This window comes from Corythoichthys intestinalis, chromosome 18 (assembly GCF_030265065.1).
Source record: "Corythoichthys intestinalis isolate RoL2023-P3 chromosome 18, ASM3026506v1, whole genome shotgun sequence".
Classification (NCBI taxonomy): domain Eukaryota; kingdom Metazoa; phylum Chordata; class Actinopteri; order Syngnathiformes; family Syngnathidae; genus Corythoichthys; species Corythoichthys intestinalis.
The window spans coordinates 6,489,871-6,605,048 of NC_080412.1; the positions used below are offsets into that span (position 1 = coordinate 6,489,871).

The following is a 115,178-nucleotide window of genomic DNA, read 5'->3' on the forward strand; positions in this document are numbered from 1 at the left end:
CTAAGCAGCTGCACAGTCTGCGTATAGGCTAGGCCGGCCTTGATAAAATACATATAGTAATGCAAACTAAAGCTAATCTGCACAAAAATGTATATTTTAAATGATCTGCTTACAACAATGACTTACTAACTTATAACCAAAACAGTCATAAAAAGTGACACAATTGTGTAACGTGTTTAAGAATATACTGAGGGATGCATGATGTCCACTTCGTTGGACACATGGTTAATAATAAATTTCTATATATATTATACACAAATATTTCATATTCCAAACAGATATTATCTTTCCCTATATGTTACTTTGTATCTTTTTTTTTTAACCACTGTAGCTCTTTGGGCATAGAAGTATTGACAGGATATGCCATTTGCATTGTTGTTTTTGGCAGCCCTTTTAATTTTCGTTTTAGTCTAATTAGTCTTTTGGATTATAATACTTATTAGTCTTAGTCATATTTTAGTCATCTCAAAATGTATTTTTCTTGTAGTTTTAGTCGACGTTTACTAAAAATGTTTTTCGTGTGTAAAATTAAAAGTTTTTACTCCAAAAAATAAATAAATAAATAAATAAAGGTTTCCAACTATTTCGAATGAACATTGACAGATGAGCACACATTATTGTGTCTACAAGGACAACGCCAATTCGGTGATAATAAACACTTAGCAAGAAAACAGAACACTGTTTTCAATTAACTATACCTAAATGGACGCCACGAACTGCATGTAAAAAAAGTTGTCCGAGAGTTTAAGAGGACGCTTACGAATCCTATGCTAACGCTGTGAGTTACATTTAGTGTGTGATTATCATTCAGCATAGACCTTTAACGGCTAAAGCAACATCATCGTCATGAAAAAAATGTAGAAATGTTTTCGTTATAGTCATTGTTGACAAAAACAACATTGGCCCGTTGTAGTTGACATGGGTGGCAAGTTGTCGGCTAGCTTGGATTTGGAGGATATTTACTTGCAGTTACACCAACTGGCCACTGAATTTACCCCAATATAATATGGCAGGAGAGAGCACTCTTGAAGTTGCTTTGCTGTCAGTGGTGGATGGCGTATTCACTTATTTTTTACTCGAGTAAAAGTACAGATACAGGTGCAAAAAATATTTAAGTCAAAGTACAAGTATGTAAGAAATAATATACAAAAGTAAAAGTACAAAAGTACTTGTTTTAAAATTTAAAAATTTGAAAAAGTATTTTCTCCCGAAGCTAAAATGAAAAATTAGAACACCCCGTTAAATATTTATCAAGAAATGTTCACATATCAATGTCTGATCTTGTTTTTCTTTATGTCTGGAAAAGAAAGTGATTTAATTGGAGGTAAACAACAAAAAATGACATTGTTTTACACATTAAACCAAATACTGTATATCAACAAAAATGCATATTTTAGCTGAGGAAAAAGTTAGGACACCCTACCACCTAATAGCTAGTATTACCCCCTTTGGCTGAAATAACTTCAGTGAGACACTTTTTGTAGCCATCTATCAGTCTTTAGCATCGGTCTTGAAGGAAGTTTGCCCCACTCAACGCAGAATACTTTCAGCTGTGAGATGTTTGAGGGGTTCGTTGCATGTACAGTCCGTTTCAAGTCACTCCACTGCATCTGAATGGGATTAAGATCTGGGCTTCAACTCGGACTCTCCTTTTCTTCCTTTTCAGCCAGTCCTTGGTGGATTTACTGGTATTTTCTGGGTCATGGTCATGTTGCAGGGTCCAGTTTTGCTTCAGCTTTAATTTTTTCACTGATGATCTCACATGCTTCTCAAGCACCCCCTGATACACGATAGAATACATGATGGAATCTATGATGATGAGCTGGCCAGGTCCTGCTGCAGAAAAGCATCCCCAAACCACAACACTTACACCTCCATGCTTCACAGTTGGTATGAGGTTCTTTCTTCCATCTAGCCTTCATATTCTTCTTGGAGAGCAAAGGTTTCCTCCTTGCACACCTCCCATGAAGTTTAAACTTGTGAAGTCTCTTTCTGATTGTAGATGCATGCACTTTCACATCAACAGTAGCAAGAGCCTGATGACATTTTAGGGTTTTCGGAGACTTCTTTTAGCATCTTGCGGTCTGCTCTCAGGGTAAACTTGCTTGGACGACCAGACCTGGGCATGTTGTTAGTTGTTTTGAATGTCCTCTATTTGTAGACAATTTTCCGGACATTGCAATGGCTGATTTTATATTCTTTTGAAATCCCTTACCAGACTCATAAGATCTACAATCTTCTTTCTGAAGGCCTCAGACAGCTCCTTTCATCTCAACATGGTGTTTTCCCTCACTTCAACAGTCAGGGGCACACCAAACTAAATGTGAGGTTTAAAAAAAGGCAAGCCTCCTTCAAAACACTGGTTATTGATCTGATGATCTAATCTGAAGCAATACACCTGTGCGTGATATTAGCCATTGTAAGTGGGATTAAATGTTAAAATTGCATTTATTTAAAATGACATTTTATAGAAAGATATAAAAAAATCTTTTTTCAGTTTTAATTGGTTAGATCTATGACTTGAATCCCTTCAGGTTGGTAAAATTGATATTAAATATCCATATGACCAAATATGTTAGAAAAGACACAGGCTTCCATAGGATGTCCTATTTTTTTCACATGACTGTGTGTGTATATACAGTGGGGCAAATGCGTATTTAGTCAACCACTAATTGTGCAAGTTCTCCCACTTGAAAATATTAGAGAGGCCAGTAATTGTCAACATCAGTAAACTTCAACCATGACAGACAGAATGTGGGAAAAAACAGAACATAACATTGCTTGATTTTTAAAGAATTTATTTGCAAATCATGGTGGAAAATAAGTATTTGGTCGATACCAAAAGTTCATCTCAATACTTTGTCATGTACCCTTTGTTGGCAATAGCCAAGGCCAAACATTTTCTGTAACTCTTCACAAGCTTTTCACACACTGTTGCTGGTATTTTGGCCCATTCCTCCATGCAGATCTCCTGTAGAGCAGTGATGTTTTGGGCTGTCGTTGGGCAACACGGACTTTCAACTCCCTCCTCACCCCGTGGCGTCAAAATGCTAACAAGAATGGGGAGCAAAAATCCCAGAACCTCACGGGGGGATCTAGTCAATGACTTACAGAGAGCTGGGACCACAGTAACAAAGGCTACTATCAGTAACACTATGCGCTGCCAGGGACTCAAATCCTGCACTGCCAGACGTGTCCCCCTGCTGAAGAAAGTACATGTCCAGGCCCGTCTGCGGTTCGCTAGAGACCATTTGGATGATCCAGAAGAGGACTGGTAGAATGTGTTATGGTCAGCTGAAACCAAAAAATAACTTTTTGGTAAAAACACAGGTTCTCTTGTTTGGAGGAAAAAGAATACTGAATTGCACCATACCCACTGTGAAGCATGGGGGTGGAAACATCATGCCTTGGGGCTGTTTTTCTGCAAAGGGACCAAGACGACTGATCTGCGTAAAGGAAAGAATGAATGGGGCCAGGTATCGAGAGATTTTGAGTGATAATCTCCTTCCATCAGCAAGGGCATTGAAGATGAGACGTGGTTGGGTCTTTCAGCATGACAATGATCCCAAACACAAGCCAGGGCAACAAAGGAGTGGCTTCGTAAGAAGCATTTGAAGGTCCTGGAGTACCCTAGCCAGTCTCCAGGTCTCAACCCCGTAGAAAATCTGCGGAGGGAGTTGAAAGTCCGTGTTGCCCAACGACAGACCCAAAACATCACTGCTCTAGAAGATATCTGCATAGAGGAATGGGCCAAAATACCAGTAACACTGTGTGAAAAGCTTGTGAAGAGTTACAGAAAACAATTACAGGCCTCTGTATTATTTTCAAGTGGGAGAACTTGCACAATTAGTGGTTGACTAAATAGTTATTTGCCCCATTGTATATATATAATATACTGATCTAAAGAAGAATTGTTAATATTTAAAAATGATAGCAGCCCAAAATAGCACAAACGAATTACATCATTTTTCTATAAATTTTCAACTGATAGGGGTACAGTTCAACTGATAGGGGTACAACTTCACAGAGACAGATATTTGTTACAACTTACATGACAGTCTGTATTTTCACAGCATGAGATCTGAATCTTTTTTTTTTTTTTGACTTGTTTTTTGGGGTGTTGGCAGAAGGGTGGGGGGTGGTTATTGGTTTCCTCCAACTTCTCCCTCCTCTTTTCCATCTCTCTTGGGAAAGGGACCCAATGAGGTGGATGAATGGTAACAAAGAGGCATTAAATTAAAGAGGGTGTGATAAAAGGTTCACAGGCATGCTTATTAGATCATTATGTTAAATTTATGTAGGTTTTTACTCAGTAAAACCAATGTAGGTTTTTGGACTTGCATGCAGATAGTAAAGGCAGGGCTTTTGGACTCAAGATGAAGGTCAGTGCATGGCTACTCATTGCGTCATGGCTCTACGCTTGGGCTGAGTACTCTCAGTGGTGCAAATGTCAGGATCTCTGTCCAACAGAACTGGAGGATAAGAAGTCAAAGAAGGTGCATTTTCACAATCTGCTCGGTCACAAGCACACACTTCTCAGGAGCAGGTCCCACCACAGAAAAGGTAAGCTCTTGAATTTATTTTTAGTCATATTGGTATGACATTTTGCTAAGGCTGCGGATTGTGTCATCACCAGTTAGACCTTGAATAATAAAGCAAAACCAAAATTGTTGTTTGGTGTTGTTTCACAGGTCTCCCTTAGATCAGAGATAATTTGGCATCCTCAAAATTAGTATTATTTGTTTTTGTGAAATGTGTTTTTGTGAAAGTTTTGAAAGGGTGGTTTTTAGATGAAATTTAATTTAGGATTTTAATGGCCAAAATGACAAGCGTGAACCCGCCCATCGCAAAGCAAAACTGAAGATGAGATGCAAGGGCGTAGGTTTGCATAGGGACGGTAGGGACATAAAACTACCAACTTTTTAGGATGCTCAGATTGTCCCCACCAACTTTTAAGCAACTGTATTTACATTATATAATGACTTCAGTTATAAAGTAATTTACATTCTTCCCATGTGTTAACGGGATAGAATTGACCATACCATTATTAAGTGAATTATTTTCATTATGTTCAGGCTTACATTTACCCCTTTTGACTTGACTTCCCTTGACTTCCCCCTCATACGTACGTTTGATTGGCTGGTGAGTTATACAACATGCCGCCTCCTAAGCCCCTTCGAATTGGAGGAATGTTAGATTTTTTTTTTCTTAGCAAGCAGCACCAGCAACCACTGCAAGTAATTTAAAAAGACGTCAATGTTGTGAGGTGGGGAACATACCACAAATTTTGCTACTGAAAGTCCGACCTGTATCAGAGTTAGCATAACATTAAACTGTGGATTTTCTAACCCTCAAAACTAACAACTCCTGTATGTTTTCTACTGTTAACTTTAATTAATATATGAGAAATGTAGTGAATCGAGGTTTACCGCCTTCTCCCCAGTTATCATTTCTATTCTTTTATGTGGTCCTAAAGCAGCTCAAAGGAGCTTTCATTTTTTTGTTGAGTTTGGCTGTGCTTGTCGACAAAAGCAGTAGTGTTTTACCTGAAGGAAGGCTCAATTTTGATGTATTTTTGTTATTCCCTAACTGAAGTTTTTTTCAGTTGTATTAAATGTCTTTATTTAGACAGACAATGTTGAGTGGTCCTAACACAAATGTTCATATTTTGCATTCCTGGATAGTTAAGAGATGATTAAAAATTTTGTATTTTTTGTGTATGTTAATATACTTGAAGTCATGTTCAAATATTGCAATTTAAGTTTGCTGATAAAATACAGACATTTATTCTTGAGGTTTTCAAGATGTTTCCTTAGGATTTTTTGAAAACAAGTTTGAATCGAACGGTTTTATCACTTGAACCAATAATTCAGTACATTTATTTTGTATTGGTCATTTAGCCTTTCAATTAATTGGGTTCATATTTGTGAGAAATGTTGTCCTGACCCCCGTTCACCCAATCTGTTTGGTCCCCAGCAAAAAGTGTACATCCAGGTTATGTTATAAAATCCCTCCCAATATTGAGACCAAACCTACGCCCTTGGAGATCTTATTCGTGTCTCATTTACATCTCTGAGAAGTGAATCAGCAATAACTGAGACCAAAGTGGTTTTCTTGTCTCGCGAGAAGTAAGTCTCATACTGAGCATTACATGAGAAGGTCTTGAGAATAGTTCTACTGGCACGACTTCTCAATAAAGTCTCACAGCTGTCTCCTTTCAAGATCTCACCAAGAGACAATGAGGAGATCTTGTGTTGATCTCAAATGCGTCTCAATTTGATCTCTTTACTTAGACTCACAATCTCCGTCATGTCTCAGTTAAAGATATGGATGAGCAAAGTATTTTATTTCTTAAACTTGCCTCAGAGCTGCCTCTTTTACTGATCTCGCCAAGCAACTCTATATTGTGCCAGTCACAAATATTTCTCAATTTGGTCTTCCAGTCTGCAATTGCTCATTTTGGGTTCTCAAGATTCTTTCATTGCAAGAAAGAGTAGTGTCTGCTCTGACAAGTCCAATCACATCCTAATTCATGTCATGCCAAAATCTGAGAGAATAATATCATCGTTCAAATAATTAAATAACATCTGGTTGTTGAAATTCGCCCCCCCGGCCAAGACGCACTCGGGAACAGCGACAGCCAAAACAAGTGCCACTCGGCTGACGCTGCCCCCGCGCGCACCAACCGGGAAGGCAGAACTTCGCGCGTTCTCTCTGATATTAACCCTTTGTACTGACTCCATGTTCCAAAAGTTTGAAAAAGACTCGCCGAAAGCAGGTTGACAATTTATTCGTCGACAATGGTAAAAAACAAGGCAAAAACAGACGACGGAGGGACAATTCTGGATCCAAAACAAGGCTACATGTTTCCGAGCAGCAAAAATCTGTGTTATCTCAGTGTCCAGTCTTTTTAAAGTCTTTGCTGAGGCGGGCCTTGTCGAAGGCGTTTCTGGCCGTTGCTTTTGGGTCATCCCCTCTGTGGCCGGTTTCGGGCGAGTTAGGTTCGTGCGCGGATTGGGACGCCCGCTATCAACTTTGCTGTCCGGGCTGGTTGTACTTGTTTTAGGACAAAGCGCTTTGTCCTTGGACTTTGCTGGGAGAGCTGATTGCAAGAGTTGGTGCGTCAATCTTGTGATAAGACGGCATTGTGTATCTCTTCTATTTCTTCTCATTAAACTATGGTGTGCTATTTATTTTATATTAGTAGTGTAGTCCTACCGTAAATATAAAAATGATACTATTTCCTGATTAATTATATTACGTGTATTAGAGTAATGCAAACAATTAGACGGTGCCTACGAGAACCTGTACCATATGTATGTGTTAGACTGTATATGTGTTAGACTAATGCAAACAATTATATGGTGTGTGCGATGACGATATCTTTTCCCCTTCATGATTCATTTGGTTCATCTGGTTCAATGTACAAATTAGAGATGTGACCGAAAAATCGGCCGCTACAAATGCATTATGGGTTTTGGTTTTTGAAGACTGAAAGTTTACCACCAGATAGTGTGAAGAACCTTAGTCCTCTTTTCTATGACGTGATCAAAACACGGTGAGAGGCAGCATGCTGGCTGACACTGTCTTGCTAAAACTACTGGCTCACAGGCATCATGTCTGCAATTTGGAAGTTTTTTTGAAGTATCTAAAAAGTATATAAATTATCAAATGAAGCAAAAATAAATAAATAAATTTGCTTCATCGCTGCTACACGCCCTTTCTGAAGTTGCTCTCCATTGATGTGCCGCGTCATATCGAGTACAGTGCACCTGAGCCTGTACATGGCTCAGTGGTAGACAACTTGTTCCTCAACTCAGTGGTTCTGAGTTCAATTCCCTGTCCTGATGAATTCATCTAAGTGTCCTTGAGCAAGACACTGAACCCCACATTGCTGCCTCACCAGTTGGTAGATGAGGATATAGTGTCAAAGCGATTTGAGTGCCATTTCCACTTATGAGAGTTTTTCTGAATTGAGAAAACCAGATTTGAGCAATCTCCTTTTATTTCAATGATGTCTTTCCTAATTTTGAGTCATCACTTGCTCCTAATTAGGAGCACAAACTCAGAAACAAATAAGCACAGAATGAGATAAATTTGAAATGATCAAAATCATCTCACGAGATGAGATAAAGCAACAGATGAGTAGCAAATTTTTGCTGTGGCCTCCTGGCAACTTGGTGAGATCCATAATAGTAATTTTCGAGGACCTTTGAATGAAAATACAGCAATGAATCTCCTGCCACCATGTGCAGCTTTCAGGCCGCCCGAGACGCACTAGCATAAGCACATAGAAGATCAAGGTGAAATCCCTGTGTTAGGCGAAGTGTAACTTTGGCTTTTTAGCCCAAAATGTTATTGTGGCATTTATTGAGCTGCAATGCACAGATAAACTATGAATAAACATATGGAATTAAAGAATGTGAACATTTTCAAGCACCGCGAGAACTTCCAGCATGGAGACTCTAGGCTATTCACGCTTCTCTTGCGGCTGACCGAAGCTCACCACTTTAGGGCAAAAGGGCACAGAGGATTGATGTGAAATTCCATGTTCTCTGGCAAAATGTAACTTTGGCATTTTAACCCAAAATGTGGCACTCTGAGGTGGATTGACTGGTGCAAACCCCCCTAAAATGCAACAAAGAATGTGAAGTTCAGCTTTATAGACAACAAACAAGGCAATTGTGCTTTTTGAAGTTTTTTACTTACTTCACTTTTGACAATTTGTAGAGCTCTAACACACATATGTACGCTTATGTTCAAAATGACACGCATTTTTACAATAAAACACTTGACACATAACAATTGGTGTTCAAACGTCCATCTAGTCTGATCAATATGTAAATTTGATAGATTATATTATCCTAATTTGCCTAACAAAAGTCAGCTAGTTTAAAAGCTACGAATGCTAATGTATAACAATTCTCATTATAAATTGCTTACATGTAACTCCACAAACTGCTAGCTCTAAACTTAACTACAAATGCATACACATACAGTACATATATTAGCTGAAATAACTTACAGCCTTACGTGGGCCAAACCAGAGTACAGCTATCCTTTTTTAGACGTCTGAGTCTGCTACTGTCATACAAGGCAACAGTCCAGCCAGAACCAATGCTGCCACCAGAGGGCAGTGTATCCTTCATCATTAAACAAAATACAATACTTTTGGATAGTTATTTTGAGGTGCTTAAAGGGTTAATTCTGACTTAGGTGGAAATTCGAGTTACGTCACCGAACGTTAACTCGTTCGTAACACAAGGGCTACCTATATAAAAATGCTTGGAAGACAAGTTTTTTGGTGAGTTCAATCATTTCATCTCATTTTATTTTTTTTTTTACATTTTTTTGTCAATTTGTTTCATAAATAGTCTTAAACCAATGATAATAAATGACATATTTCATTTTATTATTCATGTATATAGAAATGTAAAGTGTATAACATAAAGATGTATAAAATATAATACAAGCTTTATAGATTGTACTAAAAAAAAAGGGAAAAAAAAAAAAAAATGGAGTCTCCACACAGGACCCAGGCTTGAACTCTTGATCGCAGAACTGTGAGTAGATGTGCTCACCACCCTTCTCCGTGCCACCCGCTTTTTTTTGTTTTTTTAAAAAAATTATTTACGAAAAATTGATTTACAAGTGTATGAAGTTTCCCAACTCTTGTTTCTGACTAGTTTTAAATTTGAATTATTTGAGGTAAGCATAGGTGTATTTAAAACTAAAAAATATGCAATCATTTTTGCATAAAAAAAAAACACACAAAAAAAAAAGCAGTTAATTGCGAGTTAACTATGAAAAGATGCGATTAAAAACTTAAATCACTTGATAACACTAATTACAATATTTTCATTTGATGTAATTCAGTCGTGGAATGTAACGAAGTAAAAGTACTTGGTTACTGGCCCCGATACCGATACCTGGCTGTGCAGTATCGGCCAATACCGATACCATACCGATACCACCTCGATTATATATATATATATATATATATATATATATATATATATATATATATATATATATATAATTTTTTTTTTCTTTTTTTTTCCCAAAGAGCTACATAATTGGATGTGAAATCATTGCTATCAAGGCTTTGTCAGGCTGTTGCTTACCTTTGCAAAATAGGAAAAAGACTAGTACAAAGTATAATACTAGCCCAACAGTAAGAAAGTAAAAATAAGTTCATAATAATAAACTCTGAATGAACTGAGGGTACTTTTTTTAAACCTCTCAAAGGCCAAACAGTGCAACTTTCATGAAATTATTGTCACATTCTGCTGCTGGTTAGATTGTGTTTTGTTGCTGGGCTGTTAGTGGGGGCGTTCCTGACGTCGCACCTGAATCCAATGTGGGCTCACCAACGCAGCATTTAAGCACGGGTGAGCCCAGAGAAGGCTGCCGAGATATTTGCTTTGCTGATCGCCATTTGACAGCTCGCACTATAGTCTCGCTAGATTTGCTTGTTACGCCCCTGCATTGGGTTTTTTCTGTTAGTGTGCTGCACTCGTTTGTAACCTCTACCCTGTGCAGGTATTTGAGTGTTTTTATTTTGGCTTTTTGGCTCGCTGCCTATTGTCTTAGTTAACCTTTGAGTTTGTAGTATTGAGCTCCGTCGACCTGCTGTCACGGACTCCTTTCGCGTGTTATTTTTTGTTTGCAATCATTAAACCCTTGTACTTATCCCCCGGTTGTTGTCCACTTCGAGGTCCAACCTTGTTTCCGCATTTGCGGACGCTACAATTATAAGAAATAATAATTGACCACAGCATCCCGTCTCTCTATTAGCCTCCTTTTTTTGGGGGGGGGGGGGGGGGGGGGTCCCTTATTTCTATTTCTGAAAGGTGGCAACCCTACTTTGGAAACAGTTCCCAAATTACTGCAGCATTTCTTTCAGTAAAAGACAATAAAAGTAAAGTAGACGTAGTGAACTGACCAGAGATTTATGAGGGGCCGTACAAGATATTTTTCATTCTGGCCCTCTCACACACATACATTCTCCTTTCACATACATATATATTCACTCTCACACACATACATTCTCCTTTCACATCCATACATTTTTACTTTCACATTCATACATTTTCACTCTCACATTCATACATTTTTACTTTCACATTCATACATTTTCACTCTCACATTCATACATTTTTACTTTCACATTCATATTTTCACTCTCACATTCATACATTTTCACTCTCACATTCATACATTTTTACTTTCACATTCATACATTTTTACTTTCACATTTATACATTTTTACTTTCACATTTATACATTTTCACTCTCACATTTATACATTTTCACTCTCACATTCATACATTTTTACTTTTACATTTATACATTTTCACTCTCACATTCATACATTTTTACTTTCACATTTATACATTTTTACTTTCACGTTTATTTTTCAAAGTACTTTTATTTTGAAATAATACATCAGAATTTTATCAGAGTGCTTTAGTTCAATACTTGGGGTAGTCTAGTATACCCCAGAAGTGGGACCGTCCCGGGATATCAGCCAGATTTTTTTAAATCAATTTTTGAAATCAGGCGAAATGACAGCTAAAATAGGCAATTTTCAAAGTACTTTTATTTTGAAATGATACATCAGAATTTTATCAGTGTACTTTAGTTCGAGTCTTGGGGTCGTCTAGTATACCTCAGAAGTGGAACCGTCCCAGGATATCAACCAGATTTTTTTTAAATCAATTTTTGAAATCGGGCGAAATGACAGCAAAAATGGGCAATTTTCAAAGTACTTTTATTTTGAAATGATACATCAGAATTTTATCAGAGTACTTTAGTTCGAGTCTTAGGGTCGTCTAGTATACCTCAGAAGTGGACCCGTCCCGGGATATCAGCCAGATATTTTTAAATTAAAATTTGAAATAAGGGTAAACGACAGAAATAACTAGCAATTTTCTAAGTAGTATTACTCGGAATTCCTAAATTATTTTTTATATCATAATACTTTAGTTTGGGTCTCGGGGTGCTCGAGTGCCTCTCTCAAGTGGACCCGTTTTTGGATGGCTTCCCGTTTTTTATTTATTCATATTTATTTTTTTCAATAAAGGGACTAGCGCTGTGAAGCCACCGGGGGACTTGCGCTGTGAAGCCACCGCGTTCCATTATGAAGCCAACGCGTTGCAGTACACAATGCAAACAATGATCCAAATGAGGGGCGGCTAGCTTGACTTCGTTTTTACGAGTGGAGGGTGGCTTGACCGCAGTAGTCTGGGAGCAGGTCATATTAGCTCCCGCTTGGACAGTTGAAGAGGTTCGAGAGTTGCTTGGTCTAAAAATGTCTCTCATTTCACTTTCAACTGCGTCATAATTAGCACTGTTGGGTGCAGTTGATTGTGTTCTTTGTCGCCGCTCGAGACAGGAAGCCAAAGAAGTTAGTTTCTGGGGTCGACAAAATGTTTTGCAAAAGTCCAACTGCTTGCCGAAGTGATTGTGCGTCCTCTTCCTTGTTATTTTATGAACAGTAACCCGCGTCAGGTTCTCAGCCAATCAGAGCTTACCAGTCAGAGCTAGCCAATCAGAGCTGGCTTCCGTTTCAACTAGACTCCTTCCGTTTTCACTATACTTTCACTCATACATACATACATTCTCCTCTCACGTTCATACATACTTTCCTCACATACATATATATTCACTCTTATACACATATATTTTATTTATACAAACATACGTTTCATAGACTAAAAATGTGTGAATGTGAGAGTAAACATGTATGAATATAAGATTGAAAATGTATAAACGTGAGAGAGAAAATGTATAAACGTGAAAGTAAAAATGTATAAATGTGAAAGTAAAAATGTATGAATGTAAGAGTGAAAATGTATAAATGTAAAAGTAAAAATGTATGAATGTGAGAGTGAAAATGTATAAATAGGAAAGTAAAAATGTATGAATGTGAGAGTGAAAATGTATAAATAGGAAAGTAAAAATGTATGAATGTGAGAGTGAAAATGTATAAATAGGAAAGTAAAAATGTATGAATGTGAGAGTGAAAATGTATAAATGTAAAAATAAAAATGTATGAATGTGAGAGTGCAAATGTATAAATGGGAAAGTAAAAATGTATGAATGTGAGAGTAAATATGTATAAATGTGAAAGTAAAAATGTATAAATGTGAAAGTAAAAATGTATGAATGTGAGAGTGAAAATGTATGCATGTGAGAGTGAAAATGTATGAATGTGAGTGTGAAAATGTATAAATGTGAAAGTAAAAATGTATGAATGTGAGAGTGAAAATGTATGAATGTGAGAGTGAAAATGTATGAATGTGAAAGTAAAAATGTATGAATGTGAAAGGAGAATGTATGCATGTGAGAGGAGAATGTATGTGTGTGAGAGGGCCAGAATGAAAAATGTCTTGTACGGCCCCTCATAGAGATTGTTGCACCTGTCCAGCGCCCTTCCTCTGGATAGCAGTCCTGCTCTTGCAGGCTCAAATTCGTTGTGTTCGTTCACGTTTCGTCTTCACATGTTTTATCAGGTTCGAGGTATTGAAACTGGCCGATTTAACTCCACATCTCGAAACTTTCAGGCCGCAAATCTTGCACGCAGCCATTGATTTTAATTGACGGGATTTCTATTTTGAAATATTTCCCCACCGCCGCAAAGTCGCCATGTCGGCCATGTCATTGGTCAGAAGTGGCTATTGGCCCGTTCTCATTGGTCTGGAGCAGGCCAATAGCGATAGCTGTTTGGTGTTCACGTGTCATCACACAACACAGAGACAAAGTGTAGTGAGCGCCAGGAGAAAAAAAAAAGGCTGCGGTCAAATGTTATAATAATGGACCGGTAAATGGTATCGGCGCCGTCTTTGTTGGTACTCGCCGATACCGATACCACCATTTTGGGCCGGATCGGCGCCCCCTGCCGATACTAGTATCGGTATCGGTGCATCTTTAGTTACTATACTTAAGTACATTTTTTGTGAAGCTGTACTTGAGTACAAATATAAAGTACGGTAGTCCTTTTAACTTCACTACATTTACAACACGTAGCTCTACTTTTTACTCCACTACTTTTGTAATTGTCGCCTGCATTACACGTTACTTTTGTTTGTTTTCCTTTTTCCTCATGGTGAATTGATAGTTTCGTTTTCATGCCACGATCGATAAGCCACGTGCAACTATACCGTAATTGAGCACTAGAGGAAGCAACACGAGTACAAGCAAGATATGGCAGGTGAACAAGATATTGACCAATAGAAACCACTCTTGTACAGTAGGTGACGGTATGCACCTGATAGTTGCTTGCAATCCGCCATTAAGCTTAAGTTTACTATGCTCGCAGCGTCACGATGTAAACGACCCCTAAGTTTCGGTCACTATAAGCCGCTACTTTTTTCCTTCATTTTGAATCCTGCAGCTCATTGTCCAACGTGGCTTATTTGTTGATTTACTGTATTTGAGTTATTAGGTAACAATAACTCCATTTATGTCCAACTCGAATCTTTTACATCCATTCAAAAGGGAGATAATTTGCCGGATAACACTAAATGATATCTGCAATAAGCATTCATTAATGCTCATGACAGTGTCATGTCATAATTATGATTGTCTGTTCATTCAGTCATTCATTCATTCATTTTCCATGCCGCTTTTGCTCACGAGCATCACTGTGGTGCTGGAGCCTATCCCAGCTAACTACAGGCAGGAGGCAGGGTACACCCTGAATTGGTTGCCAACCAATCACAGGGCACAATGAGACATACAATCTTTAATGCACACACTCATACCTATGGAAAATTTAGAGGGTTCAATCATCCTGCCACACCTGTTTTTAGGATGTGGGAGGAAACCAGTCCATAAAACCCACGCAGGCACAAGGAGAACATGCAAACTCCACACAGGAAGGGGGCCCAGGATTGAACCCTTGATCTCAGAACAGTGAGGTGGACGTGCTAACCACTCATCCACCATGCGGCCTTATGATTATCTAATGACAGTCTTATCCCGCCAAATAAAGTGTTACCAAATACCATAAGTAGCAATTAATGAAACAACTGGAAAAGTAACTGAAGAAATAATAAGATAAGAACATGAATTTTGATTGTTATTTACATCCATAGCGCTGCAATGCACGCTAGGAGGCATGTCTGACAACAACAGTGTTGACAGCAGGTGGCAGCAGAGGTTGACTGTCTCCCCAAGGGGAGCAGAGATGGCCAAATGAAGCTTCTTGAAGCAATAAAGCTTTGCAGCCAATTGGTTTGAAGCTTCATGGTAGTTCATTTGGTCTTATGACATTTGTATGATGTTGCTATCAAATAAAGTGTTACCGGTTAATATCTTTTGGTGTAAACATCCCATAATACAGTGAGGACAGCTTCGACTTATAGTCCAGTGCGGCCTATCAATGAACAAATGTTGTTTTCGTGTCAAATGTGGTGCTACATTTTTGCATCAGGAGAAAATACTTTTAGTTTTTACTTGTAAAGTGAATTTTTTTAAGTATTAACATTAATTTTTTGAATTAATCACGTTAAAATATTTGACGCATTTAACGCATGCGCAGAATGACCCGCTCATGCATTGCCTCAAACAGATTACAGTGACACCGTTTTTTGCACCTTGAGAGCTAAGAGGCAGAGAAGGGCGAGTGGACACAGACATTCATTGGACCACGCCGTTTATTGGCATAAGCTTCGGCAACTCTTTCACAACAAACATACATATCATTTAATGAAAGCACAGCAAAAATAATATTCCATATTCCTATCTCTCAAAAAAAAAAAGTTCACAAAAAGAAAATCGCTTCAATTGTTTAGCTCAACAAATACACTGGATGGCAATATTTAGTCACAATATACAAACTATTAGAGGTCTTGTACGTCGTGAAGTACTTAAATGACCGTGAAGTACAATGGATGGACCAGTAAACAGGGAACTACGGCATCAGTCGAGGAACAAAACACACTTATTGGCTTGATTTCTAAGTAATTTATTACTCGCCTTTGACATCTTGTGGTGTATTTCAGTCACCACCTTACGTAGTAAAAGACACTGTGGAAGAACGGCAGGGAGCCCATGTGACGTCCCGCTCGGCCACGTCAACAATGGCGAGCTATTAGTTTATTTTTTGATTGAAAAACAGAAAACAGATTTTATTAAAACGAAAACATTAAGAGGGGTTTTAATATTACTATAACTTGTACTCAAATTTATCTTTTAAGAACTACAAGTCTTTCTATCCGTGGATCCCTTTAACAGAAAGAATATTCATAATGTTAATACCATTTTATGGATTTATTGTTATAATAAACAAATATAGTACTTATGTACAGTATGTCGAATGTTTATGTCTTGTGTCTTATCTTTCCATTTCTACAATAATTTACAGAAAAAATTTGGCATATTTTAGAGATGGTTTGAATTGCGATTAATTAATTTTTAAGCTGTGATTAACTTGATTAAAAATGTAAACGTTTGACAGCCCTAAATATATGTGTATGTATAGTATATATATACACACACTTTTACTTTTTCTTGTCAATTTTAAAGCATGTACTTTTGTACTTTTACCTGAGTATTTTTTCTTGGATACTTATACTTTTATCTAAGAATTTTTTGCAACATTATATATACTTTTACTCACGTTAAAAAAAGTGAGTACTTCATCCACTACTGATTTTTTTTTTTTTTTTACAATTACAATCAAATACATAGGTTTGTGATGTATTTTTATTTTGAATGCAGAAACAGCTTTCTTCCTGGGTTCATTCCTGGGATATAGTTGCTCAATGCCCACAAAAATAGAAGGGATGGATGAAACTATGGTCATGGTTATTTCCTAATTTTGAAATCAAATTCATCAATGTATGCCTTATTTGTATTTATTTATTTTGAGTATTATTGAGTGGTGCCTCTTATTTTGAAAGGTACCCTCTTAGTACGTTAGCGGGCAATTTGATGTCTGCACTCTGCAGTCAGAGTACAAAATTATATTGGGAAACTTAGGCAAGACACGCTAAGAGAACCGTTTGGAGCTCGTCGTCATGTCCCGTGTTGATTTCACACTTCTCTGCTTGATAGGTGTACTTCTTTTACCAGGTAAATGTCTCAAATAACAGTGTATGTCTTTTGTAAAATATGATGTTGTCCAATTACATTATATCACCTATTAATATATGTTTTTAAAATGACGATTTAATGGCTGACAATGTTTATTTTATAAGTAAGGGGGTGTACGTTGGTGTTTAAAGTTTAGCGAAGTTTAAAAGCATATTGTTGTCATCTGTGAACTTAATGTGCGTTTGACGATTTCTCTCAAGTGTTTTAGACACCATATATCTATAATGATGCATTGTTTTTTTCCCCCTTTGGATTAAATTAATTAATATTACAATAATGTTCCATTGTGTATTGTTAATTGATATCACATGCATTTCCGGTTCTCATGAATGAAGGATCCATTAAAGATAGGTTGTACCATTATTGATGAATAACATTTAATCAAATTGTTTTTGCATCAAGATCCAATTTGAGTAAATTGTCTTTTTATTGAATTACTCATGTACATTGATTGAATTACAAGTTGTTTTTCCTGTCAATTTTAAGTTTAGAAAAGCTCCATAGAATCAATATTTCATGCACACATTGGGATTTTAGTTTATTTAATCTTAAATATGCTGTTGAGAGGTTATGGGGTGTTTCCAGTCCCACTTTCAATCCCAGGTTCCTCAGTTTTTCTTGAATGCCTTGAGCTTCCTCTTCTATCAGGAAGCAGATCAGTCCCCGTTTCCTTGAATGTGGTCATCCACCTCCACAGGAAGCTCAAACAATAGCATTTATTTTTTACACCCTGCAAACATTGTTTGGCAGTAGCTGGGTGTAAACACATTTGAACTGGGTTAGTATGACTATTAACTGAATTCAGAAATGATGGTTACACTGATACACTCATTTGGCTTTATCTTAAAATGGGTCAAAGAATCTTACTGTCTACCGGGCTACATTTTTCCACCTGTGGAATCCCTCTTCAACGGTGGAAAGTAACGAATTACATTCACTCTCTACATATAATCACATTTTAAAACGATTCCATTACGAACCCATAGCAAAAATTTGCTACTCATCTGTTGTTTAATCTCGTCTCGTGAGACGAATTTGATCATCTCAAATTGATCTCATTCTCTGCTTATTTGTTTCTGAGTTTGTGCTCCTGAGGGTACCCTTAAGAGCAAGTGATAAGTCAAAATGAGCAAAGACATCATTGAGACAAAGGAGAATGATTTGAGAAAACCAGATTTGAGCAACATTTGAGAAGAGAAATTCTCTTAATTAAAAATTGAGTTGTACAGCCCCTTTCAGGCACTCAAAGCGCTTTGACACTATACCCTCATCTACCTGCTGGTGACGCAACAACGTGGAGTTCAGTGTCTTGCTCAAGGATACTTAGATGAAATCATCAGGACAGAGAGTTGGACTCACAACCTCTGGGTTGGGAAACGACTTCTCTACGACTGAGCCATGCACGGGCTCAGATGCTTTGTACTCGATGTGACGCGGCACATCAATGGAAAGTAACTTCAGAAAGCACGTGTAGCAACGATGAAGCAAATTTATTTTATTTTGGTTCATTTAATAATTTATATATTTCTTTGATACATTGAAAAAAAAATTCCAAATCGCAGACATGTTGCCTGTGAACCTGTAGTTTTAGTGAGACATTGACGGCCAGCATGCTGCCTGTTTTGATTACGTCATCAAACAAAAGGACTAAGGTTCTTAACACTATTTTCTGTTAAACTTTCGGTCTTCGAAACCAAAAACCGATAATGCATTTGTAGTGGCCAATAGTTTTCGGCGCTGAATTTTCGGTCACATCTCTAATTTTTACATTGTACAAGATGAACCAAATGAACCAGATGTTATGTAATTATTTGACCAATTACAATATTATCTCGGATTTTGGCATGAGATGAATTAAGATGTGATTGGACATGTCAGAGCAGATACTACTTTTTCTTACAATGAAAGAATTTTGAAACCCCAAAATGAGCAATTGCAGACTGGAAGGAGATCAAATTGAGAAATATTTGTGACTGACACAATATAGGGTTGCTTGGTGAGAGTAAAAGAGGCAGCTTTGAGGCAAGTTTAAGAAATAAAATACTTTGCTCATCCATTTCTTTTACTGAGACATTACTGAGATGGTGACTCCAAGAAAGGAGATATAATTGAGACGCATTTGTGTTCGACACAATTACTTATAGTGGTCTCTTGGTGAGATCTTGAAAGGAAACAACTGTGAGACTTTTTTGAAAAATTGTGCCAGTAGAACTATTCTCAAGACCTTCTCATTTAATGCACACTATGATACTTACTTCTCATGAGACAAATTTGAGAAAACTGAGAAAACCACCCTGGTCTCGATTATTGGTGATTCACTTCTTAGAGATGTAAATGAGACATGAACAAGATCTCATCTTCAATTTTACTTTGCTATGGGAAGTTAAAATAAATAAATAAATAAATGACAAGAGCAGAGAGAGCGAGTGAGAGAAAGATACCAAGCAAAGAAAGACAATTTTGCGCCTGTGCGCAAATACCGCACCTGATTGGCTTTGATATCTGCAGCACCAGACAGCAACACATCATGGAAACACATAGAAACACAGTGATCCCTCGCTACTTCACGCTTCAAACTTTGCACCCTCAGTCCATCGCGGATTTAAAAAAAAAAAAATAAATAATAATAATAATACAGATGAGCTGTCCTGAGCCAATTTGAGTAGACTCACTATGAAGCATTTAATAAAACTAAATATTTTCCTACTACTTTAATCTTCCTTGATAATAAATCGTTGGGACAGTAACATGTTTAAAACTTATTCAGGGACTTCATAACCTATTGACATGACACGAGAAACGGGGCCGATTCGTAGTGGGCCTATTTTCAAAAACTTCAAATTCAAATATTTTCAAAACCAAAGCTGCTACTGACCTAAAACCAAAACAGGCACACACCTTCACCATATATGAGTCTCCATAAGCAGCGGCATCGAAAAATTCAAAGTTGTTCCCTTATAAAATCCTAATGATAAAAGTCTTAGATTTTACACTAGATGCACAAAAATCACCAAATGCAGAGATAATCACCAATATTTTCAGGATCAATCGCAATATTTAACATCATATGTTTTTGACCAAAATAGCAACTTAATTTTTTTTATTTACTGCAAGTTTTCCACAGCTATTAAATCACTCATTTTAACATCAGAAACTTAATACTTGATGAAAACTTGCAGAATAAATTATAAATAATATGTAAATAGATGATTAATAAATTCTATATACAATCACAACTTGTTATAGAATAGAATAGCCCTTTATAATCATTATACACTATATACTGTTCGCGAAAGAGGCTAGCGGCCGCCTGGCGTAAACAGAGCTTTTCTGGTGAAAATTGTTGTGAATAAATGCTTAAAGGATGCACTGCCCTCTGGTGGCAGCATTGGGTCTGGTTGGACTGTTTCCTTGTATGATTGAGAAGCAGACTCAGACGTCTGACATGGATAAAGGATAGCTGCGCTCTGGTTTGGCCCACATAAGACTGTAAGTTGTTTCACCTAATATATGTTTATGTATGCATTTGTAATTAACTATACAGCTATAGTTTGTGGAGATACGTGTGAGCGATTTGCTACGAGAATTCTAAATAAGTTAACATTCATAGCATTTAAGCGAGAAGACTATTGTTAGGCAAATTAGGCTAATTTAATCTACTACATATACATATTGATCAAACTAGACGGACGTTTGAACGCCAATTGTTTTGTGTCAAGTGTTTTATTGTTGAAATGCGTGTACATGTGTGTCATAGCTTTACAAATTGTCAAAGTGAAGGAAGAAAAAAGCTTCAAAAAGAACATTTGCCTTGTTTGCTGTCTGTAAAGCTGAACAACTTCACGTTTAGTGAGGACAGAACACATCATATTAATAAAGTACAGTAAAAAATAAGATACTGTGAGGCACGATAAGGTACTGTTTATGCGACTTAACAAAAAACGACTGCCGACAAAATGGCAGACGTGTAATGAGATGCGGGATTTATCTGTGTATTGGCATGGGGAGATGTACTAGGAATCACCTGGGTTGGACACTTTCAGACTTGTCCCGTGTCTGCGACTCGGTGCTTTCTGTATATGGAGGGTGGGAGACAGGATTTTATAACCTAGGCATTATGTCATTTTTGGTCTGCAATGGCAACAAAATAAACCACACATTTCCAAAGATGACAAATGGCCTGCCATGATATTTACGTCATCAGCCTTCGCGCTGTGACCAGGGAATTAACCAGCTGCTTTCATGCATGCCGTGTCCTGGTGAAGTCCCTGACATTACTGTGGGGCAAATAAGTATTTAGTCAACCACCAATTGTGCAAGTTCTCCTACTTGAAAAAGTTAGAGAGGCCTGTAATTGTCAACATGGGTAAACCTCAACCATGAGAGACAGAATGTGGAAAAAAACAGAAAATCACATTGTTTGATTTTTAAAGAGTTTATTTCCAAATTACAGTGGAAAATAAGTAGTTGGTCACCTACAAACAAGCAAGATTTCTGGCTGTCAAAGAGGTCTAACTTTTTCTAACGAGGTCTAACGAGGCTCCACTCGTTACCTGTATTAATGGCACCTGTTTTAACTCATGATCGGTATAAAAGACACCTGTCCACAAACTCAGTCAGTCTCACTCCAAACTCCACTATGGCCAAGCTGTCGAAGGACACCAGAGACAAAATTGTAGACCTGCACCAGGCTGGGAAGACTGAATCTGCAATAGGTAAACGCTTGGTGTAAAGAAATCAACTGCGGGAGCAATTATTAGAAAATGGAAGACATACAAGGCCACTGATAATCTCCCTCGATCTGGGGCTCCATGCAAGATTTCACCCCGTGGCGTCAAAATGATAACAAAAACGGTGAGGAAAAATCCCAGAACCACATGGGGGACCCATTGAATGACCTACAGACAGCTGGGACCACAGTAACAAAGGCTACTATCAGTAACACAATGCGCCGCCAGGGACTCAAATCCTGCACTGCCAGACGTGTCCCCCTGCTGAAGCCAGTACACGTCCAGGCCCGTCTGCGGTTCGCTAGAGAGCATTTGGATGATCCAGAAGAGGACTGGGGAAATATGTTATGGTCAGATGAAACCAAAATAGAACTTTTTGATAGAAACACAGGTTCTCGTGTTTGGAGGACAAAGAATACTGAATTGCATCCGAAGAACACCATACCCACTGTGAAGCATGGAGGTGGAAACATCATGCTTTGGGTGTGTTTTTCTGCAAAGGGACTAGGACGACTGATCTGTGTAAAGGAAAGAATGAATGGGCCCATGTATCGAGAGATTTTGAATGAAAATCTCCTTCCATCAGCAAGGGCATTGAAGATGAGACGTGGCTGGGTCTTTCAGCATGACAATGATCCCAAACACACAGCCAGGGCAACAAAGGAGTGGCTTCGTAAGAAGCATTTCAAGGTCCTGGAGTGGCCTAGCCATTCTCCAGATCTCAACCCCATAAAAAATCTGTGGAGGGAGTTGTCCGTGTTGCCCAACGACAGCCCCAAAACATCACTGCTCTAGAAGAAATCTGCATGGAGGAACGGGCCAAAATACCAGCAACAGTGTGGCCTCCGTTATTGCCAACAAAGGGTACATAACAAAGTATTGAGATGAAGTTTTGGTATTGACCAAATACTTATTTTCCACCATGATTTGCAAATATTTTCTAAAAAAATCAAACAATATGATTTTCTGTTTTTTTTCCACATTCTGTCTCTCATGGTTGAGGTTTACCTATGTTGACAATTACAGGCTTCTCTAATATTTTCAAGTGGGAGAACTTGCGCAATTAGTAGTTGACTAAATACTTATTTGCCCCACTGTATACTAGGACGCGACCTGGTTAATGTCAGTGTCATCTCCGTGTCAGTCGACCCGGGAAATTGCTTTCAGTCATATCCGTTTCAATCCCGGGATTTAACCAGAGTTCATCGTATGTCTGAAAGGGGCTCAGGATGCATTATGCTGCTTTAACTGACGACTAAAATATGAAACTTTTAATTATGAGAAGGCCGTTAACGACTAGTCGCGCACATCAGTAATGGGTACCATCATTTTTGTCGAGGCGTGCTTATTTTATGTTTCATACCGCTTATTTTGGTGACTGTACTGGGTTTTTCTTTCATTAGCAAAGTGGTGCTAACAATTTTGCCTACGTGTGTATGTTCATTGCTATTGCTATCTTAGATGTTTTTCTATAATGCCATTATGCTATATTTTCAGTGTTAAATTGCAGTGTTCTGTCTCCATTTGTTTTTAACCAACAGAATCAATCTATATTAAACAATCTCCATCCATTTGGGTACTTCAAAAACAATATCAATTGTTTTAACAGGTGCCAGAGTTTGTGCTGATGCTGTGCCACCCCGAATTGTGCACCATCCCTCTGATTTGGTGGTGAAATTGGGGAAACCTGCCACATTCTCCTGCCGGGGTGATGGCAATCCAAAGCCTGTCATTGAGTGGCTGCACAACGGCCAACCCTTGAAGATTACAAAGGGAGATGGCCAACTGCAGCCTTTGGTTTTGTCAGATGACAGGCTCTTTTTCCTTAGCGTGGGCGGGAGTGGATCTGGCCACTCACATGAGGGTATCTACACGTGTGTGGCCAGGAACAGTGCAGGGACAGCTATCAGCCACAATGCATCCTTGCACATTGCAGGTGAGATTTCTATGGTCAATTCTATGAATTTATCTTTCTCAAACTCCGCTTTGTAGATGGCCATTGACCAATCATATCTTCTAGAGTGGGGATTTCAGACAGACGGCAGACATCTTGGATTCTATTCTGGAGCTACACAAAAACGGCTCAATATTCTTGCTTTCAAAGTTGCATCAAAACATGTTTCAGTGCAAAAATAATATCCAAAAACTGTGAAATGGTGGTATTGGTGAGCACCAACAAAGAGGACGCCGATACCATTTACCGGTCCAGTATTATAACATTTGACCGTAGCCTTTTTTTCTCCTGACTCTCACTACACTCTGTGTTATGTGATGACACGTGATCACTTTGCATGCCAAGCAGCTATCGCTATTTGCCTGCTCCAAACCAATGACAGCTGGCTAATAGCCGCTCTTAACCAATGCTGGGGCAGCTTATTCATATGTAGGATAAACCAACTACGCCGGCAGTCTGGACATTTTTCATTTTATAATCTCCATTGAGTGTAATAGCTGCATGCAAGATTTGCGGCCTGGACGCTTTGAGAGGTGGAGTTAAATCGGCCAGTTTCAATACCTCGAACCTGATAAAAATTTGAAAACAAAACTTGAACGAACAGAAAGAGTTTGAGGCTACAACAGCAGCAAACGCTACCAAGAGAACGGTCAGCTCACTTCGTCTACTTTACTTTTATTGTCTTTTACTGAAAGAAATGCCGCAGTAATTTGAGACCTGTTTCAAAAGTACGGTTGCCACCTTTCAGAAATAAAAATAAGGGACGACCCCCTCGCGTCAAAGTCAAAGCCGTACAGGCAAAGAAAAAAAAGGACATCCCCAAAACTCCTAAAATGCATAGACATGTATCTATTAATATATCCGTATTGGTTAATACGGAACGCAACTTTTAATTCCCAATTTGGAACATTCCTTATTTCAAAGGACGGGTGGCAAGCCTATTCAAAAGTGCTGTAGAAGTAAGCATAGTAAGCTAAGCTTAGTGGCTAAGTGTGTGTTGCTGCTGGTGTGCAGAGAGGGAGGCTAATAGAGAGACAGGATGCCGTGGTCAATTATTATTACTTATAATTTCATGAAAGTTGCACTGTATGGCCTTTGACAGCCAGAACTCGGGGTTTAAAAAAGTTTATATATATATACTGTATATATGGCGGAAAACACTCAGGTGACTTGAAGTTCCGCTCTGAGACCCCCAATTTGGCCAAATTTCAAAACCGTCCGATATGCATATGTGATTCATCATTGGAAAGCTTAAAATCTCAATTTTCTGGGGGAAGAAAAATTTTGAACAGGAGGGCATGTAAAAAAAAACCCTATCTGGAGGTGAGAGCATGTGAGAGCAGAATTACAGACGCCATGACGAGATATTATTGCGTACTTACCTCGTTTCGATCCCCAAACTCCAAGTAGCATGTATCACTGAGTGTCAAGACACAGCTGTGAATGCCCAGAGTAGGATTTTGGGGGGATTTTATGGGTGAAACATGGTGATATAACAAGGGTCGCGATGCCTAAATCGCAGACATCAAGGAGTGGTCAAGATTTTCTTTTTCATATATTTACCCTTTTGAACGTTTTTTTTTTTTTCTTCAATTTTTCTTTGTTTGGATATCATCTAACATATCATAGAAAATGCGACAACAACAACAACAACAACAAAAAAATACAATTAGGCGATAGTTATGAGGTAGATATCTGTGACTTTTTTACAGACACCATCTTTTTCATTGTGACGTCATTTGTTTAAAAGTTTAAAATATGCGAGTAATTTTTTAAAGTCATTTTTTCTTTTTTGTTTTAAAGAAATATTAGACATCAATTAATGATTCTAAATTAAAAATGACAGACATTTTGAATAATAAATATAATTAATTACCTTCATTTTATGGTTGGGTTGAAACAAAAGCGGTTGTTTCCAGGTTTCCAGGGTAAAACGGACGAATTAAAAATGGTTTAGGCCAGGGGCTTAATCTGCTATCAAACACAACAGTTGTTTTGGCTTAAAATACGTCAGTTTCTTTAAAAGTGGAGTGCAAGAGCAGAAACAGCTTTTTCAGTCTTGTCTGTGTTTTCCGCCATATATAAATTTCAATCAAAGTGGTATCAGTATCGGCGGATACTGCACAGCCAGGTATCGGTATCGAGGCCAAAAAATGGTATCGGTGCAACACTAGTAATTGTAACTTTGATATCCAGTTAGACAAAGATAGATCCGAGAGTTTGTCTGACATGCTCCCTTAACAACGGTCTCTAGGACCTAAGATTGATCGATGGCCGTTTTGGAGGTGGAGCTTACGGAAGGTCAATGATGGATTTGTATCAATTGATGGGAACAAGACACTGCTCATACAGGCAACAACTTATAAAGAACCAGAAACAAACTAGGCTGTTACAACAATTTGTTGCTCAAGTTATTAAATCTAGTCACTTTCTTAATTTTAAGGTTATCCACTGCCTTTTTTTTTTCAAACTTAATATTCTGTTGAATATAAGTTTAAATGTGGGTCAGTTTTCTGAGGAGAGGGAAGTTTTGGCTTCCCTTGTGACACTGCCGCATATTTTCCATTTTATTTAGACTTCATAAAGACTATCAGGGAGCTTGAGAGGCACTGAAAGAGAGTGATGTGGCTCGCGGCCCATAATTCAAGCAGACCTGGATTTACCCGGAAATTCAGTTTTCATTGAAGTTTGTAGGTTGGAAAATAATGAGCATGAAAATACATCAAATCATTACCAAGCAACAACATCAGATACTCAAATTATGTGCACGTTTTGACAAGATCAACATTACTGTACATTTATTTATTTATATTTTGTCTGTAAGACATCCCAATTTATTAATTCTCACTGTTTTTTCTGGATTTTGTAGCATTACAGGATGTGTTTGCTGAGCAGCCAGGTGATGTTGAAGTGGCAGAGGGGGAGGTAGCTATATTAAACTGTGCGCCACCAGTAGGACATCCAGAACCTAACATTGTGTGGAAAAAAGATGGACTGCCAATCAACTACACTGATTTCCACTACACGGTAAGATACAATATTTCCCTCTTCCACAAGTTCTAATCACAATTTTACATGTTTGTATACTGGAAAATTTAGTCCAACTCCTTTACTCATAGCACATGACTTGGCAAAAGTCCACCATTAGATTTTTTTTTTCTTTTTACAAGGGTCATTTGGACGTAATTAAATAGGAGTGATAGAATACAATCAGCCGGATTAGGGCTGAACGACATCCAGAAAAAAGAAAGACTGACACCTGCATACAGGGGATTGCAGTAGTCAAGACGATACGTAATAATACCATGAATTAATTTTTCCAAGTCAGATCGTGATAAAATTGGCTTCACATTGGCTATTGGACGTATCTCATAAAAAATTCTCTGTAAATTTTAAAATCAGAGTCAAAATTCACCCCAGGGTTTCTGAGTCTTTGAGAAATTAAAGTGACCCAAGGTCTATGCCAGTACGGTGGCACCTCCAGATACGATTGCTTCGACATCAGGAAGTTAAGTAAAGCTAGGATTCTGTATGTGTATGTTGTTTAGACAGTTAGCGAGATGTTGTTTTGTGCCAAGGCAAAAGAGATCTGACAATTGTAAGCATAAAAATTAAATGAAATGCCATGTCTCCGAAAAACAGATCAATTAGATTAAGTAGTAGTAGTAGATTAAGTGAAAATGAAAGAGAGCCAAGGATTGACCCCTGGGGGACACCGTGAGCAACTGTCAAAGACTCAAAAGTCACAATTTTTACACAATAGCTTCACTCGTCATTTAGATAGGACCAGAACCAGTCGAGGGCAACCCATTGGATGCCCACGTAGTACTCAAAACAAGAGATTAGAATGCCATAGTCTTGTAACGCGTGGTAGGTAGGATGCGTGCATAAAAGTAACAAAAAGGGGAGAAGCTTCCACTTATGCGCATTCATTCACAAAAAATAAGAATAAATCCACCTTGACCACTCGTCACTCGGGAGCTCAGCATTTCGCACACATGCGTTCCCAGATCAACTCCAACTTAAAAGTAAGCAGCAACAGAAGAAGAACATATTCAACATAAATAAAGCAGCGCCACCGCGTGGTGAGTGTCGACAGGAACACCTCCTAAGGTGGCTGTTACAGTCTGCACTCTACAATGTCAAATACAGCGGACGAATCCAAGAGCACCAAAACAACAAACTTTCCAGAGTCCATTGATAGATGTATATGATTCCATACTTTAACCCAGATTGGAACAGTCCAATGATACCATTGTCTTCTAGGAAGGGTAACAGCCGGATATGCACGACCTTCTCGAACATCTAGGAATTAAATTAGGAGCGAGGAACGAGTTGAGGACTAGTTTTTTAAGTTCTTTAGTTTAGATTTTGTTTTTAATAAAAGCATTTTAAGGATTTGCTCTGCTTTTTTTGCATCGAAAATTAACTGCTCCAAGAAAAAGAAACATTTTAGTGTACTAGCCAGTATTAGTTCGGACTCCAAACTTCCACGGTGTTTAAAAATGTCAGCACTAAGCACACACGCAGTGCACTGGAAAAAGTACATTTACCGTAATTTTTGCACAATGAGGCGCACTTGACTATAAGCCGATAACCACCAAATTTGGCACGAAAACGACATTTGTTTTTGATAAGCCGCACTGGACTATAGGCCGCAGCTGTCCTCACTGTATTATGGGATATTTACACCAAAATATATTAACTAGTAACACTTTATTTGACAGCGGCATCATATGACTGTTATAAGACCAAATGAACCACCATGAAACTTTGAAACAATTGGCTGCAAAATTTCATTGCTTCAAGAAGCTTCATTTGGCCATCATTGCTCCCTTGGGGGAGACAGTCAACCTCTGTTGCCACCATTTGTCAACACTGTTGTTTTCCAATATGCCTCCTAGCATGCATTGCAGCGCTACAGATGTAAATAACAATCAAAATTCATGTTCTGTGCTAAATATTTCTTCAGTTCAGTAAATTGCTAGCTATGGTATTTGGTAACACTTCATTTGAAAGTGGCGCCATAAGACTGTCATTAGACAATCATAATTATGACATGACACTGTCATGAGCATTTATAAATGCTTATAACTAGGGTTGTTCCGATCATGTTTTTTTGCTCCCGATCCGATCCCGATCGTTTTAGTTTGAGTATCTGCCGATCCCGATATTCCCCGATCCGACTGCTTTTTTTTGTGCTCCCGATTCAACTCCAATCATTCCCGATAATTTTTCCCGATCATACACATTTTGGCAATGCATTAAGAAAAAAATGAATAAAACTCAGTCTAATATATACATTCAACATACAGTACATAAGTAATGTATTTGTTTATTATGACAATAAATCCTCAAGATGGCATTTACATTATTAACATTCTTTCTGTGAGAGGGATCCACGGATAGAAAGACTTGTAATTCTTAAAGGATAAATGTGACTTTGTATATTGTGACTAAATATTGGCATCTAGCGTATTTGTTGAGCTTTCAGTAAATGATACTGTAGCCATTTAACTGTTCTGCCCAAATGCATGATGGGAAGTGCAACCATGACTGTACGTAGTGGTACCAATTGATATATCTTCTCTGCGTTGGGAAATAACATAGGGTGTTAAGAAAAAGAGCAATTACTACCTTTTCTTCCCCACATTGCTTCCCACGATATTTCTAATCGTAGGGAGAGGGATTGTAAGGCTTTAGCCAATTAAAAAAAGTCTTCAAAGGCTGCCAAAATTCACTCTACTCGTTTTACGCTGCCTTCTAGCTCTATATATAAGTAAAACGGCCCCATTACAGATTGAACGCGACAATGTGTGAGTGGGTCGTGCAGCGCATGCGTTAATTGCGTTAAATATTTTAACGTGATAAATTTTTTTTTAAATTAATTACCGCCGTTAACAGGATAAATTTGATAACCCTACCTTGAGCCTAAACTAAAGACTTTGGATGAGTGTAACATATTATGTCTGTAACGTTAAATACAATTAGAAAACGATTTAAATTAAAAAAAATATATATATATATATATTTAAAAAAGGCATGTCCGATATTTTTTTGCCGATTCCGATACTTTGAAAATGACGTGATCAGACGGGTCTCTACTTATCTCTACTAATCACAGATGTTATTTAGTGCTATCCGGCAAATTATCTCACTTTTGAAAGGATGTAAAAGATCCAAGCTGGACATAAACAGAGTTGGTGACATAATTTGCCGGATGACACTTAATGACATAAGCATTCAGTAATGCTCATGATAGTGTCATGTCATAATTATGACTGTCTTATGACAGTGTAATGATGCTGCTGTCAAATAAAGTGTTACTTATCAACCCAAATAAATCAACAAATAAGGCGCACTGTATTATAAATCGCAGGATTTAAAATGAAGGAAAAATGTCGCGGCTTACAGTCCGAAAATTACGGTGCATACATAAATCTTTCAGCATGTATCACGAATAAGCAAAAATGTTTTCGATACAGTATGTAGAAGCGATGTGCACAGTAAGCAGGGACCTATTACAATTTATTTAGTGTTTTTTTTTTTTTTCCACTAAACTTTTGTTGTGTGGGTGTGTTTTTGTGTGTGCTATACAGGAGCTAAATGGAAAGCTTATCATCGCTCCTGCAGAGAAGAACCACTCTGGTGCCTACGTGTGTGTGGCCAGCAACATTATGGGGGTGCGACAGAGCAGAGCAGCTCGTCTCACCGTGCTCTGTGAGACAATTTCCATTGTGATAAATTGTTACTTAATAATTCAGCATTTTAACACAACGCCATTAGTTTATATAAAATGTAAATATAATTCCATGCTGAGAACATATTTCCTCTCTTCTATTTTAGCAAGACCGATTTTAGTCTTGAAGCCAGAAAATGTCTCAGTGAGAATGGGGGAGTCTGCCCAGTTTTACTGTCAGGCCAAAGGTGACCCTCCACCCGCAGTGGTCTGGAGCAGAGAACATGGGCCACTGCCCAATGGCAGGTACAGTATTTTTAATTCCAAAGTGCTCAGGAATATTTATCATTGATTTATCATCTTCTACTGCTTGACTGAGATTGGGTTGCGGGAGTAGCAGCCTCAGCAGAGAAGCTCAGACCACCCTCTCCACATCAGCCAGCTCTTCCAGGGGGATTCCGAGGCCTTCCTAGGACAGCCGGGAGACATACAGTAGTCTCCCTAGTGTGTCCTGGGTGTATTCTGTGGATTCCGCCCAGTGGGACGTGCCCTGAAAACCTCTCCAGGGCGACGTTCAGGAGGCATCCGATTTAGGGGCCCGAGCCACCCTATCATGCTCCTTTCGATGCGAGGACTGGTGGCTCTACCCAAACCCCTACTGGATGAACGAGCATCTTACCCTATCTCTAAGGGAGAGCTCAGACACCCTCCTGAGGAAACTAATTGTGTCCGACACTTGTATCCGAGACCTTGTTCTTTCATTCAAAACCCACAGCTCGTGACCATAGATGAGGGTAGGAACTTAGATCGACCGGTGAGTAGCGAGCTTTGCCTTTCGGCTCTCCTTCTGTCAGAGTACTATGATCTTATCCTAATTGCTTCACACTCTATTTTAAACCGCTTTAATCAGAGTTAAAGGTCACGGCTTGATGAAGCCATCAGAACTACACAATTTGCAAGAAGCAGAGATGCACTACCAAGGCCACCAAATCTGACAGCCTCAATGCTTCAACTGTTCCTCGATATTCTGGATAGAAGTTATAAACCGATTAGATGACAAAAGGCAGCCTTGACGGAGTTCCACCCAAAGTGGAAACACCAGTCATACAGCAACCAAACCGCTTGTATAAGGGTCCCCATACTGCCGTAGCATCTCCCACAGAACTCCCCGAGGGACACGGTCGAACACCTTGTCCATGTCCACAAAACAAAAGTAGCCTGATTGGATGAACTCCCATGTCCCTCAAGAGAGTGTAGAGCTGGCCCACTGTTCTGCGGCCAGGACGAGACAGGTTTAAGGTTAGAACAGCTCCTCTTGAACCTGAGACTTGGCTTCCCGATGGACCCTCCTCTTCAGTATACCTTAAAAGACGTTACCAGGGAGGCTGAGGAGTGTTATCTTCCTATAGTGGTGTCGTGGTCCCCCTTTTTAAAAAGAGGGACCACCACACCGGTCTGCTAATCCAGAGGCAATGTCCCCAATGTCCACGTGATGTTGCAGAGGCATGTCAACCATGACTACCTCACAACATAAGAGCCTTAAGAAATCTGGATCTTATCCACCCCCAGGGCCTTATGACTTAGGAGCTTTTTAACCACCTCAATGACTACTGCACAGATAGGAGAGCTGGCTTCAGAGTCCCGAGTCTCTGCTTCATCATGGGAAGGAGTTTTGGTAGTATTGAGGGAAAAGTATTCAGCCAACCACCTCACAACATCCTGAGTCGAGCTCAGCAATGTCCCTCTTTAATTGAGTTCAAATGTACAAGACTACAGCAATAACAAAAAAGTAAAAGTAATATTTGTGTGCAGATATCTCATAAACCCAGATCAGACGCTCCAGATCCATTATGTGACAGCCCAAGATGCTGGCATGTACACCTGTACAGCAGTCAATGACGTCGGTATTGTCACTGCCGCTGCACAGCTAGAAGTTGAAGGTAAAACAAGCCACTATGATATTTTTATTATGCTCTTTAATTAGTTGTACTTTTAATTATATTTCTGCAATATTTTAGTGAGATTGAATAAGGTTGAAGTGTACTTTATCTGTCTAAACTGTGGTAGACCTTTAGGACAGAACTAGTGTCTAGGGCAGGGGTGGGCAAACCGGTCCTCGAGGGCCGCAGTGGGTCCTGGTCTTTGTTCCAACTTATTCAGCACAGACAGTTTAGCCAATGAGGTATCAGTGGAAAATAGAAGCACCTGACTGCAATCTACTGATTGCACTTGTAAGAAACCGGATTGGTGAAAGGCTGTCCTCATGATGGGTATGAACAAAAACCCGCACCCACTGCGGCCCTTTGTGGAATAGTTTGCCCACCCCTGGTCTAGGGTCTGTGTACACAGTTATTCAGTGAGTGCCAAATTTTGGCCATATGTTCATTTTATCCATAAATTCTGATTCCATACTATATAAATTTCAATTCTTATTGGATGTAACGCAAATTTGATGTTGCGGATTTGTCTAATGGGGTAGTGTGTGGCCTAAGGAGGTCAAAACCCTATACCAAGCTGCCCATTATTAAAAAGCAGATTCTTCTCCGATGAAATGCTCCAAAAAATTAACCAACTCTGAAAAGTTAAGAATTGTGACATCTTACAGAGTAATGAAGCAAATAAAATATTAGAGCCTGATCATAGAACAGAATAGAATGGCTATAATGTCATTATACAGAGTACAACGAGACTTAAAGCTTCGCCATAAAGTGCACCACATAAAACAGAACCATGAAATGCAAATAATCAACAAGGTAGAAAGAAACAAAGATTTGAGAAAAATTGTTATGAAACAGCGAGACATTAAATGTGGATCCCAACACAGACAAGGAAGTTTTTTTTAGTATTCATTACAAAACAGACAACTAAAGTAGCATGTGAGAATATGCGAGAAAAATACAAACAAAAATGGCACGAACCGAGTCGGAGAGAGGACCAGGGGAAGGCCACAATGGCCAGGAAAGGCAAAAACAAATAATAGCAAAGTTCAATAAAAATACTAGCACAACAACAAAGTGATGAAAATGAATACAACCATAAACAGGCGAGAGCTATCGAGGTGATGTACAATGATGAGATAATTATTCAAAAGACCATTAAATATTTGCTCTTAAAAATGATTTCTCTCGATAACATTGAGTTGCTGATGAAATGTTTTAGTCACTGATTGTCAGAAAAATATAGATAGACATGTTTTGCTCTCAATAAAAGTGCCTTTTCATTAACACTGGTTCAAATTGGCCTTCATTCCACAGGTCAGCTTTGAGACAAGCCGCAGTCATTAAGAAATCAGACTGCCACATTTAATCCGTTGCTAAATGCATATTGCTGAATGTAGACATGAATTAATTCCAACTACATGCACACACATAGCAAAACAATTTCAAGGGGTGTCGCCAGCTTGCTTCCCTTATTTCCTTTTAGGGCGAGACACCCATCTGTTGCTACGGCCATAAAAAGAAAGCAGACAAAAGGCTTAGGTTAGAACGATGTTCAGGGACTGTATTGCGTAGTCTAGCATTGCACTTTATAGCCCCCTTCCGTTCTCCTTGCAAGTTTCCAAAAAAACTGAGTGCCTTCTCTCCTTATTTTGGCTAATTTTACAAATATCACCCTAAGGATTTATATTTGAACTTGACATTTAATTGGTCCTTTGAGCCGGATTGTGAAATACCCGGAGTTCCCATAGACAGAGTCGACATCCAGTAAAAACTGTGCACAGCCTCTGTTTGCGAGAAACTGGCCTCACCTTTGCATTTGGGTGCCAAGGGTTCAAGCAAAGCCAAAGGACTGAAGGCATCTCAAAGTAGGAAATTCCCTCACCCAAATGTATGAGTGATACGCAGTGTTGTCACAGATTACTTGAAAAAGTAATTTAATTACTGATTACACCTCAAAAAAGTAATATAGTTACTTTACTGATTACTTCATTATCAAAGTAAGTAAATTACTTTAAAAGTAGTTATTTACTTTACTCAGTTACTTTTTACCCATTTTTCTCCGTTTGCCGCCTATACATAAGAATGACAACAGAAAAATGTCATCACATGTAATTGACTTTCCAATGATTGAATTTAAAGGGGAATATCAGAATTTCGCACTAGCTTAGCCTCTCCGGAGCCCTGAAACTTACAAATATCTGACAAACTGCTTTGAATTTGTTGAAATCAACTCCACCGACCAATTAAACCCCGCTAACTCTAAGATTAAGCCTAATGTCAAAACTTCTGAATTTCGGGTTATGGTTGACAGCATATCAGTGCCAATGTAAAACAAGGCAAACGGACTGCACAAAATTGCAAAGGTGATGGCGGGCGTGGATGCGCGTGCACAACCAGGTGTTGTGCCGTAAAATAGCTGCCCCGCGCGAAATGTCCCCCCTGATGCGAGCGCTTAATTATAACGCTTTATTGAGGTGAAAACATCAAATGTTTTCATGGACGCATTACAGTAAAGTATTTACAACTGTAAAATAAGTTTAAAACTAGGCCTGCAAGCAGGACTGAACGGGCCCTCGCAATCTAGCGCAACTCGGACGTCACGCAACTCGGACTGTGTGCAGGTCAGGGTGGTGGCAGATCCTCCTCTCTAATCATCTCATTAGAACCTAACATGCTCGAAAGTCGCCTATTTACATTCCCACACCCAAGAGATAAAAACCCCTATTGGAGAGAGTACTACAAAAAAGGAGCCACTACTGAGCTGTGCAGCCAAGCCCTTATTCAAAACCAAAATTAATCTTCTAACTGGGCCAATTCGACCAAGTGTGCCAACTATTGTGGCTCTATAAGCTCCCTGAGTCTCTGAAAAAAAATATTTCCTTTAAATGGCGAACAAAGGGTCGTCACGGCAACAGACAGAGACACGTGGACATGGGCCGTAAAAAAGTATTTTAATAGGTCTTGAAACTACAATGACCAACATGAAAAGAACTGGACATGTTTTGGAAAAACGAGTGACTTTCTATCGCCACTAGTTGGCGCTGTAGGGTTGATGCAAATGACCCCTACAAGGCCCTTCAGGGTATGACTCTCAACAAGCACGGGAAGTTTGGCGCAGATATCTTGTATATCTGCCGAGTTATGACTGTTTAAAGTTTTTGGAGAGAAAAATTGTTGACAGTCATTTTCACTTTCCTGTTTGGACCCCTCCGCTTCAACGAAACTTCAATATTTTTCATCAGGCACCTGAAGACAGGTCTTAAGGTTTCCCTTATGCAGGTTTGAGGTAGATTGATTTTTTCCCTTTAGAGGAGGAGTGTGTCCCGTAAAAAAGGGCATTTCCTGTTCCCACTAGGAGGCGCCAGGCACAAATGGTAAATTTTCAATCCAGTCCTGCTCAGGCTGGTATACCTCACACACATGCCAGATTTAAAATAGATTGAACGTTGTATGAGGGAGTTATCAGTCATTTTCCGAATTCGGTGTTTTGGCGAAAAAATGGAAGAATTTGGCGCCCCGCCCAGGTCAGGCCCATGAATGAAAACACACCATTTTTATAACTTAAGATTTCATATGCCTCATGAACAGTCTCACCAATTTTGAGAATGATCAAACTAATTCCCTAGGTGCCAAGGTGTAAAATGTGCACACTGTAAATCGATAAAAAGTTCACATTCAATCCAAAATACCCGATTTCCTGTAGGATTTGGAATGTGTGTGCAAGAGACTTTTTGGAGCAGTTTTGCACAAAGTTTTGACTCTCCAAATTTCATCACTCTATGTTAGAAAAACCTAAATGGAGAGACCTTTTTGAAAATTTCAAGGGGGCGCCACTGAGCCATTTTGTTAAATTTTTTCGTAACGTTGCAAGATTATCGAACGTTATCCAAAGCCGCATGTATGTGCAAATTTTGGTGAGTTTTTATGCATGTTCAAGCCTCCAAATGTAAACTCCTACTGTGAACCGATAAAATTTTCACATTCGATCAAAAATACCCGATTTCCTGTTGGATTTGGAATACGGGTGCAAGAGACTTTTTGGAGCAGTTTTGCACAAGGTATCGACTCCCCAAATTTCATCACTCTCTGTTAAAAAAACCTAATAGGAAACGCCTTTTTGAAAAATTCAAGGGGGCGCCACTGAGGCATTTTGCTACATTTTTTCGTAACATTGCAAGATTATCGAACGTTATCTAAAGCCGCATGTATGTGCAAATTTTTACGAGTTTTTGTGCATATTCAAGCCTCCAAATGTAAACTCCTACTGTGAACCCATGAAAATTTCACATTCGATCCAAAATACCCGATTTCCTGTTGGATTTGGAATATGGGTGCAAGAGACTTTTTGGAGCAGTTTTGCATAAGGTATCTACTCCCCAAATTTCCTTGCTCTATGTTGAAAAACCCCAATAGGAAAGGCCTTTTTTAAAACTTCTTTCTGTCGCCACTAGTTGGCACTGTAGAGTTGATGCAAATGACCCCTACAAGAACCTTCAGGGTATGACTCTCAACAAACACGGGAAGTTTGGCGCAGATATGTTGTATATCTGCCGAGTTATGACTGTTCAAAGTTTTTTGCGTGACAAATTGTTGAAGTTCATTTTCACTTTCCTGTTTGGACCCCTCCGCCTCAACGAAACCTCAATATTTTTCATCAGGCATCTGAACACAGGTCTTAAGGCTCCCCTGATGCAGGTTTGAGGTCAACAGATTTTTTTCCCTTGGAGGAGGAACCTGTCTCGTAAAAAAAGGCATTTCCTGTTCTCACTAGGGGGCGCTAGACCTAATGGGTAATATTTCAATGCACTCGTGTTAAGGGTGGGATACCGCATATACATGGCAGATATGAAAAAGATTGAAAGTTGTGTCAAGGAATTATTAGCCATTTACTGAATTCGGTGTTTTGCCGAAAAAATGGCCGACTTTGGCACCACGCCCAGGTCAGACCCGTGAATGAAAACACACCATTTTAGAAACTTAAGATCTCATATGTCTCCTGAACAGTCTCACCAATTTTGAAGATGATCCAACTAACTCCCTCGGCGAAAAGGTCTCAAATGTGCACCCTGTAAATCGATAAAAATTTCATATTTGATCCAAAATAACCGATTTCCTGTTGGGTTTGGAATATGCGTGTAAATGCTTTTTTGGAGCGGTTTTGGACAAGGTATAGACCCCCCAAATTTCATTGCTCTACGCTGACAGACCCTAATGTTATAGGCCAATTTTAAAATTTCAAGGGGGCGCCACTGAGCCATTTTGTTATATTTTTTTGCAACGTTGCAAAATTATCGAAATTTACAATTTTCCGGACGTATGTGCAAATTTTGGTGACTTTTCGTGCATGTTCAGGCCTCCAAATTGGCCGTTTTCATTTGCCCTGAAAAATTAAAAAAAAAAAAAAATCCTTTGCAAAACAATAGGGCCTTCGCACGCTTAGTGCTCGGGCCCTAATAAATAAATAAATTACACAAAATACTAGTACTGTATTTTAGTAACAATTCTTGGACTGGGCCACATAACCATCTTTGAACAGAAATGTATTAGTCTACAGGTTTTCATGACCATATCCCAATGACAATCACACAGGTATGACATTTATTAGTTCAAGCAGAGTAAAATAATACATATTCACGGTAAAAGAAAGTCATTTCCGTGTCCATCAATTGGTAAGAAAAAGTTGTTTGTACGAGTGATGTGTGGGCGCTCCCGTCAGGGGGGACACTATTTTTTGGCACAACACCTGAAGTACTCCTCTCAACACACAAGCGGTCAATTTGGCCACAAAACGTGGCGGCAACTAAGCACTTTACACTCAATCGGACTTACAACACATCCCAGAGATGCTAAACGAACACATCACCTCACGGCGTAAATGTGTAACACGCATATGATGTAAACAAAGCTTGCCAACTTGAAGCGATGACTGCCCGTCGTTGCTACGGCAAAGCTACGAAACGGCCGCGCATGTAGGGGGTCCAACCTTTTGCTGATAGCCTCCAGAATGAAGGAAAAATACGCACCTTCATTCGTGGATATCCACGGATCAACATTACCTCGCAACGTCTCAACACTCGGCGCGAATGTCCACCTGCCTCAGTCCCACAACACGTGACGCGAGACCAAAACAGGAAATAGCTAAGAGGTTGTCATGGAAACACGTACCGGGAACCTTTTATTTTAGCATTTTCTATTCAAAATGCTCTTCGTGCATGACTACAATATTCTTCATTCTACATACATTATGATGCAATGAAAAAATAGTAACGCAGAGACACTAAGGAAACTAACTTTAATCAGATTACTGGTGTAGAAAAATGAACGCGTTAGATTACGCGTTACTGAAAAAAGTAATCAGATTACAGTAACGCGTTACTAACTAACGCGTTACTGACAACACTGGTGATACGATTTGCGTGACTGACTAATTTTAAGGGCGACTGTGTCCTGTGTACACTTAAAACTCTGTGAAAGACAGTGGTCTATAAAACTGTAGGGCGACGGTGTCCTGTACGTACTTAAACTCAGTAAAGACAGAGTAGTCCATAAAACTGTAACAGACAGGGTTGTCTGGGGAAAAACCTTGAGAATACTATTCCCTATCAAGTAAACAGACAGAGCATTAGTCTATAAAACGAAAATGAGTCAGAGCAGCGGTGTCCTACGCACATTATTGTATCAGTATAAGTGTATAAGTATAATAGATCATATCTAACCATATAAAAACGTTAATGTGGTGTGAATGAGATTTGTATTTATGAAAGGAGATGATGGTCTCATAACACTGTTGCTGTGAGGTAGAAGGGTTGTGTACTACTACTGTTAGAAATTGTCACCCCGCTTTCAAATGAGAAACGGTCTGTAGGAACTCTTAAGTTCGTGGACTGAGCCAAAATTACATCAAAATGGAGAAACCTAACAGACATCCATCCATCCTCAACCGCTTAATCCGGGGTCGGGTCGTGGGGGCAGCAGCTTTAGCAGGGAAGCCCAGACTTCCCTATCCTCAGCCACTTCAACTAGCTCCTCCGGCAGGATCCCAAGGCATTGTCAGGCCAGCCGAGAGACATAGTCTTTCCAGCGTGTCGTGGGTCGTCCCCGGGGTTCCCACCGGTGGCACGTGCCCGGAGCACCTCTACCAGGACACTCTTGGCAGCAGTTCGATGATCGAATTTGTAGTCGTGCCATCGGATTTGCATGTTTTGGACACTTCACTTGGTGAAGAGAGTGGCGGAGCTGTCAACTGATTACTACCTGGTGGTGTGTTGGCTCTGAAAATGAAGGAAAAAATAAGATACTGTAAGGTACAATAAGGTACTGTTTAAGCGACAAAAAAAACAACAACAACAACAACAAACACTGCAGACATAATGGCGGACGAGACTCTGTCCAATGCAGATTTTTCACTCTTGACACCTTGTCCAGTGCAGATTCATGACTCTTGACAAGCTGCTAGAACTTTTATTTTGTGCTGTTCCAGTGAGATTTACAAAGATGACTCCCTTAAGAAAACATAAAAATCCGCTCAGTCCTTGATGATATAGGGCTGCATGTCAGGCAAAGGCACTGGGGAGATTCAATTCAATTTTATTTGTATAGCCCTATATCACAACAAGGTTGCCTCAAAGGACTTTGCAGAGGCAATATGATACACAGTCAGAAAGAGTAGATGAATTAATAAAGTTCAAGTCCTGGGCATCCCCAATCCTTAGACCCTCCATGTCGGCAAGGAAAAACTCCAAAAACCTTGGGGAGAACCACAGTCAGGAGAGATCCACTCCCAGGACGGACAGGTTATAGATGCACCAGGACTGATGGTGGGTATTAGCAGCAGGAGGTCCAGTTTGTAAAGATGCAATGGATTGAAGAAACGAGAGGAGGTCCATCTAGCCAGATGAGACAGTGGGGTGGGGGGCAACAAGGACGTCCATCCAGCCAGGGGTCAGGATAGTCAGGAGGCTGCGGCTGAAAAATAGCCGCTCCCCAGAGGGGAGGGGGGAAAGGGGACACCGGGTGACAAGTGATGAAGAGACTAGTCAACTAGATATCAGAATTAGAAAAGAGAAAGAAAGTAAGACAAGTGGTAGGAAGAGTGAGAAAAAGGGGATAGGACTCAGTGGCTGAACTAGGAACAGATGGCTGTGGTTAAATCTTCAATAAATGCACAAGTTTACATTGAAATTTTAGACAGCTTTCTATCCCTTCAATTGAAAATTTGTAATTTTCTGAGACGACAATGCATCATGCCACAGAGCTAAAACTGTTAAAGCATTCCTTGAAGAAAGACTCATCCAGTCAATGTCCTGACCTGCAAATAGCCCAGATCTCAACTCTATTGAAAACCTGTGGAGGAAATTGAAAAAAAGTGTCCACAGCAAGGCACTGGCCTGCAAGGATGATCTGGCAACTGCAATCAAAGAGAGTTGGCACCAAATTGATGAAGAATACTCAAGTCCATGCCTCAGAGACTGCAAGCTGTCATAAAAGCCAGAGGTGGTGCTACTAAATACTAGTGTTTTGATTATTATTTCTTTGTTTGTTTCTCATGATTCCATATTTTTTTCCTCAGACTGGAGTGATTCCATATATATTTCCCTGCACTTGCTCTATAAAAGGAACATTTAATGACCACCACAATGTTTTTAATTCATTTCTTTTAGTGTTTCTGAATGCAAAACAGTTGCACTTTTGAACTAATTCATTATTTTTTCAAGCTTTTTATCTGAGTTTGTTCTACATGATAAAATGTCTGAGTGAGTGCTCGTTCCTGACTGGTGATTCCATACTTTTTGCTAGGGGTTGTAGATAAATATTACTTCCCGCCGATAACACCGATCACACTTTTCTACTTCTTACAACAGGCATTTATTAATTTGTCACTGTGAAATTATGAACACACTATTAGAAAATAAAATACAATGATGACAAAGAACGTACAATGATGCTTTAAAGTAAATAGAGACATATTTGCTTACAAAAACATACCTCAATGGCTGCAGAATAATGCCGAAGGAAATAAGGTCCAAATCATGGGAAATTCAACAAGGAAAACGGCAGCTATTAGTGGCACCGGTCCAGCGGTGAAAACGAGCGCTGCTCAATAAGCTAGCAAGCTAATAGCGACCTAACACGGGATGGCATCGCCGAGCCTGCGGCGTTTACCGTTTCTCTGCCTTCTTGAAATGTTAACTGCCGTTCACCCCCGCTTCCCAACGTGAAAGCAACACTCAAAACTAAAAGAAAATAGCACTGGTGTGACGTCAAACAAGTCCGAGTGCAACAAAGGAAAGCGGACAGTACATATACTGTAGTATAATGAAATACCAGCTCTGCATCATAATTATTGTAGCGATAGACCATTTACCGTACTTTTCGGACTATAAGTCGCAGTTTTTTTCATAATTTGGCTGGGGGTGCGACTTATACTCAGGAGCGACTTATGTGTGAAATTATAAACACATCATTATATAATTTCACATGTTATTTTGGTGTTTTGGAGTGACAGTGATGGTTTGGTAAACTTGTTAGCATGTTCTTTAAGTTATAGTTATCTGAATAGCTCGTAATAGCTATGTTACGTTAACATTAGGGGTGCACGATATCCATTTTTTGAAACCGATACCGATATCGATAACTTCCTGCTCCTCAAAACCGATACCGATAACGATAACCGATAATAAATATATAATTTTTTGAATGTACTGTATATTCAACCAAGTTTTTGAACACCTGGAGGTAAAAAAAAGAAGAAGAAAAAAACTAGTGGTGGATTCAATATAGATTTTTGCCTTTGACCTCACCAGATTTTTCATAATGACATGAACATTATTATGAACGAAACAAAATAAAGTGCCAATATTTATTTTTTCAAATAAATATAATTTGAGTCAATCACAATCAATTAGTCAATAATATTGAAGATGTATTTCCTGAATAATGAGCACTGAACTAAAACATAAACCCAACAGGTAATATGCTTTGTCATCAAATAAAAATATTTGGTGCTACAGGAGAGAAGACTGTTGTGGTCTTGGTCCATGGAACAACTTTCTTAACCTGGGAGACAGGTTAGGACAGCAAGCCTATCAATAACCAAAAGGCCTCTCAATAACTTACTAACTTATAACTAACACTGTAAAATGCAAACATTATATAGTAAGGTCATCACTCATTCCTCATAACAAAAATACGGTAGAGCAAAAAGGATCAATAGCTTTCCTTATAATAATCAATATCAATCTTTAAAACACCAACGAAGCGATTGTCATCTTTTCAGTGGCTTATTAAGATGTGTTTCTCGCTAGCCGTGCGGCACACTTGAGCGTGACGTCACAGAAAGGGAGCGCTTGATTTACAAACGCACACATTCCAATCCACCGACACCGTGCCAAAAATATTACAATACATGTACTGCCCAAAACAGTGCGTTTCACTTCTGCACTGCCCGACAGCCATCTAAAAATGAATGCACTTCCATAAACCACAAGGCTTGGTCTTTTCTTGCTTTTTTTGGGAAGACACTTGTCTTAATATTGTGAAAGTACAACAGAAAAATAGACATATTCAATACTCAATATACAACAAACTGCACAATACATTTATATACACAACTACAGTGCGTTGCAAAAGTATTCGGCCCCCTTGAATCTTGCAACCTTTCGCCACATTTCAGGCTTCAAACATAAAGATATGAAATTTTATTTTTTTGTCAAGAATCAACAACAAGTGGGACACAATCGTGAAGTGGAACAACATTTATTGGATAATTTAAACTTTTTTAACAAATAAAAAACTGAAAAGTGGGGCGTGCAATATTATTCGGCCCCTTTACTTTCAGTGCAGAAAACTCACTCCAGAAGTTCAGTGAGGATCTCTGAATGATCCAATGTTGTCCTAAATGACCGATGATGATAAATAGAATCCACCTGTGTGTAATCAAGTCTCCGTATAAATGCACCTGCTCTGTGATAGTCTCAGGGTTCTGTTTAAAGTGCAGAGAGCATTATGAAAACCAAGGAACACACCAGGCAGGTCCGAGATACTGTTGTGGAGAAGTTTATAGCCGGATTTGGATACAAAAAGATTTCCCAAGCTTTAAACATCTCAAGGAGCACTGTTCAAGCCATCATATTGAAATGAAGAGAGCATCAGACCACTGCAATTCTACCAAGACCCGGCCGTCCTTCCAAACTTTCTTCTCAAACAAGGAGAAAACTGATCATGGACTTCTTGGCTGCATCTCTGATCACTCTGGATGAACTGCAGAGATCTACAGCTGAGGTGGGAGAGTCTGTCCATAGGACAACAATCAGTCGTACACTGCACAAATCTGGCCTTTATGGAAGAGTGGCAAGAAGAAAGCCATTTCTCAAAGATATCCATAAAAAGTCTCGTTTAAAGTTTGCCACAAGCCACCTGGGAGACACACCAAACATGTGGAAGAAGGTGCTCTGGTCAGATGAAACCAAAATTGAACTTTTTGGCCACAATGCAAAACGATATGTTTGGCGTAAAAGCAACACAGCTCATCACCCTGAACACACCATCCCCACTGTCAAACATGGTGGTGGCAGCATCATGGTTTGGGCCTGCTTTTCTTCAGCAGGGACAGGGAAGATGGTTAAAATTGATGGGAAGATGGATGCAGCCAAATACAGAAACATTCTGGAAGAAAACCTGTTGGTATCTGCACAAGACCTGAGACTGGGACGGAGATTTATCTTCCAACAGGACAATGATCCAAAACATAAAGCCAAATCTACAATGGAATGGTTCAAAAATAAACGTATCCAGGTGTTAGAATGGCCAAGTCAAAGTCCAGACCTGAATCCAATCGAGAATCTATGGAAAGAGCTGAAGACTGCTGTTCACAAACACTCTACATCCAACCTCACTGAGCTCGAGCTGTTTTGCAAGGAAGAATGGGCAAGAATGTCAGTGTCTCGATGTGCAAAACGGATAGAAACATACCCCAAGCAACTTGCAGCTGTAATTGGAGCGAAAGGTGGCGCTACAAAGTGTTAAAGCAAGGGGGCCGAATAATATTGCACGCCCCACTTTTCAGTTTTTTATTTGTTAAAAAAGTTAAAATTATCCAATAAATTTTGTTCCACTTCACGATTGTGTCCCACTTGTTGTTGATTCTTGACAAAAAAATTAAATTTTATATCTTTATGTTTGAAGCCTGAAATGTGGCGAAAGGTTGCAAGGTTCAAGGGGGCCGAATACTTTTGCAAGGCACTGTATTATATGTAAAGCATAGCACACTAGCTTGAGCTACTAGCCTTAAGAATTGGCTGGCTTCTATAACACAACTTATGAAGTTCTGTACATATGACCCTTCACCACAGAAGTAAACATATATTGCACATCCATATGTTATAGTAAGCATAAAATACTTACAGACATATATTTCCGAGGCGGAAAGCAGGCTGTTGTGACAATTAAGGGAGGACGCATTGAAAAATAGACTGTACTGTACATGTTCTTTACAATAATGTATAATTTGTGATTAAATTCTAATTCTAAGCTGAATAAACATGGCATTTAAATTGTATTATGGCAGTGTAAACTTTTTTTTGGGTCACCCTGTATTCTTCAGTGGTTCACATCCTATTTACATGATAGGGATTTCTTTGTGTCAATCGGAAACTATCAGTCAGAACGAACCAAATTCACGTGTGGAGTCCCTCAAGGGTCAATTCTTGGACCACTCTTATTTAATATCTATATGCTTCCGTTAGCTCAGATAATGGAACAGAATGACTTCTCCTATCACGCCTATGCAGATGACACACAACTGTACATTTCTGTGTCCCCACATGATTATAGTCCCTTAGTCTCCCTGAGTAAATGCATTCATCAAATCAATGAATGGATGTGCCAGAATTTTCTCCAGTTAAATGTGGAGAATACAGAGGTGATCATTTTTGGGCCAAAAAAGGAAAGGTCAAAGATAAGAAGGCAACTTAGCACTTTGTCACTTACAGCAACAAATCAAGTCAGAAACCTTGGCGTAATTATTGACTCAGACCTAAAATTTGATAGCCATCTAAAGTCCGTCACTAAATCCGCTTATTACCACCTAAAAAATATAACCAGAATTAAGGCTCTTCTGACTCAACAAGACATGGAAAAACTTATGCATGCATTCATTTTCAGCAGATTGGACTATTGCAACGGTATATTTACAGGTCTTGATAAAAAATCAGTCAGGAAGCTGCAGCTAGTACAGAATGCTGCAGCCAGAGTCCTCACAAATACAAGGAAGCTGGACCACATTACACCGGTTTTGAAATCGCTACACTGGCTTCCAGTGAGTCAAAGGATAGACTATAAAATACTATTGCTCGTCTACAAAACACTTAATGGCCTTGGCCCAAAATACATGCTTGACTTGTTAGATTCCTATGAGACATCTAGACCCCTAAGGTCGTCTGGAACCGGTCTTCTATATGTTCCAAGCACAAAAACCAAGCAGCGTGAGGCAGCATTTAGTTATTATGCTCCTCACCTCTGGAACAAGTTACCTGCACGTCTGAAGTATGCTCAAACTGTTAGCTCTTTTAAATCAGGGCTAAAAACGCTTTTGTTTAGCACTGCATATCCATAACTGTCTATATATTTCAATCTACTTGCTTTCTATTCCTCTTGTGCTTATACCCATTGCTGATTTCAATTATTATTAGTAGTAGTAGTTTTTATTTTTATCTTTGTTTTATTTTTATTTTTGTTTTATTTCTATTTATTTATTTTTATTCTATTTGTGATTAAATGCGATCTTTTGTCTTGGTTTTTACGTTGTATTAATTTAAATGTGATTTTTATGATCTTCATGTGATGTAAAGCACTTTGAATTGCCTTGTGTTGAATTGTGCTATATAAATAAATTTGCCTTGCCTTGTAAGTCAAAGTGCCACTGTACTATACTTTTTCTGTTAAAAATGCAGTAATATGTGTGTATTTCTTTTAGCATCCAACACCAAACAAAAAAATCTCCACATAGAACTGTCTGCCCTGCGACTGGCTCTAGAAAACGTCACAATCATAGCCCCAGGATCCAACATGTCTCAAGTACAGTGGAAGGTTTGTTTCACAGATATTTAAGGAATACATTATGTTGCTTGATCTGATGTTTTACCTCACTGTGTTTTTTCAGCTCCAGTACCTGCCCATCCAGCCTCATTACCTAGATGGCTTTGAAGTTCTCTATCGTTCCCTGTTTCCTACCAATTCAGACTGGATTGCAAAAAAGGTGACAGTGCCAAGCTTTCAAACGCATGTTGGCCCATTACGGAGAGGATATAAGTATGAGTTTAAGGTTCGTCCCTATGGTGGAAGTTTGTACGGCCGGGAAAGTAACACACAGCTACTCAGAGTCCCAGAGACGGGTGAGGATTAGCGGCCATTTTATGATTATATTGTCAGAATGTTCACTAAATTCACTACTTCATACTTTTCTCAAGCAGTGCCTGGTGCGGCTCCACTGGCTGTGTCCATAACAGTTAACCATGATCATAATAACTCCATTCACCTGAACTGGGAGCCTCCGCCATCTGATAGTCACAATGGAATTATACAAGGTTACCAGGTAATGTTACAGTATATTAACATTGCTTTGCTCTATTAGGGCAACTAATGATAATGACTAATGACATGATTGAAGAGGCCATTATGATCAGAGAATGCCCGACTGCCAGCTTGTTTGCGTGGTCATCGGTGTTGTTAATCTTACTTTAAAAAAGTAATTATTTACAGTTACAAATTACTTCTCCCAAAAAGTAATTGAGTTAGTAACTCAGTTACCTCAATGTAAGAGTAATAAGTTACTCGGCAAAAAAACTGTTACTTTTCATGTTCTACACGTTGTTACATGATCCATTCTGTAACGTCTTTCACATCAAATATGTTTATATTAACTGATTGAATGGCGTACCGCAAGCAACTTTTGCTCATTAATATTCATGATGTTAGCAATTGTTGCTAGGCGGGTCAACCTCCCATTTGTCCTTAATAGTAAATGCATGGGAATAGTATTCGAACGAGATGTTTACTGAGCTAATCCTACCAATTCTGTCCGAAAATGATGTCCCTGGTGCCAAATTCACTGGTAAAGATGTGGAAGAACATACAAATGTTCAGTTAAAGAGATGGCTTGAGTGTCACGAGCTGAAAAAGACAGGAAAAAGAGCCGACCTGATCCAGAAATAGCTTTTTTATTGACACCTTTTTCTTGTGTGCATTTCCTTACACCACTGACAATAACATACTCCTGTTTCAACAATCTATCCTTTACCACCATATGCCCTGTCTTTCTTATATATTATATCCTCCGGTTGTCTTACATCTGTAACCATTCTTGGAGGCAATTTACATTGCTTTTTTTGTGTAGCAATCGCAAATGCTACTCAGTGCCAGCCAACGACCATTTTTTATTTTTTCCATTAATAACAAATCTTAATTCTATAATTTATTTACACTTAGCCCTTACCAAAGTTGTTTTTTTTTTTTTTTTTTTTTACAACAGAAAAGGTAACAACAGTGGCAGTCGGATACCATTTTAATTTTTTTCAAAACTTTTTCATTCATTGTCAGACAGAAGCAGTATGGCAAAACGCCACGCTAGAAAAGAAGTAAAACTATCAAAATTTCTTACCTTTTGGTCCTCTGTAAGACCATGGCTGCCAACAAAATGTTTACTGCATATGAAATGTAAAGGGCTTCACCTTGCTGGTGTTAAACTGGTCTGGCTGATCCATTCTTCACATTTTTTCCTCTGAGTTTTTGGTTTCGTAAAACGTATGAAGAAAACATCCTTCATATGTTGTAATGTCTAGAGTCGTTTCTACAAGTTCCATAGCAGCTATGTTTACTCGGCATGTTCTTTTTTGAAAGATTACCGGAGAAAACAAGAGAAATAACATGGCTTGTATGCGAGGGCGTGTGTATAACCACCCACTTCTGCATTATGATGGCTACATCACGGTCTAAAAATAGCATTCGTGCGGTACGCTATTTAACTGTCTTTTTTTCATTAAAAAAAAAAAAAAAAAAAAAAAAAAAAAAAAACCTTCGTCACATTTTTATATATATATATATTTTTAATTTCACCTATATATAAATATATATGGCGAAAAACACAGACAAGGCTGAAAAAGCAGTTTCTGCTCTCGCGCTCCTCTTTAAAAGAAACAGCTGTAGTTTAAGCCAAAACAACTGTTGTGTTCGATAGAGCAATATGTCTATATGCTGCCATAGCAGATTCATGGCGCATGAAGCCCCCGAACTATTTTTAATTTGTATGTTTTACCCTGAAAACCGCCGTTTACAGACGTCGCTCACCCGCTTTTGTTTCAACCCAGCCATTACAACGAAGGTAATAAATTATATTTATTATTTAAAATGTCTGTCGTTTTTAGCTTAAAATCATTCATTGATGTCTCATATTTCGTCAAAAAAAAAAAACGACTTTAAAAAATTATTCACTCACATATTTCAAATTTTTAAACACATTATTTCACAATGACAAAAATGGCGTCTGTAAAAAGGTCACGGATATCTACCTCATAACTATCGCTGAGTTGTATTTTTTCTGTTACTGTCACATTTTCTCCGATATGTTAGATGATAAATAATTGATCCAAACAAAAAAATTTGAAAAATAAAAAACGTTTAAACGGGTAAATATATGTAAAAGAAAATCTCGACCACTCCTTGATGTCTGCGATTTCTGCATCGCGACCCTTGTTATATTACCATGTTTCACCCATAAAATCCCCAAAAAGTCCAGCTGTGGCCATTCACAGCTGTGTCTTGGCACTCAGTGATACATTCTACATGGAGTTTTTGGATCGAAACAAGGTACTGTAAGTACGCGATAATATCTCGTTAAAGCAGGGGTGTCCAAACTTTTTGCAAAGGGGGCCAGATTCGGTGTGGTAAAAATGTGGGGGGCCGGCCTTGGCTGACGACCTTTACGGAGAACAATATATTTAAGCAAATTTTAGCAAGCCATTCAGTGTGTCACATTTGCTTTATTTTTTAAAATCAATTTCAACAATCTCACAACTATCCTTGTGGCGTTCTCTTTCAACTCTCGGGCTCTTGTGAAATACTGCTGGTGTGAAATTAAACTAGCTTCAAGTTGCTTCAATTTCTCGCTGCGCATCTTCACCGTAATCTTGTCGAACATGTCAGCTTGGCTTGTTTGGTAATATCGCCTCACATTGAACTCTTTAAAAACAGCGACTGTCTCTTTGCAAATGAGGCAGACACAGTTGTTGCGTATTTTAGTGAAGATATAGTCCAATTTCCACCTATCCTTGAAGCGTTGGCGGTCGCAGTCAACTTTTTTTGTTGACTGTCGCCATTTTAGAAAATTGGGAGTAAAGGGTCACACGAGGTAATGTTGCTTAGAGTGTTGCTGCCTTTTAGTGGGTGAATGAGGAGCAGATTTTAGTGTTAAAGCTACTTCATGTGCTGGTGGCAGTACTGCTGACCAATTTATTAAGTCAGTGTGCGGGCCAGATGTTATTGATTTTATGACAGAGGCTGGGGGCTGGATGAAATTTGACCATGAGCCGCATTTGGTCCCCGGGCCGGACTTTGGACATGTCTGCGTCAACGTCATGGCGTCTGTAATTCTGCTCTCGCATGCTCTCACCTCCAGATAGGGTTTTGCTGTTTAAAAAACATTAAAAAAAAAAAAAAAAAAAGCCCTCCTGTTCAAAAATTTTCTTCCCCCCAGAAAATTGAGATTATAAGCTTTCCAATGATGTATCCCACATGCATATCGGACAATTTTGAAAGTTGGCCAAATTGGGGGTCTCAGAGCGGAATTTCAAGTCACCTCAGTGTTTTCCGCCATATATATTTGTTATACGAACTTTAACTTTTGAATGCTGTGAGAAAAAAAGCCTTTTTGGTTTTCCTGATGTACTGAACCCACAACGAACCGTGACCCCCGTCCCGAGGTACGTACTGAACCGTGACTTGTGTGTACTGTCACACCCCTAATATACATTCTATAAAGAAACTCGTTCATAACCCGGGGACTACCTGTATTATAAAGACACTCTAATCTAATGTAGAACATTATAACTGTGCTTAAATATGGCAAAACAAACTAATAAATCAAATAAAATACATACCTATGATTGTTTAAAAAAAAGAAAAAAAACCTCACCCACCAAAACAACACAAAAAGATTGCTGGTTCTCACAAACCTAATGCAAATTGTTTCTGTACTCAGGTTTGGTGTGTAGAGTCATATGGGCAGCATTACCAGAACTGGACTGTTGATAGCAGCCAGCACTGGCTTGATATTTTTGCCCTGCAACCGGGAAATCGCTACTGGCTTACTCTCGCGGCAGTGAATGGTGCCGGAGTAGGGGTGCCAAGTGACCCTCACGGATTTGTCATTAGTAAGCATTGGAGCTATTTTCAGAAGAATGCAAATGCTGTTGTTAATCTATTCTTTCCTAACGCCAAAAACAACACAGACTTTGTTTTGTTTGTTTCAAAGACCCGCAGATAAGATTAACATCTGAGCCAGAAAACCACAGACCGGATCAGTCTTCCTTGCTTTTGCTGCTCCAGGACCCTGTATTGATTGGCAGCATTGGCGCCCTCCTGTGGTTTTTTTTTATGGTTGCAGCCGTCTGCCTCCTAAGGCGCCATAGCAAAATGGGACGTAATCGGGCTAAAGGTACTGAACTGTTAAAAAATTAAAATGAACACCTTTGAATACTCCCCAATTAGATATAGACACATTCAGAGTATTGCTGTGATTTTCATCGTAGGTTTGCGTAGACAAGTCAGTGAAGATATATTCATTAATCACAGGTAAAACATTAATAAAATGTCATATTTCTGCAAATGCTTGGAACTTTCCTTTCATGTTATTTCTCTTCTTCAGGATGACAACTCCAGACTTTCCTTGGATCTCTGGGAATTGGAGACCTGCTTATAATGAAAAGTACCACGACTTGTGGGCCCAAGGTCACAAACCTTCAGGGGTGAGGAACACAAGTGAGTTCTGACTGCATATTTTTAGCAATAGAGACACTGTCTGAATTTAAGTGGCTTCCTTTTCTGATGTAAAATTTTCCTTTTTAAAAAATTTCCACATAAGGCAAAATAATACAGCATAAAAACAGCATTCCATAGGGTCTTAAAAAAAAAAGAAGTCAATTTAAGGCCTTAAAATGTCCAAAATCCTCCTAAAATCTCATAAAAGGTCTTAAATACAATTTTGAAATGTCCATATGCACATTGTTCATTGGCCCATTAATGTGTTTGACCTGACGTATTTTGTAAAGATGAGGTGCTCATAAATTTAAGGGATCCTTCTGTTTTGTTACTTTCACTGGGGTGCATATTTGTGTTTGTTTAGGCAAGGTGATTGTCACCTTGCATCTTGTTATTAATGAGTGACAGCTTTGCACTAATCATTAATTGATGTAAGAAATGTGACAGCACATCACCCTGAGTCTGGCTGCCTACCGACTTCCCTTGAATGACTTGATTGACTGGCTGGCTAACTGGTTGGCAGACTTGACTGACTGACTACCTTTTCTCATGTTTGATTTTGCTTCAAATGATATATGCACTTTCTTCTTTCATTATCGCTTTAATTAAGAACAGAGCAGGAATCTGTTGTATAAATAAAATGCACTTAATCCCAAGGGATTATTCTGTGTTTATTAGCAGATTTAAATTCACTGGCACTTTCAGTTGTAATAAAGAAAAAAAATAGTTGAAATAGAAGACATTCCAAACACTTTATTTGTCATTATTTTTATTTTGCCAAGAAATGGTAATCGATATTGGGTTTGAGGAAATAATTTGGATTTTCTTGTAAGGTAAAAATCGAACAACCCCGCTTAGTATACATGGGAATTTAGTTTCCCTTTAGTAAGCAGAACAAGTCAGGCAGAATTTTTCTGTATTATTTTTTTTCAACAGAATACTTATGCATGTCATGGATTCAACAACTATGTAAATTTAGGGTGCTACTTGGAAGGTGGTGAAGACTTGTGTGTACACCGTCCGAGTGGTACCGTGCTTTTACATAGTTGGTGAACTCATGAAACGTTTGAGTGTTCTGTTCTGTACGTACCCTAAAAAAACAACAACAAAAACAAAATAGCACTATTATGCTAATTAAAATCATATTTTGACGATTTGACTATATACTGTACAACAATTTGGCAAAACGCAGATGACGAGAAATGAGTCTTTCAATCTGCTGTTTTTTACTCCTGTCATTATGGCGCTCTGGCGGCGCCATCTGCGTGATGACGCTGACAGAGTATCGGTTTTACCTGATTTAGAATTCAGCCCAAAGGAGAAGAAAGATTCAGAACAAGGAAGAGTGACAGAGAGCAGAAAAATGTCATCATTGTTTTTATCTCTCGATTCCAATATTTTTACAGGATATTCTTTTTATCTAAATATTTTTCATAATTGCTAAATATATTGTATAGTCATGACAAATAACAGTCTTGTGCTAAATGGAATATGAATTATTAAAAATGCATTTATTCAGTAAGACAGGGCTAAATTACTGCATATTGGTCAAAACTGCCGACTTCTTAAACCTCCCGAATGGTATTTTATCCCACCGGAGTTACTCCGGCTTTTTTCATTTTCCCTGCCTTAACTTCGGAGATGGAGGAAAGAGCATAAACAAAACAGGCGGCGTGAAAGCTAGGCGACATGCTAACCCGAACCGAGCGACTCTCCCAAGTCTCTTTCTCGCAGTTTGAAAATGAAAAATGTCGCAAAACTACCCCGACTCATGTCACACACGGCGGCGGGGGTGATTGTGTTCACCGATCGGCCAGCCCCCGGCGGCGAGCAAGTTTCGGCTCGTTCTGCTGCGGCCCCGGCAGGCAGGGAGTGCCTCGTTGCCAGGGACGCAGAGGCGAATGAATACCGAAAATGGCGCATTCTCGGTGGACAAACCGGCCGATGTCGATGCTGCCCGAGCCCAAGCCGAATATAGCGCTCTCTAGGCAGGCACACAAAGAGGACCAACGGGGCTGGAAGTCTGGACACAATCGAGAACCGGAGATGAGAGCGGAGGGCTCCATGGGTCACAAGCCTAGGATAGCGCTCTATAGGTAGACAAGCCGCCGATCGTCGGCCGAGTGGCTTTCTTGGTGGACAGAGAGCATTGTCACCCACAAAATACAAGTCACCACCTTATTGAGACGTTTGCCATGATCCCAGTACGTGACATAACACAAAACACGTAGCTTACTCACTTTGTCATCCGTCCAATGGTCTAGGTTGTCGGACTCGTTTTGCCCATTCTTCGCTGTGAACAATATTTTGGAAATCCAAAGAGCCTCACACCACTCTCCATGGTGTAGCAACAAAAACCTGCAGCACATTGGGCACAAAAAATAAAGGAATTAATCCACAAAATCAGCTGAATCTGCAGTCCTTCTGCATACTATAGTAATGGCTGTATTGTGAAAATGATTAGTCTGCTGAGGTCACATTCGCCTTGTTCCTCAATCCAGACTCTGGCCAGAAGTCACTCAGTCATTTTCATTAAAAAAATTGAATAAATATATCGATCGCTTCCACAGACATCCAAGCAGTTCAGGAGCATAAAATACCGCATCTAATATGAAATAAACATGCTTTTTTGTGTCACAGGCACTTTAATATATGTTACTTGGCTAACGCATTCGTTTAAGATGTCAAAAACAATGTCTAGCTCCCAGTGTCGTCTTTTCCATGTAAACAGGACAGAATTGGCTCTTAGAGTGTTAAAGGTTGTCAACCTCTATTATAGACATACTGTATCTTCGACGAGCTTTAAAATCTGAAATTTCAACTTAATAAAATAGCTTAACATGATTCATTGCTTCTCTTTTAACTGTGTTGATTTTTGGTTTCAGGCTTTTTTTTTTTTTAATTAACCTGTCCTGTTCAGCTGTTTAACACAGAGAATGATAGTTTAATTGCCCGGGTTGTCTGAACAGTTTTAATGTTTCACATTGAGAGTCTGATATACTCCCATTGTGATCATTCAAAATACCTTTTTATTATGACAAAGCAGCGAACAGGAAGGGCTTATTGGGGACAGAAGAAAAGCAACACAAGAGAAGAAAGAAAAGAAACACATACACAAACAACAACAAGTAATACATAGAACATCTAGACTAATTATTAATATGCTAGTGCCATCGTCAGCGAGATGTATTTCCGGTTTACACCATGTGGGGGGCCTATTGGCCAGTGAAAGAGGGGGATGGGGGTGGTGGTGTCTATAAGCTAAGTGATTGAAAGAGAGTGTACACAAATCAGTTGTGTGATCTAGAACCCAGTAATCATGTGAATCTCTTAAGCCAGTTGGCGACCAACCCTACGCCGCCCCATTGCCAATCCCGGCACAAGGATTTTTGATTTTTGGTTTCAGGCTTTTTTATTTTTACTTCCTCGATCATTGAATAACATGTCGGTCATATTTGCATCCATGTTTTGTTTTCAATTTTCAAGTTGCAACCAAGAAAGACCTGAGCGGCATGGACTCAGCTGATCCAATAGTGAGTGACAGCTGCAGTGTCTATGGTACCTTTAATGTTGACCTCCTGGGAAATGGGCTGAAGACCTTCAACAGTCCCAAGCGTTACCCCAAAATGCCTCACGGTGTGCCGCAACAGCAAGGACTTGAGACCATTCAAATATTCACTCAGCCTAAGACCTCGCCTGTCACTAGCAGGGAGATGTTGCCGTGGAAACAGTGCATACGGCCTCAGCCCAAAATGGGTGTTTTGAGAGAGTCAAGGGAGAAGAATCACATCAAACAAGGTGACTGCTGAATAATTCAAATTATTATTTGTACAGTACTACTTTGTTTATACAATATTCATGTTTCCTTTGAATTTTTTGGGGTAAATTTTCAAAGGGACAAGGGACGCTTATGATATGAGCACAATCCGTTTCACGACCAAGCTTGAATGTACTCGTATCATGAATGTATTTTCTCCAAATGATTGAATTCTAGTTTATGTGTGCAATACTTGCCATGACCCCCATGTTACCCCTAACTAAATATATTGTTCAAGCACTTACTATGAGGGACTACGTAATGAAAGTACGAGCCAGTTGAGCAGAAGGAGAGAGAGAACGAGCAGGTATACTTAGGTGCTGCTTCTATTAGACTGCATTCAGACTGCAAGCATATCTGGTTCCAATTGGATTACTCCTCAAATCCGATTTTTAGGGCTGACTGTTCATACTATTTTAAACAAGTGTCCAAATCGGATCTGTATACTAGAACAGTCTCATAATAAACACACACACCTTTTCGATCCGCGTACACATTTGACACCAAACACACACACATCTGACACGAATCACGCACACATTCATCAAATCAGTGTTGTTTTTGGCAGCCCTTTTCATTTTCGTCTTTTGGATGATAATACTTATTAGTCTTGGTCATATTTTAGTAATCTCAAAATGTGTCTTCGTCTAGATTATGTTGACGAACTCAAGACTAATTTCGTCTAGTTTTGGTCGACATTTCCTAAAAATCTTCATTTAATCCGGGGTCGAGTCGCGGGGTTCACAACTTTAGCCAGGAAGCCCAGAATTCCATCTCCCGAGCCACTTCAACCAGCTCCTCTGGTGGGATCCCAAGGCATTCCCAGGCCAGCCGAGAGACATAGTCTCTCCAGCGTGTCCTGGGTCGTCCTCGGGGCCTCCCGCCGGTGGGACATGCCCAGAACACCTCTCCATGGAGGCGTCCAGGAGGCATCGCTCCAGATGCCCAAGCCACCTCATCTGGCTCCTCTCAACGCGGAGGAGTAGTGGCTCGAGTCCTTCCCAGATGACCCAGCTTCTCACTCTAGTATGTCTCTAAGTGGGTGCTCGGACACCCTGAGAAAACTCATTTCGGCTGTTTGCATCCGCAACCTTTTTCTTTCGGTCATGACCCACAGCTTGTGACCATCAGTGAGGGGAGGAACATAGATCGACTGGTAAATCGAGAGCTTCGCCTTTTGGCTCAGCTACTTCTTCAACACTACGGACCGGTGTAGAGTCCGCATCACTGCAGACGCTGCACCGATCCGCCTGTCGATCTCCCGTTCCCTCACACCCTCACTCGCGAACAGGACTCCAAGATACTTGAACTCCTCCACTTAGGGCAGGACCTCATCCCCGACCTGGAGAAGGTACACCACCGTTTTCCGACTGAGGACCATGGTCTCGGATTTGGAGGTGCTGATCTTCATCCCACACACTTGAATGTGAAACGCTCCAGTGAGAGTTGGAGGTCACGGCTTGATGAAGCCAGCAGTACTGCATCATCTGCAAAAAGCAGAGATGCAATGCTGAGGCCACCAAACCGGACACCCTCAACACCTCGGCTGCGCTTAGAAATTCTGTCCATAACAGTTATAAACAGAATCGGTGACAAAGGGCAACTTGTGTGGAGTCTAACACTCAATGGGAATGAATCCGACTTACAATGTGGACCAAACTCTGGCACTGGTTGTACAAGGACCGAACAGACCCTAAGAATCTTTTCGTCTGTAAAATTAAAAAATGTTACTCCAAAAATAAATAAATGAATGAAGGTTTATTATTATATATATAATATTTCGATTGACAGACGAGCACATATTTTAGTGTCTACAAGGACAACACCATATTGGTGCTAAAACACACTCAGCAGGAAAACAGTACAGTACAACAGTACAAATTATACCCACCTGGACGCCATGAACTGTCTGTAAAAAAAGTCTGAGAGTTTAAGAGGACGCTCACTATTAGCATTAGCCTAATGTTAACCCGAATGCTATGCTAACACTATGTGTTATTAAGTCATTTGCTCCCAAAAACGTTCTATTTTTAATTGTTTCGGTGTCCCAAAGACATATTTATATGTCTTTTAAGTTGTTTTTTTCCCACAAGAGACATCTCTGGGTTCTGATTCAATTTACCTCCAAAGCACAAAGCTGAAAATCCATTTTAAAGCAATAAAACTTGCCACTGGAGGGCAGTAGCGCATTTGGTAAGACCCGCAACCCGATTCAACGGCAACAAACGGTCGGCCTGCATGGCCGGGGCGCCGGCGGAAGACCCGAGCAGACCCCGCAGAGAGTCAAAAAAATCCATCTTTATGAGACAGGCAGCGATGAGGGAAAGTTTACCCGGCTGTCGCGGCCACAGCACCGTCATTTCTCAGTTAGTTATGTGTAAATAAATTGTTACTTTGCTATCAAAAGCTCTAGTTGTCTTGTTGTTTATGTTATTTTGTAAAAGAAAAACATTATTCAGATGTTTGGCATGTAAGTAAATAAGGGTGTAATGGTACATGTAATAGTATTGAACCGTTTCCGTTCGTGGTGCTCGGTTCGGAACGGACACTACCGAACGAGTTTCTGACGTAATATAACCCTTACTTTTCGAGGCTGTGAGTCGATGGGGTTACAGTTTATTTGTGTAGATTATATTTTCTCCGTCTTCTCTACTATAAGAAGGACCAACACGGTAGGACAGTAGGCTATAACCCAGAAACGTCAACGGCGCGACAACGTGGCCGCCGCGAGAACGCAGTGAAATGCGGGCGTTAGAGTCAATCAGCCAATGCACACCAGTTGCAGTGCGGCCGCGTGTTAGATGCGTCCCAGAAGCGGCTCAACGCGACGCACGCGAAATGAACGGCAGAATTTATTATTTGACGCGAGACGCGGCCCTCCTGCGTCAATACTACTACCGGTAGCTAGGATCGGGCCGGAAGTCACTCGTGTAAAAATACGGTGGATCTGGTCGATTTTCAAACTAATATGTAATCGTAACCTACTTTTTGAGGCCATCAGATCTCTTGAGTGGTAGATCGGGGCACAGTTGACTTGTCTTTGTTGATTTACTGCTGTCTTCTCTGCTATAATAATAACCAACATGCCCCGTGTTCAATAAAAAACCCTCCTACCACAACAAAACAAGTAGGAACTAATATTCACATAGGAACTGAACTTATACAACATAAAATATACAATGTAAATGAATACAACATCACATTTGTAAACTATAAACATAAAATAAAATAAATAATAGCCCATTTAAATAAAATAAATTGAAATGAGCTAAAACACCTGTATTTAAATAATAAGAAAAATTCACACATCCTGCTTACACAATTAAATTGACTCATTTCTGTGTAGTGCTTTAACTTGAGAGAATCCACCAATAAAGCTTTTGAAAACCGTTCATATGAAAAAAAAATGTTTCATTGAGGCATTTCATTTGTAAAATACATGTTAAAATCTTTGTCATTGGGATTGCTTTTCTCTTTAGCACAGGACTTCTTTTTTCTTCTTTCTTTCAGAAAGAAAGCTGACCAATACGCGGGGTCTGAAAGGCAAATTTTTGTTGGATTATCTTTAAATACACGCTACTTTTTGAGCAAAATTCTAGCCTTGTATAGGCTAATGTTCCTATTGTTGAAAGCACAAAAGTGTGTAATAAAAAACTAGCATTTATATTTTGCATTTTGTTTCCTTCTGTACCGAAAATGAACCGAACCGTGAGCTCAAAACCGAGGTACGTACCGAACCGAGATTTTTGTGTACCGTTACACCCCTATAACTAAAGCAAAAAATAGCTGTGTCAAAGTCAAAGTTATGTTTGAAATGTATGCTTCCACAAAAAGCTCAATTTCTCTGTTTTTTCATCAGAAATTGGAAAATTGCTCAAACTAAACTATTTTCTAATGCTGATTTCTAAAGAATGGAAAAAGATATGAACTTACTTTTTTTTTCCTGCTGAAAGAAGAGAGGGTTCCATGTTGATATAGCAATCGAACAGAATTTTCTGTGGGCCTTGCCAAATCAGTCAAAATCCAGTAAAACGGCCGGGACCGAAGAGGGTTGCACTGGTAAAAATGGCTGGGAGTTAAAGAGTTAAGTGTGTGATGATCACTCAGCACTGACCTTAAAGGCAACATTCCATATTCTCTCTCTATCTCGTCACCTTCATGAAAAAAAGTGTTCGTTGACGAAATATTTTCGTTATCCTCATTGTTGACGAAAACAACACTACATCAAATATGTGTGAGAATCGTCTTACGTGCATTTATAACGTGCTTTTAATTTGAAATATGCACTCACCAGTGTGTGGATCTTTTAGGCCTTGTTCAGATGAGCAGCCAAAATCCAATTTTTACTCCATCCAGGTTGAAACTGGATCTTTTGTAGTCTGAACAGTCAGAAAGCACAGAAATCTGATCTTTGAGCGACGCATTTAAACCACATATGGTAGGTATTTTCATATCAGATATGAACAAGATGCTTCTCAGTCTGAACAGCTCAGATGGGTTTTGACTGTCCGTGTCGACACTTCTATGCAGGATGACGCCTTTGTTGCCACAGCAACCTGTCAGGTGTGTCAATAAGGTGGCCCAGTCTGAACAGGCCCAGATCTGATTTGGACACTTGCTAAAAATTGTGTGAACAGTCAGCCCTAAAAATCAGATGAGGATGAATGATTGCAATCAGATATGCCTTCAGTCTGACCGCAGCCTTTGAAGCTCATTTCGCGCCGCCGAGACACACACACATGCATCTTTTCTAAACAGAGCCCGTCTGCAGTCAATCAGATGTTCCCTCATTTACAGTCAATCACACTGGCTGGGGTGTTGTGTAACATCACTGCTGTGCGCCCTCGACAGGAAAAATGGTTGGAAATTATCCTGTTGTTTCAAATTGACATGGCATAAATGTCTGCATAAATGGCTGCTACAATGACGGCGATTCTGTATTTATTATTGCAACAAGACAGTATACCATTCATGTGACTTTTTTTAATGACCATTCATATGAAATTCATTTTTGCTGAGTTCAATTTATCAAACAAGATTTTATCTCAAAGCAACATGTTTGATACTAGACTTACACGAGGGGTAGAACAGTGTATAAAATCCACGGTTCGATTAATTTTTCAGTTGTGTTTTCTGTTTGGTTCAGCATGCGTTGATTCTTATTCAATCGTCTTGTCTGATTAGTGGTTACGTTAAAAGTAGATGTATTTGTACACAATATTGTTACTATGAATAATTTTGCATCAGTCATGGTGATTTTTGTCCCAACCATTCAATTTCACACGCAATTTATTAGAAAACAAAAATGTGTTTTGTTTGTTTTTTAACTGCAGAAGTGCATGCCGTGAATAGTGTCCCCATATTACAAATCAGGAACCAGACTGCTCCATATTTCAACAAACAGCGTTTCAGTCACATCCCCGCAGGTTAGCTTGCTGTGCCACACTCATGTCACTCATATCCAATTGTAATTGTCTTCTAAAATTGTAGCAACTATTTCAACCTGTCTTGTTTTTTTGTACACTTTGGACATCCAGAGCTTAACCAGTTTGCTGACTGTCCTCGACCGCTTCATAATTCAGCATCACTACATTTAATTGATGTGCGGCAACCACCACAACTGTTTCATTTGGAGGGAGCTACAGACATGCACAGTGAGAGCTCAGATGAAGGGTAAGATATTGACGGAATTTCGGGGCAATGGCACTCCATCCCTAATTTTCTTTACCTTAACTGAGTGTTCAACATACCGAAAACTGAGACTAAAGAATGAAGAATAACGCACATTGCAGTTTGTTCCGTGTTTATTGATATTCCAGAGATATTGAAATGCAAGATGGAAGACTCTGGCTGATATTCTCTGACCCTAGCAGGGTTACTGTCATTCAGCCAGTACGATGTTTATATTAGTGCTACAACGTTTAATCCATTAACCCGATCGATTAAAAAAGCTTTGAATCAAAATTTGTTGCTTTGAGCATTCGTTTAGAATAGCGTTGTAATGGTTTGTTTTGAAAGTGTGTGCATTTAGTTTTATTGACTAGGGTGGATACACTGCCTTCTAGTGGCAACAGTGAATATAACATAACTTATTTAACAAGACTAAATCCAGCTGCTCCCTGTTAAGACCAAAACAAGGTAAGTTTTTGTTTGAGCTAACATGTTTTTAAATGCATTAGGAATTTAGTTTGTAGGTATATTTAGCAGTTTTTTGTGGGAATGTATTTTTGAACAATTTGTTAAGAGCATTGTAAAGAAGAAAAAAAACTTTAACGTTTTATATCATTTAAGCTAGCTGAGTTTCACCATGCAAGTTATCCAATTGTTTTTTGTTGTACTTAGATACTAATTTATTGTTTTTATACCATTTGAGGCTCAGCTCAGGTATTTTATTTTTAAATGAAAGTGAAATTCTGAATAGTTTAAAGAAACATGGGAACTTTATTTTGTATTCGCATTTATTACTCTTTTGAAAGTGCAATCTTAGCAAATCTTTGTTTTACATCTCCTAAAATTCATTCTGCAGCGCATTAAATGTTCCTATTCCGATGATTCAGTAAGGGAAAAAATTGGCTCAGTATCAGGATTACAAGATTCTTTGTTAGCTGAAAGCTGGAGTCACAAACTCATGTAGTTGAGTTGATGGTCTGGCGATGATGTGAGGCCAAGGACCAGTTTAAGTAAGCTGCTAATGATGATCACCGGCACCTGGTCCCAGGCTCACCTATCTGTCCAATCTGGCAATCAAGGCAGTGACACACATACACAAACACAAGGCAGAGCGAGGCTCAGGGGCCCTAACAGCATTCTAACATTGAAACATTTACAGCAATACAAAGTCAATGCTTTCTCCTTCCATATGTGGTTCTGCAACAAATTTTGAATAACTTAACTTGGAGACACAGCAGATCACTTGAATACACTGGCCATTTTATTAACGCTCAATTGAATAACTTGTTTAACAGTCAAGCAGTGACTTCAAAATGCCATTATGACTTTGAATGAAGCACTTACCATGAAAATTTGATCTGATTCCTGCATGTTCTCCTGCTTAGCGTCGCAGCGCGGATGCCCGCCTTTAGGGTGCGCGCTGTTGTGACGTCACACGTTGACCATTAAATTTCAGGTTTTTAGTGTGTCCACTCTGCACGGTTCGCCCCGGAACGGTGCGTAACCTATCATTTGGATTGTCAGATTGATGATCCTCACCGCATCTGGCGCACAGACGTTCAGCAGGCATGATTGCTATGTGAGCTGACGCCGGATCCGGCATATAGTTCACACAGTTACCTGCAATCGGGGTAATGTGAAATACCGCGTACGAAAAATGTGTTTAAAGCTCACAAGTACATATTCTGTATGCACAAGAATGTGTTTTATGAGTGTGAAAGCGTAGTTTTGTTTTGAATTCATTTATGTGCACATTTCTCACATTGAGGCTGTTGATTTACTGTTCTGAATAGGTAATAATAAAGAGGAACACAGAACAATGTTTAGCCTGGTACTAATACAGGGTGGCTTCTTTTCCAATTTTCTCAGATCCAGTCGCTCTACAAAGCTAACAATGGATCTGGGCTCGCTCCAGTCAGTGGTTGATAACTCAGGCGACTATCTACAGCCAGAGTCCAACATCAGCAATACAAACTACCCATTCTACAGCCCCATATCTACTGCATTGTCCAGTAAATCTTTGGGCGAAGAACAGGATGGCACACTGACTGCACAAGAAGCCATTCAATATCTGGAGCTTAATCACAAAGTGGAGAAATCCAGGTAATTATACATTAATGGAAAAAAAAACAAAAAAACAACAAAACTGATATGAACTTTTTTGGCCCACAAGAGGGCTTTTAAAGGAGCAGTACGTAAGGTTGTATAGCTCCCTCCCTATGTCTATTACATACCGAAAATTAAATGAGTAAATTATGCTAGAGTAATGTAAATGTAAGGGTTTCAAATTGCACTGGTGTTATGTTGGTGCACAAATAAAAAATCATTTTTTAGCGAGGTCGGTTAACACAAAAAAGGTTGTTGTTTCTTTCGCAATGATGGGAGGGTAACTACTGTGCTTTTCACAACATATCAGGACACTGACAAATAATATTTCATTTGGTAATGCATTGATAGCATCCACAAAGACAATTTATTCCTCCATTCATTTAAATACGGACAAACTGTGCACGCGTAACGACGTTATTTTTGCTCAGTCAATGGACCAGGATGCTACACAACTTTGGCATGAACGTGCCAACTGTAATCATATTCCAAATGTAAGTTTACTATATTAACAGGAATATACAGTTAGAAAGTCGAATTACGAGCTCTGTGTATGTTTCTTTAGCAAAATAAAACTGAATTTTTCTATCCAGACGGAGGAGGCACAATTTAAATATAATATATTAAAGTGATAAGGCATCTTTGAGTGAACTTAAGTAAAATTAAGTCTTAAGTAAAATTAAGTATCTCGAGGCTGGGCTTCTGTGTCCTCTTTTTTTCGAAATCAAAATACGGTCACACTAGTATAATTTATTAAAAATAATGAACTGTTTTGCTGCTGAGTATGTATTATCATCATGTAGTTGGTGTTGTCCTTGTGGACACTACATACTGTATATGCTCATCTGTCATTGTTCTTTTGAAATTGTTGAAAACTTTTATTTTTAGACTAAAACATTTGAACAAGGGTGTAGGTTTGGTCTCAATATTGGTAGGGACGATATACCAGCATAAACTGCATATACAGTTTTTGCTGGGGATGGGACATTAATAAGACCAAACAGATTGGGTGAACGGCGGTCAGGGCTACATTTCTCACCAATAAGAACCCAATTTATTGATAGGCTAAATGATTAATGCAAAATAAATCAGTATTGACTTGTACTAACTTTCACACTGCAAATTTTACGGTGTAATGTCTTAATCTGATCATTTTTCTTAAATCTAGTCGAATCATTTTTTTCATCTTGTTTTGAATTTTAAAGGCTAGTTAACAGATAATTGAGTCAGATTCTTCCACTTACTTTTAGTAAATATTACCATTTGTTCTAAAGAAGCCTATACATCTAAAAGTCGCTCATTTATCACCTAAATCAAGAAAAAAAAATCTTTCAAATAATGTTTTGAACAATATCTAATCTTGAATTAAGAACATTTCTGGCAAACAACTTTTTAAGATTAAATATACAAACTTTTTGTTTCAAATAAGTCTGTTAGTTTCAGCTAGCAATTTTTATTTCCTGAAATAAAATATTTCTAGTAGATTTACACTGAAAACGAGGGAATTTAAGTTGTTATTTTTTGTGTGTTTTTTTTTTTTTTTTTTAAAGGAGGTGGGTTTTTGCAGTGCATATGTATTGGTTCAGGTGATAAACAATTTGATTGTTTTCAAAAACTACTTAAGACACATTTTGAAAATTTCCAGAATAAATGTCTGGATTTTATTAGCAAATTTAAAATGCATTATTTGAACACAAACTATATTAATATACACAAGAAATACAAACTTGTTAATCATCTCATAAGTATCCAGGAATGCAAAAAAAAAAAAAAAAAAAAAAGAAAACATTTATCCTATTACCTACTCAAAACTGTCTTTCTAAATAAATTAAATATAACAAAAAAAGTTCTTAGTCATGGCATAACAAAAGTAAATAAAAATGTAGCCTTCCTTCAGGATTAACACAACACTGCGCACAGCCAAACCCACAAAAACTGAAATCTCATTTGGGCTGCTTTAAGACCACATAAGTAAAATAAAAACTAAAACTGGGGAGAAGGGTGTAAACCTTGGTTGACTACATTTCTTACAGCTGAGCAGGGTTTACAATATTTCTCTTTATATTTTCTCTTAATTTTAATTATTGTTAATATAGTGGAAAACACATACAGGAGGACACTTCTACTGTACTTAAGCAGCTTACTGAACTTGAGAACTCACAGTTTATCGTAATGGTAATGCCAACTGTATTACTTCCATTACTTACAGTGGCTGCTGGCCGAAAAAAACACTTCTAATATCCCTTCTCTTCGAAGCAGGCGGTGGAGGGCATGACGCGCAACGTAATTCTGAACTGTGTGCGCGCGTGCATGTGTGCGTCACGGGTTGGTCAAGTCATCAGCCAATCAAACGTGCGTTTGGAGGGGAAACAATGGAGAGGTACATTCAGCAATTGAAAAAGGGGTAAATGTAAGTCTGAACATAATGGAAATAATTCATTTCATAATGGTAGGGTCAAGTCTATCGTTACAACATATGGGAAGACAATCTAAATTTTGTATATAAGTGAACACTTTATCCACTGCAAATCAGGTTTCTTAAAAGTCAGTGGGGACAATTTGAGCCTCCTGAAAAGTTGGTAGTGTTTTGGCCCTATTATCCCTATGCAAACCTACGCCCTTGCATTTGAATTTTACAGATGAAAACATTTTGAGTTGCAGTCGACTAAGACCGGATGAAGACGTACACATGGCTAAAATAATAAGTATTAATAAGTATTTTCATCCAAAAAACGAACACTAAGACGAAAATAAAAGGACTGTCAAAAACTTGCATCTCCATTGCATATCCTTGTCTTGTTTCGGAATTTGCAATGACTCATTCGACATTCAGAACGAGATTTTTTGGGGGGTCCACAACATTGTTAATTCTGACTGTGAACGTTGTAGCAACCTCAGTTTACATAGGCTACAGAGCTGTGGCAACTAGGCATGTGCCGATAACCGGTTTCAAGGTATACAGAAGTATTAAACGTCACGGTTTCAAAACCGAAAAAAAAAAATCTGTCATACCTTCCCTAAGGTATTAGCTAATTTTTATGGAAAATAAATGCATGGGGAAATCCCTCGCTTGCAGCTGTAAGGCTCAACTCTTCAATACTTCAGCTACAGAAAAGTTACAGATGGCTGCGGCTTAGAGGAGGGCCAACCGACATGTAAAACATGTTTGCGGAGGGTGGCTGCTGAGGAGGCAATACCCCCAATATGATTTCGCATTTATACAAAATTAAATGATTAGTAAACACTATCAGTATTTGCTGGAGTTAACTACCAGTTAACTACCAGTTAACTCCAGCATTTTTAGTGTGTCTAGCGGTGGTAAAATATGTGTTTTTTTTCGCTGGCAACTGTTTGTGTTGAGAAAGAAAGTGTGTGTATGTGAACATGAAAGGAGTCATACACACGTGCTTTTTATGAAAAATACCGTATTTGCCCGAATATAAGACGGCCCTGATTATTAGACGATCCCCTCTTTTTCAAAACTCAAGTTTGAAAAAAGACTTTTTGAACACCAAATTAATTTTTATACAGAAAATAATTACAGCACATCTGAAACAAATGATTATAACAATATATTTGAGAGAAAAAGCATGTTATTTTGCCTCATTCAAATCTTAATATCTGAACATTTAAATATGTAAACTAAACTGCAATCACATTCGTAAATGAACGGCTTCTGGTTTTTGAAATGTAAATAAACCAATCTATTGTGATAAAACAACAAAATTGCAATAACTGCATTAACCATCAAAGTGAAGTCTAACTGTAACTATAGTCTTGAAACAAATCTGAATAAGGAAAAACATTGCAATAAAATAATGCAAACTGGTTAAAGTTGAGAGTAGCTGAGATATGTCATGACAGAACATCGCTTCAGTGATATCTGGCGCCATCTAGCGTCGTGAATGGGTATAATGTCTCGACTGCGAATATAAGATGACCCCCACTTTTTCGGTCTTATTTCAATGCAAAAAACATTGTCTTATGTTCAGGCCAATAAGGTATCTTGAAATACCTGTTACTCTTGCACGATCTTGCATTCCTCGTGTGAACCGATCGAGCCACTCCACAGACGCGCTGCTCGTAAAACGCGTCCTATGTTTAACAAAAAAAAAAAAAGAAATTGACGCTGAGCGTCACTGGTGCGTTATCGCGGCAGAATTGTTGACGCGATGTTGACATTTTTGGTGTGTTACCGGGGTAAGGCAAACAAAAATGACGTACTATGTGTAGCACTTTAGAAAATGAGTCCCATACTGCCAGCTTGTGGCGAAAAATATGTCAATAAGTAACAAGCAGTAGGAACATTTCACGTTAACTGAGGACACATCCATAAATACAAAACATTTCTCCCAACATTACATACACACAGAATCAAAACAATAACAAACTTTCGTTATCGCAAATCGTCTTTCAAAATGGGAAAATCTTGGCTTAACCACTGAGAACCTTGTTAGAGGTACCCCCCCCCCCCCCCCCCAAAAAAAACCACACTGTTTCTTAAATGTCTATTGAAATATTAAGGCCATTTGATGAAAATTTGAAGTGCAAATAATAATAATAATAATAATAATAATAATGATAATGCTCCTTTAAATTGAAATAAAATGTTGATAGTAACTGACCAAGTCATCGTTCTTTCTCACTGTTGCCCTCAACATGCCTCTTGCCTGTTTTTTTTTTACCAACAGCATTGTTTATAACAGTGAGCTCATCTCATCTGCTCACACGGCCCCTGATGTTACCGCTGAGACCCCACAGATTGGATTGTGCCGTGCTCACCTTCAGAGTTCTCCTTCCTCCTGTTACAGTGAGTGGGACAGCTCTATGTGGAACATCTGGAGCTCCATCTCGGATGGAAACTTTGCAAGTGCCCGCACAAGCCTTATCAGCTCAGTGGACAGCTGCTACACTAATGCCAGTTCCAACTTTGCCCACTTTCTGGCGGCGGAGTCGGTCTCTGGAGCTTCTTTGTCAGGTAAACAAAAGAGTGTAGCTTAGATATACAGTGGGGCAAATAAGTATTTAACCATTAATTGTGCAAGTTCTCCCACTTGAAAATATTAGAGAGGCCTGTAATGGTCAACATGGGTAAACCTCAACCATGAGAGACAGAATGTGAAGAAAAAAAAAACAGAAAATCACATTGTTTGATTTTTAAAGAATTTCTTTGCAAATGATAGTGGTAAATAAGTATTTGGTCAATACCAAAAGTTCATCTCAATACTTTGTAATGTACCCTTTGTTGGCAATAACGGAGGCCAAACGTCTCTTCACAAGCTTTTCACACACTGTTGCTAGTATTTTGGCCCATTCCTTCATGCAGATCTCCTCTAGAGCAGTGATGTTTTGGGGCTGTCATTGGGCAACATGGACTTTCAACTCCCTCCACAGATTTTCTATGGGGTTGATATCTGGAGACTGGCTAGGCCACTCCAGGACCTTGAAATGCTTCTTACGAAGCCACTCCTTTGTTGCCCTGGCTGTGTGTTTGGGATCATTGTCATGCTGAAAGACCCAGCCACGTCTCATCTTCAGTGCCCTTGCTGATGGAAAGAGATTTTCACTCAAAATCTCTCGATACATGGCCCCATTCATTCTTTCCTTTACACAGATCAGTCGTCCTGGTCCCTTTGCAGAAAAACAGCCCCAACGCATGATGTTTCCACCCACATGCTTCACAGTGGGTATGGTGTTCTTTGGATGTAATTCAGTATTATTTCTCCTCCAAACACGAGAACCTGTGTTTCTACCAAAAAATTCTATTTTGGTTTCATCTGACCATAACACATTATCCCAGTCCTCTTCTGGATCATCCAAATGCTCTCTAGCAAACTGCAGACGGGCCTGGACGTGTACTTTCTTCAGCAGGGGGACACATCTGGCAGTGCAGGATTTGAGTCCCTGGCGGCGCATTGTGTTACTGTTACTGTAGTCCCAGCTCTCTGTAGGTCATTCACTAGATCCCCCCGTGTGGTTCTGGGATTTTTGCTCATCGTTCTTGTTATCATTTTGACGCCACGGGGTGAGATCATGCATGGAGCCCCAGATCGAGGGAGATTATCAGTGGTCTTGTATGTCTTCCATTTTCTAATAATTGCTCCCACAGTTGATTTCTTTACACCAAGCGTTTTACTTATTGCAGATTCAGTCTTCCCAGCCTGGTGCAGGTCTACAATTTTGTCTCTGGGTGTCCTTCAACAGCTTTGGTCTTGGCCATAATGGAGTTTGGAGTGTGACTGACAGGTGTCTTTTATACAGATAATGACTTAAAACAGGTGCCATTAATACAGGTAACGAGTGGAGCCTCGTTAGACCTCGTTAGAAGAAGTTAGACTTCTTTGACAGCCAGAAATCTTGCTTGTTTGTAAGTGACCAAATACTTATTTTCCACTCAAATTTGGAAATAAATTCTTTAAAAATCAAACAATGAGATTTTCTGTTGTTTTTTTCCACATTCTGACTCTCATGGTTGAGGTTTACCCATGTTGACAATTACAGGCCTCTCTAATCTTTTCAAGTAGGAGAACTTGCACAGTTGGTGGTTGACTAAATACTTATTTGCCCCACTGTATGTTGTGTTGATTCAACAACAGTACTGCATTGTCCAGCAATGGACCACCATATGAAGATAGATTATTAATAGAATGATTATTATAAACTTTTACCATTGGTTATTTATCCATGATCCATAATTAGAAAAAAAAGATTTTCCAAATTTCACCCAACCGTAGTTTTTCTGATACTATTTCTTTCAATCATGGCGTGCACTTTAAAAGATTCCACGGACAGACAGACAGACTCTGTAGATCAGTGCTGTCAAATCAACAGGGGGATTTAATTCCAGTCAACACAGCAGAAACACTTTAACGGTTAAAGAGCCGCGGTATCTGCTGAAGCAAGCAGCACCTGACTGCAGTGAAATTATTACACTTGTAAAAGACCAGATTGGTGAAATGGTGTGCTTCATTGGTTGGAAGAAAAGCCTTCACCCACACAGTTCTAGACTGAAATCAAGGGTTCAATTAGGGGCTCCAATTAACCTATGTAATAATAATTTTCAGAGAAATTGAGTGAAATTGGATGATTTCCTTTTTATTTCCTACAAGTGTGCCATGGCAGATGGTAGCCTTACCCCAACCCCACCGCAATTTGTGCAGGATAACATGGGTGCTGGGCCTGTGCATTGATTGGGTTTGAGGTCCCGCCAAACTACACGCGTACGCTCTTGGGGCACACGGACAATGCAATTGGAAAACAGTTAAAAGCAAGAGCGTAGGTTTTGTCTTAATATTGGTATGGACGATAAACCTAACTCTAACAAAAATAAATAAAAATGGAGCCTTCTTTCAAGGCCTAGGTTGAAAGCTCCTTTGGGCTGCATTAAGACCATATGAATAAAATAAAAATGAAAACTGGGGAGAAGGGGGTAAACCTTGATTCACTACATTTCTTACAGTTGAATTGCCATTAACAGTAGAAAACATACAGGAGGATATAAAGCAGCTTCCTCCTCGAGTTCGAGAAATTCATATAGATTAATGCTATGCTAACTCGGATGCAGGTCGGACTTTCAGTAGCATAATTAGTGGTGTGTTCCCCACCTCCACAACATTGATGTCTTTTTACTGTACATTACTTACAGTGGCTGCTGCTGGGGGGAAAAAACTTCTAATATCCGTCGTCTTCAAAGGGGGTGGTGGAGGTGGCATGTCGTATTTCTGTCAGGGCTGTGAATGTGTGTGTGTGTGTGTGTGGTTGGGGGGGTGAAGTCATCAGCCAATCAAACATGCGTTTAAGGGGAAAACATTCAGCAAGTGAAAATGTGTCAATGTAAGTCTGAACAAAATGAAAGTACTATAATTCACTTAATAATGGTGGGGTCAATTCTATCCCTACAATATAGCCTATAGGAAGGCAATCTAAATTAGTATATACCTCAAGTCATTACATAATAAAGTTGCTTAAAAGTCGGTGGGGACAATTTCAGCATCCTGAAAAGTTGCGAGTGTTATGTCCCTACCGTCCCTATGCAAACCTACGCCCTTGGTTAAAAGAAACATTCATGTTTATGGAATGTACAAGCACTAAGAACATACAAACCTCACAAAAATGTAAAGATATTCAGTTTAGTATGTGCTTTTGCTTTCATCCACCAGATGGGGTCCTCGTTTTAGAATTAATCTCAGGGCTCACCTCGTTGGCTGATCATTTCTTCTCATTAGATTTGAAATTTGTGCTTTTCACTGCAGGCTAGTCTTACATTCAGCATATATACGGAAGGGCATTAACGTGATAATCGTCGTTTAAAAAGGTGCAAGTTATCATGTAAAAATATCATCCTGGACCTGTAAACCCCCCCTCTAAAGCAGCTTTTTGTGACAAATGTGATTAAAATGTGATTAATTAGGAACAAATTAGTCTACTATGTATGCATAATGTGTAAGGCAAAGAAAGTCAAATTTATTTGCGTGGCACATTTCAACAAGTAATAATAATTCAAAGTGCTTTACATGAGATGAAAGTCCGCAAAAACACAAATAAAATGATACACAAAGTCACATTAATTCATAAAGTCTGTTAACCCTTTAACACCTGGGCCTATTTTGTCCAAATTTGCATGCCTGTTACCTTTATATTTCAAAGGGGAAAAAAAAAACACAATGGCCTGGTTTGGTCCCCTTTTTTCAGGACACCAAAACCTTCATGTACAAACTGTTGTTTTCTTCACTGACCAATTATAATCAACATTTTGGACCCGAAAAGACAACAACAACAACAAAAAATCCCTAAAATTTTATGTCAAAATTTGTAATATTGATGTCCCATTGTCAACCATGCATGCTCAACGAAATGTTTTGAAGCTTGATAAAATGTATTCAACTTGTTAGAATAAACATTCAACAGGAAAAAAATGGGACTGAATAGTGTTATAATTGATAATTCAAGAGAAACAGCAGGTAACAAATGATGGGAATATGGATATAAACACATGGTCCATGTAGTGTTTTAATGTTTATTTATGAGGGCAATAAAACTATAAGACTCATATTACGCTATCCCCAGTTTTACTTGGTTGATTGACTTCAAGTAAAAACTAGGGCTGTCAAACGATTAAAATTTTTAATCGAGTTAATCACAGCTTAAAAATTAATCGTAATTAATCGCAATTCAGACCATCTATAAAATATGCCATATTTTTCTGTGAATTATTGTTGGAATAGAAAGATAAGATACAAGATGGATATATACATTCAACATACGGTACATAAGTAGTGTATTTGTTTATTATAACAATAAATCAACAAGATGGCATTAACAATTATTACCATTCTGTTAAAGCGATCCATGGATAGAAAGACTTGTAGTTCTTGAAAGATAAATGTTAGTTTTTATATTAAAACCCCTCTTAATGTTTTCGTTTGAATACATTTTGTAAAATTTTCAGTCGAAAAATAAACTAGTAGCTCGCAATTGTTGATGTCAATAATTACACAATGCTCATGGTGCTTAAACCCATAAAATCAGCCGCACCCAAGCGTCAGCAGAGGGCGACAAAACACCAAAAAATACAAGTAACAAGTGGACATGACACTGTGCTGTCATTTTAATCTGTTTGAGCGGGGCATTTGCGTTAATTGCGTCAAATATTTTAACGTGATTAATTTTAAAAATTAATTACCGCCCGTAAACGCGATAATTTTCAGCCCTACTTTAGATACTTCAATTTTTTTATTCACATGTGTGACAGGTACGTTAAATGTAAAATTATTAATCAAATTACTAAAACTATACGAAACCATGCCATTAATGCGATAATTTTGACAGCCCTAGTAAAACGGGTGTGGACCTCAACTTCTGCACTTTCAAATGAGACCAACCAGTGACACTAGGTGACGTAATTATAGCGTGATGAGGCTTCAAAGATGATATGCGTAAAAGTGTCGCCTCTGACACGTCTGGTGTTAAAGGGGTTTAAAACAAAAATATTCTAAGCAGGAAGTAGAAATTGATCCAATAAATGAATGAAAAGCAGAAGTAATATAAATTTAAACAATATTGGCTGTTCGTGAGGTGAGATTCTAGGGCTAGTTCGTGGTAAGGACTATCTGTAGCCAGGATGGTGTGCCGGTCAGAGCACAGGAAAAAAGGCGTTGAAACCACTGCTGCTTTAGAATGGCTTTAATTTGCCTTAAATTGTCCAAATATTCCTTGATGTACAAATGAGGAATTTAACTCCACAGGACGTGAAGTATAAACCCAGGTATAAACCAGTCTGAAACAATAAAAGGAAAAAAGGAATAAACTCAATTATTATCATGCATTTCAAATTAATCAAGAAAATACAGCCAAATGCACACATTAACCAAAAAGCATACAATGACTGACTTAGCTGACAATAAATGGTCAAATGAGGTCATCTAGCGGCCGTAACGTGAACTACCGTCTGATGACATCACAGTCTCCAATACTAATTTTCCCCAATACCAGTTTACAATACAAATTTAACACAATCTCAATTTAACACAGGAAATAACGCAGGTCATGCAACATCCACATCCTACATGCATCGCGAAGGTATAAAAACATAAACAATGCACATATAAACCACTCCATTAGCGCCCGTTAGCGATAGCGACCGTTAGCGATCGATGCTAATATGCTAACGAATCCACAAACGTCTCAAAAGGAACTAAACAGACGAAATACACCTGTATAACAGTTCACCTACTTGTAATCATTCACTGATGTGCCTGGACGCACACCAAGGAACGAGGAAAAGGAAGGATTGCACAGATTAAAGATGCTCAATGTGCTCAATGCTCAGTTGCTTACTAGCCAACACAAGTAAAAACCAGGCCTTGTCAGATAGCGACACCCACAGGAAAACCGCGGGAGAACAACTTAAGAAAATAAAATACACCTTAATCCAAAAATAATAGGAAGAGGGCTGAGCCTTTATTACAGCCGCCCCCAAATGTGCATGCACATTTGCTTCCAAATAAAGGCATCTTTTCACAGAAAGTCTACTCTTCACCGGATGGAAGAGCTGGCAACGACACCAGGCGAGCAACGGGACGGGTGTAGACATGACCTTTAACGTCCACATCAGCTGACCTAATACACCCATCATCACTCCTGTGGACCTTGGTCACCTGTCCAATGGGCCACGAAGCTCGGGGAAGCTGTGGTTCCACAATCATGACGACGGCCATCTGGCCGCCCCATCAGCAACGTGTTCGGGGTCACGGGATCGATGTCGGCAACATCACTGGAGACGTATCCAAGTGGTTTGGAGTTGAGGATAGATTCTACTTCCAACAGAACGGTGAGGAGGACATCTTCGTGGATTGGTTGTGCTCCAACGCCGGTGTGCAGAGCAGCCTTTACGGAGCGGATCTCCCGCTCCCACACTCCACCAAAATGAGGGGCTGCCGGGGGGTTGAAGCAGAATTTGATCTTTTGAGAAGCAAGTTGTTGCTGCAGGGTGGGAGCCATGTTAGCGAAGGCCTCTTTGAGTTCGCGCTCTCCGCCCTTGAAGTTGGTCCCCTGGTCGGACCATAGCTCGGCAGGGACTCCCCGTCGAGCGATGAATCTGCGTAGAGCCATCAAGAACGCGTCGGCATCCATACTCTGCAGGAGGTCCAGATGAACTGCTCGAGTAGTCAGGCACTTGAAAATTATCCCCCAGCGTTTCTCATGACGTCTGGCCACTTTAACCAGCATCGGCCCAAAACAGTCAACTCCAGTTGAGTAGAAGGCAGGCTTGAAAAGTCTAAGGCGGGCGGTTGGGAGATCCGCCATTTTGGGGATAGATGGTCTAGCTCTCCATCGTCTGCATTCTACACAGGAATGCTGGTGTCGGCAAACTGCTTCTCTGCCTCGGAGGATCCAGAAGGACCTACGCATTTCGGCGTAGACTCGCTCTGGACCGGGATGATTTAGGTCTGCGTCATACTTCTGGATGAGCAGCTTAGTGACAGGATGTGAGGGGTCCAGAACAATTGGGTGCAATACAGAGTCACTGAGCCCTTCAGAACGTCGTAGTCGACCACCTACCCGTAACAAGCCAGAAGATCTGTCCATCTCAGGGGATAAGGTCAGCAGGCGACTTTTAGAGAGGACTGGCTTCCCCTCGCTCAGCAGCTTAAAGTCCTCAGGGAATGACTGTTGTTGGGCCTGCAGCAATACCTCTCTCTCAGCACGCTGGTACTCACGTGCACTTGGTGAGGACCCAGGTGAGCTTTGTCCCTGAAGCTCCTGGACTTTGGCTTGGATTAGCTGCTGCCATGTATCATACACCGGACCACTTGAACTGGTGGGTGTAGTAACTGCCAGGGCGCAGAAGGTGGCCTTGCGGAGTTCAGACGAGTCGGCAAGTGGCTCTGTCACGGGCTTCTCGGGCCAGGTGTCCGAGCTCTGTTGGAGGAAGGGGGGTCCCAAAGACCATCTGTTAGGTTTTGCAAGGTCTCGCAGGGACTTACCCCGCGTCAGGTCGTCGGCAGGATTATCGGCTGATCCGACGTAGCGCCAGTTGCAGTCCTGAGTGAGCTCTTGGATCTCAGTTACTCTCGTCCCAACGAACACTTTGAAACGGCATGGCTGGGATTGTAACCATGCCAGGACAGTAGTGGAATCAGACCACAACACTATTTGAGTCACTTCCAGGGTCAACTCTTTCTTGAGGAGGTGGGCGAGCTGTGCCGCTACCAGTGCTGCACAGAGCTCCAGGCGGGGAATGGACTGTGTGCGTTTGGGAGCGACGCGTGATCGTGCAAGGATGAAGGACAGCTGCACGCGACCCTCTCCATCTTCGGTTCGTAGGTAGGCGACAGCTCCATACGCCTTTTCCGAAGCATCAGCAAAGATGTGAACTTCGTAGGACGTGCTCTCCAGCTTGGACTCTGTGGAAACATAGGGACGGGGAAGAGACACAGCAGGTAGGTATTCAAGCTCACCCTCCCAATTAGACCAGGCCTGCACCAATTCAGAGGGGAGGTTTGCATCGTCCCACCCACGCTGTCTGTCCCAAAGCTGCCTAACAATAAGCTTGGCTCGAGTAGAATAGGGCAGCAAATAGCCAAGGGGATCATACTGAGAGGCTAGGACTTTGTAGATATTTCTCAGAGTCAGGGTTTCATAGGATACAGGCCTGTGCTTGTAGCTCAAAGAGTCTGTCTCCCAGTTCCAACTAAGGCCTAGAGTGGATTCTTGGGGGTCAGCATTGTCTTGAGTTAACCACTTGTCCAAACTCTCTGACCGAGCCTCCTGAGGAAGGTGGCTCAGGACAGTTGCGTCGTTGCAGGCCCACTGACGCAAGTCAAACCCCGCTGTGGCTAACAGGGCTCGAAGGCGAGTAACTAACGACTTAGCTTGGTCTGGGGTGCGTAGGCTTTGTAGACAATTATCTACATAAAAACAGTTCTCCACGGAAAACTTGAGGTCGCCCTCAGTCTCACCTGAATTCTCCACGTGGCACTGCAGAGCATAGGTTGCGCAACATGGACTGCAGGTTGTGCCGAAAGGAAGAACATGCCACTCAAATACTCGGGGGGTTTCATCCACATTCAAGTCTCGCCACAGGAATCGGAGTAAGGAGCGATCCTCAGGGAGTACGCGGACTTGGTGAAACATGCCCTTTATATCTCCACTGACAGCTATCGGGCGCTCGCGGAATCTCAACAATACCCCCAGTAAGGAAGCTCCGAGGGTTGGGCCAGCCAGGAGGTATTGATTGAGGGACTGTCCAAGGAATTGGTGAGAACAGTTGAAGACTAGGCGGCACTTCCCATAATGGCTGACAAGATGGTGAGGAATGAACCACTCTTCTTCATGTGGCGTCTCTGAGGTGACTTCACGTACTGCACCGGAGTCTAGGAGCTTCTGTATCTCTTTCTTATAGGCTTCAGCCTGGGTAGGATTTTTCTCTAGACGTCTTTCGGTACTGCGCAGCAGTGGCATAACAGAGTCTCTAGTGGCTTTGAGGAGCGGCATGTCTGGATGGCGAAGCAGGAGTGTAGCATACCTTCTTGTGCCTTCCACATTGACACGTACAGTTTTAGCTTTGAGCAGAGCCACCGCCATTTTGTCTTGCTTTGACCGCATTACTTCCTTCTCTGGTCGATGAGGGACCGTGTCCATTTGCCACAGCCCCTCAACATGTTTGTACAGCTCTTCAAGCTGGGGTGGGGAAGAGGTGAACAAACACTGTACTGAGTTGGTGTGCCGCCCCATGGGCTGAACTGGGCCTTGGAGAGTCCACCCTAGTCTGGTGTGGATGGCTGCAGGGCTGCCAGGCGGACCTAACCTGACTGGTTGGATCGGTGTGACTAGGTGCGGCTGATCTGATCCAATCAGAAGTGACGGTTCCGCTTCTGTGAAGGCAGGAATGGGAAGGCCTTGGAGGTGTCTGAACTTCTGCTTAAGGCGTTCCACCGGGTAGGTGTGTTTGGCGAGGCTAAGGCGGCTTGCAGTGAACGCACCTTTGATCTGGTAGCTTGTGTGAGGATTGGTAGCGGAGGAGATGCGGAACGACACTGTATATCCAGGAAGCACCTCAATGTCTTGCCTCACTGTGCGCAAGGGAAGGTCTTCGGGTATGCCTTTAATGCCCAAAGCTTTGACTGCACTCGGTAGGAGCATCGACCTTTCAGACCCGTCATCTAAAATTGCAAAGGTGTTCATGGTCCGGGCTCCGTAGTGAATGAGGATGGGCACAACCTTTAACATCACTTTATTCCCTGCGTCTGGGCGATCGAGGTAGAGGGAACGTGAGGAAGAGCTAACTAAACAGCTCTCTTCTTTAACTGCCACTTCTTGGGGGCCCCTCTCTGGCTTGGCATTTATCTCATGGAGGGCGAGTAGGTGCTTGCCCTGGCAACGGCTGCAAGGCTTCTTCAATGTGCAATGGACCGCTAAGTGGGCGCGTGCGCAACGCCAGCAGCGTTTATTAGTCTGAATCCATTCTTTCAGCTGCTCTTTGGAGAGCTTGGCAACCTCAGTACACTGACTAAGATAGTGTTCGTTGCTCTCACAGTAGGCGCAGTAGGCATTGGACTTAGACTTCACTTTATTGGCGTTACTCTGTGAGGGGTAAACAGCGGACTCACCGGCTCCATGCAGGACACTCACTGTTTGTTTGGCAGTCCGGCTATCATTCCTCACGTTTGGCCGCTCCCTGCTAGCCTTGATACCAATTTGACTGTCGAACCCCTGACACCACGACTCATAACGAAGCCACTCAGACAGGTCACAGAGGGTGTGGCTAATTCCTGACTGCTTGAAAGTGTGTCTTCGAAAGTCTGCACGCTGTTCGGCGGGAAGCTTGCTTAATAGGCGTGCCACGTGCGAGCCACACTTCAGTTCGATTTCCCCAGCTGGACCGAGGGTCTGCAACAGGCCCACCAAGGATTGTATCTGGAGAGAAAACTTTTGAAATGCGGCAATGTCACCTCGCTTGACCTCCGGGGCTTCTAGGACAGCAGCTATTTTGCGAAGGGCAAGTTGATGCGGTTGACCAAACTTTTCATGGAGGGCTGCCATGGTATCAGAGTACGGAGTGGGTGAGTTCAAATAGGCGTCAGCAATAAGCCTGGCTTCTTCCAACCTAAGGTGATCTACCAGGATTTGGTAACGGAACAGCTCGGTGGCATTGCCTGGAAGCAGGTTTTCTAGTGCTATACGCAGTCTTGCGAACTCACTAGGGTCTGGGTTGCTGAACTTTGGAATAGTGGGATTTGGCCCTCTATAGACTGACTCTGATATCATGGGTGACACATGGCTACTAGGAGGACGACTGTAAAGGTTTGAAGGGTGCTGAGCTGGTCGTGTTGAAGGCCATGTCATGGGGTTTGCTGGAGCGGGCATCGAACACGGAGGAGGTGGAGCAGGCCATTCGAAGTCGTGCGCTTGTTCTTGAGGAGAGGAGACGTGAAGGAACTGATTGGTGACATCTTCTCTTTGATGGAACTGTCTGTTACTCGGCAGATCTGGTTCAAGCTTAGGCCAGGGTGGAGGAGGCAAATCATGTTCTTCCCGAAGGTCTGCTTGGAGGGAGTAGCTAATTGGCGCTACAGCACTGGAGGGATGCTCTGGTATCGCAGCAGTGCGAGGAGGTTGAGCCATGTCCGTCTTCAAAGAGCGGGCAATGTCTATCAGTTCCTTGATCTCATTTCGGGCTTCATTAAGTTGCTGCATGCCTGACTTGAGCCACTGTTGTGATTGGTGCAACTTTGCATTTTCCTCCTGCATTGCTTGGAGCGCTTGAGGAAAGTGGTGGTAGCTGTCATATGAGCTGTCCAAAGGTGATGCTCTAGATGGGGTTCCATGCAGGTTGTCCCATTCTGCGTTGGTCCACCGATGACGACTTGGGGCTAGCTGAGGCGTCTCGAGGTGAGCAGCATTCCCATAAGATCGACGGTGGGGAGGTGTCCGGAATGGGGTGGCTTGAGCTTGGTACTCCAAGAAGGGTTGTGGTGGTCCAGCTCGTGAGTGGCTTCCTATGTAATCCACTTCATAGTCGCGAAGCGCAGGAGGAGGCCGGGTTTGTCTCTTAGGTCTCACAGCAGGGTTCACTTCTTCCACTGGGTCCATCCTGATTACAATTATCCGGCTCGAAGGACCAAAATATTCGTGAGGTGAGGTTCTAGGGCTAGTTCGTGGTAAGGACTAACTGTAGCCAGGATGGTGTGCCGGTCAGAGCACAGGAAAAAAGGCGTTGAAACCACTGCTGCTTTAGAATGGCTTTAATTTGCCTTAAATTGTCCAAATATTCCTTGATGTACAAATGAGGAATTTAACTCCACAGGACGTGAAGTATAAACCCAGGTATAAACCAGTCTGAAACAATAAAAGGAAAAAAGGAATAAACTCAATTATTATCATGCATTTCAAATTAATCAAGAAAATACAGCCAAATGCACACATTAACCAAAAAGCATACAATGACTGACTTAGCTGACAATAAATGGTCAAATGAGGTCATCTAGCGGCCGTAACGTGAACTACCGTCTGATGACATCACAGTCTCCAATACTAATTTTCCCCAATACCAGTTTACAATACAAATTTAACACAATCTCAATTTAACACAGGAAATAACTCAGGTCATGCAACATCCACATCCTACATGCATCGCGAAGGTATAAAAACATAAACAATGCACATATAAACCACTCCATTAGCGCCCGTTAGCGATAGCGACCGTTAGCGATCGATGCTAATATGCTAACGAATCCACAAACGTCTCAAAAGGAACTAAACAGACGAAATACACCTGTATAACAGTTCACCTACTTGTAATCATTCACTGATGTGCCTGGACGCACACCAAGGAACGAGGAAAAGGAAGGATTGCACAGATTAAAGATGCTCAATGTGCTCAATGCTCAGTTGCTTACTAGCCAACACAAGTAAAAACCAGGCCTTGTCAGATAGCGACACCCACAGGAAAACCGCGGGAGAACAACTTAAGAAAATAAAATACACCTTAATCCAAAAATAATAGGAAGAGGGCTGAGCCTTTATTACATTGGCAGTTATGGATACCCTGTGGTAAACAAATGTGTTTTTAGCATGATTTAAAGGTGCTAACGCATAGACTTCATAATACTTGACAGGACACGGTAAACGGAGCCGATCCGTAGGGGGCCTATTTTCCAAAACTTCAAATTCAAATATTTTCAAAACCAAAGCTGCTACCGACCTAAAACCAAAACAGGCACCTACCTTAGCCTTATATGAGTCTCCATGAGCAGCGGCATCAAAAAGTTCAAAGTCGTTCCCTTATAAAATCCCGATTAATTTTTTTATATCAGTATAATAAAACTTAAAATGGCTATAAAATTCTCAGATTTTACACTAGATGCATAAAAATCACCAAATGCAGAGATAATCATCTATATTTTCAGGATCAATAGCAATATTTAACATATCATATAAGTTTTTGCCCAAAATAGCAACTTAATTAATTTTTTTATTTCATGTAAGTTTTCAACAGATAATACATCACTCAATTTTCACATCAGAAACTTAATACTTGAGGAAAACATGCAGAATCAACTATAAATAATATATAAATAGATTATTAATAAATTGTATATACTATCACAACTTATTATAGAATAGAACAGAATAGAATAGAATAGCCCTTTATTGTGTACAATAAAATTGTGGAGCATTTCCCTTTACTGGGGTTGGTATTTTTGCGTCCCCTCTTCCCATCCCTGAAGGCCGGTTGATGGGAGCACGGGTGGCCCGGGGGACCACCCTGGATCCCGGGGGGGGGGGGGGGGGGGTGACGATGGCTCCTTTGCTGGGCTGCGGGAGGAGGGATGGGCTGTGCATATGTGTGCTGTGCTATGTATATTAAATATAATTAAAGTTTGGAAACGCTACCTTTAAAATTCCCTGGCCCATCGCCATTATCGCTGTCTTGCTGTGTTTGCCAGACCGTGCAGTGGAGAAGGGCATGATCCGCCCACCTAGCCAATCATCATCCCGTTTGCAACAGCGTCCCACCCCCTTCCCTCCTCCCCCCTCCAGCTCTGCTCTTTCCCAGGCAGTTATTGTGTGACAAAAACAGACAACTCGCGCTTCATTCAACCAAATTTTATTAACACGCCCCTTCAAATCCTCAGTAACAGTAACAGTGTTGCAAAGATGGGAAAAGTATTTAATTTGAAGATTCACTACCAGTGTTGTTAATAACGGCGTTACAATATAACAGTGTTACTAACGGGGTTATTTTTTTCAGTAGTGGGTAATCTAATGAATTACTTTTCTCATCTTGGCAACGCCGTTAACGTTACTGAGGACGGAAAGGCATGCGTTACTATGCGTTACTATATTGGTCGAAAAGTCTGAGGGAGACGGACTCACCGAGACGACAGAGCAGAGCAGGAGTGGGGAGAAGGCAAGAAAGTTGTGACGCCGAGCAAACGCGATGCTAGGTAGCTCCAATAATACATGTTGTAGCCGATAGCCTACAAACTACGCCCGCATGTTATGGTAGATATGGTAGACATGGTAGATATCACATGTACTGTATGTAGATATAACTAGATGCAAAATGACAGACATGGCACTAAATGTGTTAGTAGACAGCTGCCATCTTAAAGCAGTAGACTTTTTAAGACGGCTCTGTTGTAGAGAACCTTCCTACCGAACCTAAGTAACTTTTTATCTAAAATACTTCTAAATCGGCAAAATCTTGACTTGAATCTATCTTTAAATGATGAAACCGTTTTAAAACTTTCATATGTCGAAAGTAGAGAGAAGGGAACTAATGCAATAATGGGAGCAATTTTAACAACTTTTAACAGTTGATTTAGGGTAAAGGGTAAATTAGGGTAAAGAATTGGGCTCGGGCCAATTGTACCAAAAACCTTCACAAAAAACTTCACATAGTGTGGCCAATGTTTTTTTTTTTTTTTTTTTAGGAAAAAAAAAAAAAAAGTAATTATCACCAATTACTTTGCCAAGTAAGTAATTACTCTTACATTCAGGTAATTGAGTTACTAACACAATTACTTTTTGGGAGAAGTGATTTGTAACTATAATTAATTACTTTTTTTCAGTAAGATTAACAACACTGTTCACTACTGAAAAAAATAACGCCGTTAAAAGCGCCGTTATATTCTAATGCTGTTATTAACAATACCGGTGACATTATGCCAAGTTGAGCGCTGACCTTTCCTTTTTTTAGCCCAAAGATGATCACCTCTGGCTCTGCAGCATTTAGCTGGAGAAAATCAATTCATTAATTTGGTGAATACATGTACTCAGTGAAGCTGAGGGACATAGTCATGTGGAGGACACTGTAAAAAAGAGTACATAGAAAGCACAGTAGCAGTCTGTCTGTTCTACTCGAGCCATGCGTTGTACTGCATGTATAATCTCTTAAACTAAAAATTACTGTAAGTACACGTCATGATAATTTTTTCCTTCTGTTTATAGACTTTTCCCCACCAGCCTCCCCCCTCAGCGCCCTGTATCCATCATTTTGTGCCAAGGGCAACCCATTCAAAGAGATGGAAACTGTTCCTGCGTGGGACTGGAGCGTGAACTGGATAGAGGAAATGGAGGTTCAGTATAAAGCCCAGTTTTCTGGCAGAAATAATAAACCTTTTAATGGTTAGGGAATTCTTCTCCCAGGTTTTGTCATGACTACAGCACACAGGTGAGCCATTCCACCAAAACAGGACTACATTGTCAAAATGAGACATGATATGATGCTTTTCATCTGGTAAAGTTAGTTTTTGATAGCAATTTTTGCTATATTTTACATTTAGCGGAGGCAAACCTGAACTCTTACATAAGTGTCATACTCTCTGAGCCAAAATTGCACGTGCATTCTAACGACATCATATTTGTTTATCCACAGTAAAGGGGTCTATCATAATCAGAGGTAAATGAACAGAGGTTGGTAGAGTAGCCAAAAAATTATGCTCAAGTAAGAGTACACTGTAAAAAAAAAAAAGACACCCTATAGAATTTACTCAATAAAATTGAGCGAACAATTTACACTCAGTTTGATAGTTTTTCCCAATTTAGTTTGCTTACCCAATTTTACGCAATAAATATTACCTAAATGCGTCAACAATAATATACTCAAATAATTTTGGTAAAGTTTACTTAACCTTTTGACACAGATTATATCACTTAATACCTATTAAAATTGAGTATTATTTACTCATAGTTGTAGTGTATTGTATGGTATATTTTACTGATTTTTTTTTTTTAAATATTAATTAAAAAATCAATTTAATTATTACTATTAATTATTACTAATAGGTTTGTTTTACGCTGTAGTCATTGTACACCAGAGAAACATTTGATTGATAACTGTTTTTTATTGACAGTTTGATCTTGAAACATTCAACTTATTGTCTGCTCAACATAAATTGCATGCAAACATTTTTTCCTCATTGTATGAGTTTAAGTACAGTTTTAACTGAACAGTGAACAACACGAGAGAATCAAAATTCTTTCAGTTTGAGATACAAATAAGGCAAAAATGCTGTACCATAGATGTTTGAACCCCACATGAGTGTTATGTTGTAGCATGTCAAACTACAGTGCAAAATGCTTTCAAGAAATTAGTGTACAAATAAATATAAGGAATAAATGTACGGAAAAGACTTCTTAGAGCAAGGGTCACCAACTCCAGTCCTCGAGGGCACCTATCCAGTCTGTTTTTAACGTCTCCCTCCTCCAAAACACCTGAATCAAATAATCAGGATAATTATCAGACTATTCGATAGGTTGTTGATGAGTTTTTCCTTAATACATATTGATTAATCCGAGTTGTGGTGACATGTGCTGCCATTTAGACATGGCTCAGCGTCACTCAATTATACTGAAGTGCGAAACATTAGACAATACTGTACGCCGTAACTGAAAAGTTATTCAGAAAATAAGGTCAATGTTTCAAATTAAGCCACATTATTACCAGCAACTCATGTTGCTATGCTCTGAAAACAGCTAGCGTTTAGCTAGCTAACAGGCATGAATGTCCAAAGCTACGGATAAAATATAAAAATATTTTTACTACAGGGGCTTCTTAATTTAACACGCAGCATACCAGGCTCGTTCATGTTTTTGCATTGTCAATTAAAAAAAAAAAAAAAAGTAAGTTTACACTTACCTGTTACTCTACGATGCCATCCAAGTTAGTGTCTCGCATCTATACAAACTATTATTATACTATACTATAACCTATTTCGTGACCACATTAGACAAAAAAAAAAAAAAATAGACCGTAAATAATCGAATGCCAACTAAAAAAATCTACAGAAATGAAACATCACCCGTCTAAAGCACATGAGTGCCCTCTAGAGGAGAAAACATTTCCTACTATGAAGTTACTCTTCTTATCTCCGGTTTGCTGTGGTCTATCGGCAAGTAAAAACTGGGAGAGAGGTTGAAATCCATGCTTTCGAGTAATGTTGATTGAAGTAATATGTGTCATGTACCGTCATTTTTGGACAATATGCCGCTTTTTCCCTCCACTTAACCCTGCGGTTTACAATCCAGTGCATTTTATATATGGATTTTGCAGGCAGATAAGGTGTACGTCTTCAGTCTGGTTGCTAAAAGTATGTACAGTGGGGCAAATAAGTATTTAGTCAACCACCAATTGTGCAAGTTCTCCTACTTGAAAAGATTAGAGAGGCCTGTAATTGTCAACATGGGTAAACCTCAACCATGAGAGACAGAATGTGGGAAAAAAACAAACAGAAAATCACATTATTTTATTTTCAAATAATTAATTTGCAAATCGTGGTGGAAAATAAGTATTTGGTCAATACCAAAAGTTCATCGCAATACTTTGTTAAGTACCCTTTGTTGGCAATAACAGAGGCCAGACGTTTTCTGCAACTCTTCACAAGCTTTTCACATACTGTTGCTGGTATTTTGGTCCATTTCTCCATGCAGATCTCCTCTAGCGCAGTGATGTTTTGGGGCAGTCGTTGGGCAACACGGACTTTCAACTCCCTCCACACATTTTCTATGGGGTTGAGATCTGGAGACTGGCTAGGCCACTCCAGGACCTTGAAATGCTTCTTACGAAGCCACTCCTTTGTTGCCCTGGCTGTGTGTTTGGGATCATTGTCATCCTGAGAGACCCAGCCACGTCTCATCTTCAATGCCCTTGCTGATGGAAGGAGATTTTCACTCAAAATCTCTCGATACATGGCCCCATTCATTCTTTCCTTTACACAGGGATGCTCAAGTCCAGTCCTCGAGAGCCCCTATCCAGCTTGTTTTCCATTTCTCCCTCCACCAACACACCTGACTCAAATAATCAGGATCATTATCAGGCTCCTGCAGAGCTTGCTTATGAACTGATCATTTGATTCAGGTATGTTCAAGGAGGGAGATATGGAAAACAAGCTGGATAGGGGTTCTCGAGGACCGGACTTGGGCACCCCTGCTTTACACAGATCAGTCGCCCTGGTCCCTTTGCAGAAAAACAGCCCCAAAGAATGATGTGATGTGAAGTCGAATCTCGGATTCAGGAGGAGCAGTGTGGTTTTCGTCCCGGCTGTGGAACAGTGGACCAGCTCTACACCCTCGGCAGGGTCCTTGAGGGTGCATGGGAGTTCGCCCAACCAGTCTACATGTGTTTTGTGGATTTGGTGAAGGCGTTCGACCGTGTGCCTAGGGGAGTCCTGTGGAGGGTGCTCCGGGAGTACGGGGTACCGAGCCCCTTGGTAAGGGCTGTTCGGTCCCTGTACGACCGGTGTCAGAGTCTGGTCCGCATTGCCGGCAGTAAGTCAAATTCGTTGCCAGTGAGGATTGGACTCCGCCAAGGCTGCCCTTTGTCACCGATTCTGTTCATAATTTTTATGGACAGAATTTCTAGGCGCAGCCGAAGCGTTGAGGGTGTCTGGTTTGGTGTCCTCAGCATTTCATCTCTGCTTTTTGCAGATGATGTGGCGCTGTTGGCTTCATCAAGCCGTGACCTCCAACTCTTATTGGGGCGGTTTGCAGCCGAGTGTGATGCGGTTGGGATGAAGATCAGCACCTCCAAATCCGAGACCATGGTCCTCAGCCGGAAAAGGGTGGCATGCCCTCTCCGGGTCGGGGAGGAGATCCTGCCCCAAGTGGAGGAGTTCAAGTATCTTCGGGTCTTGTTCACGAGTGAGGGTAGGAGGGAGCGGGAGATTGACAGGCGGATCAGTGCAGCGTCTGCAGTGATGCGGACTCTGCACCGGTCTGTTGTGGTGAAGAAGGAGCTGAGCCAAAAGGCGAAGCTCTCGATTTACTGGTCGATCTACGTTCCTACCCTCACCTATGGTCACGAGCTGTGGGTCGTGACCGAAAGAACAAGATCCCGGATACAAGCGGCCGAAATGAGTTTCCTCCGCAGGGTGTCCGGGCTCTCCCTTAGAGATAGGGTGAGAAGCTCGGTCATCCGGGAGGGGCTTGGTGTCGAGCCGCTACTCCTCCGCGTTGAGAGGAGCCAGTTGAGGTGGCTCGGGCATCTGGTTCGAATGCCTCCTGGACGCCTCCCTGGAGAGGTGTTTCGGGCATGTCCCACCGGCGGGAGGCCCCGGGGTCGACCCAGGACACGCTGGAGAGACTATGTCGCTCGGCTGGCCTGGGAATGCCTTGGAATCCCGCCGGAGGAGCTGGCTGAAGTGGCTGGGGAGAGGGAAGTCTGGGCTTCCCTGCTGAAGCTGCTGCCCCCGCGACCCGACCCCGGAATAAGCGGAAGATAATGGATGGATGGATGGAGAATGATGTTTCCACCTCCATGCTTCACAGTGGTTACGGTGTTCTTCGCCTGCAATTCAGTATTCTTTCTCCTCCAAACACGAGAACCGGATTTTCTCCCAAAAAGTTCTATTTTGGTTTCATCTGACCATAACACATTCTGCCAGTCCACTTCTGGATCATCCAAATGCTCTCTTGCGAACCGCAGACGGGCCTGGACGTGTACTTTCTTCAGCAGGGGACATGTCTGGCAGTGCAGGATTTGAGTCCCAGGCAAGTAAAACAAGTGCCATTAATACAGGTAATGAGTGGAGCCTCGTTAGACCTCGTTAGAAGAAGTTAGACCTCTTTGACAGCCAGAAATCTTGCTTGTTTGTAGGTGACCAAATACTTATTTTCCACTTTAATTTGGAAATAAATTATTTAAAAATCAAACAATGTGATTTTCTGTTGGTTTTTTTTCCCACATTCTGTCTCTCATGGTTGAGGCTTACCCATGTTGATAATTACAGGCCTCTCTAATCTTTTGAAGTACAAGAACTTGCACAGTTAGTGTTTGACTAAATACTTATTTGCCCCACTGTAATTGTATTGATACTGAAATGTTGGATTGGGATACAATATTTGATTACTCAGTTATCTATTGGTTTTTGGGCTATCACAGGTTAAGAGAATTCTGTTTTCATGGGGTAAATTTGATTCTGCATGACTCTTGATTGTAATGGATGATATTTTTGCATTTTCCTTGTTAACTCATTGGCTGCCGTTGATTGGGTTTGACGTCCAATCCATTTGAAGTGGGAGGGTTGCAAGCGAATTAACATTCTTTTGCTGCCACCCTCCAAGTTCAAATGGATTGAACATCTAGAAATTATAAACTCTTTTAAAGAGTTTTAATTTGTCATGAGCCACAAGACTGGACGGCTAACATCGTCCAATGGCACTGAACGAGTTCTTAAAAAAAAAAAACTGTTTTTATTTTATTTTTTTTTAATTGTGTAGAATTGCAAATGGTACAGTATTTTTTTTAGTATATGTATCGAGTTGAAAATATTCTAGTATCGCGACAACAGTAGTCTTTAGGTGTGACCAAGCCTGTGGCTTATCATCCATTGTGGCTTATACATGAACAAAAATACGTAGCTTTCTTGTCAAATTTGGTGGGTGCGGCTTATAGTCCGGTGCGGCTTATCTATTGATGAATGCCATTTTTGTATCAAATTTGCTGCGTGCAGCTTGTAGTCTAAAAATTACGGTAGTTTATTTTTCACAGAGCTGTAAAGACACCACGTGATTGATCATAGGGCTTCTGACTGCAAGCTTGTGTGGTCATGTGACTATCTTGTTAAGTCTTATTGATTTAATGGACTCATGCTATTATTGTTGCAAGGTCTCATTGGTGAAACTGGTAGAGCAACTGTGCTGGTAAAAATAAAGTAAAATTTATTTTTGAGAATAAAGTGGAAAAATGTAACTCTCTTGTAGCCCAAGGTAGCGGAGTGGGAGGAGCGTTCTTCACAAATCTACTCAAGTAAAAGTAAAAAGTATGGCATGGTAAAACTACTTTTAGAAGTACATTTTCCTCAAAAAGTTATTCAAATAAACGTAATGGAGTACATTTAACGCATTACGATCCACTTTTGGGTCCAACTAAATAGATGTGGGATTTAGTCTGACAATGGCTATTTCGGCTACGTATCATTTTCGCCACTATTACACATTGAAAAAAATGTGTAATAATAAAATTCAGTTTATTTTCATTTTATTTAAAGGATCCGCTAGGATACAAATGATTAAGGTATTTTCTATCCCTGTAAACTCTTAAATTTTTTGAGTTATATATTTATTTACAGAGAGGAAAATAATTATTTGAACACCCTGTAATTTTGCAAGTTCTCCTACACAGAAAAGATGGGTGTGGTTGAAATTTTCATGGTAGATGCTTGTCCACTGCAAGAGACAATCCAAAAAAAATTCCAGAAATCACAGTGTATGATTTTTTTAAATATTGTAATTTTATTATACTTGTCAAGTTCAAACAACAATCCTTAGGTAGACATTTTTATTATTACCCAAAATAAGGAGAGAAGGCACTCAGTTTTTGTTTTTTACTGTTGCAAATAAATATTTGAACACCTATCTATTGTGAGCCTCAAAGGCATGTTAGTCACCTTTAAAAAGTCCACCTCCAATCCACTCCCAATAAGTGGAGTGGAGGTGGACTTTTGTGGTTTGACTTTTTCACCTGTTTGAGACGGTTAGCTACCTGTCCACCCCATATACCTGAAGAGGGCTGGAAAGAGTTATGGGCAATTGCCAAGCAGCTTGGTGATACAAGATCCACCGTTGGAGCAATTATTAGAAAATGAAAGAAGCTAAATATCCCTCAGACTGGGGCTCCATGCAAGATCGACCTCGTAGGGTCTCAATGATCCTAAGAATGGTGAGGAATCAGGCAATAACTACACAGGAGGAGCTGGTCAATGACCTGAAAGGAGCTTGGACCACCATATCCAAGGTTACTGTAAGTTATACACTAAGACGTTATGGTCTGAAATCATGCATGGCACGAAAAGTTCCCCTGCCTAAATCAGCACATGTCCAGACCTGTTTTAAGTGTGCCAATGACCATTTGGATGATCCAGAGGAGTCATGGGAGTAAGTCATGTGGTCATATGAGATCAAAATGGAACTTTTTTGACTCAAAGTGTTTGGAGGAAGAAGAATGACGAGTACCATCCTAAGAACATCATCCCTATACTGTGAAGCATCGTGGTGGTAGCATCATGCTTTGGAGGTGTTTTTCTGCACATGTGACTTGACGAATGAACTTTATTAAGGAGAGGATGACCAGGGTCATGTATTGTGAGATTGTGGGGAATAACCGCCTTCACTCAGTTAGAGCATTGAAAATGGATTGTCACTGGGTCTTCCAACATGACAATGGCCCAAAGCAGACAGCCAGAATAACCAAGGAATGGCTTCGTAAAAAGCATATCAAGGTTCTGGAGCGGCCTAGCCAGTCTCCAGACCTAAACTTTTAGAAGAAGCTCAAACTCTGTGTTCCTCTGTGATAGTCCAGAAACCTAATCGATCTAGAGAAGATCTGTGTGGCGCAGTGGTGCAAAATCCCTGCTGCAGTCTTTGCAAACTTGGTGAAAAATTACAGCAAACATTTGACCTCAAAGGCTACAGTACCAAATATTGACATTAATTTTCTCAGGTGTGCAAATACTTATTTGCAGCAGTATATTCCAGTGATCCCTTGCTAGTTCGCACCCTCAGTCCGTCGCGGATTTTTAAAAAAAATTAAAACAAATAAATAAATACAGATGAGCTGTCCCGAGCCAATCGCGTATTCTCATTTTCCCTCCCTCCTCTTTGTTCGTCAGGCAGTGCACATGCACTGGAGCTGCTTATTAAATTTAACGGTGATTGACAGATGTTTGTGTTTGATCTTGCTAGAGTCACGAACTTCAAAAGCGCCGCTTGCATTAATCATCATTTAACTTGTTAAACAGTTGCTGTGGCAGCTCATTGTGTTTAAGTGAGTGGTTTTAGTGGATTTGAGTAGACTCACTCATTGAAGCATTTAACAATGCCAAGCATTTTTCTACTACTTTATTCTTGCCTGAAAATTATTCGGTGAGTCAATAACATGTTTAACCCTTTAACACAGAACGTGTCGGCAGCGACGCGTTTGCGCATATCGTCTTTGAAGCTTCGTCACACTGTAATTACATCACCCACGTGCCGCTGGTTGGGCTCATTTGAAAGTGCGGAAGTTGATGTCCACAACAGTTTTTATTTGAAGTCAATCGACCAAGAAAAACGGGAGATACTGTCATTTAAATTTTATAGTTTTATTGCACTCATAAATATGCATTCAAACGCTGCATGGACCATCAATCTATTTCCATATTTCCATCATTTCTTGTCCTTTTTCAAAACTAAAAGCAGCACAAAAGACTACATATCCCAAGATCCGTTCTGATGTCAAGAAGGACGAACCGAATGTAATCATTTTTAATAAATTTCCGAACGAGGAGCCAACTAATGAATGGGAGGCATGCGACGCAAGCCGGTGGTTGGTTTGAGCGAGCGACTTTGAAACGTGCAGAATGAATATAAAACTACATTTAGCGCAAGCTAATGCATTATTTCATTAACTCAAGGAGGAAGATGAGCCGTATTTGTCGTCTTTTTCTTTGCATGAGTCGGCGTCTCGGCGAATAGAAGTGACGGCAGCGCGCAAACGGCGAAAGAGTAGGCTGTGTGACGTTGTGTGTGACGCAGCTCCGTGACCTGTTCAAGCTTTATTGAGTGCGCAAAAAAAAAAGAAAAAAACTTTACTAGGTCCCAGCCTGCAAATTTTGAATTGAACTGAACTACTTGTCAATATTTTTGAAAATACTTTTTTTCAATGTTATATATATTTTTTCTTTACTATAATCTTTTCAATTTTTATGTAGATGTGTGTTCGATAAGCTTGATTGCATGTAGGTATATACTTTTGATAAGGTGATAGGTACAACACCTAACTTCACAAAGAGATATCTTCCAAACCCTTTTTGTGTTAGATGATATATATAATTTTTTTTCTCAATATTTTGCACTGTATATAACCTGTTTTGACCATAGTATGTGTAAAGGCCAAAAACGCCTATGAACATACCTGCTGTTCGTGTTGAATTGTCAAACATAAAACTATTCAATCTTATTTTTTTCTATTGAATGTTTATCCTAACAAGTTGAATAAATATGATCAAGCTTCAAAACGGTTGGTCGAGCATGTTTGGTTGTCAGTGGGACGTCAACATTACAAATTTTGAAAAAAGATTTGGGGATTTTTTTGTCTTTTTGGGTCCAAAATGTGGATTAAAATTGGTCAGTGAAGAAAACAACTGTTTGGACATGGAGTTCAAGGTGTCCTGAAAAAAGGGACCCAACTTGGCCATTGTAAACATTTTTTTCTTTGAAATATAAAGGCAACATCAAATGCATGCAAATTCGGCCAAAATAGGCTTAGGTGTTAAAGGGTTAACCCTCATAATAATTATAATATTTGAAGTGCTTAAAAAAAAATCATAAAAAAAGGTAATTAATTATATTATTAAAAATGTCTGTCATTTTTCGCTTAGAATCATTAATTGATGTCTAAGATTTAGTTTAAAAAAAAACACGAATTAAAAAAAAAATTCACTCGCATATTTTAAACTTTTAAACAAATTACATCACAATGAAAAAATTAGCGTCTGTAAAAAAGTCACGGATATCTACCTCATAACTATCGCTTTATTGTATTTTTTTTTCGTTACTGTCGCATTTTCCCCAATATTTTAGATGATAAATAATCATTCCAAACAAAGAAAAAAAAAAAAAAAAAAACATTGAAAATATATGAAAATCTCAACCACTCCTTGATGTCTGCGATTTCTGCATCATGACCCTTGTTATATTACCATGTTTCACCCATAAAATCCCGCCAAAATCCAGCTGTGGCCATTCACAGCTGTGTCTTGACACTCATACATGCACATACATGCTACATGGAGTTTTTGGATCGAAACAAGGTAAGTACACGATAATATCTCGTTAAAATCATGGCATCTTCAATTCTGCTCTCGCGTGCTCTCACCTCCAGTTAGGGTTTTGCTGTTTACAATTTTTTTTTTAATGCCCTCCTGGTTAAAATTTTTCTTCCCCCAGAAAATTGAGATTTTAAGCTTTCCAATGATGTATCGCACATGCATATTGGACAATTTTGACATTTGGGGAAATGTATATCTTTCTAATGCTAAATCTGAATAAATACATTGAACACACACAATTTTTTTTTTGTGTGTGGAGGGGTCAGGAGGTTGCGCTACTTTTACGTTTTTCTTTTATCTAGGCGGGTTCTGATCCCTATTAAGTGGGAAAAATGAGGGATCACTGTACAAATAATTTGTTTTAAAAATCATACACTGTGATTTCTAGATATTTTTTTTAGATTGTCTCTCACAGTGGACAAGCACCTACCATGAAAATTTCAAACCCGCCCATTTTTCTAAGTGGGAGAACTTGCAAAATCGCTGGGTGTTCAAATACTTATTTTCATCACTGTAAACATGATGGGTTTTACTGTAATTAATAGTAATTTAATTGTTTCCGCAGGTCATCCTGTAAATGACTTCCAATGAGGATATTTTTTTTCTTCTTCCTAGTATTACTTTCACTCATTGGAGTCAAAGACCCTGGTCCTTCGAAGTACCATCACTCCCAATTAGCTCCATTATATTTTATGTCACCCCTATAAAGCTTGTAGTAGTTATTTAAAGATGTATCATAGAACATGTTCTCTTAGTTTGTTAATTTCTTATTCCAAGATTATTATATATTAATTACCTTTATGTAAATGGTAGTTTTAAGGCAGAAGGATTAGGAAATATGTGCTCTTTTTTATTTTCTGTTATTTTGTAATTGTATTTGAACCAGACTTGTTTGGCATGTTTTTTGTTTTGTTTGTTTTACTTTATTGGTTGACATTTGAAACCTGCTCTAACCAACTTTCAAAAGAAAATATGAAATAAATAGTGATGTATTTACCATGTGTGTGTGTCCGAGTGTGTGTGTTTGCATGATAATGACACAAGCGTCGATACATAGACTTCATTCATCTTGTTTCTGTGTGAGCTTGTGTTATCTGCGCAGAGGGGGTTCGTGTCGAAACATATGGCCTTAAGTAAAGGAGACAGATGAAGGCTAATCTTTTGTGTCGTTGTCCACACACGCGCCCACACAAAATGCAGCACAATGCAAATTCTTGTCAAGACTGATCTTTCTGTCTGAAATGTTTATTTTTTCTGTTTTGTCTGCTCATTGTCTAGTGAGAATAACAAGAAATAGAATAACTGTCAAGTGCAATGCTGATGATTAAATACTAGAAATATAAAAAATCTGATGCTGACTGGGTTCCTGCTATGCAGCTTATAAACGGAGCAGACAGTAAAGCCCTTCTTTACTCAACGTCTCAACGTCCCCAGTCTCATTTGACCCAAGTGACCCAGATTTTAGACAAAGATTACGACGGAAAAATGCTGTGCTGCAAAAATGCAGTTGTGGGAAACCAAGTCGTTCTGATTTACTGTAAGGGTCGCTCACAACTTCATGTCCATGAACATCTTAACTGCGGGAAAAGATTGTTCATACAAGCGTTTTCCTACAAATAAATCACAGCTGCAGTAAGTACAGAAAGTATTGTTAAAAATACAGAAAATAAATAAGGCAACAATTAACCCTAGAGCATTATCGCCGGGTGATTTTGACCCGAGGAGTGTTTTTTTCGTCAACGATGACTATGATGAAAATATTTCGTAGATGAACATTTTTTTTCATGACAATGACGACACCATAACGAGCTAAAAACGTGTCTTGGAAGACTAAAACATAACAACCAAATGCCAGTTTTTGTCTGCCAAGACGAGAATGCGCCATAGTGTCCGTCACATGTTCACAATGTGTGCTCGGGTGGAGGGTCCTGGTGCCAGGATTGGCGGTGGGGCAGCGTAGGGTCGGTTGCCAACGGGCTTACACTCACAAGGGATTCACATGATTACTGGGTTCTAGATCACAGTGCTGATTTGTGTACACTCTACCTCCCAATCACTTAGCTTATAGTCTCCCCCACCCCTCCTCCTCTTCTTTCCCTGGTCAACCCCCCACGGTGTCAACCGGAAATACATCTAGCTGACGATAGCACCTACATATTATTAGTTAGTGTAGACGTTCAATCATAAGCGGATTTTACGGGCGGGGCAGGGGTGCCAGGCCCCCCCTGGTGGCTGGAAAGTGTCATTGCATGTATCTGCCGATCCCGATATTTCCCGATCCGATTGCTTTTTTTTTTTTTCTCCCGATTCAATTCCAATCATTCCCGATAATTTTTTCCGATCATATACATTTTGGCAATGCATTAAGAAAAAAATGAATACAACTCGGACGGATATATACATTCAACATACAGTACATAAGTACTGTATTTGTTTATTATGACAATAAATCCTCAAAATGGCATTTACATTATTAACATTCTTTCAGTGAGAGGGATCCACGGATAGAAAGACTTGTAATTCTTGAAGGGGAAACGATATCGTCATCGCACACACCATCTAACTGTTTGCATTAGGCTAACACACGTAATATAATTAATCAGGAAATGTGTATCATTTTCATATTTACGGTAGGACTACACTACTAATATAAAATAAATAGCACACCATAGTTTAATGAGAAGAAATAGAGATACACAATGCCGTCTTATCACAAGAGTGACGCACATACTCGGGGAATCTGCTCTCAGCAAACTCCAAGGACAAAGCGCTTTGTCCTAAAACAAGCACCACCAGCCCGGACAGCAAAGTTGATAGCGGGCGTCCCAATCCGCGCACGAACCTAAACCGCCCAAAACCGGCCACAGCGGGGGCGGCCCCAAAGCAACGCCCAGAAACGCCTTCGACGAGACCCGCGTCAGCAAAGACTTCAAAAAGACTGGACACTGAGATAAGACAGATTTTCTTCTGCTCGGAAACATGTAGCCTTGTTTTGGATCCAGAATTGTCCCTCCGTCGTCTGTTTTTGCCTTGTCTTTGACCATTGTCGACGAATAAATTGTCAACCTGTTTTCGGCGAGTGTTCTTCAAGCTTTTGAAACATGGAGTCAGTGTGCAAAGGGTTAACACAGGAACGCGCGGAGTTTAGCTTCCTCCGTAGCCTGGCTCCTCGGGGGAGTCAGCGACGGAGCACATTTCCGTTCTGTTGCCGGCCTCCCCGTGCAGTTTGGGCTGGGAGGACTAAATTCCTTCATTCTTAAAGGATAAATGTGACTTTGTATATTGTGACTAAATGCCATCTAGTGTATTTGTTGAGCTTTCAGTAAATGCTACTGCAGCCATTCAACCCAAATGCATGATGGGAAATGCAACCATGACTGTGCATAGGGGCACCAACTGATATATCTTCTCTGCGTTGGGAAAGAACATAGGGTGTTAAGAAAATGATCAACTACTACCTTGCTTCCCCACATTGCCTCCCACGTTAATTTTAATTGCTGAGAGAGGCAATGTAAGGCTTTAGCCAAATAAAAAAAGGCTCCAAAGGCTGTCAAAATTCTCTCTACTCATTATACGCCGCATATAGCTCTGTATATTGGTAAAACGGAGCCTTTATAGAGTGAACGCGTCAATGCGTGAGTGGGTCGTGCAGCGCATGCGTTAATTATTCAACATGATTAATTAAGAAAAATAATTACCGCCGTTAACGCAATAAATTTGATAGCCCTACTTTAAGCCAAAACTACTCTGGATGAGTGTAAGACATTTTGTCTGTAACATTATATACAATTAGAAAACAATTTAAATAAAAATAAAAATATATATAAAAAAAAGGCATGTCCAATATTTTTTTGCCGATTCTGATACTTTGAAAATGACGTGATCGGACCCAATCGATCGGGACATCTTATATATACAGTGGTGCCTCTACATACGATCACTTCGACACACGATCTTTTCGACATCCAACGTAAAATTTGAGCCGCAATTTGGTTCTACATCCGACGAGTTGCTCGAAATACGACGATTTACGCCAGCGTCGTGATTGAATTGGTTTCGCTGAATACGGCAGCACGGCGGGTTTTCTTTAAAAAAAAAAAATCAACATGGGTCCCAAGGTCGTTGGTAAAAGTGAGGGGAAAAGGAAAAAGGAGATGCTTACAATTGAAATTAAGAAAGAGATGATTGAAAAAATGAGCAGGGTGCACGCGTTAGCGAGTTGGCTCGACAATATGGCCGGAATATGTCAACAATTTCGACGGTCATCAAGCAGGCGGAAGCTATAAAGAAGGTAAACGCCTCCAAAGGGACTACTATCCTGTCGAAACGTCGTGGCGTTATTTTGGAGGAGATGGAACGCCTTTTACTCATTTGGATTAAGGATAAAGAGATCGCTGTTGATTCAGTCACTGAAGCAATAATCTGTCAGAAAGCGTGCGCTGTTTATAATGACTTAAAGACCGCACCTGAGGGGAACGCGGAAGTGGAGAGCCATCTCGCCGCCGAGGAAGAATTCAAGGCTTCTCACGGTTGGTTCGAAAAGTTCAAGAAACGGACCGGTATTCATTCTGTTGTTCGTCACGGGGAGGCTGCAAGTTGTGACGCCGAGACTGCCAAGGAATTTGTTCAGCATTTTGAAAACATCGTGGAGGAAGGAGGCTACGTGGAGCTGTCTCGTCCGCCTCCGTTCGCCATGCACCCTAAGTTAAGGTGACAATAAAAGAAAACTTTTTTTTTTTTTTTTTTAAATGTTTTTTAAACTAATTTTCGTTTTACATGTGTCTAATGTGTTTGTTAAAGTAGAACGTGGCTCGCCGCATCCTCCCTCAGCTCGCCGTATTCCCTCCTCCTGCAACACCCGCTGTCTCGTTCACCACTCTAAATCAAGGTGAAAAAAAAAGGCAATTTTTTTTTTTAAACGAATTTTCGTTTTACATGTGTCTAATTTAATGTGTTAAATTACAGCACGGGCTCGCCGTGTCCTCCTGCAACATGCGCTGTCTGCTTCGTCTCCATTCACCACTTTTACGTTAAGGTGACAATAAAAATGCTTTTTTCAAATCACTGATTGTTGTTATTATTATTATTATTACGACTTTTATTCATAATTTATTTGTTTTGCTTTGTTTAATTGCTATTTGTAATAGTACCAGCAGTATTTATAATGGATTAGGTTGGGTTTTTGGGCTGTGGAACGAATTAATTGAATTACAATGTATTCCTATGGGAAAAGCCTGCTCGACATACGACCATTTCGACTTACAATCAAGGTCCTGGAACGGATTAACTTCGTATGTAGAGGTACCACTGTATATAAATATATATATATATATATATATATATATATATATATATATATATATATATATATATATATATATATATATATATATATATAAAGTTGTAAAGCAATTAAACTGCAACAAAAATGAATGAAATGAACATAAAATATATTTTTATAGTGAGTCAGAATAATTTTTCAAACAGATCATGTGACTAGCAACTTAGACTGTCAATTGCTTTGCATTGAATTAAAAAATTTAAAAAAATAGGAGAGGGCAATTTAATTTTTCTAATGATTTTTTTCTTTGATTGAAAATATTTCTTTTGATTGAAGCAGCTTTTTTGGGGATTAAATGATTTAGACACAAATTTCCTACCCATATTATGGCCCAAACTCATAAAGGGTTTCTTTAATCAAAGAAAACTTTTTCCATGAAAAATTAAGTGTTCAAATGCAAATCTCCAATATTTTTTCGCATTCAAAAACTTTTTCCATGATTAAAAATTTTCTTTTTGAAAATATTTTTTTTTTGAAACGACTTTGTCTCTTTGTCAAACAGATGAACAGGACAGGTTAAAAAAAAAAAAAAAACAGGCTCACAATATGTGAGATTTGAAGTGTAGTTAGCCTGCATCGTACAGTGTCAGGTAACTCGTAGCGTTAGCAAAGCATTCGCGTTCGCGTTATCATTAGGCTATTGTTAATGGCGAGCGTCCTCTTATACTCTTGGACTTTTTTTAACATACAATTCGTGGCGTCCAGGTGGTTATAATTGAAAATAATGTTTTTCTTGCTGAGTGTGTATTAATGCGTAACAGATTTTGTAGATACTTTCAAATTTTACAGATGAAAGTCTTGAGTAAACGTTGACGAAAACTAGATGAAATTTGTCTTAGTTTTCGTAAACAAAAACATGACGAAGACAAACACATTTTGAAAAGAGTAAAATATGACTAAGACTAATAAGTATTACTGTCCAAAAGACTAAGATGAAGATGAAAATTAAAAGGGCTGCCAAAAACAACATGAGGGAATTCGCCCCCCCGGCCAAGCCGCATGGAAACGGCAACAGCCGAACGGAAATGGTGCTCCGCTGCTTACCGCTTCCGTGCACCAACCAGAAGGGCGGATATTATGCGCGTTCACTTCTCGTGTTAACCCTTTGTACTCACTCCATGTTCCAAAAATTTGAAGAAGGTTCACCGAAAACAGGTTGACAATTTATTCGTTGACAATGGTCAAAAAACAAGGCAAAAACAGACGACGGAGGGACAATTTTGGATCCAGGGTCGTCAAAACAACGGCTACATAGCAATGTTTCCGAGCAGTGTATCGTTTGTTGTCTCGGTGTCCAGTGTTTTTGAAGGCTGGGGTGGAGTGGGCCGGGCCGAAGGTGTGGCTGGGTGTTGTTTCGGGATCATCCCTCTGTGGCCGGTTTTGGGCGGTTAGGTTCGTGCGTGGATGGGACGTGGTTGCCACAGCGACCGATGCCGATCTTGACGTCCCAAGCGCCCGCTATCAACTTGTTATCCAGGCTGGGTGAGACGCTATTTGTTTAAGGACAGAGCGCCCTGCTCTTTGTCCTTGGAGTGGCCGGGAGAACTGATTGCAAGAACTGCTGTGTCAATCTTGCTCGTGACGCACACGTTTGGCTTTTGTGATAAGATGGCATTGTGTATCTATTCTGCTTCTTTTCATTAAACTATGGTGTGTTCTTTATTTTATATTAGGTGTGTTAGAGTAGCACAATCCTACAGTAAATATGAGAAATGATACTATTCCCTGATTAATTATATTACGTGTGTTAGAGTAATGTAGACAGTTATATGGTGTGTGCGAGAAAGGTAACTATTCCCTTCAAACACTGCCCCCGAGCAAATTAATTGATTTTTCAATATGTTCCATCTCTCTGAGTGAGTCCCTGGGTAGCTTCACCATTGCTTTTGATGTTTTAAAATGTGTGGTTGTTTCCTTACCCAAAACACCACTTTTTTTCTACAGGCATACTTTTGGGCGATTTTCACCCAGCAATTGTGAAAGAGGGTAAAGTAAGTTTTGGGTGAATTTCACCTGTTGATAATGTTAGTGTATAAAATTAGGTGATCTTGCTGCATGTCAAGTGTGACAACATCACCATATTTACTGTCCCTGGTCAACTTCAGCTTTCATCCTGTCACAGCATTAAAGTGTGTACGACAGGATAAAAAAAGTTTTAAATAGCATTATTATGTGAATTACAATCATATTTTGAGACGATTCGACTGTATACAACAATTTGGCAAAGCGCACATGACAGGGTCATGGTTTCATCAGATTTAGAATTCAGCCCATTGAGGGGGAATTATTCAGAACGAGGAAAATGCGACAGAGAGCCTCAAAATGTCGTTGTTTCAGTCTCTCTACTCCATTATTTTTACAGGATATTCTTTTTATCAAAGTATTTTTCCCCAATCACTAAATAAAATGTATGGTCATGACAAATAACAGTCTTGTGCTAATGGAATATGAAGTAATAAAAATGCATTTATTCAGTACGACATGGCAAAATTACTCCATAATGGTCAAAACTGTGGACTTCACCTTTACTCTCGAAGCTCCCGAACGATATTTGATGCCACCGTAATTAGTCAGGCTTTTGTCATTTCCCTGCCTCGGCTTCGGAAAATGTAAACAAACCAAGATGCGTGACAGTTAGCCGCCATGCTAACCCGAACAGAGTGACGTCTCAAAGACTTTTCAAAGCAAAAAAAATCACACAAAACTAACTTGGATCAAGGCACACGGCGGCGTGCAAGTTATAGCTCGTTGCCCTGCTACAGACAGGAGAGCTCGCCAGGGAAGTAGCTGGAGAGTACCGCCGGACAAACTGGCCGACATCGGAGGAGCACGTAGCTGCCACATGGTCAACACGAATATGGCATAAACTAATGCTTAACTACACGGCGTGCAGTTGTTGTGCAGCTAACATGGCAGAATATGTCTGAGGAAAACCTCTCTACATGTCAGTCCATCATCAAACGTAAGTAAATAGTCCTTTATTTAAAGACAGGTTGTAGTGTTTACTTTGTAATCGCTGTATTCGCGGCCATTTTTAACACAATGTTGCAATTTCTGATGGGGTTGAAAATTTGACAGAACACCGGGCACACGAAGAGGGCAATAAGCCGAGTATAGAGGGTGGTGTGCAAACAAGCCCCCGGTCTTCGGCTGAGAAGCATCTCTGTGGACAATCAGCCAGAAAATGCAAGCCACCTCCGTATTAAAACGTGTGCCATGATCCCAGTATTTGAGATAATACAAAATACGATTTTTACTCACTTCCTCGTAAGTCCAATGGTCCCACAGTAGTTGGGCTTGTTTTGGCCAGTATCCACAGTGAACAGGAACCTTTTGAAACCCAAAAAGGCTCATACGTGTCTCCCTGGTGCAGCAACCATTTTCTGCAGGCGTTTGGCTAGCGTGATGTGAAAAATAAACGAATCAATCCGCAAAATCAGCTGAATCCGCAGTCTATCTGCATGCTATGAAGCAATGCTGAGATGCTGACCCGGGTGACGTCGCATTCGCATTCGTACTAAACCCAAGACTGAAGCCGGAAATCACTCATTTTCATGGCGCGGGATTCAAAAATTGAATACATAAAATGATCGCTTCCACACACATCCAAGCAGTCCATTTAATTCAGGAGCATAAAACAATAAATAAAAAATATGAACTGAACATGCTTTTTGGCGTCATACGCAATTTAATGTCTCAGTCGTCCCAGCTAGTGTGCAACATTTAGGTAAGATTTGTTTAACTTGGCAATTGCCACTGTGTGTGTTCTACTATCCCAACTCCTGGCATATACGAAGTGAGCAAGGACCAGTGGCAGCAGAAAGCAACAGTCCCCTAGTGAGGTTTGCAGACTGCCCTGCTAGCTCAGACAGCAAGACACCACACAGGTGCCATGTTTGCCGTCAACCCCACTGTCCACGCCATTACGACCCTGCTTGTACTGACTGCATGTGAGAAAAAGGTAAATAAGAGTGGTGCTGGAATTTGTATGCTACCCTGATTTAGTATGGTGGTCTTAATCGGCAGGGATGAAAGTGGCTAGAAATTCTTGCCAGAACACCCTGACATAAAGGTAGGCACGGAGCCTGATTTCATGAAACCTCCTAAAACCAGTGAGATGCAAAAACTGCAGTTATACATATAACACACAATAAAACTAGGGCTGTCAAACGATTAAAATGTTTAATCGAGTTAATTACAGCTTAAAAATTAATTAAGTGTAATTAATCGCAATTCAAACCATCTATTATATATGCCATATTTTTCTGTAAATTATTGTTGGAATGGAAAGATAAAACACAAGCCGGATATATATATTCAATATACGGTACCTAAGTACTGTATTAGTTTATTATAACAATAAATCAACAAGATGGCATTAACATTATTAACATTCTGTTAAAGCGATCCATGGATAGAAAGACTTGTAGTTCTTAAAAGATAAATATTAGTTCAAGTTATCGAAATTTTATATTAAAACCCCTCTTAATGTTTTTGTTTTATTAAAATTTGTAAAATTTTCAATCAAAAAATAAACTAATAGCTCGCCATTGTTGATGTCAATAATTACACCATGGTCATTCATGGCCAAACACCAAAAAACAAGTAACAAGCGGACATTACACTCTGCTGTCATTTCAATCTGTTTGAGCGGGGCATGTGCGCTAATTGCGTCAAATATTTTAACCTGATTAATTAAAAAAATTAATTACCGCCCTTTAACGCAATAATTTTGACAGCCCTGAATAAAACACAAGAGGTTTTAAACATGCATTAGGCTACTGCATTACACTGAAACAAGGCATAAAAGAGAAATTAACTTAATGTTATTAAATATATTAATATTATATATAATATATATTAATTAATTTAATGTTTAATTTTCATTCAAAGTTGTGTTTTTAATTGCTTTTTCCCTCGTTTCCTCAAATCTGAATGCAAAACCTCAAATGTTAACTATTTATTAACATAGGATTTCCTATGTTAAAATTGAAGACTTTTTTTTTAAATAGTAAAGATATAAGTAACATACATTTAAAAAATAAGGACAAATGACTTATTTAAAAAAACACTAAAATTATGCACATTGAAATGGAATATACTGTATTATGAAGATAACGCAAACATTGAAATAGAATATACTGTATTATGAAAATAACGCAAAAATTTGACTTTTTTTATTATAAGGAAATAATAATAATAAATAAAATAGCCTAACATACACTGCTGGCCAAAAGTATACAACAAATTGGCAAAGTGCAGATGACGAAAAATTAGTCTTTTAATCTGCGGTTTAGCAACGCCTACCTTTATAGGGCGCTAGCGTCCCCAACAGGAGGATGATGTGAGCAGAAGAATGGTTTCATCTGATTTAGGGTGAATCCCATTTCACCCCTTGGCCCTACCCCTTACCCCTTCCCCTCCGTTTTGCGCGTTCACGTGTAGGGGTAGGGCTGTCCCAATTCACGCTAATGTGCAGGGGTAGGGGTAAGGGGGAGGGCTTTCCACCCCTCCAAACGGAGGGCCATGACTACCCTCACTCCAAACGGAGGGTTACGCGAAATTTCCCAGGGTGCAAAGCGATTACCCCGAGAATCATTTCCAAAATGGCGGAGCCAAGGAAAGAAGTACACAAATGTAAGTAGCTCTGTTTATCCCTAATTTAACTATTTTAACAGTTTTAAGTTGTGATAACTGATGTAGGCGTGTCTGTTTGGTTCTGTCGCTTTTTGATGACGTCACAACTGGCGGAATGGACTTATGACGTACGTGAGTGTGAAGGGGTGTCCCAATTCGTAGGGCTAACGTTTCAAGCCCCTACCCCTTATTGCTCCGTTTGAAGGGCCAAGTGGTAGGGGGAAGGGGTAAGGGGGAGGGCCAAGGGATGAAATGGGATTCACCATTAGACTTCAGCCCACTGAGTGGGAAATATTCATAGCGAGGAAAATGTGACAAAGAGAGCAGCAAAATGTCAAAATTTTTTCAATCTCTCTACTCTTCCCAATTGCTAAATACAGTGCCTTGCAAAAGTATTCGGCCCCCTTGAACCTTGCAAACTTTTGCCACATTTCAGGCTTCAAACATAAAGATATAAAATTTTAATTTTTTGTCGGGAATCAACAACAAGTGGGACACAATCGTGAAGTGGAACAAAATTTATTGGATAATTTAAACTTTTTTAACAAATAAAAAACTGAAAAGTGTGGCGTGCAATATTATTCGGCCCCCTTGCGTTAATACTTTGTAGCGCCACCTTTTGCTCCAATTACAGCTGCAAGTCGCTTGGGGTATGTTTCTATCAGTTTTGCACATCGAGAGACTGACATTCTTGCCCATTCTTCCTTGCAAAACAGCTCGAGCTCAGTGAGGTTGGATGGAGAGTGTTTGTGAACAGCAGTCTTCAGCTCTTTCCACAGATTCTCGATTGGATTCAGGTCTGGACTTTGACATGGCCATTCTAACACCTGGATACGTTTATTTTTGAACCATTCCGTTGTAGATTTGGCTTTATGTTTTGAATCATTGTCCTGTTGGAAGATAAATCTCCGTCCCAGTCTCAGGTCTTGTGCAGATACCAACAGGTTTTCTTCCAGAATGTTCCTGTATTTGGCTGCATCCATCTTCCCGTCAATTTTAACCATCTTCCCTGTCCCTGCTGAAGAAAAGCAGGCCCAAACCATGATGCTGCCACCACCATGTTTGACAGTGGGGATGGTGTGTTCTGGGTGATGAGCTGTGTTGCTTTTACGCCAAACATAATGTTTTGCATTGTGGCCAAAAAGTTCAATTTTGGTTTCATCTGACCAGAGCACCTTCTTCCACATGTTTGGTGTGTCTCCCAGGTGGCTTGTGGCAAACTTTAAACGAGACTTTTTATGGATATCTTTGAGAAATGACTTTCTTCTTGCCACTCTTCCATAAAGGCCAGATTTGTGCAGTGTACGACTGATTGTTGTCCTATGGACAGACTCTCCCACCTCAGCTGTAGATCTCTGCAGTTCATCCAGAGTGATCATGGGCCTCTTGGCTGCATCTCTGATCAGTTTTCTCCTTGTTTGAGAAGAAAGTTTGGAAGGACGGCCGGGTCTTGGTAGATTTGCAGTGGTCTGATGCTCCTTCCATTTCAATATGATGGCTTGCACAGTGCTCCTTGAGATGTTTAAAGCTTGGGAAATCTTTTTGTATCCAAATCCGGCTTTAAACTTCTCCACAACAGTATCTCGGACCTGGCTGGTGTGTTCCTTGGTTTTCATAATGCTCTCTGCACTTTAAACAGAACCCTGAGACATCAGAGCAGGTGCATTTATACGGAGACTTGATTACACACATTTGGATTCTATTTATCATCATCGGTCATTTAGGACAACATTGGATCATTCAGAGATCCTCACTGAACTTCTGGAGTGAGTTTGCTGCACTGAAAGTAAAGGGGCCGAATAATATTGCACGCCCCACTTTTCAGTTTTTTATTTGTTAAAAAAGTTTAAATTATCCAATAAATGTTGTTCCACTTCACGATTGTGTCCCACTTGTTGTTGATTCTTGACAAAAAAAATTAAATTTCATATCTTTATGTTTGAAGCCTGAAATGTGGCGAAAGGTTGCAAGATTCAAGGGGGCCGAATACTTTTGCAAGGCACTGTAAATGGTATCGTCATGACAAATAACAGTCTTGTGCTAAATTGAATATGATATATTAAAAATGCATTTATTCAGTGCGACATGGCAAAATTACTCCATAATAGTCAAAACTGTCCACTTCTTGCACCTCCCGAACAATATTTTATGCCACCGGCTTTTGTCATTTCCCTGCCTACACCGCTGGGAATAAACGTCGAAAATAGCCCATTCTCATTGGAAAAAAACCTGGCGACAACTGAGCACAGAGCTGCGCGTAGCCAAGCCGAGGAAAGCGCATTCTCGGCGAGCACGCAAGGAGGACCAATCGGGCTGGGTCAGCAAACCCGTCGTTGTACTGGGGCCACTGCGGGCTGCCGGGGCTCGTCATCAAGCCGAGGAAAGTGCATTCCCGGCGGGCACACGAAGAGGACCGGGCGAGCAAAATACAGCTCGCTGTTCTACTGGGGCCATGGCGGGCTAGCAGTGCTCCTGCCGGGAATGAACGCCAAAAATAGCCCATTCTCCGCCGACATCAGAGCACAGAGCTGCCAATCTAGGGGTGAACGGGAACTTTTTGAAACCCAAAAAGGCTCATACGCATCTTCTTGGTGCAGCAATTTTTCTCCAGCACATTTGGCTGGTGTGATGCGAAAATTAAACAAATTAATCTGCAAAATCAACTGAATCTGCAGTCGTTTTGCATGCTGTAGTGTTGGATGTATATTGAAGATGACTATCCCGCTGACATCACATTCGGAATCCTTGTCAATCCGGGAAGTCGCTTATTTTCATGGCGCGGGATTCTTAAACTGAATATATATCGATCGCTTCCACACACATCCAAGCGGTCCATTTCATTTAGGAGCATACAATACCGCGGAAAATATGAAATAAACATGCTTTTTGCTCTCATACGCACTTTAATCTTTGAGTTAGCGAGGGTTTAATTAGTCGGTGGAGTTGATTTCAACAAATTACGTGCAGTTTGTTAGTTTGTTAATTATTTATTAGTTTCAGGGCTCTGGAGTGGTTAAGCTAGCGCGAGTCAATGGTCCTGTCTTAGCATGCCAAAAAAGGAGGATATTAACAGATCTAACATAGTCAAATAAATTCAAAATGCAGATCATTGTTCAAAATACCCATGTGTGCCAAAACAATGTCATAACAAACTTAAAAAAATATATATATATATTTTCATCCTGCGGGACTATTTTTTATTTTTAGATGTGTAATGCGACCACAATAGAGAGGAGTGCTTTCGCCACTCATGCTCATGCTGCATTCCAGGAAGGTGGGAAGTCGGACTTATCACACTCAGATGGTACCAGCTGCGACCTCAAAGTGTTCCAAGCGAATGTAAACAGCAAGATGGCTGATCGGGACATGTTTTATTTTTTTGTTATATTTTTGCCATCTAAAGACATTTTGACCTCTAGCAAACCTGCCTTCTCATAAGTGATCAAATAGCTCCAATATCAGATCCAATATCAGATAAAATGCACTTTAAATGGGACTTCAATGCACGGAGCAGAACCTTTAATCATAAGTTGTGAAAGTACAACATTTACAAAATATACAATATTTTTTAAAATATTTTGTCATTTTTGGGGGAGCTACACTTTCCCCTAGGACAGAGGTGAGTTATGGATGGCTCATGAGCCGGAAGAGGTCAACTAGCAGGACCAATTTGCCAACGTGACTCTGTATGTACAGTATGACGGAGGTACAACGTGCCTGTCAGGCAGAACAACCATGCGCGCCGAATTGGTGCACTGCTTCTGCCCCCGGGCCACACGTTTAGTTGTTCTTATTCATTTGTTTTGCACAACCACAACCAAATCTCCACATATCAAAGACTTTAACTGTGTTTTTTTCGGTATGTATTTATTTGAGCAACCAAAAAGTCATAAACATCCATCTTCCTTGTCAAAGGCGAATTAACATGGAAATTGGAGGGTAGCATTTTGAAATTAAAGAGCATGGGTTTAACTGATGCCATCCCTCTCATTAATCCTTTTCTGTCTTTGTGTCTTTTCTCTTCTGTCTGGCCATCCGGCCTCCTCTTTCGGACCCCAGTGGGTGTTTCGCCCCTGTCACCTGCCTAATGAATGAGTTGGTGATTGATAGCTCAGAGGAAAGGAAGTTGAATTAAAGGATAAGGGGTCTTGGTAAGTCTGTTGAAGGTCAGCAAAGTAGATCTTTTTCTATTGTTTGTTTGTTTGTGTTAATCAACAAGCCACACATAGGTACAATGGTATGAAAAAGTATCTGAACCTTTTGGAATTTCTCATATTTCTGCATAAAATCACCATCAAATGTGATCCGATCTTTGTTAAAATTACACAGATAAAGAAAACAGTCTGCTTTAACTAAAACCACCCAAACATTCATAGGTTTTCATATTTTAATGAGGATTGTATGCAAACAATGAAAGAAGGGGGGGAATTTTTTTTTTTTTTTTTTTTTTGCAGCAGCAATTGCTTCAACCAGACGCTTGCTGCAGCTGCAGATCAGCCTGGCACATTGATTAGGACTAATCTTGGCTTATTCATCTCGACAAAACTGCTGTAGTTCAGTCATATTTCTGGGATGTTTGGCATGAATGGGGTTCAAGTCTGGACTTTGACTTGGGCACTCCAGAACGTGTATTTTGTTCTTCTGAAACCATTCTGAAGTTGATATACTTCTGTGTTTTGGATCATTGTCTTGTTGCAGCATCCATCCTCTTTTTAGCTTCAACTGTCTGACAGACGGCCTCAGGTTTTCCTGCAAAACTTTTGAATTGCTTCTTCCATTAATGATTGCAAGTTTTCCAGGCCCCGAGGCAGCAAAACAGCCCCAAATCATGAGGCTCCCTCCACCGCTCTTCAGAGTGAGGATGAGGTGTTGATGTTGGTGAGCTGTTCCATTTTTCCTACACACATGACGTAAACAATTCAACCTTAGTTTCATCAGTCCACCAAATATTTTGCCAAAAACTTCTGTGGACTGTCCAAGTGCCTTTTTGCGACCTCCCATTAACACCATTCTTGGCCATAGTTTTACATATGGTTGATGTGTGAACAGAAATATTGGACTGTGCCAGTAATTTCTGTAAGTCTTTAGCAGACACTCTAGGGTTCTTTTTTACCTCTCTGAGTATTCTGTGCTAAACTCTTGGCGTTATCTTTGGTGGACGGCCACTCCTTGGAAGAGAAGCAAGAGTGCCAAACTCTCTCCATTTGTAGACAACTTCTCTGACTGTCGATTGATGAACATTCAGACTTTTAGAGATGGTTTTCTATCCTTTCCCAGCTTTATACAAATCAACAATCCTTGATCGCAGGTCTTCAGACAGCTCTTTTGACCGAGCCAGGATGCACATCAGACAATGCTTCTCATCAAGACAATTCTTACCAGGTGTGTGTTTTATAGTGGGCAGGGCAGCTTTAAACCACTCATCAGTGATTGGGCAATCAGCTGACTTAAATTGTATGGTAAAAATTGGTTTCAATTGTTCTACAGCTCTAATTAAATTGCGAAATAAATGGAACAAAATATTCAAACTACTGAATGTGTGTTTTTATTGTTCTTTAAGTCACAGTTTATGTGCAAAAATAGAAAATAACACACCCTTTTTTGAAGGGACTGTCTGAGGTAACATCTAAAGTTAGGTAGCACTCGCCAGCTGCCAACCATGGTGAAAAAACATAAGATACAGGTAGCACTTGCCAACTTATTATAATAAAAAATAAGAATGTAGCGGATGATGCTGTCGAGTCTTGTCGCTCGTTGAGTTGAGTTTGTGTGTTGCGTGTTAGGCTGCTCGTGTCTCTTGTAACTCTAGTCTGTTGTAACTCTGCCGGAAAGGCGCGTGACAAAAAGTTCCCCCCCGGAACACAACATGCCCCACATTAGTTCCATAGGTGAATTCTGTTACGAGGAAGTCGTGGTCACTCCAGTTTAAATATTAATGCTTTCAGTTAAAGGCATTATTAACAGCACCAACGCAACCCCCTTTTAACGCCATCCATATTTTTTTTTATCGTGCCAGAAAGTGCTATGGATGCGAACATTGCACGTTCATTCAACTTAGCAGGATATTGTTGCTTGTCGGAACCATTTAAAAGAGACCACATGAATGTATCATCACATTAGGTAAACGCCAAATGGACTATCGCATCGCCGATGATTGGCGGCTGAGTAAACAGAGGGTAAATGACAACGCCTCATTGGATCTTGCGTTAACAGTTAAATGGTAAAGTTAAAAATGGTGTAATTGTAGTGACCCGAAGAACCAAATTCCTCCCGTAGGTTTCTATTTTTCCCATTGGATAGAGGAAGTTGCACATTTTGTAACAGGAAAAATGGAAGAAGCTACACATGACTGTCAATCTCCATCGGTCTGCAGCTCCATGCAAGATCTACCTTGTTAGGTCTCAATGATCCTAAGAATGGTGAGGAATCTGCCAAGAACTACACAGAAAAAGCTAGTCAATGACCTACAAGGACCACCATTTCCAAGGTTACTGTTGGTAATAATACATGAAGATGTAAATCAGGTTTAAAATCATGCATGGCATGGAAGGTTCCCCTTCTTAAACCAGAAAATGTCCAGGCACGTTTTAAGTTTGCCAGTGACCATTTGGATGAGCCGAAGGAGTCATGGGAGGAAGTCATGTGGTCATATGAGATCAAAATGGAACTTTTTGGTCTGAATTCCACTCGTAATGTTTGGAGGAAGAAGAATGATGAGTACCATTACATCCCAACTGTGGAGCATGGGGGTAGTAGCACCATGCTTTGGCGGTGTTTTTCTGCATATGGGACTGGACGACTGCACCGTATTAAGGAGAGGACGACCAGTGGTAATGTATTGTGAGATTTTGGGGAATAACCTCCTACACCTCAGTTAATTGAATATGGGTCGTGACTGTGTCTTCCAACATGACAATGGCCCGAAGCAAACAGCCTGAATAACCAATGAGTGGCTTTGTAAAAAACATATCAAGGTTGTGGAGGGGCCGAGCTAGTCTCCAGACCTAAACCCAATAGAAAATCTTTGAAGGAAGCTCAAACTCTGTGTTTCTCAGTAACCGCCCAGAAACCTGATTGAGCTAGAGAAGATCTGTGTGGAGCAGTGGTGCAAAATCCCTGCTGCAGTCTGTGCAAACCTGGTGAAAAGTTACAGGAAACGCTTGACCTCTGTAATTGCAATCAAAGGCTACTGTACCAAAAATCACCATTGATTTTCTCAGGTGTTCAAATACTTATTTGCAGCACTATAATACAAATAAATGAAAAAAAATCATACGATGTCATTTCTGTACTTTTTTTCGATTGTCTCTGAAGGAATAGTACCTTTTCTTATATTTACTGTTTGAGTGTTTGTATTACTCTAAGGTACCCAATATAAAATATGTAGCATTCATATCATAGTTTAAGGAAAACAAGCAGAATATATCTGAGGGATACATGACGCCTTTTGACCACGGAAGCCCAAAGTGTGCGCCATGCAGCTGACTGAGCAAGATTGAACCTGACTACCAGGTGATAGGCAAGACATCTATAAGCCCACGTCTGCAAAACCAAATCCCACAATTAGCTCTTCAGGACTGTCCAGAACAAATGGCGGGACGCCCTGTACTACCACAACACCCGATAACAAAAAAGCACTCAAAGTTTGATAGCTCAGCGCCTCTCAGACGGTGAGGTGTGCCAAACCTCCCACCTCAGTTGCCTCATTAACCATGGCACAGCAACGGTGACACATTCAATCAATCAATCAATCAACTTTATTTGTATAGCACATTTAAAAATCCGCCAAGGAGACCAAAGTGCTTTACATAGCAAAACACAGCAAAATAAGTCAACTTTGAAAGATAAAACAAACACATAAAATAAAATAAATAAAAGACAAGGTCATAAACTGTCATTGCACATTAAAAGCTGAAGAAAAATAAAATGTTTTAAGACGTGATTTAAAATCCGTAAGTGAGGGGGCCTGTCTAATAGTAAGTGGTAATTGGTTCCACAGCCTGGGCGCCATCACCGCAAATGCACGGTCACCCCTAAGCTTCAGCCTTGATCTTGGGACTACTAGAAGCAGGTGGTCAGCTGATCTGAGGGTTCTGGTTGGACTGTAAGGCTGAAGCAGTTCTGACAAATATGGCGGCGCAAGATCATTCAAACATTTAAAAACAAATAATAATATCTTAAAATGTATTCGGTAATGTACCGGGAGCCAGTGAAGAGATGCTAAAATTGGGGTGATATGTTCACGCCTGCGGGTTCTAGTTAGGAGTCGAGCAGCAGAGTTTTGTACAAGTTGCAGACGGGCCAGTGCCGCCTGACCGACACCTGCATACAAAGAATTACCGTAATCCAGCCGAGTTGTGACAAAAGCATGAATCAATTTTTCCATATCAGAGCGTGAAACAATAGATTTCACCTTAGCAATCTGGCGAAGCTGATAAAAACAGTCCCGAACAACACAAGAAATCTGCTTCTCAAATTTAAAATCAGCATCAAATTGGACCCCTAGATTTTTGACATAATTCTTAAGAAACGGAGACAATAAACCGAGGTCAACATTCAGGGAGGCCTGGCTACTCGGTTTGAACACCATGACTTCAGACTTACTGTCATTCAAACTTAAAAAATTACATGAGAGCCACGACTTTATATCGTTGAGACATTCAATAAGTTGACAGAAAGTGCCATTCTGCGCCAATGGAAAATAGATCTGACAGTCATCAGCATACAAATGAAATGAAACACCATGTTTTCTAAAAACAGAACCAAGAGGCAATAAATAAAGTGAAAATAAAAGAGGGCCGAGAACAGATCCCTGGGGAACCCCATGTGGAAGCGATGCCTTTTTAGACATGAAATTGCCCATTTTCACACAAAAACTCCGTTCATTTAGGTAAGACTTAAACCATTCAAGAGCGACACCTTGAATACCCACACTGTGTTCAAGACGAGAAATTAAAATCTGATGGTCTACGGTATCAAATGCTGCAGATAAATCTAAAAGAACTAAAACAACAAACTTGCCAGAGTCTGTTGCCAGAAGTATATCATTTGATACTCTTAAAAGTGCCGACTCAGTGCTGTGGAGGGATTTAAAACCAGACTGGAATGGTTCCGAAATCTGGTTTTCTTCAAGGAATGGTAGCAGCTGACTATAGATAACCTTTTCTAGTATTTTAGAGATGTATGGAAGATGAGAAATGGGCCTAAAATTTGAACAGAGGGTGGAGTCTAGGCCTCTTTTCTTCAATAAAGGTTCTACTACTGCATGCTTAAAGTCACATGGCAATGTGCCAGTAAGGAGACTACAGTTAATAATGTTTCAGACGTGTGGAGCAATGATGTCAAAAACCTCTTTAAATAAGCGAGGGGGAATTACATCGGAGGGGGAACCGGAGGGCTTTATATTACTAACAATGTTTTCGACCAAAGAAGAAGAAACTTGCTCAAACTGGGCGAAAACAGATGAACAGCGCATGGGAACAGAGGGATCATTGCAAAATGGTGAAATAGAGGCTCTAGTTGTAGCAACTCTGTCAATAAAGAATTGAAGAAAGCGGTCACATTTTTCATTTGATGCATCAGGATCTAGGGAAATTGGAGCATCGAGGACAGAATTGATAGTTTTGAAGAGAGCACGGGGATTATTACTACTAGCAATAATTTCCGATAGGTACTTGTGCTTCTCAGCTTTCACAGTCTTCTGATATTTCACCAAGCAGTCTTTTAGGATCTCCCAGGAAACGTGCAGCTTGTCCTTTTTCCAAGAGCGCTCCGCTCTCCTGCACTCTCGTCTGGCGGTGCGAGTGACGTCATTAAGCCAGGGCTCCGGTGCTGGTTTGACGTGCCGATTTTTTAGGGGAGCGATCGTGTCCAATGTTCGTAAGCAAACAGTATTAAAAGAAGCAACCAGTTCGTCAGTATTTAAACTCTCGGGTGAATGAGGGAGATCGTTGCTTATATCCAAAAAAGTCGATGAGAAAAGAGCTGGAGAGGAGGAGTGAAATGTGCGACAGCGTTTTGGGGGTGCGCAAAGTTTAGCTTCCCGCCGAATAGGAACATCAAATAAAATGGGCATGTGGTCTGAAAATACTGCATCATGAATGTTCAGATTGGACACACACAACCCATGCGATAGCACCAAATCAAGCGTGTGGCCGAGTTGATGGGTAGGTCCGACCACCGATTGGACAAGATTAAAAGAGTCAATAACATTTAAGAAGCTGCCGGAGATTGGCTCATCAGGGCAACAGACATGAATGTTAAAATCCCCAAGAATGAGGACACGATCATATTTTGGTAAAATTTCAGCCAAGAATTCAGCAAAGTCACTTAAAAAATCCTTGTTGTACTTGGGTGGTCGGTAAATGACAGCGCACAGTACAGCGTGCCAGCGACCAATTTCGAACAGGCAGTGCTCAAAAGTCACGCAGGGTGCTTGCAGGCTGATCGGCCGGCTTTTAAAAGAATCTTTAAAAACAACTGCTACTCCACCTCCTTTTCGACCCTCAGCTCGCGGCGAGTTAAAATAGCAGCATTCCGGTGGTAACAGCTCGGCGAGAGAAGAGTACTCACCGGTGCTCAGCCATGTCTCCGTCACACATAAAAAATCCAGGGAGTTCGATGTAAAGAAATCCTTTAAAATGAAAGTTTTGTTGCTCAGTGATCTCGCGTTGACAAGGGCGAACCTGGCCGTTGGGGGGCTTGCTCGGGGCGCACGAGGCAGGGCCCGCAGATGGTGGGGATTTGCACCTCGCCAGCGGGGGCGTGGGGAACAGGTGCAAGGGCGAGCCACTCCGGCCGAGCCGGCGACGTACACCAGGCAGGCGTCCACCAAATCCAGTGATCGCGGGTGCAGAAAGAGGCCAGGCACTGCTCCGCTTCTCCTCCGGCGTGCCACGAATGTTCGAGCAAAAAAGAGCTTGAATCTCGCCAGCTGACCGCCACGTTTTCCCCGTCGGCGGCGTCGGCGTGTAGACCAAGGGAGGGGAGCGGAAGTACAGCAAAGGTGGACAGGTAGCGAGTCCGGCTGTTGGAATGGCCGATACGTCTTAAAACATTCGTGGTCGCCCTTCACCAAATCCTTGGCAGCAGGGCGAAGATCTAACAGCGTTTGGCGATCATAAATAAAAACCGAACTGACGGTCGAGATTAAAAAAGATAAATACAACAAAAGCACAAACAGTGGGAGACGGCAAGCCACGTCAACATACACCGGCGCCATCTTAGTTCCATGACACATGGTAGACACATGAACTTGACTGCCCAAATCTGCAACAGAAGAAGACCCAAACACACCCCTCTTCCTGCCCACGGCCCGCCCCGTGAGAGCCTTCAAAAAGACTTAATGTTTAACTACTCG

The 115,178-nt window shown here is 40.1% G+C and overlaps 1 protein-coding gene across 6 annotated transcripts; it reads left to right on the forward strand.

The window, feature by feature from the left end:
- Positions 1-4,222: 4,222 nt before the first annotated feature.
- robo4 (roundabout, axon guidance receptor, homolog 4 (Drosophila)) lies at positions 4,223-93,872 on the forward strand. Of its 6 annotated transcripts, XM_057821329.1 has the most exons (21): positions 4,223-4,563; positions 23,443-23,769; positions 26,657-26,814; positions 30,387-30,507; positions 30,634-30,772; positions 32,279-32,406; positions 46,379-46,491; positions 46,565-46,796; positions 46,872-46,996; positions 50,657-50,828; positions 50,930-51,112; positions 51,207-51,249; positions 51,323-51,435; positions 54,922-55,233; positions 60,586-60,678; positions 60,790-60,925; positions 62,792-63,025; positions 67,720-68,006; positions 82,985-83,112; positions 83,183-83,207; positions 93,407-93,872. In XM_057821329.1, the coding sequence occupies exons 1-20, from the start codon at positions 4,377-4,379 to the stop codon at positions 83,192-83,194; spliced, it is 3,243 nt and encodes a 1,080-aa protein (XP_057677312.1). In that variant the 5' UTR covers positions 4,223-4,376; the 3' UTR covers positions 83,195-83,207; positions 93,407-93,872. The 6 variants fall into 6 exon arrangements, with proteins under 6 accessions (XP_057677312.1, XP_057677309.1, XP_057677311.1 ...); XM_057821326.1 differs by having other exon boundaries at positions 82,985-83,207; XM_057821328.1 differs by lacking the exon at positions 83,183-83,207 and having other exon boundaries at positions 93,407-93,871.
- The last annotated feature ends 21,306 nt before the right edge of the window (positions 93,873-115,178 follow it).

Coding starts and splice junctions, on each gene's coding strand:
- robo4 (XM_057821326.1), top strand. CDS start 4,377: ATGAAGGTCAGTGCATGGCTACTCATTGCGTCATGGCTCTACGCTTGG. Junction 23,770..26,656: donor TGCATCCTTGCACATTGCAG/GTGAGATTTCTA, acceptor TGGATTTTGTAG/CATTACAGGATGTGTTTGCT. Junction 51,113..51,206: donor GGGACGTAATCGGGCTAAAG/GTACTGAACTGT, acceptor TTTTCATCGTAG/GTTTGCGTAGACAAGTCAGT.